The sequence below is a fragment of the Falco cherrug genome, chromosome 3, assembly GCF_023634085.1.
Source record: "Falco cherrug isolate bFalChe1 chromosome 3, bFalChe1.pri, whole genome shotgun sequence".
Taxonomy (NCBI): Eukaryota; Metazoa; Chordata; class Aves; order Falconiformes; family Falconidae; genus Falco; species Falco cherrug.
In genome coordinates this window covers 121,485,161-121,627,942 of record NC_073699.1, presented here as the reverse complement: position 1 = coordinate 121,627,942, position 142,782 = coordinate 121,485,161, and the positions used below count along the sequence as shown (strand labels likewise).

Genomic DNA, 142,782 nt, shown 5'->3' with positions numbered 1-142,782 from the left:
TGTTTTGAGGAGCAAGGACTGATCCAGGCTGCTGATCTTGGTTTTTGATTTTATTTCTGCTGACAGTGTGTCACTGGTTTTGTTTGTAGCTGCCCATCCAGAACAACCTGTGCTCCTGTACAGGTGCTGGCTGTAATTTTCTAAACCCGGTAGATGTGGATGCAGCACTGTGATTTTTCCTATGGCTCTTTATCCGACAGCTGCCTAACATAAAATATTTAGAAACAAGCTGCTGCTGGGTGTCTCCCCTTGTAGCTGAGCAGCATGACCAGCAGGTACCCAAATCCCACCCTCCCTTGCCTGCTCTCCCTGTCCCTTGTAGCCGTGCCTCTTTCCCCTTGCAACCTTCACAAAGTTGCTTCATTTGCTGATGAAGTTTTACCTTCCTTGGAGATGCTGCTTGCCCAACTTTGGGGAAGTTTGTGGAAATAAGATGCTGTTCATGGAGCTCTTGGAGAGCCTCCAGAAGAAGGTGCTGTGCTGCTGGGCATGGATAGTAGCCACCAGCATATCGTAGAGTCTCATCCCAGGGTCTGGCACCTGTGTTGGGTGGATTTTAATGACTGGGAGTCACTTGGCTGGTATAAGACAGATTAACACAGTCCTCGAGTGAAAAATGGGTTTGTCTGCTCCCTGCTTTAGAATGTACAGCTTTACCCATGGGATGCATCCCATGCTGACTGCAGCTGGGTTCACAGACCCAGGGGCACATTGCAGATCCACAGCCAGGGGTTATTTTCAGTGTTAAAATGCAGCCGCGTAGGATGGGCAGCACAGCAGCATTCCCTGCATGAGCAAAAGGACGGGGATGCACTGGGGATGGGGACAGACTGGGGGGGTGATGGTGGTGCTGCCCCTGCAGAAGCCACAGCCTTTTCTCGGGGAGAAGCTGTTGGTCTGGAAATAACGTGAGAGTGGGTGGGTAGGAGCACAGCATCCCAGTGAGCAGCAGCCGCTGCCCCGCTGTGACACAGCCAGGCCGTTTGTCTCATCGGCGAGCGCTAATTGAAGGGGACAGATTTGGCACCCTGGGAGCAGCAGGTAGCCACACTCCAGTGAGAGCTCAGAGCCAGCTCCATCAGCAAATGCTTCTTGCTCGACTGCAGTTATAGCTCATTATCTTGCTGACCTTTAATTTCGCAAGTGTTTCTTGCAATGTGTTTCTTCAGCCTGGCCTGGCTTCTGACCTCCATTCCCAGAGGCAGTGGGATAATATATTCATCTGCTGTGTTGTCTAGCCACTTCGCATCCCTCCCTCCATCCACCCCTCCGTCTCTGTCCTTTTTGGCAATCTGTCATTTTTATTTTTGGTACAAGTCCAGGAGCTGAGTAAAAAGTACTTGGGCAGCTGGAGCGAGAAACAATGGATTTTAAATATGCTTTAATGTGTTTGTAAACAACTGCACTTCATCAGGGTCCCTGCCCAGCACACTGGCAGCAGACAAAACTGATGAGACTCTTCTGAGATCAGAATTAATTACGCTGCATGGAAATGGTGCAAAACAGACAGCACTGCAGTGGGAAATATCTCCTGTTCCATGGTCCGTGTCTGTTCGTTTATGCTGTGCCTGCCACTGTGGCCACTGAGCACCTGAGATTGCTCCTCTCTCAGCTGTGGCAGGGAAGGAGATGAGAAGAGAGAGCTAAAAACATTGGGAGGACTGTGTAGCTGTTGCACTTTGAGGATGCTCTACGGAGTGTCCGGTGGGATATCGTGTTTGTGGGAAATATCTATCAGGGAAAATCAGTACAGGGAATAATGCTGCTGTCCTGTCGAAATATTCTTATTTCTCCTGAATCCCCACAGCTTGTTCCTGGTGAAAAAAAATAGGTTTGTGGCTTCTTTGTATCAGGGAATAAAAAAATCTTTCACTGAGGATGATTTGAAGAGGGAAGCAAGCTCAGAGGCATAGGGAAGGGGCAAAAGAGCTGTACTTGGAGCCCATGGATCAGGTGATACCAGGTAACCCATTGGTAACTCACTGATTTTGATGAATAAATACTCAGTTTGCAGGGATGGGACTCCTGCTCTGTGGCTGACGGCTGCGAGCAGAGTGGGGCTGACCTCACTATATGACTGTTCATACCTGCAAGAGTTTTTCTAGTGGGGAAATAATGGAAGAGAAAAATCAAAGCACTTTGAAATTGACCCCTTCGCTGCATAGCGACTTGGCTCAGAAAGCCCTGGTGGGTCTGTGGCTGCTCCTGCTCGGGGGATGGATGCAGCCGGTCTCTGACTCTTCTGTGAGTAACAGTGTAATTGCAGAAATTGGCACGGTGGCTTGGAACGAGATCTAATTAATTAATTCAAGACATGCTGGGATTAAATTTTATTAAACCTTGGAATCAGAGTAGACTAGATGAAATGTAAGCAAAGGCTGGGAAGAGAAAGGAGGAGTATGTGCCACATGTGCTGCCTGCCAGCATTGCTGCCATCATGCCTGTCGCTGGCAGGGTACGGAGGGCGTGCTCAGGTTATATATAGATATATACCTGTGTACATATATATGTGTGCACATGTGCACCTATATACACACACATATACCTGGTTTCACTCCAGCCAGGGCGGTCAGGGAGGCTTTACTTTCCTTGTCCAGTTGCTCTGGATTTTTGCATGCAGGGTGACTGGCCCATCCCTCTCTCCTGCAGCAGGTCGTAAGACACGCGCCTCTGGCCGTGTACTCCCGAGTATCATTTGGAGTGAAAAGGAGGTTTCTTTTGCTTTTCCCCTGATCCTGTGCTGACAAACATGTCATGCCCCATCCAGACCTGCCTATTATTTTGTAATAAGGGATGTCAGCTCCATATTTACTGCCTTTAAAATGATTTGGGGTCTCCTGGAATGGAAATTCAAGACGGTCCTTGCTCACATAGTTGCGTCTGAGAGCTTACTCCTCTCCCAGAAGCTGCCTGGTCAGGCATATATGTACTGGCACATATTTACACTGCTGGACATTCCCGGAATAACTAAGATTTCTGAACAGGTAAACAAGTGTGTACGTGGGGTGTATGCAAAACCATTGGCTCTCCAGCAAGAGGTGCAGCACAGGACCCAGGCTCTTCAGGGATGTTGTTTTGCCTGCCAAATCTCTAGCATCCCACACGAGCCATCTTTTCTTCTGGTGGTTTCAAGAATACACTTAACACTAATATTAGCTCTCCCTACAAGGTGGGTATCTTTGGGGCTTGGGCACAATGAATGCCTTATTCACAAAACTACAAACACTGTAAAAAGAAGAGAGGAGGCAGAAAGTGTCCCGCCCCAAAATGTTTCTGATCTCCAAGCAGCTATAATTTTGGCTTGCTCGGAGAACAAGCTGAGGCAGTGTACATTTTAACAGCCAGGAAAGGGCTGTCTGTTTATATTTAGGGCCTTGTAGATTTGCGCAGTATATGCAGGTGGCACATTAAAATGTGTGGATGATTTCTTACCAGGATAAGGCTGTGTTTTTACTGGACTGCCACTAATTCTCTTTAAAGGCTAAGTAAGTAAGCATTGAAAATTTTGTTCTAACAGTTTCTGGGGTTAAGTTTTGTAGCCTTTGGAGTGTTGTTTTGAGCTTAATCCTGGTGAATTCCTCCCATGCACCTTCCTATGCAGTTTTGCCCAGAACCCACATTTTTAAGAGCAGGTTGGCAGCTCCTGCTGTTTTGAGTCTGTAGGGCATTGGCATTAGTGATCATCATTCAGTTCTTACTGAGTAAGTGTTAGTAGACCACTGCAATGGAAATAAGTAGGTGGGTATAGAGCATCCTCCAGCAATGAGGTGGGTAGTTATCCAGGATCTCGGTCAACTTGATGGTTACAGCTCTGACCTTCACCCTGCCTGAGTCTGAAGAAGGCTGTGCCTCCCATCTATCTCCAGCCCTGCTCATTATCCTGTTGGCTCCAGGAACTGCAAAAGCCAAATCAGTGCTCACCTGGAGTCATTTAGATTTTGATGGCTTTTCCTTGGCAGGAGCTGAAGAGGATAGCGTATCCAAAACAAATGCATGTGCTTTTGGGCCATGCCATCTTGAGTTGGGCTGTTGTTGCTGTTTGTACTCCAGTACTGCAAAGTCCTGGGCAAGCTGCAAAAGAGGCAGCTTTCCAGCATGGCTGAGGTTGGTCCTTCAGAGGGAGCAGCGTTCATGTCTGGAGAAGCAGAAATTGTAACAAAATATGCATGCTGTTTGTTCTTGAGCTGTAGCTGAACAGCAACCAAATATGCTGAAGCTCCCTTGCTGATATTCGGGAACTGAAAGCCTGGTCCAGCGGCCCATCATTCTTCTGCCATCTCTCAGAAATTGCTCACTGGCTACTAATCTTGCTCTATTAATAACTAATGCCCTTTTCGTGGGGGAATCCGGATGCTTATTTGGTATTTGCAAGCTTACCAAGATCACAGAGCTGAGGAGGTTTGTAAAAAGTAGAGTGCAGCTATTAACGTCAATTGTCTCAGTCTCCTGGAGAGTGCCTGGGCTCCAAGGTTTGTTCACCGATCCAAAATCAGAAAGTTGTTGAAGGTTTTTTCATTCAGAGTTATGAAAAGTCCCATTTGACTGAACTGAAACACCGGGCAGCTGTGAGCAAATGAGCTTCAAGCTGAATGTAAGAGATGGATGGAGCTCAGTGTAGAGGAAAGATATTGAACTTTAATTATATGTACCTGTGACATATCATGGCAGGTTACGGTCTCGGGACGTGGGATAGAAAAAAATGAAATCCAGGTTCTGTTTGCACTAAAATATTTCCAGGCATGTTTGGGTACTTTGCTGTGGTAACCAGAGGGCCTATTTTTAGAGTTGTTCCCAAGATGCTCCTCTATACTACACTGAGTTGCTTGGGAAGCTGGCGTACAAAGCAGTCCCAGGGGTTTTCAAGTTAAAATGAGCATTAATTCAGAAAGATTCCAAAGGACTATGTTCTTCAAAACTGATCAGCTTATGTGCGAGATCCTTCTGGCTGCACGTCCTGCCTGGACTTCATGTTGGGCATCTCTGAGATCCCAAATTCCAGCATTTAGGTGTGAAAAGTGTCTTCTTTTATTTGACCAGATCTTGACTACAGCACTAAACCAATTATATTGCAATGGTAACTTGTCTCAGCAGTTAAAGAGTAATCCCAAAATATATGGTAGCATTTTATAACCAGGGTATTTTTGGCACTCAGCCAGCACAGTGCCTCAGAGTCCAATCTTGCAAAGATCAGCTCTGTTTTCCTGTGAAGATTCATCATGGAAGAGAACAAGCCCACAGGTTCAGTTGCACATTTTTGTGTGACTCTATGGTGAAAATTTTACCCTGTCTTGTTCATCTGAAAGTCCTTCAGACTTCACTAGGCTGACACTGGCGTATTTGTATGTTCTGGTTTTCAAATGAAAGGTATTTAGAAGATTCAGCTTGAAACATTTATTTCTTAGGAAAGTGTTGTTACGCTCCATAAGGTACATATCCAAAAAGAACAAAAGCAGTCCTATTCAAAGAAGCCACAAACAACATCAACAGAGAAAGGCAAGCTTCTTTTTCAAATGCCATTCTTCGTATTTTGTTGTCTTTCATCCATAATCATTTAAATACACTCACATGTATTTGAAAAAATAACAGCAGCACAGCAATTGCACTTTACGCATAGCATGCTTGTGAATACATTCTATTCTGTGATATATTGTTTCTCTCTTGGATTTTTTTCAAAGATGTTCTGCAAAGCGTTTCCATATGCATTTTAACAAGACGGTTCTCTGTCTATACATGGATTTTATACCAGAACAATGTGCGCTTGCTCAAGGGCTCCATTATTCTTTGAACATTTTAGAAATGCAATAACTGAAAATCTGCAAAAGAATGTCTATACACTGTCAGATTCTGAGGAAAAGGTAACCTTACACATATACATCCTAGCATACAGGCCATCAAAGAGGATTGACACAGGGACTGGGACAGTTTGGCATAATGGAGACCCAGGACTGGCACACAGATTTGTAATGCATTTCAGTATTTGAGTCATGAAGAAATGAAGCCCCACAGCTTTTAAAATTATCTGTGAGTAATGGGTCATCTTTGGTCCATGTGAACATGGTCGCTGTTGAGAGCATGATGGATTTGCCTCTCCATGATGCATCAAGCACATGCGTTAGACTAGCATGGGTGGTACGCAGTGAAAATCCTAAAGTGGAAAGTGATACGGTCTTGTTAGCATTTGTAACATGGGCGCTCTCAGCTGCTCAAGTCTTTTACTTTTAACAAGCATGCGTTGTGATATTGAGATAGATTTCAGACTTATGCTCTATTCTGTAGCCATAGAAGCTATTATAATATTATTTGCTTAGTCTCAATTCTTCTGGCTTTTATATGAAAAAAATGTAGCTTCTCACAGACAAGGAAGTAGTTAGCATTTTTTAATGCTTTGGATTTGCTTTAATCCCATGTGTCCATAGTTATGCATTTAATCCTGGAAGGTGAAGTAACTTTTAAACTCAAAAAGTTACTCGAGTTTTAAAAGCGATGTTTACCAGCCCAGTTTCATGTTGACACAGATGAACAAAATGCCCTTGTTCTTTCTTGGTTGTTTTCTTATTTCTTCTCTTATTATTATTGTTATACCACAGAAAGCAAAATTAAGTAGGTGAGTAAATAGCATCTTGCAGCAATGAGGTGGGTAGGTTCATTTTCTTATTTGTTCTGGGTGTGGGAAAAAAACAGTCTCCAGAGTACGATTATTAAAACCAGGAGGCTAGTATGGACCTGGTTACGTACAGGTGTAAGTCAGCAAGTAGCATTTAGAGGAGCAAATCTGAAATCTGTGCACATACTTAATCTTCATCGTATTAGATCTGGTTGTCATGTCCTGGTGATGGGGAAGCTGAAGCGAGAATCTGGGTGTTGCAGCAGCATGCAGCAGAGAGGCTGCTGTGGAACCTCTCCATGTACGCCTGTCCTTCTGTAAAACCAACTGCACATGTATTAACCCAGCTCACACTACAGGGAAAGCTTGTCTGAAAGCTATTAGACATGGGCAGTCCTGGCATGACAGCATGGTTTACACCACAGTGATCTAGAAGCAACAGCATTTTATCATCTGCTGGTTGTGGTAGCACGACAGCCAACGTGAAGTATTCGTTTGAAGAATGTCAGTGCATAAACACAGTTTCTCCCCGAACTGTGAGGCGAGTGTTACCAAGATGAGTGTGGAACAACAGATGTTTTTGGGGCTTTTGGCATTAATTGAGATGGATGTGAAGGATTTCTATAAATCAGTGCAATGTTTAGAAAGGGTGACTCCCTTGGAGGATACATGGCAGTGGCAACGTATCCAACACACAGGAATTCAGTCGATACAATAAACATAGTCTAAAGGTACTCAGGATACCCAGTCTTGTTATTCAGCCTGCCCTGAGAATGCAAGAGCACGTGGCCTCTAACGAGATTAGATATTGCATTTAAAAACACTAAGGCTGTTAACGCAGTGCATAATTAAGCCCTGGAACTCATTGCCAAGGAAAATCTTTGAGTGGATCTTAATAACATTCAAAAAGAGACAGACACATCTATTATTAATAAAACTAGGCATAGATCTGTTCCGCGAGAGGTATAAAAAAGCACAGCTGCTTAAGAAATAGTCTTACATGTGCAAGTCAAACACCGTCTGCCTAGCAAGGAAGCATTTTTTTCCCTTTCATGCTCACTATTATGTTCTGATTTGCACCTGTCTTTGAAGTGCTGGTGCCTGTGACTGGGGGAGATGGCTGGGATGTCCACAGGCAGGTCCTGCAGCTCCGACCAGCAGATTAGGGAGCTGTCAGATAAGCAGCGGGTCAGCTAAGGCACTTCTGAGAGCGCTCGTGCTGTTTAAGGTCACCATTACCATTTAGCAGAGTGGAAAAAAAAAGGTGTCAAGTCTTCCAACAATGTGGGGTGTTTTTGTAGCGGTTTGCCCGTAAACAGCCGAGTGTGGGGCGCGTGGATTGCTGTGTGTCTGAGCTGCAGTTGTTTTGCTTTTGAACTTTTTAAGCTGGAGGAGCAAGCAGGCCAATAAAAGTGGCTGCCAGCAACCTCAGAGTATTCTGGGCTTTCACAAGCCCCACTTTGTGCTAGGGTTAACCCAAGCAAAATCTGTGGAGAAGGAAAACGGGATGAACGCTGTCTAACCGAATGGGTGTCCTGTATCTGCACTTTGTGTCCAGGCAGAGCTTTACTCCTTGATTCCTTTCATTCTTAATCAGCTTTATGACACTGTAAGTCTATGAGGTCATGTCCAGTGACCTGTCAATGGTTTCTGTCATGCCAGTTCATGATCTGGTGGGCATTAATGTTTCATGCTTGATGAGGTTGTGGGTGGCTGGGTCCCATCCTGCGCTGTGTATGGAGAGGAGCTTTCTTTCAAAGGGAGGCAGACACATGGTGTGGTGATGCTGCAGGCAGACCCTGGCCATGCTGCCTGCATCTCTGCCTGCAGGCACTTGCTGGACCTAGAGCCACCGCAGCACCTTCTCAGGTGGTGGTGGTGGTTTGTGGGGCAGCCCTGGGATATGGTGGACCCAACACGTGCTTCTTGCCTCTGATCTCAAGCTTTCCTTGGTCTGGCCCACACCAGCCTCTCCTCACTCCATCAGTGGAAGGAAGGTTTATGAGGGTGTGGCAGCACTCACATGGGGAGCACAACAGGATGCGCATCATGGTACAGAGATGAATGCCCAGCACCAGATTCTCTGTGGTCCATGCGAGGCAGCTTGCGATGCTCAGACTGGCCCAGTGCCAGCAAGCTCTGGGTCAGGAAGCCCTGAGGCACTTAATGTCAGGTAACAGCCCTAGGATACCTGCTGCAGGTGTCCCTGCTTGAGCAGGGGGTTGGACCAGATGATCGCCAGAAGCCCCTTCCCACCTCAACCTTGCTGTGTTAATGTGTCTGTGAAGGATGTTTCCCTTATCCTGGGCACACAGGGGTGAATCAGGTATTAAAAGTAATAGCCCAGTGATGCTGCCACTGGTGCAGAGCCTCTTGAGAGCCAGGCTCCTTCTTGTGCTCTTGGTGTGACATGGGCATGAGGAACGCTGGAGCTACAGCCCCTTCCCAGCTTGTGGGAAGAAATCTGGGGCGGTGAAGTCTCAGCTTTCCATCTGCTGCTTTCCCTCCATGTCCTGGGATTTGCCTACTCAGTTTCCCCTCTCCGTCATCCCTCTGGGCTTGGCTGTGCTGCTGCATCCCGCTGGTTGCTGCCATCATGGATGATGAAACCTTGAAAGAGCAATTCACCGCTATGTGCCTTGCTTGGGACGCAGTGAGCAGAGACCTGAGGAGTGCCTGGCTCTCCCTTCCCACCAGCGTGGCCTTTGGAGGGGATGTACACATTTACCAACTGGATAAAAGAAAGTTTTCAAGTTAATGATCTTTTTTTAACCTTTTTCTTGAAGCTTGTGTTACTTCCAATAATCTGTGCTCAAGATGGGGGTGGGGGTGGAGGATTCCCACAAACTCCCTGACTCAAGCTGCTGGTCCCAGTTCCCTGGGCTCTTTGGGAGCCAGCCCTCTGCCAGGAGCACCTGAGGAAGCCTGCTTCATGCTTGCTGCTTCTCCTCTTCCTTTCTGGCTGTGGCAGTCATGGGAATGGCAGGAGCCCAGCAAACGCTTACACACTGCAGCTCTTCACACTTTGTCGTGAGCTTCAGTCTGGGAAAGTATATAAGAACATCCTTAAAGTTAATTATGTGTTTCAGCACCCTCCTTAAGTAGGCATGTGTTTTTTTTTAATTGAGACCCTAAGCTGGAGGTGAGAAGAGACAGGATAAGAACCTCACTAGCTTCACCCTGCAGGTTTGAAGTTGATTTTATGCCAAAACATCATTAATCTCTGTGATATCAGAAATTAAGCCTTTGCTGTCTGTGCTCAGTGCTGAGATATGTAGGTCTTGCTACATAGCTCTATTAGCTCAATTTACCTTTCTCTTCCAAGGCAGTTTTATCGCTAATTGACCAGAATTCAAACCAGCCTTCTCTCCTGGTAATGTGGGTTCATTGCTTATAATTGACCTGCTTTTCTGGCAGTGAAGATAGCTCTACTGGCCAGCATATACTGTGTGACTGTAGCCTGTAATTACTTAGTTTTATGCCCTTGAAGGAAAGTTTTAGGAGCTTTCTCTGCTGAATTGGAACTATAAAATAATATATATAAAAGAAAAAATTCCAAGCTAGTCTTTTAAACATCTAAGTAGAGTCAGGAAAGGAAGCTTAGCATTTCAGAGCTGGTGGCAGAATACAGCTTTCTGGAGGGGGTTGTGGATTCAGATCTCCTGGATGGGTGAAGCAATTTTTATGTTACTGTCTCAGAGCTGTTGGTTGTAATGGGTGACACAGAGATAGCAAAACAATTTTGCCGTTCTAAAAGCAAAAGAAACCCTGATGCTTAGGTGCTGCAGTTGACCATGGTCCTGTGCCACTCTGCAGCCTCAGCTGCGCCAACTTTGCTTGCTGGTACCGACCCACTCACACACCAACATCTCCACATACACCCTCTCTGGCAGCTGGCCAGGACACCCCAGTCTCTCTGGTACCCAATTTTTCCTGTAGTCTCACCTGTAGTGAAACATTTGCACCCCGCAGGATCCCAGGACCTTCACCTACTTGCCAACTAGTCCAGCTTGGTGTTTGCTGGTGATCACACACTGACCCCCAGTCCCAGGCCAGCTGCTGCACTCAGACCCCATACACACAGGCATGCAGAACAGTCCCACATCCAGGAAAATGGTTAGAAATTGAGTTTAGTAGAAGATAGGACGGACCGCGCTCATCAGCTCATCATGCATAGGGCATGGCTGGACAAGCGTACTGACCAGCACTGTTTACACAGGGGTGGCCCTTTTTATCTCCTTATCCCTCTGCTTTACTACATATGTTCCTCCCAAAACTATCTTGATTCCTCCCTTCCCCAACTGTGGTTCCTTCCCTAAACATCCTATTGTAAGTCTTGTGCAATCCCCAAATGCCCTTCCCCTACATCCTATGTGTCCACACCCCCTCAGGCCCAAAGGAGCTCCAGTTGACTCATCTCAATGGGTTTCACAACTGTACCCTGGGGCTGGTAACTCTCCTGGGACAGCCATGGGAGGCAGGCTGTCCCTTTCTCCCAGCCCATAATTTGGGTCTCCACCTGCCATTGTGCTCTGTGCTCCTCTGGGCTTGTGGACATGGGCCAGGGATGGGCTGGTGGCTCCTGGGATGGGCCTGGGAGTAGCTGGGCAGGGTGTTGTTTGGTTCCCCTGCCTGCCATGGGCTCTGTGTTCTCCTTTGTCAGTGTGCAGGTAAGATTTTTATTGCAGAACCTAATACAGCCCACGGAAGTGGCTGAGATGGTCACAGCCATGTTCTGGCACAGCCTTACATGGCAGTCTCCACCAAGAGACTTCCCTCCTGGGAGGTGAGGGGAGCAGGAACAGGTGTCTAAGGGGAATGGCAAACCTCTAGTCCAAGATAATGAGATAAACCATCTTAAAATAAAACTTATCCTGGGAAGGAGGTGACTTCCCATCAGCAGTTCTCACACAGCACCTCTCCCACTGTATCAAAGAGCAGCTTTTGTGCTTCATGCTGCTTTTGGGGGTTGCTCCTGCCTAGTGGACGGGGTCTGAGCTGTGAGATGCCTTCCCTTTGAATCAAGACATAGATTAGATATGAGCAAAGTGTCCAGCTCCAAAGCTTGGGCATTTCTGAGCATGTGTGGATGCCTGAATGCCAGCACCCAGGGATATTTTAGGTACTACATGGCCTCTGGTCAAGTTTAGGCATCTGCAAGACTAAGCAGCTTGGAGGATGGCACATCTGGATTGCATTCCTGAATGTGTGCAGTGCATCAGATGCCAAAGTCAAAGATACCAAAGAAGATGCAAAAACATCTGGACATCACCTAAAGCTCAAAGATTTTCTCCATCTTCTGCTGATATCCAGCATAGAGTGTTGGCTGATGTCCAGCAGAAGTCCTTTTGTGTTCTCCTGCCTTGGAGGTAAGCAATAACATAACTTCTGCCATATAGCCATGAGGGAGAGAAGAAAATTGAGAGAGTGGGAAACACACCTCGCTGTTTAAATTAACCTCTCTGGGGTTCTTTTTAGAAGATAGGAAAAATGACAACCTGATTTACAACAGCCCTTTTCTGCCTTGAAATTGACTGTGTGCCTGTCCTGTCTCTCAGCATCTAGAAATAAATCATCAAGCGCTTCAGAAACACGCTCATAGAAATGTACCCTTTTATTTGTCCACCATATGCACTTGACAGCTCAAACACGCTTTTTCAGGCAGCGCTGCCTCTCCGTGGTTCTTCTCCAGACCCCCTTGAGTTTGAAGCATTGATTTTACATTTAGGCTTTGTGATTTTTTTGCTTGGTTGGGTTCTCTAAGGGGCTGCACAAGGGGACTACAGCAGTTTTTCATGTTGTGTAATGCTGTTTTGGCGAGTTATAATGGGAAACTTAAGAAGGATGAGCGGACGAGTTTTAAAAGCTTCATCCTCCAAAATGAGCAGGGTGTGCACGGATACACAAGGCCAAAGTTCACAAAAGCTGGTGTAATAGCAAGTTGGTGAAGCATCACCTAGCTGCTGTGTGGGCCCAGACTGGCTCTGGTTTTGCCTAGGGCATGAGAGCTGACTCAGAAAGTGCTTTTCTCTCTTTCCACTTCACAGAAAATAAAATCCAAGCTAAACCAAACCATTAAGGTCTGTCCTTCTTACCTCACGTGACAGAAGAGGCAATCTAGAGGCAAAGAGAGAGAACTACCAAGTATTTAATTCCTCTTTCTCTGCTCAATAAAATAACCAAAGATAATCTGCTGGCTAATTTTATGACATAATGGTACACTAGAGAATGAACTTAAAGTAGCTGTAAAACAAAAATTCTTTTAAAAGTAATCACAATTTTGAAAGTTTGCATTTTCATACAGAGAATGGAGGACTGGACACTGTGTGCTGGGGGGGTGACGATCAGTGCAGCTTCCCTGTCCCCAGGCTTGGACACTCAGTGTGTTCTTAGGCACAGAGGAGAAATGTGGCTGCACTCTTCTGAGCGCGGGGAAGCAGGAAAATTGGAAACTTTGGGTGGGAATATCCTCCCAGTTCTGACCATTTTCTCAGATCTGGAAAGAAATCAATGACAGAGGCTCCTGGGAAGTCCCATGCACAGTCAGGCTTAGCTGGTCCTGCCTGTGGGACAGCTGCGCTCTTGCTAGTTGTTTTGATACACGGAGAACCCTAGTCAATTTTTTTCCTCCAGTTGATAACTAATTGTTCACATAAGAGACATCCAGTTCCCTATGCGAAAGGGTTATGATCCACCTCAAACCTGCCAGGTTATTAGGATGCTCACTTGGATGGAGAAAATTAGATCTCATCTGAGCTTCCCTCGTTGTCACTGAACACTTCAAACAGCAAATTAATTCAAGCCGAGTGAAGTCTTCCTCCTGATTTCATTTTTCAAATTACAAAATGTGAAAGATCTTCATTGCACTCCAAGGCAGAGCAGGCAGATCTCTGAAATAAGACATGCATGCATGCACACACACAAAGAAAACCTGTCTGCCAGCATCCCTGCTACAGACACAAATCTGTGTGAACTTCCCCATCTTCCTCCCATAGAATCTGCTCAGAGCGGGAGGCTGAGATGGCCCAGCAGTGCCTGTGTTTAGCTGGTTCCTTTGCCCTGGGGGTGGTGGCTTGCAGGACTGGTGTGTACTGCTTGATTAGGAGTCCAGGTGATCCCATGCTGCAGGCTTTCAGTTTTCTGGAGTTTCAGTGCTGTTCTCTGAATTCCCAGATATCTGCCTTCTCATTTCCTAGACCACTGCCATATCGTATTTTTCAGTAATAAATCCCCAAATCATCTCTATGGCCAATTCATACTCTTTCAGTTGGTTGTGTGACTCTGAATGCAGGAGAGAGAATATGGGACAGCAGAAGAAAAAAAAAATTGGAAAAAAATATCTACTTGTGTAAAGCAAGTTTATCGGGGGTGGTCCTGGTGATTATGAAAACTCCCCTAGTCCTTAACAAGATGTGTTCCGTTAAGACAGCTGGGATCTTGCATGTAAACTGTTTACTTTCAAGTTGTCAAAACTAAGTTTGGAAGAACCTTAGCCAACTCTTGTCTAAATTAGCAATGCCCTGCCCAGTCCCTGGTGCTGCCCTGGGAGGAGCAGCCGTCAGCAGATGGGTCAGATCCACCCCTGAGTGCCAGAGTAGCCTGCACACTACTCCAGGGGTACTACTACTGCAAGCTGAACTTCACTTGAAAATATTCCAGCCCCAATGACGTTGTAGCCACATACACAGATACGGTCTGGGTCACTTGGCCGTGTGAGGACATTATCAGCTATTTGCTGGCTCCACATGGACTTCCAAGTGGCCCAGGCACTTTGCAGCTGTTTTACCCTGTTTGTGCAAACTGTTGGCAGTTCTGGGTCTTCATCATGATACTGATGAAGTTTGATCAACCAGTGGAGAAGACCTGTCCTTATCCTGAGTGCAGTTCGATGGTACACCGAGCTTCCTACCTGCTGGCCACCGCTGGAGGAGGGATGCAGGAGTGGATACACCTCAGTCTGACCAAGAATGGCAGCTCAGCTTCTGGAACCACAAGCCCTGCAGTGGTGACTATGGTTTTCTGCAGTGCATTGGCTCAGAGTGTTAGGGGGGTTTTGCTACCTTCATTTCACATATGTTTATTTGATTTTATTTTTGTATGTGACCTGAAGTCTTAATTTTCTACATGTATCAGTTCTAAGTTACTACATTGTACTTGGAAGGGACTTTTTGATGAATTTCCTTGTCTAAGATTTTTTTTGTTTTGATGACATTCATTAGTGAATGATACACAACTGAATGTATGAATAATACATAATAACCACAGTGAGGGTAGTCAGGTGACATTTCTAGTGGTTTGATGAAGTGTAAAATAATGCACACTCATGCACCCACATACATCCTTTTAAGAGCATGCTACCAGAGTTTCGGGACAGTGCAAGCAGCAGGGTTGGGGCTCCTCTCATCCCTCTCCAGCTGAGAAGTCATCCACTCTCCCTTTGCAGTCAGTAGAGAGAAAAAAATGTTCCAGAGTGTGATTCACCTACCACTTTAGATGTGTATCTTGCAAAGAAGTGAATCAATTCTAGGACTTCCTCCTTAAAAGGAGGTGTGGAGGTATTTATTTTGTAGAAATCTGAAGTTGGATGAGAGAAATTCCAGCTAGGAAGTACGCTGCAGAAGACAGACATTAATATATTTTTATTAGCAATTGCTTAGGAGGCTATGCTGCCAAGAATAGCAGATTGGGAAAAGGTGTGCAGAGTTACAGCCCCCAGCGCCCTTTTTCTCTGTACTTTAAAGGCTTTTTTTGTGCTAGGAAGCAGCACACAAAGATGCCAGACAAAGAGGAAAGGCTGCTGGGAGCCCTGAAGTCCCCAGTGCTCCAGCTACCCAGTAGCCACAAAGTTTTTAACAAGCAGTGGCAAGTAAGCAAGGAGAACTGCTGCCACACTCTGCTGCCCCTGCCCATTCGTTTCAGCCAGCAGTGGATGTACAGCCATGGTACATAGGAGATTTGTTAATTCTTGTCTCACAACAGCCCTGCTTCAGGGATGTTGTATTAAGTAGCCGATGTAACGTAGGTGAGCACATTGAGTAGGTGCAACGGTCTTTCATAACTTTGCTTCATTATATTTTTCCTAGCATAGTCTACATGTAAGATTTTACTGAATTTTAACTTTGCACAAAGTATTTCAGAGCCAGCGTTACTGTGCTGTGAAGTCGCATAGGACAAAGACAAGCTTGCTGCAGAAACTAGTTTTGCACCAGTTCTAACATTATTACTCAGTGGACGCATATTTCTACACTTAAAGAACAAATGCTGTAAATTTGGAGAAGCTGTGCTGTGTGCATTTTCTTATACATCAAAGAACTGAAATCCCCCCTTTACAAATGCAAAAAACCTCAACTGACTCTTAACTATAACGTTATGGTTGTTGCCTGAATGATGCTTTTTTTTTCCCCTTTTTCGGTGTTGTTAGGCTGCTGCCTGCTCTCCCTAGAGCTTCCATCAAAAGATGCTGCCTGTTGGTGGCCAAATGCATGCCCCCAGGTCCTGTTGAGTTTAGCCACAGATGCAAAACTTATGATGTTTTATTATTGAAGTTTGTTAAAAGGACACAGTCCGCTAATAAAACTATTTTGGTTTTCTATTGCTAATTCTGACTTGAAAGAGAGAATATGAGCCGACAAAATGTTGCAAGTTTCTTTATTGAGAAGCAGAAATGAAGTAATGCAATTAATGCAAAGAGCAGCAGAAGCTTCTGGTAGAACTCTCACCATGGGAAATAATTATTCCAAGAGAATTCACTTATGCGTTGTTACCTGCTTTACAGTATATGGCTATTTGTGGAGTTTCAGTCCAAACACAAACTGCTGATGCTACTGCCTTGAAAGTTTTAAGAGCTTCTAATTGCTGCTCAGTATACTGGATTTGGAAAGCTGTAGCAAAAGTTGTCTGTTTATCCTTAGGTCCTAGCAGAGGAGGCAGTTTTAAGGAATGCATGCCTGTTCCCTAAGCACTTTCTCTAGAAGAAAATAAGAGCTGTCATTGTCTGGCCCCATCCAGGCCTCGTACTCATCTGTCTCGTGATGTAGCCCTATTCAAAACTGCACTTCAGCATTAATCTAGTTTTTCTCTAATGAGGATGTATTATTCAGTGTTTCTTGTGTCATTTTTTATTTTACTTCTTCCCGGGGAGTCCAAAGCCATGTGCAGCTTAAGCTGTCCTGTTTAAACAGCACTGAGAATCTGGGGCCAAATGCAACCTCAGAATTACTCCATCAGAATGAATGGGCAAATTGTTGGGAAAACTTTCCTGTTTGTCTGTGTACAGAATAATGATATTAAAAGAGCACCCATCCAAAGGCCTGGGTGCCCAGGGGAAATTTTTAAAAATAGTAAAGCAACTTGCCAGTTCGGCTGGGGCAAATGAAAAAATCCTGCAAGTGAACTGAGTCCCTCAGCCCCATGGGGCAGTGCCCTGGCTTCCCCCTCTGCTCTGTGCCAGGGGAGCGGGGCTGTGCCGGGCCAACAGGTAGCAGGATGCTGAGGGAGCAGCCGGCGAACTTGTGCCAGGGGTCCCAGATGGGGCACACGCTGCCTGCGGCTGCCACCTCCTGCTCAACCCCTCCTGCGGGATGGTGCCTGCGGCAACAGGTGCAGCAGGATGCTGCCCTGGAAGGGTGGAAGAAGCAGCTGGCTCTTGCTGTGCATGGGGTTTGTCCTCTGAAACAAAGAGACAGGTTCATCCTGGCTGCGATTACACCAGTGTGGAGCGTGCACAGCATGCTGGCGATCCACTCAGCTGCACCAAGGCGCGCAAGCTGCAAGTGGAGGATCCGCATCCGAGGGTCGGTGGGTTGTGACTTAAAACCTGGAGCTCATCCAAACACTCAAAGCCCATTGCGCTCCCTGAGCCTGACATTCAAATAACATGGCTCCCCCAGCAAAGTGTGCACATCCCATGTGCTCCAGCAGCCTGTGTGGCACCAGCTTCGCTTTGCTGGCTCCGGCAGCGGAGGTCTGTACCACACCACTTCTCCCAGCAGGATCCCCGGGGCAGGCTGCTTGGCTGCGCCACCCTCTGCTGCTGGTGGTCGATGGCTAGGTGTGACGGGGCAGCGAGGCACGTGGTAAGGGATGATGGAGCAAAAAAGTTTTGGGTGTTACTCAACTCTCAGTTGCACTGGAGTAAACTGGGAGGGAAGGAATCGACACTGTTAGGTCAAACCCCACGTTTACTTTTACGCACAGCCTTTCTCCAGGGTGTGTAGTATTTTTTTTCTTTCTCTCTCTATTACCTCCTCCACCCTTTAAGTATTTTATTTATACTTTTGTTAGTTACTAATTTCTTTTGCTTGGTTTCCTGTTTGGTGCTTGGAAGCCCTGTCTCACTGCTGGTCACACATAGAGCTTTCACTCCCTGCCTCCTGGAGGCCTCGGGGTTGTGGGCAGTGTCCTGTCTGCTTGGGAATTCACAGTGAAGGCATCCTTTGCTCTGCCGTATTTATGGGTGTTTGCATGGGACAGTTGATAATTTCAGAGTCATGAATGATTGCGGTTAATTGAAAAGTGTTGTCAGGGTCAAAACTATGGAGAAACAGGTTTTAGGCAGCATGACTGAGTTCTGATGGCAATTTAGATAGTACCTTTTGTCTAAAAGGTGTGGACTATATACATATGGTGCTGCCAAAAAGGAGATAGGCTTGGCGATAGGAGGCTGATTTTACAAACGGGCATTTAGGATATCTGAGATGAGCAATTTCTAATGGGACGTAGGAGCTCTACTAGATAGAATTCAAAAGACTTTATCCAGTTAGACACAATGATGGCAATTTGTGGCCATTTAATTTCTTAAAAGCAAAATGGAGCTTTTATTTCTGCATGATTTTTGAGGGGAGATGACTTCTGTGTATATAGTGCCATTCAAAATATATGGTGAAAACTGAAAATATTTATTTACTTTTTAGATTAACACTCTTTATGTATAGACACCCATTCTGCTAGATGTGGACCTGCTCTGTAATACTTCGTTTCATGTGTGTTGATGTGGTTATTGGGGTGTTTAGAATATATTGGTCTATGTCAGTGGTTTACAACTTATTTTTATTATTATTATTTAATTTGTAAATCTTACATTTTTACAGTGGGGTGCAGTCATTTGCATGGCAAATTTAAGGTTCCAGGCACTGGATTTGCTTTTCTTAGTTACAACTCACAAAACCCTTAGAAGCTGCCTCTGGATCCCCAGGGCTCCCCAGGCACGCTGGAAATGACTGGCCTAAAGTTAATAGGAAGGTTGTACAGAAAAACACAAGGGAAGGGAAAAAAAACGTGCTGGAAGGTAGCTGTGTCCCTTCCCCCAGTGCAAAGAGGGCCAGCAATGGTGAGAGTTCAGGCTGACAGCTCTGAAGATGCTGCCTCCTGTCCCCTGGTACTTTGCAAAACTAGGTTGGGCAAGTGAGAAGCTGCTCAGGTGCTTGTGCAAAAAAAAAAAAAAAAGTAGGGTAAGGTGATGTTTGAAGACACATGTGTAGTTTGTTCTAGCAGTGCAATAAGCATTGCTTAAGGCCCTTTGATCCCTATAGATGCTCATATGGCTGAAGGGAGAGGTCGCAGGTGTCCAGTGGACCCTTTCCCTGGGAGATGCGGAGCAGAACCTGGGAGGCAGGCAGGGAGCTGGCAGGCTGGGTACCCGCAGCTCCTGGGAGTGGTGGTAGAAGGAAGGGGCACAGGCAGAGGGAGAAGGCAGAGCCCCAGGGCGGGGGTCTGTGCCCCCAGCAAGACCTGGGGGGGGCAGCTGGAGGCAGGAACTCGGCAGCCTGGTGATTTTGCTCATTAATTCCTGCCATGCCAAAATGCAGCAACCGCTCTCCCTGAGCACTTTTCACCGTAGTGGAATATATGTGCTCACTCGTATTACTCATAGTTGGCTGCAAGTTCTATTCGCAACATATTGTTTGACAAATGTCAATTCTGAAGAAAAATAATTTAAATTACTTCTTCGAGACAAAGTTTCAGATTTAACATTGAGCAGATGCTCTGTCTAAAATTAGCATAATGATTCCTCATGCCTGCTACTTACCAGGACATGTGTCTTTAATGTAAGTGTTGGAATAATAATGAAACTTTGCAGTGATTTTCTTGATAATTGAAGATTCTCCAGCAAGCTTTTAAAATGTTTAATGAGCACAGGGACTTTCTGAGTTAAGGAACGCTGTTATTCCCATTTTACATATGTGGAAAGTGAGATGCAGAGCTCTTGCGGTGCCTGAGATCCAGTACCCAGGCGAGCTGGGGAGAGCAGAGCCACAGAGGCTGGGGGGTGGGGTGGGGGGGGTGGGAGAGAGGTGGACCAAGGCCCCCAGGCACTGAGCTCCTGATTGCTGAGGTGATGGCTGAAAAGGGACCTGGGCTTCTGGGGCCAGCCTGTTCAAAATAAACACCTCTGGAAAGGTGCCTGGTGGGATTTCCATAAGCAGGGGAAGCTCAGCGCTTGTCGGTGGTGCTGACTGAGCCTAAAACTTCTGAAGAGCTTGTTTCACTTCTAGGGATTTACAGTTCAGTTGAAAAAGGTTGTTTATATATATATATATATCTGAAATACGTTTGATTCACAGGTTTCTGCTGCTCCAGCTTTCCCAAGGGGAAGAATGACATGAAAACCATATTCCCTGTCCCCTCCTCAGCCAGGAGCATGATTGCTCATACTTGGGCATAGGGGCTTAAAGAAAAAGCCCCCAAAGCAGCATTTGTAAGTCCCTAGACACTTTCCCCAGATGGGAAGACTTTGACACAGAAAGGTGAGATGACTTGTTGGTAGTTGCACCTGACCGTGCTTTCAGCTCCTGTTAATGCACTCTAGCAGCAGGGAAGAGAGGGATGAGTTAGGGACCAGCTGGCAGCATGCAGAGCACCGGAGCATGCTCCGAGGAGGAGCACGGAGCACGGAGCTGGGAGCTCTGGCACAGCAACAAGGATGGTAGAAAAACTAATAGAGCTCAAAAAAAACCCCAACCAAAAACAAAAAAACCAAACCTCCCAAAACCAGGTGGGAGCAGTTTCAATGAGGCCTTTTCAGGCAGCGGGGAATTTTTGCACACCCGGGGCCATGCTGAGGTGAACAGGGGTGGGTGACGGATGGGCAGCCAGCGTACCCAGTCTAAACACCAGGGGAGGGAAGGAGCCTGACCTTTAAGTGAGGAGTGAGATGTGGTTGGTTTGACCATCCTAGGCCTGAGGAAGGTCCCTTTCCTGACTAAATGCTCCTTTCTAACAAATAATTTCCACAAAACTTCCAACCGTGGCCTGAACTTAACCCCGTGTGTTCCTGACCCTGCAGTGGGAATAGGTGTCCCAGGGGAACCTGGTCCTTCATTTTCCCATTTAAGAAAAACCACACTCTTCCACCTAAGAAAAGGCACCACCACTGGACTAAGGAATACCTTTGTGGATTGCCTTGAATGGGCACGATTACCCTGAATGGCCGCCTTTGTACTGTTCAGGGAAAAATACCTCAACCTTTTTGGGTGTTGGAGCACAGGCATCAATCTCCAAAACTGGGAAGAGGGTGTTTGGTGTGATGGGCAGAGTCAAGGATGCTGGTTGAAAACAACAACAAAAAAATATCTATAGCATTTATTTTTTTTTTTAATGAAAATCTTTAGTGTGCCCATGTTGGGTACTGTGCGGTGCACTTTAAAAGCAGCATTAGCACCTTGCTGTTATTTACATGAATTCCTGGGTCTGTGTCTTCCAAAGGGGAGAGAGTTTATCATAGCAAAGGCGCTGAAGCCTCTTGCAGGCATGCTGGGTGCCCTCGCCATTTCAGACTGAAAGGTGATATTTTAGTAAGTGCTTCCCACAGCCAGTTAGTTCATCCCCATGTGCAAAAAAAAGGAAGGAAGATCGTAGATGTGTCAGGAGGAGATGATCTGTCTGTCTGGCCTAGTAAAATCATAACCATCATGAGGCTGCTGCTAGAATCTGAGGCGCTTGCACAGTAACTGAGATGCAACTGATTTTCCCCCCACTGTGGCATGAAGTAAATGAGAGACATCTTTGGTGGCAGCTTTTGGTTGTGATTAGGGGTTCTTGCATTTCTGTCTGTGCTCCTGGGAGCTCTATTTCATTTATTACGCATCAGTCCAAATTCTCAACTCAAATTTGATGGAGAAAGTGGGTGCTTGCCACTGAACCCCCGGTTCAGTCCGGACTGCACTAGCTGGGCTTTCAGTGGCAAACCTGCTTTTGCTGCTCTTGGCCCATCAGAGTGGGTCCGTGCGGGGCTGGGTGGGATCTGCTGGGAGGACCAGGAGCAGGCTGGGGGTGCAGCTGGGGCTCTGACCCTAGCAACCCGGACGCAGAAGCTCTGTAACTGCAGCCAGCCCCATTTGAAAGTTTGCTCGAGGGGGAAACACACCCAATTTTGGGCAGTTTGGCAGGGCAGAGGCTGCTCCGCACACACTGCCTGAGAGTCCTTGCAGGCCTGTTTACGTATCCAGTGTCTGGCTGCATCTGTGCAATTCCTTAAAGACCTTGAGCAACTGCACCTGCTGGCACCAAAGTGACTCAAGCTGAGAGAGAGCGGGGAAGACTGTAGCAGCATGGGAACAAAATTAAACAAATAAAACTCTGAAGAATTTTTGCATCACACTCTAATTCTCATTTCTGTCCAGAATGAGAGAAGCTGAAATTGAGTGTGAAACTGGGCTGTTGAGGAAATAATATGCTCATAGAAAGTACATGCATTCCATGGTATTTTCTTGGGTTTAGCACCAAAAGCATTTTTGGGGATCCAGTTTACCTGGAGTTTGCTCTGTGGCTGGCTGAAGATGAGCCAGGCTGGTGTTTCAGTAGCAGGTTTGCAATTATTAATTCTCCTAAAAGCAACATGATATTTTCTGAGCAAATCAACAGCTCTGTTGATGTTCACCCGAAAAAGCACATCCTGCTAAGTTTCTCGTTTGGCTGCCAGTGTAATTCTTTCCATCACAGAGACTTTGTATCATCATTATTTCATTGTTAAATGACTTTTTTTTTTTTTTTTTTTTTTTGTGCTTAACCCTGACTCTTGAGCCAGGCAGGAACATTGGCTTGGTAATAGTGGTTTTAGGGGGTGTGGGTGGTGTTCTTTTTCTTCTTTTTAAATAGTGTGGGGGTTTTGGGGGTTTTTTTGTTGTTTTTTTTTTTTTTTTTTTGTGTAGCCTGCATTAGAAAAGAAGGGCTGGGATGCAGGTTGGCTGGCATGGCCATGCCAGCTATGGGGTAGAGCCATGGCTGCTTTCAGCACGGCTGGCATGGCCATGCCAGCTATGGGGTAGAGCCATGGCTGCTTTCAGCACGGAGCAGTTTACCAGGTACACTGCAGAGTGGCGATCAGTTATCAAGCACATACTGACGAGCTGAGCAAAGTCAGTTATCTCGGCCAGAGTTCACATTTTTGCCAGTAAACGCCTATTTACAGCAGCACTTCTAATGACCGCAGAAGTAGGAAACATTTTGCTGAATGTGCACGTATATTTTAAATGTGAGCGCAGCCTGGGATGCGAGGCTGCCCTTCTGCTCTCCTCTAAACCCCCCAGCCTGCATCTTCCCAGCTGTCTGGCTGAAACCCCGGGGTTATCTCGCTGTGTCCTCTGAGCTCATCCCGGGCTGCCCGGAGCCGGGATCCCGCCTGGGAGCCAGGACAAACGACACTGGAGCCCTTTTGCCATGCCCACGTGGAGGAGGGACACGCTCTGTGGATCTTGCCTGCCTGATCATTTTGCCTCGCCTGCAGCCGTATGAAGGAGCACTTTGTCTCCCCCTTTTAGCACAAGAGCTCGGGCTTTCAGTTTGTTACAGCAGTGATAACTAACAAAACAAAACAAAACACCAAATCAAACAAAAAATATGGAAGAAGAAAAAAAAGGCAAAAAATTAAAAAAGAAAAAAGAAAGAAGATAGAAAAACACAAAAAAGAAAGAGAGCAAAAAAGGAAAAGGCAACCAAAAAATGAGAGGCCAGCCGAAAGGCGAGGGTCGCTCTTTGGGGATGAAAGGGGCAGCGTGCGGGGGCGCAGGGCGCTCCGCGGGGGAGTCGGCCAGGAGCGGGCTGCCCCGGCGGCGCGCGGCCCGGCGGGGGGTACCGGTGGGTGTGCTGGAGGATCCCCCCAGCGTGGTCAGCATCCCCCTCCCCGTTCCCCCAGCGCAGCCGGGGGGGGCCGCTGCCGCAGAGCGCTGCGCGGGGGCGGGGGCGGCGGCGGCCGGATCAGCGAGCGGGGGAGGAGGATGAGGATGCGGGGGAGGGATGGAGAGAGGAAGGAGGCGGCGGGGTGGCCGAGCGCTGGCAGCTCCGCCGGCAGCGCGCTCCCTCCGCGCCGGGCCAGCCTGGCCGGGACCCCCGGCCCCTTGCAGGCAAGAAACCGCTTCTGTGATGGAAAATGCCGGCTGCGCGGGGCGGGGGCACCTTCTCCCACCGCTCCCGGGCTCCGGCCGGGAGGAGCTTCGTTCCCCCCCCCTCAGTGTCTGTGCTGGGGGGTGGGCAGCCTCGGCAGCAGCCCCCAGCCCCGGCCCGGAGGATTCCCTGCTCGGCGCCGCCAGCGCAGCAGCCGCCTGATAACAGGAAACAATGTGTAGTGAATGGAAAAGGGGGAGGCGCCGCCTGACCGACTTCCCCTGACATCACTGCCCAAATAAGGAGCTTCACACCGGCCCTATCTGTTGCAGCCCGGCAGAAGATCCCCCCGGAGCCCCAGGGCCGCTACCCCGCAGCGGCAGAGCCATGGGAGAACCGCGGCTGCGGTGCGGGGGGCAAGTGCAGGTAACGAGCGGCCGCGCCGTGCCAGGGCGGGTGGCGTGTGCGTGCTTCACAGCTCTAGCGATATTATTATTATTTTTTCTTCTTGTACTAGCCGCGGTCAGTGCTGAGAGGGAAGAGCAGCCGATGAGGCGTAATTAAGAGCACTTGTAACGCGCCGCGGGCATGTCTCGCTGATGAGGTCACTGCGATGAGTAACCGGGAGTTGCTGAATGTCGGGCTGCTGTGTACTGTAAACACGGAGGGATTGTTTCTCTTGAGCCGCCGCCAGCCGGGCCGGGTGCCTACACGGGCACAGGCATAAACTGCAGCTCCGCTCTTAATTGGCGGCCACCTCTAACTAAGGTCCTGAGAGCCGGGGACTTTGGCTGGCTGCAGCGTGTGGCAGGGGTGAGCTGGCTGGCTGGGACGGATTTCCTCCGTAGCACTTGCACGGGGAAGCCAGCGGGAGGCTGGGGGGGCTGCGGTGCGCGCAGGGGCTGTGCGGGTCCGCTCCGGCCGGCGCCCCCCGCCCGCAGCCCCGCTGCTCGCCGGGGAGAAGGCGGCCCCGCTGGGTGCACAGGGAAGTCTGGCCCTGGGGGTCACCTTTTGGCTGTTTTATCCCTTTACATTGTTTCTCGCTGCTGCTTAGCACCTGCACATCAGCGTAAAATGAGGCAGCTTTAAAAAATGGGTGCTAACGATTTAAGCTTCTTAATCCTGCTCGATGGAAATTAATAACGCTTTTGATGCACCCAGAGGTGTGATCAGAAATGCAAACACACGCCGAGCTGCTCTATGCAAATGTGTGGGTTGTTATTCTGGAAAAAAGGCACTGTGCATTATTATAGGTTTTTTCCTACTCGTTCTTTAACTAATTGGCCCACCATCACGGAAGCGCCTGGCACTTTTACCCAGTCCCACTCTGGCGAGTGGAAACGGCTGGGGCAGCTGACATGGTGATTTATGGTATGAGCAATACAATCCAAACCCTGCTCGGCTGCTGGAGGATAACCTGTAGCTTACAGGCTTTTCATTTCCCTGGTGGTGAAATATTATTAGCGTCAGTGCGCTGAGCCAGTTTTACCCTCTGCTGGCGGGATGTCCTGAGAGCCCCTGCCTTGTAACTCCCACCTCTCTTACTTCAGCGATCCCTCAGGCAGCTGCTTGTGCCTGTTGGGGACTGTCAAGTTTTTCTCACAGTCTCAGTGCTTCAGGGGCTTTTCATTCTGATCCTTGTAGGATAACGTTCACAATGCCATCCGAGTGCACTTCCCTGAGAATAGGTAGGATTCGTGTGGGGTGGGATGTTGTGATTCTGGCTTGGCTCACAGGTGTCGAGAGGCTCCAAAGCCCATTGCAGTGAGTCTCATCATCCCCATCCCCTTCCTGCCTTCCCCTTCTTAGCAGGCAGGTCTGAATGAAGGGGTCCTAGCAATAAGATTTCTTTCATCCCCAGAGAAGTATCATTCAGTGAAGGATGCAGAGATACTGATGCAGGAGATGGGGGGCGTGGGGTGTGTGTGTGTTAGTATGTGCTGCCCTGACTTGCTTCTGAGAAGGCAAGCTTTCCACCTCCAAGGCTTGCTGTTTGGCTTCTTGGACCGGTGAGGGGTTTGCTGCAGTCCTTTTTAAGGAAAGGGAAAAAAAAAAAAATCTGTAGAAGATTTATGTAAATGGTGCATTAAAGAAAAAACTTCCAGAAGTTACTAGTTAATTAATTAATGAATGTGTTACCACACAACTGCCTGCAGCAGGTCTGGGCTTTGTATCCTCTGGGACACACTCAGCACACACAGAAGTGCGGTGCAGCCCCTGAGAAATGCCTTCCAGGAGCCCTCTGCTCTCCTGGGGAGGCTCTTGCAGCATAAGGCAAGGGGACTTGCTCACTGTGCCTGACTATTTTCATCCTAATCCACAATGGACCCTTTTTTTCATGTCGGATTTCATGGTGTCAGAAATAATCCATTTCAGAAACATTTGTATGTCCCATTGCACTTTTAGCATCGTAACGAGGGACGCTCACAAGGATTCTTTCCCCCCTGCCATGATGAGTGGCTGCCCCAGGTGCATGAGAGGCAGAAAAAGGAGAGACAGGACCACAGGCTCTGCTCGTTTGGTTTTCCTGACTGAGGGAAAACATGTTCTCACAGCTGGGGTGAGGGGAGAGCAGACCGGGGGGGTGAGCAAACTCAGAAATGTTTGGAGTTTGCTCTTGAAAAATATACGGCAGCTGTCAATAGAATAGCTCAGTGTTCAGCTTGCCTAGTTTGCAGCGTGTGTGAGCGTGATTGGATGTGGGGGACTACTGAGGGGATCCGGTGGGGTGAGTCCCTGGAGGAACGGTTTCGAAAATAATATTTATTCTGAAGTTAACAACAAAAGCGCTGTTGAGAAACCTTTCCTGAGCTGCAGGGATAAGGCATCGCTGTCATGGGTGGTTTAGCAATAATTGGAGAGAGCAGGGGAGTGTATCCCGGCTGGGGAAATCACCGAGGCTATCCTGTTGATTGGGTGGCAGGTCATTAATGAGGGGCTCCTGGGAACTCCCTTGCTGTACGTCACTGGTGAAGTCCCATGGCCGTCGGGTAGCTCCCTCTGCGTTAGGAAAGCTGGCTTTCCTCCGGCTTCTTCAGTCTCCCCTGGTCACAGAGGTTCCTGCTGGCTCGTTGCTCGGAGGAGCTCTGCCGTCATAACTTCTGGCCACATTTGGCTGCACATGTTGAATGCAAAAAGCGTTTCAGCAGACTTGCTGTTTCTGAAGTGCTTTAAAGCATTTGGTTTCTTGGCAAGGGGGTTCAAACTTGCGGGGGAGGGGGGAACCTTTGGAAAGGAAAATAATTTATTTAAAATGTACATTCAACACGATTGTCTGTGACTTTAGAAAGGCTGCTTGTTAGTAGATCTTTACAGCTCTGCTGGGATCTGCAGTCAGTAGGGCCAGTTGGGATGCAGGGAAATATATATTCGGTTTTCCATTCTGCCCTTTACACTTGCTGAATTCTTCCCACCTTTCACTTGTTAATCCGGACGGGTTTCTCACTGGTGCTCCCTCTCCTGGGCTCTGCGGAGACCACCTTGCAAGAGGACAGTTGTGCTTAGTGCTCCCGCTGTGCCAGGACTCGAGTTCAAGCAAACGGTCTTTCCCAGACCTGCTCTGTGCAGGCAGCTGGGATCTCGGTCTCTATAATCGGTGCAGTAATCAGAATGGAGATTTTTATCCTGCCCGGCTCTAATTACATGCCTGTATAAGGTGAACCTTTTAATGAGCATCAAAAGATGCATTGTGTGGTGGTGGTGGGGGCTGTGTTAAAGGGACTAGGAGATTATTCAGTCATTCAAAAACCATTTGGTGAAAGTAAATGTGCAATAAATCTTCCTTAACCTCTCCATTGCCTCATTTTCTTTGCAAAGCCCTGAGCTGAGCCCAGCCCCTCCTCCCTAGCAAGTCCAGGCTGTGACTGGCTCATGTCGCACCGGTTTTTGCCTTCTGCCTGCTTTTTGGAGCTGTCTGAGAAAGCTCGCGTGCGGCAGGGTGAGGCGAGGCCATCAGCTGTGTGGAGCTGAAGGTGGGGAGTAGAGATGTCCCTGAGCATTTACTGCGTGGGAATCTTCCGAGAAGCCCTAAGAGAAGCAGTACCCAACCCATTTAAATACACCTAGATGGTATTTTTGTAACCGTTTTTTGTTTGGTTTTGGTGTTTTGGTTTTTTTTTTCAGTTGCATGGAGATTTTGGTTTGAGTGCACTTTCCTTCTGGGAACTGCTCAGCAACATTTAAGCAGGGATAACTAAGAGAGAAAACATGAGCGAGATCAAGTTTTCCTGCCTTCCCAAAAGTGACTTGCTGTAAGCAGGGACTGCTTGTCCCTCATTGACTTGAAGCCCATGTGCTGTCTCGCAGAGGCACAGAAGCATTTGCAGGGCATCGCTGCAGGGGCAAGCAGTCACTGGGACAAACTCAGAGCATCCTTGGCATTGTGGGAAACCTTGTTGTATATCAGCAACATACAAATCCTTATTGTGCAAATGAGGTTTTTGTTTTCAGCAGCTCCTCAGCCTCCAGATCCCAAGTTCTTTTTCCATGCCATTTATCCAGACCTTCCCTTGTTCCTTCCTTGGGCTTTGGAGGGTCACTTGCCCATTAAACCATTATTCAGGCTTTGCAGCCCTGGAAGGCTTTGGGCTTTCAGTTATTTCACTCTGCTTCTCTGTTGGACCTATAGATTCTAGTCAAGAAGGCAAGACGTGTCAAAATTTGTCTAATCCAGCTGAATTCAGACATAGGATTTGGGTTTCTCTGCTAATGTTGCTCTCAGGTGCATCAGGACCCAGAGGGGGTTGCTGAGCACTTATTTGGTGGTGCAGTTTCAAGGGAAAATCTCAGGAGAATCCAATAAAACTGAGCCTGGCCCTTTTCCCAGCAAAACTGGTTTTAACTGTAGTAGCTCCCTGAAGTCTTCACTGCCACGCTCCTCCATCTGGCTTGACATCCAACTTCTGCATTGCTGAGGCGATCTCTCCTGAAGGGCAGCTCACCGCTCTGCAGAACTCCAAAGGAACAAAACAGACACAGCTGTTAATTCTGTAACCGCCTGCTGTCACTTTTCATATGAATTACTAGTAGATTTAAGTCTCAGGTATACAAGGCCTTCTTCATCCTTGGGTGTATGAGTATTCTCTCCATAGCTCTGTCTGTCACCAGTGTCATGATGAACCATGAGCCAGTGGTGACAAAGGGACCCGAGGGGTGCTGGGCTGTGCACTGGCTGCATTCCCGATGCAGGGCAGGGTACAGTCTTGGGGTAAAAGGCCAGCTAAGTAAGTGTGCGACTGGACACGTGCTTCCCAGAAGTAACGTAAGAAGGTGGGTTGTGGGCTGAGTGCTTTAGAGGTCTGCATCACCGCTGGGAGTGGTGGTGGTTGTCTCCAGCCATTTCATCTGATGAAGGTGAACGGGAGGTTGTTGCTTTAGTAGTGGGGTACAGGGTTCACAAAATAGATTCTGAAACACAGATAGCTTCTAGGAGCTTTCACGGGCTTGGAGGAACACCCTGAGCCCTGGACTTTTGGCTGGCTGTTCCTAACCCAAGCAGCTGGGAGATGCCCAGGAGAAGGTGTTGGGCAGAAAGGCTCTCCCCGTTGCCTGCTGTTCGGGGCGAGGCAGTGAGCATCCTGAAGGATGCAGTGAGTGACCCGGGGCCGAAGCAGTGGGTTTGTCACTGACAGGAAAGTGCCTCAGAGTGTTCCATGAGGCATCGCTGACTCTTTAAATAGCTGCCCACAGGTTTCCTGTGTTTCCTCCTGCCCTTTATTCAGTCTTTTTGGGTTTGTTCCCTTCTGGGGAGATTTACTAACAGAAGTTAAAGCTACAGAAAAACTGAAGATGGAGCTGAGATGAGCTGAATAGAAATTAAAAAGTTTCATAAAGTTCACGTGTTTTGGAAGGCACTGGGATGGCACCTACTGCCTGTAAGACAAGAGCAGCTGCGAGTTGCTCACCAGTTGGTAATCTGCAGTTTTGGCACAGGGATGTAAATCTAATTAGCTCCCTTGGGGGCTCTGCAGCCACATAGAGTTCCATCAGCTGCAAAGGAGCAAACTCAGGGTGATTAGCTGGCGGGGCATGAGGAAGGATGGGGAGGTCGTGCTGTTCCTTGAGGGGATGCATCCCTTGGGAGGACGAGCATTGTGCTGTGTTTCTGGAGTGGCTCAATTTGGGAGAGCTTTGTACACGTGAAAACAGCTAAGGGGCTTCTTTACTCAAATTTGAGGTCTCTTGGTGTCCCAGCTGGAGTGCTGGTCTTAACTGGGAGGTTTCTGTTGTGGGGGATGTCAGGGCTGGTAGGGGCAGGATAAAGGGTTCTGTGTGTATTTGAACCCACCAAAAATCTATTGGATCTTCATGTATTTTAAAGGGGAAAATAGTTCAGGTTGTGTTTAAAAGAAAAATACCTTCATTGTGAAGATGTGGAGTGCGTGACTTTGGAACAAGACAGTGCAATGAAAGGTCAGGCTAGAACCAAGTGCAAAAATAGTTGTAGATATCTACAGAAGAATGTGGAGCTTCTCTGAGTTGGAAGGGAAATGAAGCTGGGTGTTTAATTACCGCCCACAAACTTGCCTGTAATGTTCAGGTATTTCTTTCGTGACTTTCTCAGGCTAGAATTAACAGAACCTGAAGAGAAGCCACTCTTCCCCACCGTTTCACCGCTCTGTTTATGTGAGAAAATTGGCCGGACACAACAGTGTGACCACTGTAGTCTGACCTAAGCGTGTGTTTCTTTTGGAATTAAGGAGCTCTGCTGGAAGTTATCCTGCAAGAATTCAGAAGTGTTCTGGCCAATATCTTTCCATGGAAAAGTGCCCGTCTCACTTCCCACTTCTGTAAAATGGGGTTAAAAATATTTTCCCTCCCTCCCAGCAGCATTGCCACACTCCCTCTGCAGCAGTTCGTAAAACACCACAGTATTTTTTCCTCCAGTGTGAAAAATGCTAAATAAAAGTAAATTGATACTATTTAAAATAGTATTTTAAGTGCTTCATGCTACAGTGGATGACTACAAATAACTATTAAAACATCATGGTAAAGATTCACAGCTACGGTTTGTGAGCACCCTAGGTTGGGGAAGCTACTGCTTTTCAGCCCTGTTCACCCAGCAGCCACTCAAAAAACTGCCAAAATGGGTAAAAGGGATCCAAGAATCACCCAAGATCTTCCTTGCACTGCACAAATAGACCTGCCAGCAGCACAGGCTGGATCTTCACATCTGATAGCATCCTATGGTAATGACTCACTGTCTAATGAGTTTACTACCGTGGTTGGTATCATTACTAGGGTAATCCTTTTTAAGGATTTTTCAAGGAGTGTTTATTAAAACCAAACCCTTGCTGCTTTTGCAAACCTGCTTTGAATGGCACCATTTGCATTCAGAAACAGTAAAGCAAAGAAGGCTAAACCCATTACTGCCAAACTGAAGAATTTTTTTCTTAACCTTAAGGCAGCGCTGTGTTGTTTTGCTGCTGATGAAAAAGCCTGCAGTGTTGGTTTTATTATGTATTATGCAGGTTTTAGGTCTTTAAAGAAGTTAAGGGAAAGTCCCAGATGAGGTTGTTGGTTGCCTTACAGTCTCCATGGAATACAGTTGCTTTTTGATTCTGCCTGTAATTCCATGCCGTAGACACGGTCCGCTGCCTTTGTGTTTTGATCTGTCATCCACCTGTGGGGATTTGCCACAAAGTTAGAAAATGCGCTGTGTTCATATTTGCATTAATCAGAATTTGGAATTATTCAGAAGATAGGAGATGGTATGCCAAAATGTTAAACCAGCAGTTACATTTTTTTTAAGTAAACAGGTGTAAAGGCAGAAATGAAGTGCGTGAATATAACAGAAATCCTCAAATCCTGTTTCTTCTGAACTGGCGATAGATCCTCGCTGGCAGTGGGGGATGTGTCTAGACCATCTTGGGAGGCTTTTGGTGTGGATGCGTCAGTTGTGCCGAGCACAAAACCGATCACACAGAATTCTAAGCTGGATATTGTTGTTTAGGGTTGTGTTTTTGTTTTTTTTCCTTTTTTGAACCTATTTTTGTCACCTTTATATTAGAGTGATACCTTCCTAAGTAAACAGTAGTTTGGTCAGGTACTTTAATAATTTTTAATGTGAATCAAGGGGATAAACATGGTCCTTTTTTACACGGGTAAGTGTGTTGAGTTCTTCCCAGGCGAAACAAGGCTCCTGGCTGTTGAGGACTCTGAAAGGACACAGGGACAGAGAGCTGAAAAGGAGAAGATGCTTGAGAGGGCTGTGGGGAGAGGGTGGGAGCTGGTGCCTTATTAGTGAGCAAAAAGTTTAGTTTAAAAAAAAAATAGTTCATTTTGCTCTTTTCTCAGGAGCTGCGAGGCAGTAAAGAGTTTGAAGCAGGTGAGGGCACTTGTTGCAGAAAATAGCTTTGGGAAGGTGTTTGCTGAAAGCCTTCTCTCTCGGTAAATAAATGAGGAAAGGCAGAGATGCCAGCCCAGCCAGAGCGGCGGTGGAGGCGGCGCAGGGACAGGGGGCGCAGAGTGTCCCGCAAAGACACGCACAGTTTCACACAAATGGAGACCGCAGCTCTGCATGCCTTCGACCTCAAATACCCTAATGAGCTTGAGTGCTGGGGCCGGCTGGCTTAGAGAAGCCCTGACACTTAGTACTTTTCTTTCCTGCTTTTGCAGCAGGTCTGTTTCAGAACTAAAATTGCCTCTTGTGGGGCAGGACACAGCATCTGCAGGGGTCATTTGTCCCACCTTGCTAGGCAGAGTATTTTGAATAGTGTACTAGGGAAACTGCTTTTGGAATGTGGTCAGGGGTTGTATCTCCATTTGAGGGTATGCTATTGCATGCCTGCATGTCGAGTGTACCTGCCTGTGTGCCACCACCAAGACACCTACTTAAAAAGTGATATTTTGACTCTGTTTCCATCTCCATTTGCATTTGCGCTGGGGTGGCTACTCTGTGCTTGGGCTGTCACTGTGAGGAGTCATCCCCGGTGCTGGTGAGCCCGTTCGCATTCAATGGGCATGTGCCCGTGTGAGAGTGAGTGCAGGGGATGTTTTCCATTTAACAATGTTATTTCTGGCACCGCTGCTTTTTCTGTAATCACTGTGGAAACTGTTATGCTTGAGGGCTCATCAAGGAAACACTGTAGGTTCTTCTAGGGAGATATATATTAAGCAAGCAGCCATGATACTGGTTTCATAAGGGCTCACTTCAATTGGGAACAGTGTTTTCAGGAGATTTTTACTGGCTGTGTTTCTAATGGATCTGGGAAACAGTGTAAGTAGAGGAGAGCACCCAGTGTGCTGAGAAAGGGGCTGTTGGTGTTGGGGCTCTAGTGCTGTGTTGTATGATGGTGCTTCAGAGGAGGAAAAAAAAAAAAAGTGATTTTTTTATTGTGAAGAGCAGAAAAGTTTGAAGATAGATGGGATGGTCTGGGCCCAGTCTTGGAGAGATATGACAAGTTACAGATGAACGTGAGTTGTGGTGACAGGGGTTTATTAGATCCGTTAACGGGTGTCCTGCTCTGCCACGGCCACAGATGGCTCTGTTAGACTGGTGTGGCTTCGCTGTGTGGCCGAGGCTGGATTTGAGATGCCAGATGTGCCCAGATGCAGGAGCATCTCCTGTGCTCGCAGAGGGAGGGCTGCGGGTGGGAGAGCCCATGGCCCCACCGCCATCACACTCTGGCTCTGCAGGCACAGCAGCTTGTACCACACTTTTGGGGAGAAAAGCGTACAGTATGTAAGTGCTGGGAGAGGATGGCGTGTGGCTTCCCGTGCCCTGCAGCCTGTGAACCCAAGGCGCCATGGCCAGAGGCAGCAGTGAGGGCGTCTGTCAGCGCTCACCCCCAGTGCTGGGCAGGCTTCTCCTACTGTGGCATATGAGGCAGTAACGGAGTGATGGGCATGAGCTGTGCTTTACCAAGGTGCCTGATATTCCTCACAGTGTGTATTTCTGCATGGATATGGTAGCAACGCTGTTCACAAATGGGCAAGATACTTCCAAAGAACTTTTAAAACTGATTTTGTAGATACAGCACAAAGCAGAGAGGTCCTAAGCACCTGCATGAGGCTGTGAAGTACTGGCATTTTGTGCAAATGTTGTCTATTAGCCCTCACTAAACTACAGTTTGAGTTGTTACATTTCCCCAGTTCCTCCTTTGATGTAGAAATAAACAGTATTTCTCCTGGGTTTGTGCTTCACATGCTCGAGGGGTCATTATTGCTTGTCAAGTAGCTGATCTGACACAGTCCAGAGGCTGGGTTATGCTGCTGCTGCTGGCCGGAGCACACGGACTGGGCAAGCTGAATCACATCAGTTCACCTTGCTGAGCAGCCTCACCCTGGAGGATGCAACAAGCTTTGCTACACATCAGCCATGGGATAAACGTCTCCTGGCCATTTGTGTTTATTGTCATTAACCACTTATTTATAATCAAAATATCACCATCATACACTAGAAATTGCATGTATTGGAAAAACTGGCCACGTGGTCCCAGCCTTAGGGAGCTGACAATCACAAGCAAAACTCAGAGGGAGACAGTGCGGAGATGGGGGGAAGAGAAGGGAGACAGTGCGGAGATGGGGGGAAGAGAAAGGGTTACGGTGGCCAGGTGTGTGGTGGATTTGCTAGCTTTCCTGTGGGCAAGGGTGTTTTATTTGTGGTACTTAAGAGTGCTCTTTTGCCTTGACATTTGTGGAAAGGCTGATACCGGAAAGAGGAAAGGAGGTTTTGTCTATGCTATACATATTTGATGTTTTGCATTTTAATAATTACCTTAATATGTTACTCAAACTCGCCTCTCACTTTATTTTGGGATCTCTGGAGGCATTCTGTTTGCTTAACACTCTTAAAGTCTTTACAGTGCTCAGCAAATGATTTATTACTGTTGATTCATATGGCACCCAGTACAAGCTTCATGGCAGTGGTGTACAGAAATTATGATTCTTTCAGGACCACTTCACCCACCATTGAAATAGACTCCTCTGATTAACAGGAGAGTGGAGAGTGAGATGGACAGATTCATACAATTTGATGACCTCAGCAATTAATTATTTATTGAGCTTTTAATTTTGCATCCATCATTCTAGCTGTCTCCCCTGACTTTCCAGAGTAGTTTCACAGGGAGGTAGAGGATCAACAGATGCCTTTAAAGGTGGGGGTCTGCAGCTTTGTTTGAAGCAGCTCAGCTGTGCCTGTGTTAACCCCTGAGGCTCTGGGAAGGGAAGGAGCTAATAGCTACTTTGCCCCTGGGTGTTTCAGGTCTTCAGAGACCCTTAGTTTTAATCCCAAAAAGCTGTGTTTTCCCCAGCACTGTGAGCTGTGGGACAGATGACAGTGTTAATCTGTCCTGGTCCTGGGGCCTGTATGTGCATAAGCTTCTTTTTCCTCCGGCTGTGGACAGAGAGGGGTTGCCTTGTTTTTCTTAGCATCTTGTACTACTTCCAGCTCGGCATGAAAACTCTGCTTTCCTTGGGTCTTGTGCTTCAGGGTTTCCAGATGATGTCTGCAGGTATCAGGAGGGCGGTTTTCCTAAATGCATGAGCAGCTGAGGATGTTTTGCCTTGGTTTTTTGGCTTTTTTTTCCCTCTCTTTTTTGAAGGATTAAGGGCGGCCTCAACTGGTAGAAGGACGCTGAGGTTTAGGATAATCTGGTGCTTTCATGACTGTGATTGTTTCCTTCCTTGCCTGTGTTGTTTTTCTCACGGATTCAGGATCGCTGTATCTGTGACACAGAAGGAGGTATCTCATAAGATACTCTTGGGATTTTCTTCTTTCCTTACAGCCAAGGACACTTATGGGACCTCTGCACACCTGATCATTTCCAGAACCTCTGGGATAGATGGGAGCTTGTGCGTAAGCCCCAGAGCTGCCAAGTCTCCTATACTTGTGCTTGTAGTTAGTGGCTTTTTTAGAAGCCACCGGAAAGATGTGCAGGATGGGAGAAAAGGTGATGTGCTCCTGTCCAGCCCTCAGCTGAGACTGTGCAAGATCTGGACATGGTGGAGTGGCCAAGCAGACCCGGTCCCTCTGCTTCATCTGCTGAAGGCACTAGGTCCATCCGTCCCTCCAGCTCCCAGCTGCCTCCCATTGCTATAATGTGGGCAAGAATGCTCATTCATCATTTTAGGGCAAAAAAAGCACAAAGAATTGAAGAGTCTCCATTAGGTGGATGTATCCTCCGACCAGATTGGGATTGTTTCCAAAAGGTCTGTGGCATGGGACATAAAACAATGAAGAAGGAGCTTTTTGTAGTAAAAGTGCTTTCCTCCCAAGCCAGACAAGCGAGCTGTTGAGTCCAGTTCTTCCACCCTCCGCTCTTAACGGGATGCTGCTTGATGCCTGATGAGCCCAAGCAGCAAACTGGGAACTGTGGGCAGGCTCGTCCCACTGCTGACTGCAGGCTGGCTCGGATCAGGCGTCAGTGCCGGGAACGGCACCGCGGGGCCCCCATGCAGGGAAAAAACGTCAGATAACCAAACCTCTTACCACACACTTTCTTTTCCTCTTTCAGAGCTACAGTATATTATTGATGAACTGGGCTCATTTTCTCTGAAAGATCCACTTTTCTCTTCAGTCTGTTCCGTTTGGTGCTACGGAGAGAGCTGATGGGAATCGCCACAATAAAATTTTAATTAAATGCCAGGCAATAATTTGCAGTGAGTAAATTGTGGTACCTGCAGTGTGCTGTTGACATCTGTTCACAGACCCAGAGGGCCATTAGTGACTTTGAGAACCAGGAGAAAAACACAGGTCCACTTACCTTGTTTTTTATTCTTTCAGTCTAGGGCACAGAGACCTATTATGTTTAATATTTTATAGCAGTGCATTGTTGCCATCCTTCCTGTGAGTCATTTTTCCACAAGAAACCCGTGCTCACTGCGTTATTTAACCCCTTTAGAGGCTTTAAAGGTGGATTGTAAATCTTCTGCAGAAATGGTCTTTCATACACTGTGTTTCTGCCACTGCATTGCTGCACAGTGCCAGGAAGCAAAAGCTGCTTTAATGTTCAGCAATCTGCATGCTCAGGGAAGGCCGGCAGCACACCGGGGGATGGCACAGACATCCCAAAATCACTTGGAGGCTCAGGCTCAGGTCTGAAGCTCTGACCCAGGCTGCACTCCTCTTGTGTGGTGCTGTTTCCCCCTCGTCTGAGTCCACTGGAGCCCAAAATGTAGGTTATGATGATAGTGAAAATCTGCACCCTGAAAAGGAGTGTTTCCAACCTGATAGTGCGAGGACATTTGTCCAGCCTTGAGATGTTTCAAGTGATGGGATGAACCATGGTGGGATTTCCTGATGTTCATACAGCTCTTCCCTTCTCCTGTTTTGCCCCATCCCATCAAGATATGATGTATGTGCCTGTGCAGGTACCTCTGGACTCTGACTTTCACGTGCTTGTAGTTTTGTCCGTCCCCCCTCAAAACATCTCCAATGGCTTTGCCTAGTGGTACCTTGAGGTCTTTCCAGGTTTTAGTTGAAGAAAGTGAGTCACTAATTGTTTTTGAGCATCCCTTGTGTTTTCTCTATGTTTCTGACCAAAGAACCTGGACCTGGGCACAATTACATGTTGTTTTACTGATTTTCAGCAGAGCTCTGCTATGCAGCCTCATGGGTTTGAGGACAAAAATATACACGGGTTTCATTTAAATAACTGTAGTGGAAACTTTCTATGGAAAGAAGATACCCCAAAAAGCCCCTGAAAGAACAAAGTAATTGCCTTACAGAATGACTTCCTTTTGCTGCATTGTTTTCCGTTTGCATCAGCCGTTTGTCTCCTTTGGGCTGTGCAGTTGTGGTTCTTCGGTGTGTCATCCAGCAAAAGTACAGCAGAACTTCTGTGCAAAGAAAAGAATTACTACTTTTTTTTTTTCTCTCATAAGGCAAAAAAAAACCCCAGCTGCACTTTCTATAAATTGGGTCCATGACATGAGTGGAATTTAAAAATTACAATTAGTCTTGGACACTGTGCTCAAGGTTGCATTTTTGTGTTGTCCTTCAGATGGGGAGGTTGAAGAAAGTGAGTGGTAGCACAGGAACTGCTAATAGGTGAGACAAAAATGCTGTGCCACTTCAGCACATGCCATGTGGAGAAGTGCTTCTATTTACCATGCTGCAGCTAAGAGAGCCTGTCTTGTCATAGCGTGGCTCTACCTGGCTGCTAAACCCTCACACCCCCTGAAGGTTGGGGTTTCTGCTCTGGACATCGGTGGGGCTGCACGGACCCTTGCAGGGGACTACGGGAGGTGTGATCTCTCCCCTTCTGCTGATGAGGTGGGAAGGTTGGTGTGAGCTTTCTTGTTGCTGGCTCTTGGGAGGAGCCTGGATAGTTGTATTTTGGAGGCTGGAAAGTGAAATTTCTCATTTTGTGCTGCTAGGCAGTTGAAGCAAAGATTTTTATCTTAATGAGTCATTAGTACATATGTTTGGCCATTTATTTTTTAGTGAAATAGTTTTCTATGTGATGCTTTCTCCTCAGAGATGGGGGCCAGTGTTCTGCAAAGGGATTCTGTTTCCATTTTCACTCTTCTGTAGCTGGTTACATCCTAAACGTAACTCTCATGAACTGCTGGTTCACTCACAGCTCACAGTCTCACTCCACTTTCTTTAGTTCAGCAGAGTACTTTTACTCTGGAAAAGTGTCAAAAAGTTAAAGTGCCTCACACTTACCCATACCTGTGACTTTCTTTGCTCCTCTTAATGATTTCTAAAGGCAAAGGTCATGCTTTTTAACATCTTGAAAAACTCTTAAAATACCATACTGAAGTAAAGTAAAACCAAGAAATGTGCCACATGAATAATTTTTCTGTTGTTCTTGACACGCTGTTGATACGGCTGTGGGAAAGATGAATGAATAGCTGTAGAAACTGCCATAGACACTATGTCATGCTTGACAGCAGATTTCTTTTGAGAACATTGTGTTTAGAATGTGTTATACAACACTTGGGGAAGGGGGAGGGGGATGGGGGCTGCAGATCTCCTGAGGGTCTTCAAGTCAAGACATCACTGTGCTTGTGCTATCCGCTGCATGGGCTGGGTTGGAGAGGCAGGTTGATGGGTCCCTGCCACGGCGAGGTTCGAGCTGCCTGCCTGAGGATGTGCATCCTGTCCCCTGCGGGGAGGTGACTGATGGGGTTGCTTCCCACCCTTTCGTACCACCTGTTTGCTGAAGCACTTGGTTTCAACTTGGAGTAGCCTACTGAGCAAATGCCAGAAGATGAGAAAGACAAGACCTTCTGGTCTCCTCGGTCTTCCAAAAAGATGGAGCCCAATAAGGTCAGAGGTGTGTATTTGGAGGAGAACCCCGAGAAATTTCCTTCTCAGCTGCTAATCGCTGATTTCAGAGCACCATAAGCTGCTGGACTTGTTTTTTCCTTTTTATACTTGTTTGTGGCTTGCAGTACCTTATGCTGAAAGTGCATCTCATTCACCTCAGAGACCACAGCTTCGGGCTTCTGCATGGCTTCTTGCTTCCTGCCTGGGAATGTGAAAATAAATGTTGATGGTGGGTTTAGAAGAGGTGTGTGGAAAACAAAGAACCAGCTTGGAGAGATTCTCCGAGTTTTCCCAAAGCAAGCAATCTGTGCTCTGTGGCAGGCTGATTTCACCTGTAGGCACTGGCTCCCTGTGGGTGAGCAGTTATCCCAGCCTGGCAGTGTGGTCGGTCTGTCATTACGTGGGTTTTCATTTAATTCCCTAGAAGATGACAAGAAAGTCCTGGTTAGGCATGATCTTAATCTTGACATTGATGTTAATTAATCCTGATACTCTCATAACAATGAATGAGGCCAGGCAGGAAATGAGCAAAAAGCATTACTGAGCAAAAAAAGAAAAAAATCTCTGATTTCACACTTTGGGGTGTGGGGTGGGAAAGCTTTGAAGATGTTGTGTTCCTTCTGCAGTATAATATATTAACTTTTTTGGGTTTGGCTCATGAAGTACTCTTTTTCCCTCACCCTTAGAAGCATCGGATGTAATTAAGCTCAGAAGCAATGGCCCTTTCCAGCTCTTTCCTGTCAGCAGGGTGAAATAGCACATAAATGGGGGAATTATTTTTTTTTTTTTTCTTCTTAGTGGGGGAATAGCCACTACAGAAATTCAGTTCCTTGCTGCTGTGCTACCTCCTGAGAACTGCAGCTTTGCTGGTACCTGTTCTCAGCTGCTGAACCAAGACCCTGGGTGCTTTCAGTTGCTCGTTTAATTGACTTGTCCTGCAAGTCCATTTGGGACGCAGCACTGGTGTGGGGAGACAGGATGAAATCCTGCCAACAGTGCTGCAGAAACCCACTGCTTTGTAAGAAAGCAGAGCTGAACGGTGTGTTATCACCCTGTTCAGAGTCGTGGCAAAGGAGACTTGCCAGATATCTCCATGCTACACTAGTTACGTGATTTACAAAGTTGTTTTCAACCCAAAATAGAGATTTTCTTGCCCTCTAAATGGTTTTGCAAGCTTTTATTCAACAAGAAAGGAGAAGCAGCAAGGCCCTTCCCTCTCCACAGAGGATGGCCAGAGGAGCGAGTTGCCATTGTCTTCCAGAAATGCATAGTGCAAGGTTACAGGAGCCCCGACCCTCCTCTGGCTTAGTGAGGGCAGCCAGGCTGGGATGTGAATTTTTAACCTGTGTTCAAACTGCTTTCCCAGAGTCACTGCCTGAAGACAGAAAGCACGCAGCCTCGTTAGAGAGGATGATAACAGCTACTTTATCTGCAGTGCCTGGACCGCTGGTGTTTTTCTTTCCCTTTTTCCTTTTAATCTGATATTCTTTGTTCAAAACCCAGAAGGGGCAGATGCCTCCCAGTTAAGACTGATGCGGCTTATCAGTAGAAGTCTGCCTGCTATTTCACAGGATGTTCCCCAGCTAAATTGGGGTAAAGGCTGGAGCTTCAGCTTGTCAAAGACAGTGCAAAAAGAAATCTGTTTAAATGTTTGTGCATCAGCAAGGTGGCAAGGCCAGCATGTATTCCCACTAGCATTTCAGCTGCTCTTTGTGATTAGAGATGCCTTGGAGAAGCCTCCGTGGCAGAGGAGTGACATGACAGTAATACTTTGCTAAAGCCAGGACAGTTTTGCACTAGTTAGCATCACTCTGTGCTTCTGAAATGCTCTCTTTATTAGTTTTTTGGTTTGTTTGCTTTTTTTTTCTTTCCTATTAAAATGAAAATTCATTTCTCTTAAAAGCATCTGTAATGCCTGTTCTGGCACTGGATTTTCCTAGCTTATCTACAGCCAGGTGGCAGTGAGGACTTAATGATGCTGGGAAGTAGCAGTGGTTTCAAAGAGCCCCTTTTGGTCTCTTGAGATCACTGGTGAAGATCTCTGCACATGCTAGAGACTGCCTGTTCTCTGCGGGTGGGGAGGGAAGATCAAGTGGCCTGGGGGCGAGTGGCCCCCTGCCGCTTGAAGGAAGCTGTGAGACCCTTTGCCAGCCCAGGTGAGGTGCCTGTTGCATCCTCTGCTGCGGCTGTCAGCAGCCTGCCAGACTGGGGGAGCAGCTTATTATAAATCTATTTTTGCACTCAATGAAAATGGCTGATGAGCAAAAGCAAATATTTTAGCTATCAAACTCCTGCCCTCCAGCCCCATCTTTATTCTGTGCAGGTTGCTTGTAATAAGAAATTAGGGCTCTGATCATTTACGTTGCGGTCTTTCACCTGCGAATGAGTATTTTGCATGTCATGTGGGAAGGCAGATTTGTTCAAAAATAAAACTGTTTTGAGATCCTATTATGTACGGCCACAAGCAGGGCATCTGCAAATATTTGAGTGAGACCTCTCTTGAATATGCTTTAATAATTCCCTAAGCAGAAAGGTCATTTTGAGATCGCACCACTGGACAGGGCTTTTCTTTTATTGTGGCAGAGCCTCTATGACATTGGCATGTGACTTGGTCTCTTCAAATCTGTTCCTTCTCCACAATATTGACACAGTAATACTTCTTTCCCCTACCTGGTCTGTGTAGGTAGACAGTGGCTGGGGAAGACTGGCTGGGCTGCCTGTGTGGGTCGTGTGGTGGATGGGGCCACGGCCTCAACTGTTGTAATATTGTTAATAAATTAACAGTGGGTTATGTAGGTTTGGCTGGACTGTCTTTGGGTTGCTTCCTACATTTTTTTTACCCTTTGAAACAAAAAAAATTAACACTTCAATGTGTAGCCATCTCCTCTGCGCCCTTTCCTGATGGACAATTTCCTTAATTTAGCTGATCTGAATGCTGGAGAGCCTGCAGCCGTCCTTGAATTTCTATCTGAGTGCTTTTCTTCCCGTAGTCAGGAAGCTCTTCCTGGTGGCTAACCCATGTTCCTTGGTGCAATTTAAGACTATATCTTGTGCTACTCTTGACAAGCCAAGAAGATGGTTTATTTCTTTCTGTTGTGGCCCTCTTGGTGTGTTTGAGGACCATTACAATGCCTCCCTGTCATCTTTACTTTTTGGTCCAGGCTAACCTAAATTCTCAGCTCCCCCCTTGATTTTCCAGTCTGTGCTTTCTTGATCTCTGATCATTCTTGCTGTCTGCATGGGACTTTCCCTACAACTTTATTGAAATGCCGTGTCCAATATCAGAACTTCAGCAGTGCTACATACATTAAAAGTTCCCTTTGTGTATCTTGTGAGCAGTATACCTATGTATTGCAGTGTAGTGTTTGGTTTTATTGCAGTAACATGACGGTGTTCAGCTCCTGTTTGCTTTGTGATCCGTGGTAATCCTGAGATCCTTTTCCCCAAAAAATAACCTTTGTGAGCTGGTATTTATTTCTCTTGTGACCATGTCATTGATTATTCCTGTCTTAGCACTGTTCACCCGTTGTTCCTGAATTGTCTTTTTCTTTTTCTCTCTCTCTTTTTTTTTTTTTTTTTTTTTTTCCAGACCATTTCTACAATTTATCAAGATCATTTTGAATCCTAATCCTGGCCTCCGAAGTACTTGCAGCTTGTCCCAGCCTGGTATCAGCAGCAATTTTAGTAAGCATGCTATGTTCCATCATTCAAATCAATTATAAAGATACCAAATTGTGCTAGAGCTAGGACATCTTAGACACTCACTTGATATGTCTTTCCCTTTGCCAGTACGTACTGTGGCAGTATCCTGCAGTGCTGTGTTTGCTTTACAAAAGGCAATGCAGCTCCCAAGGATGATGAGATTTGTGACATTTATACCCCAAAGTGAGAGATTTCATCGGCCCCTTTGAGGATTTGTAATGAGAAATAAGCTTATTTGCCATATCACAGCAGTCTGGACGAGTAGAAGTGATGCTTTCTTGGAAAACCAGCAAGTCCGCTTTTCCCAATGTATTGGTTACAGTTTTCTTATTTCCTACAATCTCAATGGAAAAAAACACCTTCTGTTCACACCTCGTAGCTGCCCTTTTACAAATACTTGCTTATTAAAGAGTGTTTGGGGCTGAGACCCGGAGGGAAGGGAAGGAGACACCATTTGTTTCCTGAGGAGGCTCAGGAGAGACCTTCTTGCTCCCTACAGCAACCTGAGAGGAGGTGGTAGCGAGCTGGGGTTGGTTTCTTCTCCCAAGTAACAAATGATAGGACAAGAGGAAATGTGCCAGGGGAGGGTCAGACTGGATATTAGGAAAAATGTCTTTGCAGAAAGGGTGGTTAAGCACTGGAATAGGCTGCCCAGGGAGGTGGTGGGGCCACCATCCCTGGGGGTGTTTAAAAGCTGTGTAGATGTGGTGCCTGGGGATGTGAGTTAGTGGTGGCCTTGGCAGTGCTGGGTTAGTGGTTGGACTCGATCTTGAAGGTCTTTTCCAACCTAAGCTATTCTGTGATTCTATGACTTATGAACTGAGGAGGCAGTTGTAGGTGATTTTTGGGGTTGTGTTGGACCTGCTGGGGGTGGCAGCTGGTATGTGTCCACGTAGATGGTCTATATGTCCTTGGCTTGGATTTTTGCCCTCTGGCTCAAACACTGCGTTTCTGTATAAGCAGACTATCCCATAAATTCATTTTGGTGGAGATGGCGAAGGGTGTAGTATTCAAGGATTTATGAACTTCCATAGGGTCTGATAAATGAAGCTTTCTTGACCAAGCTTATATTTACAGTGCAGAGGGGCAGAGCCAGATGCTGCCTGTGGAGACCAAAAATATAGTGGACAGCCACTGTTTATGTCCCTGTAACTGTCAGTGTTTAACAAATAAGAAATGAAAACAAAAATGGTGAGGGACCTCAAAGGTAATCAGTTGCAAATGAACCCAGATGAGAATTAGCTTCTTGTTTTTCTCTCAGGAGGAGTATAAAGCTGGGGTTTGTTGTTAGCCACACATAAATATGCGTGTGCCTCAGAACAGCTCTCGGTTTCAAACCTTGTCTTCTCTGTGACATCTGCTGTTTCTGGAAATTTAAGCTTAAACAGAAAAAAACCCAAATTGCTACTTGCCTTTCACCTCAGACTTCATAGATGTGAGAGTGAATTAGGATTTGTGGGACCTGTGTCACAGGCCAGAAATAATACCCCCCATGGCACGGGAGGCCAGGATAGTGGTAGGCTCCTAGAGTAAGCCTAGATGAGAAATACTGATTCTCGTCCCCTCCTTTCTGACCTCTGCCTTTCCCAAAGGTACAAGAATTTGACAAGAAATGAAGTTCTGTGAACAAAGACATTCAATTTGAGATTGTCAAGAACTTTAACTACATAAAACTGATTTACTTTGGGGGGAAAAGCCTTAAATATCCCTGTAGAGAGTACATAATGTGAATGATTTTGTATTTATTCATGCATTTCACTGAGTGGATGAAATCTCTCCCAATCGTAATGGAATTATATTTGGATGTGCTATCTAGTATGGTGGTGTTAAAAGCAGGTACACAATGGGAATTCTTTTTGGAGAGAGGCGAAAGAAAGCTTATGGTACCAGTAAATGATTCTTACCACGGCATTAATCCTAATCAGATTAATTAGAATTAATTTAGTTGCCTGGCTTTTATTTATGTGAAATAAAAACATGTCTAAGGAGTCCTGTTTAAAACGTTTATGAGTTTTAGTAACATTTTTTTACTTGTTTCATGTGATGTGTGTATAAATCTCCAGCTGGCTGAGCTTTTAGGGAGAATTAGCCATTACTTCTCCATCTCCTCTTACATCTTTTGTTTTCAGTACATCCATCTCCTGTCACGTTTCCCACATTGCCCGGCTGTAGGTGGCCCAGCCGCCCCTGTTTCTTTTGAGAATGGAACCAAATCTCCCCTCTGGCAGCAGCCTAGTTCTGCTCCTGAACCTCTGGCATGGCCAAGCACCCCACCTGCGTAGCAGGACCCTTTACCCCATCCCATGCATGGCCTTTTCCCTCTGGAACAATCCTGCTGTAATTTTCTACTGCTGTATCTCAACAGGAGCCACATCTTTCCTCACTTGCATATGCTGCTGACTTTTCCCATCACTTTTTTACTGCTTCTTGCTCTTACTGATTTCCATTTCTGAAAAGCTGTTCAGATTTTTACAAAACAAAACTGTATGGCATTGCATATGTGTTTGCCCGTATGTATCCGCATACAGCAGAGGTTTCAGAACAGTATGTCAAATGAGGTAATTTTCCATCAAATTCATCCTTCTATTCTCGTTTTATATTTACTCCTTGGAAAGCTTCAATTAAAACAGTAAAATGGCTTTGAGTTTTACAAGTCTGAAAGACCAGAAGATTCTCCCTGTGGAGCTTTGTGGAAGCTGTGACTGTTCCTGCTCAGCGCTGAGTGGGAAGGCTTGGTGGCGCGGGGCCACCAGCAGCCACGTGCGCTGGCAGAGGTTCTCTGCAGCCGCTCCCTCGGTGCCTCCACGTCCCACCTGACTGCTGTTTTCCCGCCTGGTTTAATTCACCTTTTCTTTCCTTGCTTGTTTTCACTGTGCCGTGAATCTCTGGTATTTTGGAAGTGTACCCTTCACGTTTGGTCTTGCAAGGATTCAACAGCATCTTCATTGGCATGTTTTCCTGTGCACTGTCACAGAAGGTCACAGAGCACTGGGAGCTGCAGAGGGGACATGGCGTGGCCTGTGGAAAAGTAATTGCTCCTGGCAAAGATTCCATTATCCACAGTGGCTTTTGGTGGACACCTGAGGACATGAGGTCCTCGCGAGTCCTTGTGCCAGAAGTCTGCTGGAGCCTGTTTTGGGGGAAGGTGCTGGGGGCACACGTGTGCCGGGATGCTGCTGCTCTCCTTCCCTTTTCCGTTACTTTACTGGTGCAGAACGGGTGTGCTGGAGGTGCCATGTCAGCATAGGTCCTCAAGTCTTTGCATCCAGGCCTGGCTTCACAGCGACGTTGGCGTTTCTGATCAAAAGCACACATCGCACCAGAACCTGTTTCAGACCCAGGGCTGGCTGTCAGAAAGCAAACTCCTTACCCAGAGTTACACGCAGCCTTTTCTTGTCGCTTTTTTAGTGGGAAATATGCTGTTACTGCCAAAATCTTTGCTCATCCCTTTTCATTCCTCTCTCTAAGCCCTGGCATCTTACTACGTTAGCAGTGAGGTGTTAAGACTGGTTTTGAACTTCCTCCCCTCCGTTTTTTCCAGTGTTTTCTCTCACCTCGGCAGCGTGCGGGAGCCCTGGTGCTGGGTGTGAAGTGCCACAGCTCTTTACGTCATCCTTTACCAACACAGAGAGGCGATGTTTTTTAACAAGGTAACACACACTCTATTTTAAGGTGCTTCTAAAAATAAATTCCCGCACAAGTTGGTGTTGCTGCAGTGATGTTTCATATTTTAATTGGTGCAGTTTTCTTAGGATGATTCATAGAAAGAAGATGAGCTTTACTAGTTTTACCCTGAGGTGAAATAACGTAGGTGAGTTGCTGACCGTACATGAAGGTCTAGGCAGCTGTGAGGACTTTCCCAGTTAGCTCTACGATTGCTGGCTTTTCCCCTAAGGCTGAAGTGTCACGTTAAACCCTGGACAAGCTCTCTCCTGGAGGTGTCTGGCAGCTAATACAACACATTCTGTATGCAGACGGTGTCCCACAGTGCTTTGGAGAGTTGAAGGCATTGTCACATCTAATGAGAACTAAGGACTAAGGGAAGTAATGAGGAAAGAGATGGTTCCTCTGGGAAATAAGGCAGAGATTTAAAACTTGTTGCATGTGCTCAGAGCTGCAGGGAAGAACCACAAGAGCCAGAGGTACTGGGTGAGGTGGAGGAACGCACTGCAGAAGTACCTAGAGAGCAGAAGACAACTCTGCCTTCCCAACCCAGTATCTCAGCATTTTGAGGGGAACAGCTTCCTCGCTGTAGCTCCCAGCATGTGGGACAGGTTTGTTCTTTTTAACATTAAGAAGACCAAGTCTCCTGTGCTGAACTACTTCATGGTCACCCTTGTGCAGGCAAACATGTGAGCAGCTCACAGAGGAAACCTTTGGCCTCTTTTCCAACACCAAGATGTCTCGTCTCCTGGGGTTAGTGTACACTTAGAGATGATTTAGGGATTAATGTGAAATAAGGAGAAGGAACCAAAATAACTGAAGGGAGCAGAAATGGCTCAAGTCCCCTGAGTAGACTAATCAAATGACTGTCAGTAACAGTGGTTCTGGTCTGCCTGTGAGAGCAGCAGGATTTCAGGGTTGTCATCTTGAAGCTGTCTTTGAAAGGCCAAATACCTCAAAACTGTGATCTCCAGCCTACCAGCTTTGGAACATCAGTACTGAATGAAAACTGGCCGTGCTGAAGGCAATGCCATCATTTGCTTTTCCTGTAGATTTGGAGCGGAGCAGCAGTAGGCTTGTGTGTGGTCACGGGCCATGTCAGTAGGTTGCAAAGGCAGCAGGTGACCCAGTGGCCATGGATTTGCCACTGTGGGCCTGACAGCTTCAGGGGATAAGAGAAAGTGCTGCTGCTTGTAGGGTGTTCACATGAACAATGCAGGATCATGGAAGACATAAGGTTGCCTTCACTTCACCCAGAAAACTTGCTCTTGTGCCACCAGCAATGCCTGCAGTGCTAACAAGTGCCCTGCTAGAAGCCAGGTGGTCCTGGGCTCCATCCTATGGTAAAAACAAGCTGGTGTGTCCTGTGCTCTCACTGGTGCACCCTGGCAAGGGGAAGCAGAAGCACAAGCTGAAGAAAGCCTGCTCACACCTGAGGTCCCCAGTCATGCTTCAGGGTGTCTTACTGAGCTCGGTGCACACAAGAGAAGAGCCTGTCCCGCAGAAGTTGCAAATATGACTTCTCCTCCAGACCCCTGCTGTAGTGCAGATGCACACTAGAACATTAGTACTTCATGGGGAGACACACAGAATAACTTAGTGATGATTGTACTGGCATCCTTGTGTATCACAGATGGCCAAAAAGCCCTGGCCATGTGGAGATGGGCACATCTCGCTGCTGAACAACAGGAGAGCAGATCGCAGAAATTAAAGGTTGGGTGATGATGTACATCAACCCACAGCCTGGTCCTGTTCTCTTTGAGGTCTCTGGCTGTCAGAGGATTGGGTGCTAGTCTGCAAGCTTCCAGCTCCTCTCCTGCTCATATGAATATGCCTTTCAGAGCTTGATGGCACCCTTGAGACCTCTTGTTTCCTAGAGCTTTCTGTGGTGGCATTAACCTGCAGCACATCGTAGTGAAGCAGACATGATTTGCTTGACCCCCTGGAAGAAGTGATGAGACTCCACCACGCAATTCAAAGGAAAGATTGCTGCATGGGAAGTGGGAGGAAAATATCATTGCTTGCTAACAGTGTGGTTCTTTAGAATGGAAAAAGAAGTTTATCATGATAGGAGGAGGCAAACCAGGACGTCTGGGCCCAGCTGTGGTACTGGCTTGTCATGCAGCACTTCTTCAGGGTCCTCTCTTTCAGTTGTAGTACAGGAATGATGCATTTCTGTTTTTGTGAGGCTGTCTAGGATTCACTGATGTCGGACTTGGGATCCTAGAATAAAACGCTGCTCAAGAAATTCATCATGTTTTGAACTGACAGTAGGGATAGGAGCAGAGGGACAAATTTAGCCTAATTCTGATCTTATTTACTGTGCATTTCAGGGATGTCTGTCTCAAAGACAGCAGTTACCACCATGCAAAAACAGTTAAAGAAAATCAGAATTGTTGTCAAAGCAAAAGCGTGCAAGTCGGGACCTCTGCTGAGGCTGAGCAGAGGCGTATTGGTTTTACTTGCAAGGATACAGGCTTTTTAACCTGGTGTTTTCTTCATTTGTCTTCATTAAGAAAATGACAGCCGGAGTGAAAATGAAATACCCTAGTGAAATAAAAACACTTCAGCTGTTGATTAGATCTGCCCAGCGCTACAGCGCAGCCTTTTCAGATAAGTGTGTTCCTTGGGTTGCCTCGTGGTGAACGGAACGAGATCATCTGCAGAGCATCAAAGCCCTTGAGTAGGCAAGACAATGAAACCAGTGAAGAAGTGGGAAGAGCTGCAGTCTCACCTCTCTGTGCTGAAATTGAGTTTTAATTAGGTCACCAGGATGGGACACACACATACCCCAATAGTAATATTTGTGCCCCTGGTTCCGCATGGCCGGGGTTGAAGCGGGACAGGGACTGGGGGAAGTCCTGCTGCCACTGCCAAAGTGTTAATCCCAACATAATTGTTTCATTCTCTTTCGGAGAGGAGTTTCTCCGTGGCAGCCTGCAGGGCCGGCGGGTAAGACGCGTGATTGTGTGTTCTGGCAACCGCTTTGCAATGTGAAATAAACACCCTTTCATATAATGGCATTCATTGAGCATTGTGCCTGGAAACTCATCATGACACATGTCAGCCCGGGGCTGGGCAAGCTTCCTCCTTTTGCAGCTCAGCAAAATATTTATACAGTGTCTTCTAGTAAACCAGTTCCTCTGTGCTGCTGCGGGAAGTGGCTCTGGAACTGGGCTTAATGGCTGACCTTGCTCCAAGTCCCTCCTAAAACAGCCAGTGCAGCTAGACTGTTCAACCTGCCAGCCAGATGGAACAGCTACCAAATTTGCTTCCCTGTTAGGTTTACTTTTTAATTTGCTGTAACAGCCCTGCAGATTTAATATTGCTTTAAGTAACTGGAATATTGCTTTAAACCCAGCAGCCAGCGTACCCAGTCCTCAGGCTGTGCACTGGGGAGCTAACAGGGAAACTGTGGGGACTGGTGGTTGCATTGCGTTGAACTTTCATTCTCGGGTACTGTGCACTTTGTGATTATTAAGTCCTGCAGTTATTAAGAAAAAAAATATATCTCTCTTCTTGTTTGCAATGTTTAAGAATAACATTTAAAAAATCTTCATGTAACAGGAAAAGGAATATGAATTTTGCTGTTGGCAGATAGCCAGATGTGGGTACTGGAATGTTGACTAGTTTGCAAAGAATAGAAATATATATATTTTTATTATTTTTTTCCCCCTCCTTTAACTTTCAGCACCATAGGATCTCCATGACCAGAGAAAATTGTGATGGTTTCTGGCTCCTGACAATTGCTGCTCATCAAAAGCTGTTCCATAGTGTCACAGTCAACCTCTGCAGACCGCAAAACCAGTTGCAGCTAGAAAGTTTGTGTAAGATGGATAGAAGGCTGATTGAAAAGAAGCATGTTTCCAAGAATTCTTTATGTTTTGGTTTGTGTACGGTCTAAAATTTAAAATGTGTTTCTATTACCCCAAGTAGATCTCATGTAGGTAGGGAATTACAACGTAAATGGCTGGTTTTAGGAAGGGCCCACAAAGATCTGTTCTTGGCTTGTGATAGTGTGGGTATTTCTCCTTGAAGAGCAAAAACAACAACAAAATAAATCTGTTTTTTAATTTTGTAGATGCAGGGTTTGGGCAGTGAAGCTAGACAAAGTAAGCCTAGAAAAAAAGGAACAGAATCTCAGCAGAGAAGAAATCAATCACTGGAACGTCTTAACTGAGAACTGCTTCTCCTACCACCGTTTGTAGTCTTTAAATCAAGACCATTTTTGTGTTTTTGTAAGAGATGCTGAAACTCAAGGACAAGTAATGAGCTTGATGCAGAAATGTCTGAGGTTCTGCAGCCTGTCTTCAGCAGGAGGTTGGGCTTTATCATTTATGGTGCTGTCTTCTGGTCTTAACATTTGGGAGTCTCTGAAGATCATGTGAGATCGTGGCATCACGTTTTGAAAATCAACCTCTTAATCTTCCTAATTAAAAAATCAAGGGCCTTGACTACAGTATAATTGTTTTCCTGAAATTATCTATCTGTAGCCCCATAAATGTGCGCTTGAATGTTGTTTGCTGTTCAATCTAGAGCTAAGAATAGGAATTCCCCGGACAAATGCTGGACTAACTGCACAGCAGGTCATGGCTGTTAGGATTTGGCACCACAGAACAGCCCGGGGGGCCCCCACAGGTCACACTGGTTTGTGAGCTGGGCACAAGCTCCTTGTGGAAACAAACATGCTCTCTTGTGCAATTACCATGCAGTTCATGTATCTTTAAATTAACACCTTTGCACCCAGGCTTGAGCTTCCCTCTATTTCAGATGATCATCTTTTTATTTCTGGGACCGTTCTCTTAAACTCCAGGTTTGGTTCTAAGAATGCCACTGGAGAGGAGAAAAAAAAAAGGGGGTGTGTGTGTGGGGTGTGTGCACAAAAAAAAGGTATGTTACTGTCTTTTTGGGTGCATGTCAGATTGGTACTTGTCTGCCCAAGCATCCTCTCTTTGCAGCCAGAGCAGGGCTGTTATTTATGGCTCTCCTCCCCCGTAATCCTGTTGTTCATGAATGAATGCAAAAGACTCAGAGGAAAATTTTACAAAGCAGAAACCCAAGGTTGTAATTACAGGTTCCTCAGAAGAGGGCTCCTACCCAGATGGCCAATTAATTGCTCGGTTCCTTCAGCTTTGGACGCTGTTGGTTACGGGTGAGCTGGTCGGGTAGGCGGTGGGGCTCTATGAAGCCCGAAGGATGATTCAGCATCCTCCACCCCGGCTCCGGGCAGGCGGTGGTACCTACGCCATTCTTGCAGCACCACCTTCTGGCCCGCAGCCCCGGGCGGTGGAGGAGCCTGGGCGATGCTGGGGGCGTGCAGAGAGGGGGGCTCCTCACCAGCTCCAGCCTGGAAGTGCCGTGTGACTCCCGGGGTGGCTTGTGGCCAGCTGCCAAGGTGATGTTGGAGTCGGGGCCAAATCTAAGCAACCTTCACGCTGTTTTTCTGTAGTGTTTCCGAGCCCTCGGGGTGCTGGGCGGTGACAGGGGTGCTGTATGTTGTGCACCGCTAAGCCAGCGTGCACAAGGGGTGTGGGACCACATCCTGCCCGCCGCGGTGGGGCACACCCCATGCCCTCGGAGCCAGCGATGGCAGCCAAAAGGAAACAGAGAATTACTGATCTGGCAGATGAACTGGCTGGGCAGAGGCGAGCGGCAGAGAGGGTAGAAGATCCGGCAGCACCGTGCCGTGGGGGACTTTCCCCCTGTGGCACCCCATTCCCCCCGGCGGCGTGAGAGCTGCTCAGTCCGTGACTTGTTCTAGCAAAAGCTGTGGTGTTATCGACCTGCACCAGGGCTGGTGTGGCTGAAAGCTCAGCCGGGTGTTTCTGACTATGTCAGTTGGTCTGTTTAAAGACAGGAGCTCTTCCTCCAGCCTGGACTGGCTGTTGGTTACATTAATGAGAGGTCTCCCAGGTCCCCTCCTTAAGATGTGGCTGGAACCGTCCGTCTGTTCAGGGGTGTGCAGAAACCTCCTCCAATACATTTTCTGAACCTGTCCCCCACTGTTTTGTATTTGTACTGACATAACTGTCCTGCCCAGCTGCCAAGCAGATGAAAGGCAGCCTCTGCTTTCTGCTGCCTAAATCAGCGAGTCGTGGCAGCAGAGGCAGCAGCTGTAAAACAGACTTTCACCCGTAAAACAGCCTTACACCCATGAACGAAGGTCTGCTCCTGCTCTGTTCCTGTCAAGGCCTGTAGCGATTCTTTTTTTTTTTTTTTTTTTTCCCCTGCTAATGCTCAGGCATAAAGCAGGAATGCTGGCCTCTTTAATACATGTGTGTTTTGGGGTTTTTTAAATATTTTTTTAACCTTTCTTAAAGAGGCTGGAGGCAATTTCAGACTTGCCTCATCTACAAACATTGTTTTGCACGTTGAGGGGAAGATAGAGACAAATCTTGTAACACCACTTGGGGCTCCTATAGTCTTAACAGGCTGTTGTCTGCACCTGGGCCCTGCAAAAACGACTTCCTATGAATAACCAAAGTGGCCTTCATGTTGATGTGGAGGTAGTCATGGCGCGTTTTCAGTAGCCCTTGACAGAGAGTTGCTGGTTAGGGCTTTAGTGCTGTGCTTTGTAGATAGTATTTTGCAAAAGAACTGTTGCTACTCTGGGGTACACCAGGAGACCCCATTGTAGATCCAAACACGAAGATTACTGGAGCTAACCAAAGCATCTGGGCAAAATTCAGGGTGTCAGTACTCTCATAAGCTGCTTTTGTTATTTCTCATGCTTGTACAGCATCGTCAGGAGGGGAAATGACCACTGGCTGAAGAAACATTTTGCCAACAGATGTTGACTTGATGGGTTTAGAGTGGTTTTGTTTGGTTGGTTGGTTTTTAAAGTAGCCGTTTAATCTGAAGTTCAGATGTGTAGCAAGTTTTGATCTTTGACTGAAAAGTTTCTTGCTTGCATTAAAATAATGAGGGGCTTTTGTGATCTTTTAGCTGTTCAGTTACTTGGAGATTTCATCTTAGGTGAGTTTTTTTTGAATTGTTGTTCCTCTTGAGGCTTTGCAAAGCAGGAGGCTTTTTGGATCAGTAGCTGAGGCACATGAGTAATTCTGGATCTAGGTTCTGCACAGGTTTAAGATCTGTTATTTTAGTTTCCTTGAAAAAGTAACCTGCTGTTAATTTACGCTTCCAACCTGATTTTTATTTTTTTTTTTAATCTTTGTCCATTTTTTCTTGCCAAAGACATTTCAGTTCTTTTAAAAATATCACCAAGTAAATGTTTTGAAGCCTAACTGTTTCTGTTGCGCCCTCTGTTAAGCAGAAGGAATATGATCTCAGATTTCCTGGATGACTATGCACACAGATACATCCACCTTCTTTGCTAGGGACGTGGGACCAGGCTTTGAAAAATATTTCTTTGCCTTGAAATCTTCAATATTTGACCTCCATAGCATTTCCTTGATGCCATTCCAACTCAAAGCCCTATAAGCTCCGATGTGAAGTGCTGGAAGATATTTTTAATGGTGCCTCTGGTCACCAGTGTGAGCTCATTTCTAATTAAACAGAAGTACACACTTTATTTCATTATAAGCATAATAATTAATATACACACAATTGGCTGATTCTTAATTCATTGACTATTAGAAACAAATTCCGTAAGTCTATTAGGATTAGAAAGTGGAGCTATGTGTCACTGAAGTGGTCTCATTCTCCTGATCTACATTAAGATGTCCTTTTGCTCACGGCCTTGATACGTTTGGACGATTTATCTGCTCTGTGGATGCGGTGGCAGCATATACAGCTTCTGCTGAACCACTGCCATAGGTTAGACCGTACATAAGATCTCTTTCCCTTTGATTTGGGGTAGGTGCTGTAACTTCCCAGCTGCTTTCAACAAAAATTGTGATTCAGTGTCACCTCTCAGTTTATCTTCACTGGGCAGATTTCAGTGGCCAATTAAATCCTAATAAAAGTCACAAAACTTGAGCTGCTCCTCATGGATGCTGGGGTGTCTAAATAGCTGCCTTAGAAAAATAAACAGGTGGATGTAGCAAACGGGGATCTCCTGCATTAGCTCTTCCTTTGATGGGTTCAGGTGGCCCCAAACGAAGACACCCCACCCCCCAGCCCCCAGCCATCCCTGTGCTGTGGGGTTTGGAAGGTTTTGCACAGTTGGCTGGGAGTGGGGTGAGGCTGGAGGTCTCGCAGAGAAGATCCTGCTGGGGTGTGTCCTCCTGCTCGTCCTGCACTCCAAATCCGTGCGTGACCTACAGCCACGTAGGACTAGGTGTTGTGGTGGACTTGGGTGGCTTTGTATTCCTTATGCGCTGCCCTTTGAAGCTCTCAAAGCTTCACAGAGATAAGGGGAAGGAGAATGTCAGGGAGCGGCATTGTCTGAAGCAGCCCGGAGGCTCGGGGCGAGGAGAAGGCAGCACCAGGTTTCTTGGCTTTTAAATTGGTTGTTAAAACTGGGAATGTCTCTCGTATCTTGGGCACAGGCAGAAGTCTTTAGTTCTTCATTGTCGTAGAGAATTGTTCTCTGTCCTGCCGCATTGCTTTATGCTCAGTAAATTTTCCCACTGAAGTGGAGAGCAGCTTCCCTGTGCAAAACTACCCTAGCTCTCCAGCAGAGCCACCACAGCCCCTTGGAAGCAGCAGATGCTAGAGCGAGTATTTGGTCTAGCTGAATCCCTGTGTAGGAGTCAGGGATGGGGAATTTTTGATTGATACTTTAATCCAGTCAGATTTAAAAGAGTGGAGGCTCTCTGGTGTGGAGGAGATCCTGTCTGGGGTGGTGGAGATGTGGAAAATCCTCTTCTGGGTTTTCTCTCATTGCCCCAGTGAAGGCTACTGCTGTGGATTCCTGAGCAACAAGTTTATGAGGGGGAAAAAACAGAATAGATGGACACAGAGCCGATAGGGTCCCTACTGTAAATGTTTGCATTCATCTACAAGAAATACCTGTTAATAAAAGGCCAATCACCTGGAAATTAACCAAAACACATTCTGGTTCTCATTAAATGCTGCTTCATTTCACTGGCATAAGGTGTATTTTTGTATGTGCATACAAGGGAGTTTTGTAGAGCTTGTGATGACAAGGAAGCAAACACTGCCCAGACTTGATTCTTTTCTTCCTACAAAGCTAACAGCATTCCCGCCAAACTCAGTCATGTTTTTTCTTTCTTTCCTGTTAAAAAAATGTATTTGATTTAAACTTATTTCTGCTTTTTGTGACTTGGCTTGGCCTTTGCTGGCAGTACGAGATCTCTGAAATGTGACATTTCCCTCTGAACCTCCACAACGCTGGTGTGCGGAACACCAGGGGCTTCCAGCAGTGACATGGCTTCACACCCTCCATAGCTGTTTCCAAAGGGCTTGTCATTTGGAATCACTGATGTACATACATATGTGTGCACGTGCGCGGACATCTGCAGGATATATATTATTTATATATATTTATTTTATATATATATATATAAATATATATATTATTTTTTCGAAGTGAGGTTTGAGGCACGTTGCTGGGGGAGAAAAGTTGCACAAGCTGCACCACGTCTTGCAGCTGGTTCAGTGTTCATCGATCTGCTTCCCTTTGCCCAGCTGCTGGTGCATGGCGCTTCAGCAGCTCTGTGTTGCCTGAGAAAATATTTATCTTGAGAAAAGTTGTGTTAATTAAACTGACTCTTCTACCAATTCCCCTACCATGTAATGAAAACACAGCAAAGTCTTTATCAAGGAAGCTTTTCGAGATGCAGGTGGCATTGGGGACAGGCAGGCGCTTGCAGAGTGCGTGTAATATGTATTTCTACTTTTTTCACCATTTCTATTATGTGAAAAGATACAAATGAATTTCAGTATATGCTCCCAACGAGTTAAGACTGTTTCTGTAGATAGGAGGTTGCCAGCCTGGTGATAGATCAGAAGCTCTATTTTTGCCTGTAGTGAAATAAAAGGACTATTTTCTTCTCTTTCTGGATTTCTTTTCATTGAGGGTAGGAAAAACCCCATTGTCTTTGGTCCTGAATCAGTGGGGAAAGTTTCCTTGTTGAATTGTTTACACTGAGATTCCAGGATTGGTTTTTTTCACTGTCACTTAAACAGAAATCTTTCAGCATCTCCTCTTTGTGTTTGGTTAAATAAGATACAAACTGGCATAATACAGCGTTGTGTATTGATGCTGTGTCCAGAAAGTAATGCTCTACTTAGGAAGATCTGATAATTTTTTATTCTTTTCAGAGACTGCGGACAGATGCAGTAATTCCCCATCTACATCCTGCTTTTGCATCTCCCTAATTCAGAGAAATAATAATGTATTTGTATTTCTATAAGTATTTTCTATCCTTACTGGATATCAGAGCACTGAGGAACTTGGCTAACGCAATGCATTGCTTCCGATGCTGGAGTACTGGGGCAGCTGGGTGAGAGCATGCAGCAACCTTGCACCGTACTGCAGGGCAAGCAAGGAAAGAAAAGCCACTTGTCCTGCAGAGTGTGGGAATTTTAGGCTGTGGTTGCCCAGAAGGGTTTATGAGATCTTTAATGATCAGTCTTTGGATTTCAGTCACAAACTTCCACCAACCTCCCAGCCTGGGGGCACTGATGTAGCTGCTCCTCTGGTGTAGGGCAGCTGTCTGCTGCATCTCCATCTGGATTTCCCTGCAGACCTCCAGCAAAATACCAACCTCTTCCAGATCCTGCTGTAGCCAGTGAGATCTGGCGAGGTTATGACCTGAAGTGATGCAAACTGTCCACAGCAGCAGGGATTTCCCACCTGGCATGCCATGATCTGGGGAAGTGAGGCAAAAAATATAAGCTTGCTTTTTGCTGCATGGAGAGCAAAGCTGCTTTCTTCTGGGCAAGCTGCAGTGACGCAGGCCGAATAGCTCCCCTGGGGGTGGCATGGGAGCAGCTGGACTCCTCAGTGGCACGAGGAACGGGTCTGTTCCGACCCCACTGCTACCAGACTCCGACAGTTATGAAAGCCATAGCTAGCCCCTGCAGGGCACAACCCAGATCCTTTGGCCACGCCTGGCCCTTGTGCCCGGGGGCTGTAAGGCAGCCCCTTTGCTGGGGGCAGGGGCATGCAGCCCACCCTGAGGTGGGTGGCAGGGGGGTACCTGCTGCTCCCCGCTGCCCAGTGCCAGGGACAATGTGGGGGTCGCAGCCCAGCTGTGCATTTGCTCTGGTTTGTGGTGGGTTTGGTGTTTGGCTTTTTCTGAGGGGAGGGGGCTAGGATTAAGGAGATTTAGGTTCATTCCTGTGTGTCTCACTGTAGCAGTTTGCTGGGCAAAAGGGACCTTTGCTGCCACTGTGTGTGATGGGTGCCTGGCTCCCGTCTCCCTGCAGCAGTGGCTTCAGGCTGGGCTCTGCACCTTTGGTCCTGGGTCAGCACTGGGTTTCCTAAAGCCAGAGCGATGGCAGCTTCATGGCAGGGGGTGCTTTATCAGCCTTGATCCCTCTCTGCTTTGGTTGAAGGGGGGAGGAAAAAACAGCAGGCTGGGAGGGCAGCACTTTTTGTGTTTTCTGTGGAAACTTTCTGCTGAGAACGTGTTTTGCTGAGGCTGTGGGGAGCGCTGCAGTGAGCAGCACAGGCAGTCACCTCTGCGAGGAGCTCTGGAGGCTGTGGCCTCTGTGCATTTGGCTTATTTCTGTATTGTACATGTCGGATGTGATGCTCCAGATTTTCCTGGCTGACTTTCAAACGCCTCTCACCTTTACTGGTGACTGGCATTTAAACTTGGGAAGGATGCAGCCCTTGGCACATCCCAAGAGTTTTCCAAAACCTTGTAAATTTACTTTTTTTCCTTAGAGAGGGAAATTACAAATACCCATAGATATTTAATGATTATTTTTTTATATATAAACCAGAAAACATTAAAAGGAAAAGAAAGTAACTATGTATGGGCTAGCCAAAACAAAGTATGAACACTGGAGCTGGGCTGTCAGTAATATATTAACAAAATGAACCTGCCACCCCTTTGTGAATTATGGCAGAGGTCCCGCTCCGTGCCATCCAGCCAGGATGTGAGATGCTGCATCTGCCCATGGCAGAGCCTTGGCTCGGGCAGTAGCTGCTCCCGCCTCAGCTCAGCTGGTTTCTGGTTTGTTTCCCATGTGTCAGCCAGCAGCGGCTGTCAGAGCATCTTCATCTGTAACAGTAGTGGGTTACAGAAACCAATGCAAAGATGCCCTTCTGTCCACAGGGCCTTGGAAATGCATGTGCAGTGACGGGTGGGCGGCTGGGGGTGGCTGGATCACAAGGCAGAACATCCTCTTGTCTTCAGGTGTTAGATGAGGTTTTCTGCTTGCCACCTGGCGCTGCCTGCCTGGCTGGTTGGAGCACAGTGCCTTTACAAGGTGCTGTCTGCAGGCCAGTTCCACCGTCTCATGAATGTGCTGCTTAAAGGATACCCAGTTTTTCAAACCTAATGTGTCCCTGAAGGCAGAAAACTGAAGCTCCTGTGTAAACCTGGACAAATGAATTCATCACGCAAAAAAAAAAAAATTAAGTCATTGGAGAAAAGGTTGTCAGTTTGGTTGTATGTATGTGCTGACATGGAAAGGGTGGCAAACCAAAACTGGTGAAACCTCAGCAGTTGTTTCTGTTTTGACGGTTACATGGCTTGATTGAGTATGGTGTGTTGGTGCACTGTTTGATGTGTATGTAGATATACACCAAGGTGCAAATGCATTCAGGAACAGATGCCTCATTGCCCTGTTTTTCTGTGACTGTGTAAGGAGAGGGAGCTTTACTGTGGGCTTGGGCTGTAATTCTGCAAAGGGATAAATGATAATGCAGCTTGCAGCCACTGGTTGACCTCCACTCCCAAGGAGAAATGTTTCTGGAGACGTTTTTCTGTAGCATTTCTTCTTGCTTCTGTATTCAAAGCGAACTAGAAGTTTGAAAGATCACTTTGTCATTTTAGTGAGGTTATACAATAATCTTGGAGTCTGTTTTAGTTTTATTTTGCTTAAGTTTTATTGCATTTTGCTTAATTGCCTCTGCTTTATTGTTAATGAGACAAAAAGCAGCTTGCGTAATAGCTCACAGAGTAAAATTATCAAGGAGCAGAGATGGAATTTGCATGTTAAAAGTTTATTTTTATTGTTTTCATTGTCTTCAAATTCCTCGTTTGGTTTTGTTCAGTCCTACAAACCTGCTGTGCCCTGCAGGCAACATCACTGACCCATCTGTGTCCTGCAAGTACATCCTTAGGGCAAGCTCATCTGGACCAGAGCAGAGGGAGGAGTTCTCCTGGCCCGATGGTGATGGTGCGCTGCCCATACTCTTGGGCATGCACTTGGTCAGGGCAGTGCCTCACTGCCTGAACACTTGCATCAGTCTGTCCTTTCTGGTCACTTCTGCAATCAGCTGAAAGTAGCCCTCTCTTCTTATATTTGTGAAATACACCAAAATGCCTCATTTTCCCTATTGTGGAATGACTTCAACTCCTGTAGTAACCAACTGTAGAAAAACCAGAGGCTGAGTTAAATGATACAGCTAACAAGGCAGTGAACTTGTTCTTTGGGTGGTTTTTTTTCTCCATTTTTTTCTTTAGTGAAGCCTGAGGGGAATACTACTCTCAGGAAGCCCATGAAATGCAAAATAAACTGGAAAGGAAAATATATTAATACAGCTGGTGAGCATCACTCAAGAAGCTAGGACATGCAGGCTTGTGCCTAGCATTACCCCTGCTGTGGAGAGCTGAGGAAGGCTAAATGAGTTATTACTAGCTCCAATCTGAAAAGAGTATAGTTGCAATCTTTTCACAGAGCTTTCTCTGTGTCCCTGTGAAGAAAACCGTATAGAAGTTATGTCATCTAGTGTGGGGTCCAAATCATGGGTGGTAAAATCTGTGTATCTAAAACACTGTAGAATACCCTGCAAGGAATGGAAATTAATCGCATTATTACATGCAGCCATGATTTCCTTGCTGTTGCTGCCTCTTTTCTGTTATTCGGTACTATTTTGCATAGTGATTAACTGACCATCTAATTTACATAGCTGCAGGCTTGCCTGCTGGGTAACCTTTTACTCCATTAATTGTTCTCCTAAAGTCAATGAGAGAAGTTTCCAAATTGGTCCCTTATGGACACAAAGTCCAGATGTGTGAGGAGGAGCCAGGACCTGGGACTTGCTGTGTATCATTGCTGGGTAAAATGAAATACGAAAAGTGCTGGGACAAACTTATTTCCATTTTGGTGGTTGATTTGGGGTCCATTTTCTCTCACTGAATGCTAAAATCACTGCTGTGTTACTGTGATAGAAATTTTGGTTCTCAGATACAGATGATGCACGCCGCCTGCGACATGGCAGGGTTCTGGGTCTGGCATGTATTTGCATAGGGCTTGGCAAGATGTGTGCAGTGAGCCTTGGACGCCTACGCATGCAAAACGACAGCTTCATGACCCATGCTCTATCTGCCTTGCTGCAGGTCTGCAGCGTGACCTGGCTGCAGGGGTGCCATGGGTCTGCCTGGGACCCCCTGCTCATCGCAGCGGCTGCTTACAGCTCTTTTCAAACTGGGGCCACATGCTGTGAGGCAGCATCGAGCAGGATGTCTGAAAGCTGTCCGGTTACCTGTTTCTTAACATTTTAGCAGCCTGACCTCCACTGTGGTTTGTCTGTCTTTGTTCAGCTTCCCGCAGCATGCTTCCTTCTGCCCCGTGCCAGCCCTTGGGTTCGCCAGACAGCGAGAGGAGTCAGTTCCTCAGGGCAGGAGAAGCAGGGTAGTGACTAGCTGCTGGTACAAACCTCCACCCTCCAGCTGTGGAGCAAGTGAGGCTACTCTTACACCAGCAAATAAAAGGAGCCAGGATCCATTTTCTGACCCTGGGAGTCAGTGGCACGGAAGGACCTCACTCCACCTCAGCCTCTAGGCTTTACACATGCTCTCTGCAGAAGGGCAAACTTCGTCCTGAAGCAAGATTCTGCTTCTCACACAGCAAAATAGCCTGGGACAGTCCCTGTACCTGCCGGGGGTTTGCAGTATGCGTCCCCTACCCCCGGCCTGTTGGCATCTGCACAAGGCAGGTGGAGAGCAGAGCGGGCAGTGTGCAGTGACCCTTGTGCTCAGCAGGGCTGCCCAGGCATGGCGGTGTGCACCCAGGGGAGGAAGGCAAGGCAGCCTCGAAGGCCAGGTTCATCGATAAGTCAGGGGAGGGTCAAGGGAAACCATTTTCAGCTGATCACACAGCTCGCTGGCCGTGAGACCAGGGACTGTGGTATTGACTAAAACCTCGTTTCCCACTGATTCACCCTGCAATTATGAGATTGAGCAGAAATCATAAACTCCATCTGAACTGTAGTTGTCCTTTTTTTTTTTCTTCTCACTCCTGTGGTTTGAAACTATGTAGAAACGTTTGGAAGGTTTCTCAATACATGAGTTTAACCATAAGTCTCAGCAGGGGGAACATATTATCGGGGAAAGGGAATTACTGCTTTAGCTGTATGCAAGACACATTACCTCGGAAAGAATCAACATCTCGCCAAAAGCTGGCTTCCCACTCTTGGTCTGGCAGGTCTGGAATTTTCAAGTCAGATGAATTTTGAAAGAATCATTATGTAGCAGCAGTTTCAAAATATTAGTTTACTAATGACTTCCTTGCACCAATGAGTGTGTGAGAAGTGAAAGCAGCAGAGATTTTTGGAGTCCCCTGGAGGAGGTGTGACAGTGATGCACATCGTGCCTCCTCACAGTCACAAGCATTGGATGGTTCTTGGGGTCATCTTAAACATTGCTAGAGAACTTGGTTTTCTTCAGTTTTGTTTGCAAGAGAACAGAATTAGTTTCCTTACAAGTGTAAAAAAAGAACAACCAACAAACAACCTCTGGAATAAGAGTGGTGTATTGCCATGCCCTTACCGTCTGCAGGAGCCTGACTTCAAATCCCAGTTGTGCTTAAGGATGGAAACAGAGCAGCTGTGGGCTGGTCCAGGCAGCATGAGCGAGGCTGTGTGTGAGAGCTGGCTCTGCCTTAAAACTCTGCCGGAGTCGTGTGTTGGATGGGGCCGAGCCGAGTGCTGGCCTGGCAGGTAGGATCAACCTGCGTGTCCTGGGCGCTGTGAGTGTGCCCAGGAGGAAGGGAGCTCTCTGCTGTGGTTTGCCTGTCTGGGTTCGTGGTGCAGAGCTTTGCTCCCTCTCTGCCTTTCTGGTGGTGGTGCTTGCCAGGCTGCACAGGGCTAGTAGCTTTTTTTTTTGTTATTATTTCCTTTTTCTTCCTAGTTTCAATGATGATATTTCTGGGAATGTTTAGGTCTAAAATATGCAGATTTTGCAATAATTACTCTGTTCTGACTCAAAGGCTTTTCTGGAAATATGGTTTTAAGTTATGAAAATAGATTAACCCTTTGCATGTGCCTTGCTGGCAAAATGCAGAGTTGCTTTTGTTTGTCTGCTTTCCTCATGGTGCAGGTACTGGTGCCCTTGGCTGCCTGGAAAGGTAAGGAGAGAAGCTGCTGAAACCATGGAGGGTATAAGTACAAGTTAATAAGCACAGCATTCAATCCTAGACCTTTTAATGAGCAGAGAAAGTCTCCTGGATGTCCTGTCTGTTTCTAGTTCCATGGAACCCTGTTCATCTCTGTGGGTCTCTCCCTTCCCGTAGTATCTGAGGGCCTCACAGACATTAATGAATGACTCACAACACATCTGTGAAATAAGGAAGTATCCCCGTTTTAGAAACGGGGACTAACACGGACGTAGATGATATGACTTGCCCAGTTTCACACAGGAAATGTGTAACCGAAGTGGGAATTGAACCCAAGTCACTTGAGTTTAGCACTGGATTGCCTTTTCCCTTGGCAGGGCTACAGCAACTCTGCAGATGTTGCATGTGAGAATTTGGTTTAAGAATCAAATGTGTGAATCATGCTGGTAGATGCCTGGTTTTGTGGGTTGTTTTTTTAAAAATCCTTTAAAAAAGAATTTATATGTTTTCTAACAATTAGCTGCCACTGAAAAAGAGTAAAACTCACCCTGTGTGTCTGCCTTGGGACAGACGGGGATCAGGCAGTTTCAGCTGGGCAGGGTGTGAATGTGCTGCAGGGGTTAGGCAGCAGTGTTCAGGTGTGTTGAGTGAGCGGCTTCTCCCAGGGAGTGTGCCCAGCCCCTACTGCGCTGCCCTTCCTGCTGGCCTGTGCATGGCGGGCGCTGCCCGGGACAGCCGTCCCCCTGCCCCTCTGACCATACACTCCATCCTCACCATCAGCGCCGGGTACCTTTCATGCCTGCAGCCTTTGCCCCGTGGATCTCGTCCCTTCCCCTCACTGCTGTGCCTTTCCAGCTGCCTCCTTGCCCAGCTGCGCCAGGAGACTAGGGGCACGCGGAGGGTAAGTATGGCGTGGGTCGTCAGCTGGAAGTGGGGTTAGAGGAAAGGGGGCTGCGCATGGACACAAACTGCCTGAGACTGACCTTCACACTTCATACGGATATGCTTCTTTTATCATCGAGCCAGAGGAGCACAGAGGGAGCAGTCTTTTGCCCATCCCAAGTGCTGCTCTGAGCTGTGGAGGATGCACATATCCTTTCTGTCACTACTTTTTTAGCCATCTGTAGCCACTTAGGGAAGCAGCATTTGCCCCAGAGCATGGGGAAAGGTGAGTTGGGAGTCAGCATGGAGATTCCCTTGCCCCATGTTGGCCCCACGTGCCTGCTCGGAAGAACTTCAACTCTTGTTAAAGCAGAGTCCTCCTTTCTCCAGCAGAAGCAGAAGTTGGAGAGGAAAAGGGAGCACTGCTTGTCCATGGTCCCTTGGCAAAGAGGGGAGGAGGACCCTCACGGCTTCTTACCCCCTTCAGTCTAGAACTCCCATAATTGGCATGATGATGGCAGTGGTTTGGGGAATTTCCTACTCGAGGGTGGCTGGAGGACTGGCTGTCCAGAGCAGGCACCACAGACATGACGATGCTGCATGGGCTAGAGATGGGTGAGGGGGCATAAGGAGTTTTTGCAGAGCCCACCAGCATTAACTGCTGCTGTACATCTCTTCCTGCACCACTGCCCATGTGCATCTGCCCTGCTTTGCTCACATCTCTCTCAGCTCCACCTGTGAGCATGCTCCCTCTTTCCTCTCTCAGTGTGCAAGCTCCTCATGGCAGCGTTTATTTTCTGTGGTATGTGACACTGAGCCCATCATTGGGACTCCTAGATGGATAAATTGTCACTTGTTGAAACGGCTGATTGCTGGGTCGAAACGCTTCAGCGACTCTAGGCATGAGCAAGAAACACCTGCAGGACCCAAGGTCTCTTGGTGCACAAAGCGCAGCAATGAGTCCGTCCAGCTTGTGGCTCTTCACCCACAGAGCACTGCCTGGAGGTAGGAGCTGGGCACAGGGGATGCTCCTGTCTCTCCGCCATCCCACAGAGCTGCAAGGTGAAGGTCCCATTTGTTTCTCCTCTCTTTGGCTCATGACCGCTGTGCTTTTGGCTGCAGGTTGGCCAGCCCTATCTGGAAAGACAAAATACACCATCCTGGTGATGGGGCAGGGAGGATAACCTGGGACATGGAATCCAGCTTCCTCAGGGGCAGGACAGTCATGTCTTGCATTTCATCACCACGTGCTTCACAGCAGTGCAGGAGGCACCTCCTCTCTTAGGGATGCCTTGTCCATAACACAGCATGGAGGCATCAGCTGATGCCAGATGCCAACAGGACTGAAGTGGTTTGAGCTGTTTGAGCTGGGTTTTAGGTGGCGTGGCCCCAAGGGAGGTGGAATTTCAGCCCTCTTCCCAGCTACATGAGTGCTCCCTGGGCCTGGGTGTGTGGTGGCCACAAAGTTCAAATGGAGTTTATGACACTTCACCAAACATGTTTCCACTTTGATCTTGGGACTTGGGAGTGGGCAGGGCTGTGTCCAGGCAGTGCAGTGCCATCATTCTGCTGTTTTGCTCTTCCTGAAATTACAGCTTCTGGGAGTCTGGATGGCAAAACTGGAGTGAAAACTTAAGTGGTGAAAAAATGACCATTTTCTCATGGATGTGGTTGGGCATGCTACTCAGGGGAGAGGATGCTACCTGCCACAGTGTTCAGCTTCCAGACTTACCCTTTTTTAGATGTTTGTATGTCCCTGTCTGCCTGGACTGAGTTGGTGTCTGTGCAGGGAGGTACACGTGTCCCTTGGGAGGCCCTGGCACACGCTCAGGGGTTCTGCTGTTTGGAGAGGTGGGCTGGTGAGGTGGCGTCACACTGCAACCTCACCTTTGTACAGCTGGTATTGGCACAAGGAGGTGCAGCGGGGCTTGCTGCACTGTGTTTTCAGGAGGAAGGAAATGATGGGGGCTGGAGATCTGACAGGCATGATCAGGTCTGTGATGGCAGGAGGCTGAGCAATAGGGAAGGTGCAGTGCAGATTTGGACATGCTGTGGTAAAAAGGCAAGGTGGTGGCAAGCTGGGTTAAAGGCAGGTGGAAGAAGGTGACAGGAGCAAAGCTCTTTTGGGCATGTGAGCCATAAAGTCAGAGGTTGTCCTGCAGCAGCCAGCTGTGGGAGCCCCTTGAGCTTTCATAAATTTGTCACAAAGCCTGAGAGACCTTAAACTGCTTCTGAAAACCGGGGTTTCTGTGCAATCAGAATTGTCCTCTGAAGGTGCTTTAGTAAGCAATATGTTCTGCCTTTGGTCCTTCTGTGGTTCAGAAATTCTGTGGCCATGTAGGAAAGTAAGACAGAAGTGTTTAGTCCTGATGGTGTTCCTCGCTGAGCTGAGCTCTGGTGGCAGGTTCAGACTCCTCTGCTGCAGGCTGGGCTACACAGGTGCCATGGGACACAGGATTCGTGATGGGGAGGGACATCAGCCTGGGGAAACCAAACATTCTCATGTGGAATTGCAATCCTTGTGTGCAATGTGAAGGAAATGTCTTTTTCTTTGCATATAAAGCACACTTGGAGCACGGTCCATACTCAGGGTCGTTTTTGAAAGTAGATCTTCATTTGGAATGTTGCTTTCCTATAGCTAAACCTGACCCGTGTGCAGATCAGTTCTGGTCCTGTTAGGAAATTTGGGGAAGGCAAGTATGGAGGAACTGAATGGTCTACTTAAAACTGAATGTGGTCTAAATGCAAAACTCAGGACTAAATAGGAGCTTTGCAGGAAGGGCTGTGGCACCTGTGTGCTGATCTGAATACTCAGTATCTGAGCAGACCTGAAATCCATGCCAGGCTGTGGAGCTTTTGCCTTGGCTGTGCTGCATCTGCCTGCAGCTGACACTGGTCCAGGAGGAGGAATGCCCCTGGCGCTGTGGTTGCTGTAAGCATGCACGTCACCATCAGGGCACACGTGCTGAAGGAGGTGAATGCAGTCACCAAGGGCTTCTCCAGCTGTTGGGACTCAGTTTGTGTACTGTTTCGGTTACCAAGCAATCCTCTCCATCAGGGCACCTGATGTAAGTCCTGTGTGCTCACTGCTGAGATGGCATTTTAATGTACGCGCATTGCAATTCCAACATGCTGTTTCTTTTACAGACTGAATTAAATTGTGGGCAAACAGAAGAGAGACAGCATCAAAATTACAGACTACCAAATCCACTGTAAGTAATCTCTGTTTTTTCTCTAGTGACTTAGCCTGGATGTGTGCACTGTCCTTTGCAGTGGGCTTAACCTGGCAGCAGGACTTGCTTTGCTCTTTGTCTGGTTTATTTTGCTTTATCTTCAATATATTTGAGAAGCATTTGCCTGGTGCGTCCTCCCAGTGCTGCAGTAGCATTTTATATTTCTAAGCCTAGTTACAAGAGGTAGTGACAGGGGATCTACTACAGCTGCCCAGTTTGCGTTGTAAATCCCTCTGTCATGAATCACTCTGAATGTCTGAGGCGGCACCTGCCCTTTTGTTCAAAGCTGCAGTTGGGATCTAGTTGCAAAGGCCACAATCTCCAGGTAGCAGAGTGCCCTACCACCCTGTGCTTTGCCCATCACCTCATCTGCTTTTGTAAAGTGTGGACTTGCAGGTTTTTTGCAAGAACTGGGGAACATATTGAGCTACTGAAATGTTTCTGTCCAGATGTGTCTGTCCAGATTGATTCCTCGGTAAATTAAAAAGGGGTAAATGCTGAATGTGGCTTTTCCGTAGATGGGACATTTTAATGGCTGCCAATAAGAAGGGAGCTGCATCTGTCCCTCAGAGGAGCAGCAATAGGAACTTTTGTTTTACTTAGTTCACTCACTTCCACAAAACTTCTAAGATTTAAAATATATTTAACATATGTCAGATGTTGGTAATTAGTTAAGTTTAGTTAAAATTGCCCAAATGGCGTAAAAGTTATCACAAGCAATAAACAGGCAGATCTTCTAGCAGCACTGCAAATGAAACAGGCATTTCTGTTCATGTTCGCTCTATTGCATGTAGAGTAAAACCCTAAGAAATTATGTTTGAATAGAAATAATAGCTGGAATGCCCAGTTTTAGTGCCTGTACTTTGGATATGCCCACAGACATGCAATGTTAACAGCTGGAAACCATGTGCCACAAAATCCATGTGACTTTTTTTCTTAAAAGATTTGCTGATGTGCCAATGCCATGTGCTGTCTTGCTGTGCATTAGCTGTTGTTGTGCTGCTCTGCAGAGAGCACAGTGCAGAATACACACTAAGTGAAAGTGATAAGCAAAAATAGTAGAGGCATAACACATGACAGAAAGAAGAAGCTACTCGGGTCATGAGGAGGAGATGAAAGTGAAACCAAAAGATGTGCCTTTTCTGAGAAAAAATGGGAGAATTGGGGAAGTGTGATGAATATTAAAAGGCTCAAGTCTGAAGGTAGATTTTGACTGAGGTAAGGAGGACAGAAACTGGAAGGAAAATAAGGAAGAAAAAAAAAAGTCTCTTTTCCCACCCACCTTAGTCCCACTAAGTCCAGGAGCCAGCAGGCATCTGCCTGTGTGCAGAGGAGCTCTGTGGAGGGCTGGCCTGTGCCAGCCCCCCTGCCTCTGCCAGCTGGAGGGATGCACCAAGTGAAAGACAGAGCAGTGGGAACAAGATCTCTTATCTGGTGTAATGCAACGAGATGCTCCTGAGTTACTCTAGGTTGTATCTGAGCTGAGCGGAGCAGTGCCAGGCATCTGCAGCCAGCTTGCTGGAAGCTCTCATTCCCTTCCTTCACCATGCCTTGAGGTTCACAGGGGAGAAGGCCTCCTACAGCTTTTAACTGGGTGGACCTAGTTTTTTACTACCACTTCATTTTCACTGCTGAATTTTCTTTGGAGTGCTTTCCATCTGGAGTAACTGCATCCAGCTAGGAGATTGCCATTGCCATTCCAGGGGCCATTTCCAGTAATGGAAAAAATATGTGGAAAGTAGCCTGAATTGCCCGAGAATGGCTGTGCTCGCTGCTGTAGGCAGCAGGTGCGCCTTTTTGTTGACCAATTCTTTAAATGTTAACTTTTGTGCAGAGTTCTTAACAAAGTCAGCTGGGGCCCATGTGTTCATCAGAGGAGACCGAGGATGGTATGAACATTTGAGATGATACTGAATCATCTCAGGAAGCTTCCTCACATTATTCCTAATTATTATACCTTTAGGAGTGAAAAGGGAGCCTATAGGAGAAAACACTATTAAAATGTTTTTCAGGCATTCTTGAGTTGGCAGTTCTTAAATGTGAGTGCTTGAGCTTGTGGGAGGCAGCGTTCGCTTTATGCTTGCTGAAAAAATCTCTGCTTAACTCCATTTCTACCAAGTTAACATGCCCTGTGTGCCATGAGTGGGGCAAAGAACAGCATCTTGGGCAAAAATCTACATGATAAATCAGCTCTGCAGCTGTCTTTGATCTTAAGTAAGTCCTGTGCTGTAAGTACAGTGCTCTAAGCCTAGCCCAGACCATGGTTGGTGTTAGTCAGCATTGAAGAGCCAGCACAGCACTCTCCAAAAAGGGGTTTCAAAATGTAATTAATTATTCTTCATAGCAATGAGCCCATAAACATGAGGCACCTTTCTTAGCAGGCTGGGGCAAGTGCAGGTGCTCTGGAGGTCCTGGGAAGAGGTGAAGCTCATGCTGGAGAGGAGCAGAGCCTATATTTGAGGAAAAGGAAGGTGAAGTTTAATGACAGGACTGATTTTCTGTATATTCACCTAAGATGTGGGTGCCACAACTGGCCAAGTAAGCCATGAACCCAGTCAATATGAGCTGACATCTCAGGGCAATCAGTCTCACTGAACTGGGACCTTAATGTGGGACTCATTGCCCCCGCTGGGTCCCTCATCGGCACCTGCCTGTCTGTGATAGTATAAGGAGCTGTGTCTAAGGACTCGAACCCTGACTTCTGGCCCTCTAAGATTAGGTGAAAACAATCCTGTCCAAAGAATAGGCAGTTTTTAACCACTTTTGTAAAGTCTAGTTGGTCATGATATGTCCTAGGGTGTTGTCATATCTTGAGACTCTGCAAAATCAAAGTTGCTTTATGCTCCATTTCTCTCTCTCCTCATTGAATGTGGAGGGTCCACAGGGTTGTGGGAATGACTAAGGAGTGGGTAATCTTGCAGGACTTTATGTTGAACGCAACCAACCTCTTCTGCTGGCTCTTCACCATTGCTCCCCAAGATGAAGTCATACCATTGTGCAGCTGAAACCTGTCCCCTGTGCTTCCCTGTTTTGCTGGGTTTACACTTCAGCCGCAGCCACACACCCTCCCCCTGCATGGGACAGGATCAAAGCAGCAGAGCTATGAGCAATTTCCCATAATTAAACTGATGCCATTCTGTCATAGCAAGGCACTGCACCCTAAGGCAGATAATAGCTTTGTAAAGAAAGGCGATAGTTCTTTTCTCATTGTAAATTACATGTATCAATTTACTTCACCTAAAGAGCACCGTCCTTTTTTCCTTAGGAGTATCCCACCCATTTGCTATTCCATCTCTTGGTAATGCTGTCTTATTGCAGTGGAATCAGAGAATTTCCTTTCCGAGTGTCTCATTAACAGCTATATTTGCTGACGAGGGTGGTAGGTTTAATAGAGCCACCCATTCAAACTCACTGTAAGAAGGGTTCCCCTTTCCAGACAGCCAATTTCACATCCTGCCCGGACAAAATACACGCACACTATAGAGGTTGGATTTGCAACATTGTTTGGTAACAAAAGGCAGGAAATTAAAGAGGCAAGGTTTGGGTAAAAGCATGTGTGTTCTTTCTCTTTACCTGCTGTTGTAAATGACACTGAAGATTATTACAAGCTTAAGAGCAGATTTTATGCAGAAAAGACTTGCTTTTTATTTGTCAGTGAATGTATGTGCTACATTAGGCAGTGCTTTGTATTTAGGCACCCTTACTATGTAGTCTGTTTGGAAGGGAAACATAATCATATTGTAAAACCATAAATGTTTGCAGAAGATTAGAAGGAATTCAAGTTTAAAACTGTTTTGATACATTTTTCAAAACTGTCTGTGTTTCAAGTTACTGTCTTTGGTTACTGCTGCAGAGCCAGGTTGTGTGTGCATTAAACTGAGCATGAGTCCCTGAGGTTTGACTTAGTACAATGTATGTTTAGATTACTTTTAATGGCACTGTCTCATGAATGGTAGACATTCAGTCAGTTATTCTGAATTACTTTTGTGCAAAATATTTACTGTTATCCTCTATGGAAGTAGCAGTGTTTAATTACTTAAATACAAATGCTGAAGTAATTTTTTTTCCTGTTTGTTTTCTTTTGGATGTAATTACAGAAATGTGGGAAATACTTTTCCAAGGCTTTTGAACTCAGAAGTGGAACAGAAGGAAGACACAGGGGGACATACACCATTCAGTGTTATTTTCCTTGCACAGGAAAAAAAGATCATTATGAGATGAGCACTAAAGTCTCAAGTTTTCAAAGGTTTGCATAACAAACAAGAGACACATTGTGGGTTGCATCTTGACTTTGAAGGCTTGCCACTGTCAACTGAAATAAAATGGCAAGGTTTAAAGCCTTAACCAAGTTCACAAGGAAAATATTTGGACTAAAAGTTTTGGAAAAATTTCTCTCTTTGAAGTAGTTTGTCATGTGTTACCAATGTGAACTTTATTGACCTTGAAACTTTTTTTTTTTGAATCAAATAGCAACTAGTGACACTTTAGTAAAATCTTAAATCAACAACCATCTCCTGGTGGCTCCAGCTTCATAGCAAATGCAGGCAAAACAGGGAATCTACAGAAGAGACCTTTATTATTCATAAATGAAGCCTGCCAAAACCTTCCCGAAATAGCATTCAAAGACCCTTTTAAGGTCATGGATCCTGAACAAAGCCAGAAGAGCACAAAAAAGGCTGAGGAAAGTCCAAGAAAGAGGCTTCCCAAAGGAGAGGCTTTCCAAGCCAGTATTTCATCTGCAGCTACGTACCAGGGCAGCTCTGCTTCTTCGCAAGGAACCCCTCTCCGAGATATCATATCGCAGCAGCACTTTTCTGGTTCTTTGCCGATTCCAAGAGAGGAGTCTCAGGAGAAGACTGGACATCAGCAGCAACCTAAGCCTTCCTCTTTTGAGCATCCTCCCCACGTTTCACAGCTTCAGCAGCACGCACTGTCACCAGCATTTATGTCTCCTGGGAAACCAGAACATGTCCTCGAAGGTCCCACGTGGCAGCTAGTTGATCCAGTAAGACCAGGTCCCTCTGGCTCCTTTTCATCACCTGGGCTTCACTCTCACCACGGCCAGCTCCTACCTTCCCATTCACCAATCATTCCTGGAGAGGACATGCCATCTGTTCAAAAGGTCTATATCCCTCGCCCTTCACAAGTTTCCTTAAAACAAGCTGAGGAAGTGCACAAGAAGGAAAAGAAACCTCAGAAGCCAGGCAAATATATTTGCCAGTACTGCAGCAGGCCTTGTGCGAAGCCAAGTGTGCTCCAAAAACATATCAGGTCACACACGGGTGAGAGGCCATACCCTTGCATTCCATGTGGCTTTTCTTTTAAGACTAAGAGCAACTTATATAAACATAGGAAATCTCATGCTCATCGAATAAAAGCTGGGCTGGCCTCAGGGATCGGAGCAGAGATGTATCCATCGAGCTTGGAAATGGAAAGGATTGGTGGGGAGGACTTCGAAGAGCCAACAGAAGGAGAAAGCACAGATTCAGAGGAGGAAACGGGTGCGATGTCAGGCCACTCAGTAGAGCTGTCGCCGAGGCGGAAGCACACCCTGCTGTCCAGCAGCCTGCTGAGTGGGGGGAGCCAAGGCTCCAGCCATGACCGGTGTTCATTGTCTCATTCCAGTATGTCCCAATCTCTTGAGGACAGCAGCCAGTTCGTGGAGCCCTCGTCAGACCATGCTCTGAGCCATAAATCTGAAGATACCCATACTATAAAGCAGAAGCTTGCACTCCGCTTAAGCGAACGGAAGAAGGTGATAGATGAACAAGCTTTCCTGAGCCCTGGGAGCAAAGGGAGTACCGAGTCAGGCTACTTCTCACGATCAGAAAGTGCGGAGCAGCAGATCAGCCCACCAAATACTAATGCAAAATCTTATGCAGAAATTATTTTTGGGAAATGTGGTAGGATTGGGCAAAGGACTGCAGCGTTAGCTGCAAACACAACCCAGGGGTTTCCACACTTGTCTACCGAAGAGAAACCTAGTATGGTACCATTATCTGTGCCTAGAACACAGGTCATTGAACACATCACTAAGCTAATTACAATTAATGAAGCTGTTGTAGATACCAGTGAAATAGATAGCGTTAAGCCTAGAAGAAGCTCTTTATCTAGACGTAGCAGCATTGAATCTCCAAAGTCTGGTGTATATAGGGAACCGTTTCAGTTTGATATCAAGTCTGGTTCCAGTAGCCAGTTGGATGCATCAAAAGTGTTGACATCCCACGGTGAAAAAATTAAGCCCGAACAATCATTGTTGTCACTTCAGCAATCCCACAGTGCCACAGAGACAGTGCCTCTCCTAAGAAGCCACTCAATGCCTTCTGCTGCATGCACTATAAGCTCCCCACATACCTTTAGAGGTAGCTATTCATTTGATGATCACATCATGGAGCCTGAAGTCTTAAGCCGCAGTCAAGCTTTTTCTTCGCATCCTCGAATGCTAAAACGACAACCAGCTATTGAGCTACCTTTGGGAGTGGAATACATCTCAGAGGAGGTTAGCTCCACGAACAAAGAAACTGTTTCCAAACCTCCCGAGGAGCCTGAAACCAAGGAAAGCGATCTTACCAAAAAGTCACGGAAGGGTCCGAAAGTTAAAGGGTTCATGTATGAGTGTAACATATGTGGTGCTCGCTATAAGAAAAGGGACAATTACGAAGCCCATAAGAAATACTACTGTTCAGAACTGCAGCTCTCAAAGCCTCATTCTTCCACTTCCCATACCTCTTCAGAGACTGAGAAAAGTGTTGCGGATCCTGACACATGGCCCCAGATCATGCATTACAAGCTAGGGAGCAGTTTGGAGCTCACCCCACTACGAAAGAGGCGAAAGGAAAAGAGTCTCGGTGATGACGAGGAGCCTCCAGCTTTCGAGTTGTCTGACACTCCTTCCTCCAGTGCTGGGCCAACAACTCAGTTTGCAAACCCAGCATCATCTGATGTCGCTTTAAACCTGACCCGTGAATCCATTAAGTCACCAGCAGATACATGTAAATCCACACCTTCTGATATCAGTGGCAGCTTTCATCCCAGGAATACCAAACCGGCTTCAAGTGCGGAGGGTAAAGAGAGGAGAACAACCTCAAAGGAGATATCTGTCATCCAGCATACGAGCTCCTTTGAGAAGTCTGATTCTATCGAGCAGGCGAGCAGCTTGGAGGAAGACAAACCCTTGTCGCAGTACTCCTCTCAGCCGCCCCCCCAGCAGAGCCGCCCGCCTCACTCCCTGCAGCCCAAGCTGGTACGCCAGCCCAACATCCAGGTCCCCGAGATTCTGGTCACTGAAGAGCCTGACAGACCAGAAACAGAGCTGGAGCCTCCTCCAAAAGAGCCAGAGAAAACGGAGGAATTTCAGTGGCCGCAGAGGAGCCAGACACTTTCTCAGCTCCCTGCGGAGAAACTCCCACCGAAAAAGAAGAGGCTGCGGCTGGCAGAAATGGCTCAGTCCTCCGGAGAGTCCAGTTTTGAATCAGTCTCTCTCACCCGAAGCCCAAGTCAGGAAAGCAGCATATCCCACAGTTCCAGCCACTCTGTCTCGTTCGATCGTGAAGATCACAGCAAGTCCGAGTCAAGTAGCCAGCCCTCCGAGTCCCACCCAAAGCCGCCTGGTGTTGGCTCACATATGTTGATGGTACCAAGCCACCATCATCATTCCAGGGAAATGCGGAGATCTGCTTCTGAGCAGACACCGAACGTGTCACATCCTTCCCAGATGTCAGAGACCCGCAGTAAATCATTTGACTATGGGAGCTTGTCATCCACTCCTGCCTCCACCCCCGGCCCTTCAGCCTCCTCAGCTCCACAGGAGAGAAGGAAATGCTTTCTGGTCAGGCAAGCATCCCTCAGCAGACACCCAGAGCATGAGCCAGACTCAACCCCAGCAGGCCGGCCAGAGACAGAAGATCCCGTTCCTTCTTCAAGTAAATCTCCTTCAACAAGTCTGCCCCATCAGCTGACATCTTCATCCCCTTTGCCGTCTCATGGTACTTACCCTAGTGAAAAGAGTCAGCCAAAAGACAGCCCTCCGCCAGCATACACCCAGCCATACACAGAAGCTTTGCAAGTGTTTCACCATCCCGTACCACAGCTAACACTGCATGAAAAGCAGTTCATGTCCCCGCAGGTTTCTATCTTTCCCTACCAGCACCTCCTGCCTCAGCCCGGGCAGTCTGCGGAGCTCTTTGCTGCGCACACTATGTCCGACATCCTCTCTGCTCAGTTCACCATGCCCCAGATTCCTCCTTCCATATTTCAGAGCCCACCACTGCCCCTCCCCCAAACGCTCATCCACCCAGGCCCGCTTCATATCGCTCCTCCGTTAATGTCACACCCTGCCGACATGCCCTTCAGGCAGCATCCTTCATTCCTGCCAGTGCATTACCCTGGCTCCTCACCGATCCCTTCAGCCTTTTTTCTGCCTCTTCAGTCCCAGTTTGCTCTCCAGTTGCCAGGTGAAGCTGGTGGACATTTACCACAGATCAAATCCAGTATATTCCCAGCAGCAGGAACCTCCAATCTTTCCCCGTGCACAGAATATGGCTCGGACAGTAGGTTGCACCCTCTGACGTGCACAACAAGTCCTTCGGTGTCTGTGTCCACATCTCAGCTCGTCGTTCCTACAAGGTCAGACCCAATGGTGTCACTTGTTGTCCCTGTTCGCATCCAGACAAATATGCCGTCCTATGGGAGCGCAATGTACACAACGCTGTCCCAGATCCTGGTCACGCAGTCCCAGTGCAGTTCCTCTTCTATTGTCCTCCCGAAATTTGATGATCGCCAGCCCAAGGGCACCCTAGTCTGTAGCGCTGATGTTCATGGACTAGGTTTCGATCTGGCACAGATGATCACGGAGGATCAAAGGAGCATTTTCCAGAGCCCCTATCTGAGAGTGCCCTTACCCTTACCAGAGCGAAAAGGCTACATGCCACTCACCTCCCCATCAGACAACGTCCTCGGACTGGAAGGAGGCCCATCAACAGTCGGCGGAAGCAAAAGGATGCTCTCTCCAGCTGGAAGTTTGGAGCTGACAATGGAAACACAACAACAGAAAAGAGTGAAAGAGGAGGAGGTGTCTGAAGCAGAAGAGAAGTTGGAAGTGGTGAAGCCACCCAGTGCAATAGAGGAAGGGAAAAAGCAGGATAAATCTCACTTTCTTGCAGAAAGCCAAGGCAGGGTCGAAGTTGAAACACCACCTAGTTTGTCTTTAGAGCAGCCAGAGCCAAAGGAAATCCCAAGTACTTTGCAGCAAGCTGTGTCCCATTCAGGTTCTCCAAGTTTTGAGGCACTGGAAGAGTATAAGCAGCCAGCTGGCAAGCAGTTCCTCAGCAAGGCATCTTTGCAACCCGTGAAGAAAGAAGACTCCAAAGAACTGGTGGAGCAGTCTCCACCAAACCCTGCAAGCGCTGCACCTCTGTCCGAGGTCACTCATAGTGCAATGAAGTCTCGAGAAGGTACAGACATGAAGAAGGTACTTCAGTTCCCCAGTCTCCACACAACCACTAATGTCAGTTGGTGCTATTTAAACTACATAAAGCCAAATCATATCCAGCAAGTTGATCGACGGTCTTCAGTGTATGCCAGCTGGTGTATTAGCTTGTATAATCCTAACCTTCCAGGTATATCTACTAAAGCAGCCCTGTCCCTCCTGAGGTCCAAGCAGAAGGTGAGCAAGGAAACCTACACCATGGCTACTGCTCCACGTCCAGAGGCAGGCAGGCTTGTCCCATCCAGCTCCAGGAAGCCAAAAATGACCGAGGTAATGCAATCCTATATATTTCTCCTCATCCATTTGGATACATGGGAAGAGGGGGACAAGGGACGGGGAATTGCTATTCTTAGTTTAGTAGGAGTTTATTCATCCCTCTCCCAGTTTGGTAAGCATTTGTTCTCAGTGAAACTTTTAGAATGAAGAAGCGAAAACCCCCTGTAATAAAAAAAAAAAAAAAAAAAAGGCAAGCCTGCTCAAAGGCAATGTGCCATATTTCTGTTCTCCAGTTTCTACTTGCCTTGTAATCAAAAGAACATGTAGGAATCACCACCACACCATGAACTGCCACTGCTCAAGCACAAAGCATTAGTCTTGATTTGCATTTGTCTTGATATTTCAAATAGCTTTACAACTTTTTTCTTTTTTATTTTTTTTTAATAAATGCTGTTATAATTCCCTACGTTTTGCATGTTATAAATGAAAAAGGATTACCTTGGGGAAATGGGATTCTGTCTGGTTGTGCATCTGCTGATCTCACATTAATGAACATGGAGAGGCATGCTTATAGTATTTAAAAATATTAAAGGAAGATTTGCAAGTGTACTCTAGGCCCCTAAAGAAGTGTAAAGGCATGCAGTGACATTTATAGAAGTGCCTCAGTAGGTTAGATGTGGTGTCTTGTTAAAACACACGTGGTGTTTGGTCCATGTAGTTCATGTCCTTAGCTGTCTGCCTGCTTTTGCAGGTATCTAAGGGTATTTTATACCTGGCCTTTAGAGTTAAGGGGAGCGAGGCAAGCAGCTTCACAGGGGCAGAGCTCGCCAAAGGCACTGGCCAGGCAGAGAAGTCTTTGAGACACTTCTGGTAGCTGCTTAGTGTTATGTAGCTCATTTTGAGGCCAGACTTTTCCCCTCTTGGTTAATGCTGAACCATGCAGGTCCCTTTAATCCAAATCGTGTTCATGTAGACTAGCAAACAGAATTGCTCTAAAGATTTTGCAATTTGATATTCATCTCAAGTCAATTTATATTGATGGATTATTCATTTTATTTCTGTATCATGAAATGAACTCTGAATATTAAATTTACCATAATCGCTGCTGCAGCTGCTGCTTATAAATATGTCTTAAAATACACAGTAGAGTCACTTTGATTCAATAAATGTTTATTTCTATTCAACATTTCTCCCATTCTTCTGCAGAAATCCAAAAGACAGAATTTCTAGGGACATAGGAGCAGACAATTACCTGCGCAGTGCAATAACCATGCTAATGCTCGATATTTATGCACTCGTTTTCAAAGGATTTTATCTGTCATACCATCCTTGATTTCTCCAACAGAAGTGCCTGTGCTCCTCTGAGCTTTGCTGTCTGACATGGTGCTAAAATGCACACCAAGTGTGTGTTTCAGAAATACGAGACCCTCATACCCTGAATTTAAAGGTTAAGCTCTGGACAGGAATGGTTAAGCCCTTACTCATCAAAATACATATTTCACTGCATGCATTTGCTCAAAAGACTCAAACGCCTTTCAGAAAAAAACTTAAAAGCTGACTGGTTGTAGAAGCTAAGGTTTTCATGGTACAGCTTGCAAAAGTCAGAGTTTGTCCTGCCAAATTCATGTTAGTTCTGACATTAGTTCCTGCTGCTTAAAGGAGTGAGGTTTGCAGAAATTATGGTAATTTCAGTGGAGATAAATTGACCTCATGCCAGGCAGAGAAATAGGTTTTGATTAGACGATCAGTAGGAGTGAAATCCTCAGTTTAGTTTTTAAAAAGCCTATGACTAGCACAGATTAGGAAGCAGCGTTGCTGGTTACTCAGGAAGATGCGATTAACAGGAGCTGCATAGCAGTAGCATCAATCAGAGGTTGAAAGTTCAACCTTCAGTGAACTCTGCTCTAGCTATTTTTCTTAAATATTTTCTTCTTGATGTAACTAGAAGTTGTCAGTCAACACAACAGAAAATGTAAAAAAACTCAAATATTTTGTACAATTATGCATGCAGCAAGCTACCGGCAAGCAGTAGTACTGTGTATACAATCTACAAACTTGGCTTGTTTTTTAAATTACCAGTGGGATTTACTGAGCAGATCAATTCTGAAGTGACTGTAGGCTCCAGCGTGCATGTAGGGATGGCTAATTACACTGTATTGGGCTTGCACACTTTGTAAATTAAATGAGATTGTAAAAGGGGATAGTAGTGACTGTATGATTTTGGCTCTCTCTGGTGCCTTTCATCTGTCTATGTTTTGTGCTTTCAAAAGCTGCAATAAATAAACCTCATGCTACATCTAGCAAGTCAATTGTTTTGTATTCCTCAGTAAATAAGGGACTGAACTGGGAAGGTTATCACTAGCATTTTTACGAGCATGTAGCTCATATCAGGAGGTGAAGTGACAATGGCCAAAGTCTAATTTTTGAAGGTGCTCAGTGTGTCTCCTGCCACTGATTTCCTCTGGGCACAGATGTCTCCATGCCCAGAGACACAGCTCAAGACTGTTTCTGCTGGAAACTGGTTCCTGGCACTGTTCTGTCCTGGGCTGATAGCCCTCTCCTGAGCAGTTCCTGGGCACATTTAGGGAGATAGGACAGGACAGGGACCATTCCCAGGAGGACCTAGGAAGGGTTAGGTCGGTCTGGTGGTGTGGATGTGGGATCATCTGCGCGAGCTGGCTCCGGGGGCAAAGAGCAGTCCCGGGTGCAGGTAATGCTCCGAGCTGAGCTTCTGAAATTACTGGGAAAATTTGAAATGTTTGACCTCAGTTTTGTAAAGCTACATCTCAGTGAGTCCATCTCTTCTCCTGCTGAGAATCTAAGGGCAGTACTGGCAGCTGGCTGCTGTGGAGGCCAGGTTAAAGCCCTCTGAATTTTGCAAGTCTGGGTTTGAGCTAATCACTCTTTGGCTTCCCCTATAACCATGGGAGACAAAGAGGCACCTCTTGTGTGATTCATCCTCCCTTAAGATAAGTGTCTAAGGTAGGGCAGATGAATCACCCTTGAGAGCTGCCACTCTTTCCAGCAACTATGAAGTGTAGAGGGTGACCAGCTCTGCTTTTGACTTCTGCCAGTTCTTTGGCTTCGTTCACACCAAAATCCCTCTTCATAACCCTGGTCTCTCAAATGCCTTCAATCTGTTCCCATAAATTATATATAAAGCCAGGACAGGGGTAATTCAGTTGAACTTCAAAGATCTTCTTGCACTTGGGTGAGAGGCAATCTGCAGTCCTCTTTCAGAGCTTTGGAGGCCCCTGCTAGTTGTGCTGTTAGGTCGTAGAGGGGCAATGTCCCAAGATCTCATTCTGGGTGTGGAGAGCTCCCCTGGCATCATGCAGAGCTGGAGAGGCAGCTGTAATGTTTAGGTCCATATACTATAACAAATAACATTAAATATGCTAGCTGAGATGTCAGTGCATGACTTAAACCTTGGTCCAAACAAGGGGTGGCAATTTTAACAGTGAAAAAACAAATTCTACCCTGGGAACATCTGGAGAGGTTGAGGGTTATTTTCTCCTGTTGGTTTTGTGGCTTTCTCTGTGCTGTGCCCTTGGCAACCAAGTTTTGGTGAAAGGAAATCGCCCGAGAGCTTTGACTGTCAAGAGATTTATATCAAGTTTATGTGGCTAAAGTCCAAATTTGTGTGAATGTGCGTGTATGTGGGGGAAACCCAAAGGTTGAGGTTAAATATATGAATTCTACAGATGCCTCCTCTCTAGACCTTTGTAGATGCATATAATAGAGAGAGGATTATCCAAGGACAGAGCAGTGGATTTGGGAACAGAGACCTATGGTTCTACCACATGTTCAGAGTGACCCCAGCCAAGACACTTCTCTTTATGCCTCAGTTTTCCAGCTGGCAAGAACTGGATAATATTGAGCCACCATATGCAGGGGGTGATTTAAAAACTTGTAAGCAGTCACAGTAAATATAACATAACCAGCAGGGCTCAAAATCCAGAAGCAGAGGCCCTGGCTGTTGAGAGGATGTCCTAATTACTGCACTTAGCTGTCAGGAGCAGCATGTGCGGTAGGTTGCTGTCTCTTTCTGAGGCTGTTTGGTCTGTGTCTGTCTTAGAGTGATTTTGTATGTAATCATTGATTGTTTTGCTCTTTTGGGGAGATAGGTTCATTTGCCTTCGCCCCTTTCTAATGAAGGTCGAAAAGATATAACTAGAGCTGAGAAGGAAGAGGATAAAAGAGGAAAATTGGAAGAAGAGGCTCTTGTAACCAAAAGAGGGGAGCCAGTCAGGATCAAGATCTTTGAAGGAGGGTAAGTGTCTCATTTTATTTCCCTTTCTGTGTTACAGTTGCATAGGAGTTACTGATAACAATGATGGCAAGTCAGTGAAGGTGCCATGTGGAGGTGAGCAGAAGTCCAGGTATGGTTGGATTTCAGCTTACTTTCCACAGCCACTGTAAAAAACTGGCCCTCAAGATCAGTAAATACTCTGGACTGCATTAATTTTCTTCTTTTTTTGAGTTGTGTTTAAGCTAGCAAGCACCTCGATATCTTTTCTGAGCGGGTGGTTGAGCGAAGACAGCTGAAGAGCACAAATGCATCTTGTAGCTGTCTCTGATGTGACAGAAGTGTGCTCGGTATCTTTTAAATCCTTCCAGAGCCACCTTCTGAAAATGATGTTCCTGATGGTTGTTACCATTACAAGGAGGATCTGGGGAGATCTTTTCTGATGCCTGGGGTTTGGGTGGGGGAGAAAAGAAGGATTATATTAATGTGATTTTAATCCCACCCAACCAAAGTAGCTCAAACCAGAATGGATGCAAGATCTAAATTTGATGTATATCTTAATTCTCAGCTCCAGATAATTCAGAGTACTCTTCAGTAAATCAGCACTGGTCTGATACTTCTGTTTATCTTTTCAAAAATAAACAATCAGCTAATAAGTAGCATGTCTGTGGGGTACAATTAAAGATCATCCTTCCTGTGTGTTGCAGAGGGGGCCAAAGACATGTAAGAAATCCCTAGCAGGGTTCATCAGTTCTGCTTTTGCCATTGGGTGGTCTTGTTTTTTGTATGTAAGAAAAAGGCTTTAATTAGTCAGTAGTTGTGGTTTTCTGCTGTTACTAGTTGAAGTTTGCTAGTTTTTAAAAAAATATTTCGTTAACAAATGATCAAACTAGCTAATAAAAAAATTAAAATACTCCTTTGGGAAAGGAAACCTGCTGCTTTGTTCAAAACTCACCTCCCACCCAGATGCAGGTGCTGTGCACCCAGTGCAGGTTTAGATGCCTGTCAGCAGTGAGTGGGGAACGCAAAGAGCTAAAGGAGTGCGGACCCGTGATGGGTACGACCAAAGTGATTGAGGGAGGGAGCCAGGAAACAGCAAGAAAGCTACAGACGGATGGGTACGATGGGTTCGGGGTGTTGCCATCACCCTCCTGTAGCAGACAGGGGCCATGGGGCTAACTGCGCACTGGGTTTCATTGCTCTAAAGCCCATGAGCAGCCTCAGTTTCCCTCAGCTGGGCTCTCCCAGAGCTGTGGCCGTTTCAGGGGGACTCGGGCTCCTTCCTAGACATGGTGAAAGAGGCTCAGTTTTAACATGAATGAAAGTCACCCTGCCCCTCGCAGAGCAGCTCTGCAGAGGCTCCCTGGGGAGAGGTGTTGGGTGCTGGCTGCTCCCCAACTGTTCCCCATCAAGACGAGCTGCATCCCCACATCCCTGTGCTCACATGGGGAAGCTGTCTGTGTCCCTGAGCCCAGCACAACGGATGCAGAGTCACGTTTTCTAAACAACAGACACAAAATAAAGCAACTTTTTCAACATGTTCCATGTAAGCCAGCATCAGGGAATGTATTAGTCATTCTGAACGTATGCTATGTTTTATTTTAAAGTTCCTGTAGCACTGACCTAAGGCAGCCGTCCTTCTGGATGTGAGACAGAATACAGTAGCTGTTTAACACCAAGCACAGGCACTAATGCAACACACCATGTCACAGAAATAAATCTCATATCTAAATTACATGCCATACACACTGCTAAGAGGTCAGGCAAGACAGGCTGTTCTCCCGAGGTGCTTTGGTGCATACCTGGCGGTCCGTGCCTAGCTCCCGCAAGGTTTCTCATGTCAAATTGTTCAGCCTCAGCAGCTTATATCTACGAGGATATTTCCTTGCAGTAGAGGAACAAGCCTGCAGATGAATCTGCATGGTGCCTAGTGCTTTGTGCGAGATACTGAAAGGATCAGACCCCTTTCCTGGCCATCTCTTGAAAATGTTTTACAAAAAGTGCGTCATTCTCAAGACATTATTTCACTGTCTTCCCCCCACCCCCAGCCTCCTGAAAATTTCCTCCTTGTCTCATTTTCCCCCTTATTTATTAGTTTCACATGGTCTGCTTCTGGCTGGACCCATCCTTCCAGTGGGATGCAGTTGGTTTCAAATCTTTTGGAGCCATCCCATGCTTTGTTGCCTCAACCAAGGAGGGAGACTGTAAAGAAATGCAAGTGTTCTCACAAAAGGTGAACTTGCTGCAGCTTTATTAGCTCCTTCTTCCCCTCAGTTTCTATTTCTTTAGAGCTCTTGCCTTTCTCACTGCCATTTTCAACACTTGCTTTTTCCCTCTACACAGTCTCCTGGCTCCATCAATCCTGTAGCTGCCTTTCCCCTGTTGTTACATTGCTTGTAGCACTGCCAGGACCAGCTCGCTACTTTCCCTGCTGCTGTCCAGCCTGCTGGCTGGAATCATATTTCTTGGCTTTCAGAGAAGACCAGAAAAGACAGATTTCATACTTTCATTATACCCAGTGCCCATTTTTAAGGAACAAACTGATGAACCTGCCAGAGTCTCTCGGAGTGGGTGGGGCAGTTTGGCTTCCCTTGCAAAGTCTCTCCCATTTGAAGATGTCTCCTGCCTGGCCGTGAAGGTGGATAGTTGCTTTGTTGTGTTTACCTGCTGGGAAGTGTTTTGGAAACAGCTTGCAGATTCCTTGAGCCTTGAGGTACATTCGTACCTGGGTGTAGGGTCCAGGCTCAGCAATGCCATGCATGGGGTGTGCTCAAGCTCAGTTTTTCCCTCATCACTCCTTCCCTGAAGAATGTCAGTCAGCTTCCTGTGGTGCCATCTCAGGATGTGGAGTGGTGGCCCCTGGGGCTGTCAAAAGGACCTGGGTGGTGGGAGGTGTTTGGCTCCAGCTGAGTTACCCAGCCATTGGAGCATCTACCTCCCTTGGCCCCCTGTAGTCCCTTTGTATTGTGCCTCTGCTTCCTGGGGACTGCAGGAGTGTGTGGGTCTTTCTGCCTTGACTTTTCCACAGTTAACTGTAGACAGGATCCGCAGAGTTTTCTGTTGGGCTCCTGTTTAAAGAGCAAATTTCTCTTAGAGAGCAAGTCTTAAGGTCATTCCATATGCAGTTTCAGCAGTGGCTTTTTACTTGCACTCCTGACATTTTTTAAGACTGCATATAGCTCCATTGCAACCAGCATTTAGCCCCCACCCCACTGGGACACCGCATGTACCTGCCTGCAGAGGAGGTGGGAGTCGTTTATCACCCCACGCACAGGCTGGGCGCTGCACAGTCTCCTCAGCTTGTGTCTGGGAGAGCCACGCCATTAGGCAGCCAGGTCAGTGTTTGTACTCCTGAAGGAATTGATACAAATATCCATTGGACTTGTCCTGAGGGATATTGTGGTGGTTTTGAGCAATGAAAATGACCTTTGAATGTCAAGCTGGCCAGTACTGCTTCAGGAGAAGTGCTGTGATTCCTTGGTGGCTCTGTGTCACCTTCATCAATCCACTCTGGTACTTTGGAGGCACCAGGCCCATTCTGAAATCTTACATCATGAAACTGTAGATTGGTATTGACCTGATTTGAGAGTGAGGTATGCGATGGTATCATGGTCTTGTCAGGGAAATGTTGCCTGTTTACTGTGCATTAGCATTACCATGATGAAATCTGATAGTAGTGGGGTAGGTACAGTCAATGTATGTTCTTCTGTTTCATAGCCAAACTCTCTGGGCTTTCAGGGGGCCCATCAGGACGGCTGTCTGTAACTGGTGGGGAAAGCAATACTAAGATACAGAAGGTTAAAGGCCACTAACCTTAACCGACATCCCCAGCCCAGGGTTATGTGATTTGAAAACTATGTCAAAAGGAAGGCTCTCTTTGAAAAAGTGTGTGGCTGCAACCTCATGGCTGCAGACCTGAGTATCCTTGCATTCGCACCTTAAAAAATACATCCCCTTCACACTATCCCATGTGTACAAATCCACACATGAGCAAGAAGAGGCCATGGTGATGTAGTGTATCGTTCGAGGGAGATGCTTATAGTGCTGTTGTAACCGAGGCTGCTCTAGGCATTGGTTTGGTCTGACTCAGATATGAATCTGAGTCCTTTGCTCTTTGTCCTCATCAATAAGTAACAGAGAGTTGCAGGTTCACCAGCTATGGGATCTTCTGAACTGAGGTCCTGCACCCCTACCTTAAATCACTGCTCCCTTGAGCCTGGGCAAAGCCGCTTCTGCCTGGTACAGTACAAGTGACGGGGGAGTTGAGCATGGTCTGTCCATTGCGTTCCCTGGAGACCCCCAGGGCTGGAGGGGCAGGGGCTGCTGTGTGGCGCTGCCCTTTGCCTCCATGCTGTGGGGCTGCTTCTGGGGCTTCGGGCAGGCGAGAAGATGAGGGAGCTCTACATCTACCTAACTTGGCCTCTCTAGCGAGAGACTTTCCCCTTGGTTGAAGGAAAATGGAGAAGCCTTGGGACCGTGTTGTCAGAGTTGAACATGACTGCTAATTAGTGGATGTGTATGGAAAAAAAAAAACCCACCAAACCTTTGGGGGACCCATTAGCTGTATGCAATCCTCCCTTCCCCCAGCTATCCTCCCAGTTCTTGCCATTGTGGACTCACTGGGATCTGTGGTTGGCTTCTCTGGGGTGATCTCACTCCACTTCTATGACTGGCCACAGAAACTGCAGCTCCCACCACCCGCTGACACACACCTAATGGAAAATCCCTGGCACAGCAATGTGAGAGTTTTATTACCCTGGAGAAAGCCTCTCTGTTAAACAAGCAAAGTTTCTCAGCGTGTAACTCTGCATCGGACCCGGTTCGGTCAGGGGATTTCCTTTGCTGCTTAGATGAGTTCTAAGAATTTACCGTGTTTATTTTGAGAGAAGTCATTCTTTATCCCAAAGACACTAACTTCAGCAAGCGCTTTAGCAGCAAGGGAGGAATCCGAGTGAGCCCCCATCTGCAGCACATCCAGCTGCCGCGTGTGCCAGCGCGGGTGAACGGCTGCTGCTCCCTCATTTACCTGCAAACCTGCCCGAACCCTGGTGGTGGGCTCACCTCGCAGCCCAGGGCACTGCCCCACATGGGCGTACATCTCTGCAAAGCAGGGCTGGTGGTAAACAGCAATATTTTACTCTGTACTTTGTTCCTAGATATAAGGAAATAATGCCTGTAATTTGCATTTTTAAGTGAAAGGGGTTTTCCTGAGACAGGTTGCTTTGCACAGGAGGGAGAAATTGGTGTTAAAATGTTTCTGTTGAGGTAGTGGTGCCAGACTGACCACTTGGCATTAATTTGAGCATCTCATGGGGTTTTGTTGCTGGATTTTCCCTGTCCTGAGAAGCGCTGAACAGGCATTGCTGTGCTCCATTTGGGCAGCCCTGTGGCTGCACAGCCCTGCGGGACATCTGGTCCTGCATGTGTCAGGCTGTTCTCTGAAACATGATGTTTAATGTCTGAAGCATCAGCTTGTGCACAGGTGCTTATCCTGCTTCTGTAAAAAACCTGTAAAAAGAAAAAAGTGTTTCTTATATGCGAAATTGTGTGTTTGTTTTTCAGATAGGACTTTACACCAAATGGAGAGGAGAGCTTTCATGCCGCTGGCTTTGGCACTACCAGGGCCAGCCCTGGTGCCTAGGCAGAGCTGAAAATGATTAACCAGCTCTGGGAAAAGGGAAGAGCATACCCTGGTTTTTTTTATGCTCATATGAAAAAAGACATGTCGTGTTAGGTACTGGCGGCTCTCCAGGAATCCCTACCAAAGTAGCCAATCTCCATTTCCCTCTAAGAGGTTGGCTTTCTGGTGGTCCATGCCCAGGGGGCTGGGGGATAGCTCGAAGGGTCATGGTGCTCACACTCACCAGGTTCCATCCTCATGGGCACTGGGTGCTGTGCTCTGTGCAGGGGGAAGGACAAGCCTCATTTCTCGTGCCCATATAAAAGAACATAAGGTCTCTGTTGAGCACCATACGTTTACACTCTCTTTCTTTTTCATAGCACAAGCAAAGCAAGTTTTCTGCTTAAAAAGCTAACAATCCAAAGGAGACAAGACACAGGGTGGTAATTTAAGGAAGGACAGATTTGTGAATTTTACTGATGCTGACAAGATGAAAGGAGAAATTGTTTGAAGAGACAGGTTTGCAGGCAGTGAGAAAGGCAGCTTGAAAGATACATTCAGGAATAGCAGCAGAGAAAAATAGCAGCTAGAGAAAAAATATTTTCAAAATGAAAGGAATATGTACTTTTTGCTTTGAAAATCATTGCATTCTTATGTTAAAATATACTTAAAAGCTACTGTGAAGACAAGGTTCAATTCAGCTTGAAGCAAATGCTTTTTTCTCCCCATCATATGTCTTCATGAAAATTTGGATTTTTCTTTCTTTTTAATTTTGGGTTCAATTGAAAAAAAAAAAAAAATCCCCCTGGCAACTCAGGGAGTAGCCAAGCTGAAAAATTTGTTCTTGTCAGTGGTGTGCTCAGGAAATCTTTGCTTGGATCAGGAGCAGCAAGGCAGACGGCAGGAAACTGCCTACGCAGGAGGAGGGAAGGGAGAAGTTTGCAGGTGGAGTCAGTGCAGAGAGCAGGCAAGTAAAGGTGTAACTTTCTTGGCTCCAGCTTTGGGCACCTCAGTCTGTCTGTTTGCTTTGAGCTGCTGCTGAGATGTGTTAGATAAGAGCTGGTGTGTCTGGGAGAGCTGACAGATTTGCTTTCGGAGGGAAAGTGTAGGACGGCTCTGTAACGGCGCCAGTTCCCGGACCTGCCACTCAGCAGATGGTGCTGCGTGCCAAGAGCTCTTGTATAAGTAACCTTGTATAATATAGAAATAACCTGGAGTTATTAACTTTAAAACAGGTTATTAATTTCTCTTGGGAGTAGCTTCTGGTTGTATAATCACTATTGAAGCATCATGCAAGATCCCAAGTGGTGTATCTTTGGGACAGAACTCAGGGCTTGAAGAACTTTCTATTTTCCTTGCTCTTATGACAACACCTGCAACCTGTAAGTTGATTCTATCCCTGAATCCTCCAGGATCCATGCAATGCGAATCAGCCTCATTCACATTGAGTCTACTCTTTTCTATCTCCTTTGGTTGCCCCTTACAGATGCCAGGTACAAAAAAAAAAAAAAACCACCCACAACAAAAAGCCCGCATTAAATCCTGCTGCATATGTTTCAGTCAACTAAGCATGGACCGAATCTCATTACCATCCCAGTCCCGGTACAGCTGGATGGAAAGGTACTTGCAGTCCACGGAACCCTGTGCTTTTCATGCTTCTGGTGCGGTGATGCTGGGCCATCCCTGCACCACCACCACCTTGGCTCCAAAAAGCAGGACATCCCCATGTGCCTACAGCTCGGAGCTTTCCTTTAGTACCAGCTGTGTTTGTGCTGAGCAGTTCCTGAACATGCTGTTCCCTGGCCTCCTGTGAACGGTGGTGGTTAGAGCAGAGCAGTGTGACTTGGGGATGTTGGACTTGTGACTCACAGTGACTCTTGGATAAGTTATTCTCCTCTCTACACTTCAGTTTCCTTGTTTGTGAGAGGGGACACACAAACTCACCTGCTCCAAAGCTTGATTATATTATGCCTTTAAAATACCTTAGTATTCCTCGGTGGGAATTGTTAATGTTTCGTCTCCTGAGTATCTTGTCACTTCACTTGACAAATTGGCTTCATTCTGCAGCTTATTCCTGCTTTCCCAGGAAGTTTGACAAACACAGAAGGAATTAGTCTAGGTTGTTGTCTGGTTTTCTTTATTATTTTTCCTTAATTGTTTTTGCCTGTACAGCCAGCCCTCTTCCTTGACATGTCCTGCTGGCAGGTGCCCGTCGTGCAGCTTGATGCTCATTTCCCACAGCCAATTATTAAAAAAATGTTATCTCCAGTTTCCCATCTGACCTTATGTGGGATGCTCAGCTTTCTGCAGGGATTTCTTTCCTCCTAATTAGAGATCCTTGTAAGCATCCAGCCAGCCAACCCGTGGGCTTCCCCAGTGTGAGATGGTTACAGTGGGGCAGAGGCAGTGTGGTCCTCAGGTGGAGGATGGTGTACCTCCTGAGCCCAGCATTCCCAGTAGGGTTTTCCCAGCCTCTTATTCCACTCACTAGGACTTTTATCTTCTGTGGTTACACACAGACAAGAATTCCCATTTGCTTTCAGTTCAGATAATGAAAAATACAGACTTAATGAACAGTATTAAGCAAGAAAATGTCTTTGATACCTTGCACAGGTGCCTGGGTTACCCGGCAAGGGCCAGCCTGCCTTGCTAGCATTGTGCTGTATCTTTTTTTGGGAATGAATGGTGCTCCAGCTGCCAGACTTGTCAGTGTCCTGTTGTAGCATTAAATTAATTAAAAATATACTAATAATTGCATTCATTCCAGCAATTACTTTGCTTATAACACTGTGTAGATCCAAGGCTCAGTCCAGGTAGATAAAGAGAAGCAGCCCCTTTCTGCAGGCTCTGAGACTGACAAGCAAGTACATCCCTGGGGTAGGACAGAGCATGATCTTCCTTCTTCAGTGGAAAGATGAGTTCAGGTCCCTGCAGAGGCAGAGGAGGAGCACTGTCTTGCTTGGGGTACCCCTTCCATGCCCTGCCAGAGATCTGTGACCCTGGCCATCACCCCACTTCTCTCTGTCATCCCTTTGCAAAACTGTGGGCAAAGTGGAGATGACAGTAGTGGGTGTTTCATTTTCAGACCCTGTTGGGGCTGTTTAGACCATTCCACGAGTCTGCAGCATTGCCTCTTCCCTGAACCTATGTGCAACTTCGTCTCATTTCTGGGAGTGTAGTTTGCTCATGAAACCCTACATGCACTACTCTGGGGTCATTCTCTGTAGTGAAGGCACAAAGTATACGCACTCTGAGAGGGGGAGAAGGTAAACATGGGGAAGATGACACTGTCATCCCAGGCAGGGAGGGTCTGAGGATGTAACCTGTGTGCTGGTGGGAGTTTTATACCAAAGAGTTACAAACCAAACTGGACAAACAGCATTTGGGCCAAAATGCATCAGTGGGCATTACAGGTCCAGTTGGCAGAGCAGAGCTGTGCCTGGGAGCTGGCAGAAAATGTGACATCTATGAGCAGCTGAAGGGACACAGAAGAGCATTTCACAGTGCCTTGGTCACACAGGTAAGGGGAGGCCAGTGGAAAGGAAGAACGTGATTTGATCAGACAGACAATTTTGGCAGCTGAGCAGGAATGCAGAGGGGTAGAAATTGGTTAGAAGGTAACATTGCAATTATCCAAGCAGGAGCAGATCAGGCTGTAAGATCTGAGCTCTCACAACAAAGAGGGAGAGCGTGGGATGGAGAGAAAAATGGTATGAGTTCCTGCCAGCAAAAAAGTGAAGAGAAAGAGAGGATGAGGGTCAGAGATTATCCTAGGATAGGGAAAATTACATACTCATTGGACTTGGCGCATGCAGGCACCAAGTGAGTAACGGTCATGTCTGTTTGCATTTCCAAGAGTTTCGTAAGAGTAAGCATTTTTTTGCAGTTTAATAAAAAGCAAGCTGGACACTTTCCTTTGTCAGGGACTTGAAAACAATAATGTAAAAACATCTGTGTGAAGTCCTGAAATAAGTCCGTGATCACCTGGACTGTCCTTCTGCATCTTGAATTCATAGGCATGACACAATGTCTTATTCTGAGCCACTGCTTGATATGGGCCAAATGTCTGGAATAATAAGCTCTCCCCATTCGCAGACTATTTATGGGCTTGTGGCAAACATCAAGATTATAGGGTTGTCACTTTATTGATTCTGTGACACAGTTTCTACAATTAATTCAGTGGAAAATTTAAGAAGGCAAACGTTTTTACCAGGTTTACTTAGGATTAGCCAGTTCTTAACATCTGCATATCTAGGCAGCCTGTCTTACACAGAAGTGTAATTTATAGAAGTCCTTTAATAGATTCCAAGTACTGTGCAATCAATTAGAAGCTTGATGTTCAAATAGACAGACCCAGACCTGACTGCCTGTTACTAAATCCATATTCCACTAGGTACGTGGCAGGAAGATGACTGAGAATATAATTCTGCCCTGATTTTTGGGGACTTCCTTTTCTGTCCCTTTCTAATGATGAAAACGTTACTTTTGAGGAGACAGGTCTCTTCTCAAGGCAGATGTTAATCTGATTCCTGTTTGGTGGTTTTTTGGTTTTGTTGTTTTTTATGTTGGTTTTTTTTTAGTCTTCCCAGGTGTAGCAGTTGATTTTTCAATTCTCTTTAGTATTGACCACCAGAGGATGCTGATGATGACAGATGGGATGTGACATTCTTGTGAACAGTCTACATGACGGAAATGATAGAAGTCCAAGAGTAAAGTGTGCCTGAATTGGACTTGTGAAAAGTGACATGCATTTGGGAGCATGAATCCCATGAAATCCACCCACTGTGTTTCACCTAGAGAGGGACCATGTCCCTGAAAATCAGGGAATTAAGCACTCCCCACTCCCAGTTTGGATTCTGAATTTTATTTTTGGAAAAGTTTTACTTTTTTTTGTATAATTTGGAAGTTAGTATATGAGTCATACTGTTGGTGAGAATGCTTGTAAGAACTGAGTAAAGCCTGTTACATCCTTAAGTGGTGGGACTGTGAGAGCCAGACTCTACATTTAAGAAAGATTTTCCAAGTCTTCCCATTTTGTTGCTGGAAGGAGAGCAGCTTAGCTTGTGTGCTTTGTCCTGATATAGCCCATCATGTAACTGGATCTTTGATGGTTTTTAATATCATTGTTCATCTGCACAACTGATGGAGGTGCAGTGCCATGGAAGGAAGGTGAGATCATTCCTCCTCGTGGGACGCTGCTGGGCTTGCTCAAGGAGAAGAGGCTTGAGAGGCTGTGGGACGTGGCAGGAGCAGATGGAAAGAAGACCATCAGGACCAGAGGGAATGAACAGTCTGCTGCTGCTCAGAAAGTCAGCAAGTTGCTGGAGGCAAGGATCCAGCTGCAAAGATGTGCTGGGCAGGGCTGCATATAAACTTGTTGTTGTTGTTGTTGTTTTCTTTTTTTAATACTCCATCTTCCCAAGGTGCTTTTCACTATTTAAAAGTTATAATTCCTTTTTTTTAATGATAAAACACGTTTACCTACTTTTTAGTTGTAGTCCTTTTTTTTAGGAGGAGATCAGTAGGGATGTGCTGCAGGCAGATGCATCTTAGGCTGTAGCCAATCTGAGTCCCATGATCTCTGGACCATGAAGTGCTGTAAGGCAGCTGCCAGCCCAGCTCAGTTCCTCCAGGATGGAGGAGTGGGGAAAAGCCATGGTTACTCACTGCAAGTGCTTAAAGCAATTTCCCCGTCCTGAAGGACCTGCTGCTGCATTGGATGAAAAGGGAGGTGGGGGATGTGGTGTCCCTCCTTAGAACCATGTGAGACATTCATGTGTATGTGTTGAAAAATACAAATCCAGACTGACTGTAGCTGCATGCTGCTTTATGTGTAGAACCTCAGACAAAAGGCAATGTGACCTAATAAGATATTTTTGTGGGGTTGTTTTGCTGCTTGTGCTGGTGTAGAGATAAGGCTGAAGAACTACAAGATTTTTAAAAACTGGAAGCAGGGAGGGGAGATTACAGGCAGGGTCTTGGCTGACTCTCCCGATAATGTTCACCTGGCATCTGTGCACGGTGGTTCAGTTTCTTGGAAGTTCATGTGTTTCTTAATTCTTGGGTGCTTTTGTCTCTAAACTTTATTCAGGGCTTGGTGTGTCAAACAGGGGAATAATCAGATGCGTGCAGCCAAGTTCTTATAATGCTTATTCTTATATGCTCCAGCTTCTTGTGGACCCCAGACATGATTGAATTGGTTTGTGTAACTCTTGGTTGGGTTAGCAGCACAGTAGCGGCACTTTCAAAGAGCAAATATTTCTTGCAGATGTTTTAGATCAGCAGTTAAACCAGTGGTTTTCAATGTTTGTGAATTTCTTGCCATTCTTATTTAAACAAACTATTTGATGGAAGAATTATGTGGTTTTCAAGGTTGCAAGAGGCTGAGCACTTACACCGCTCTTCTGAAATCCAACTGTATGCATTTCAGTCCCCTTACAAAACCAACGGGTGCTTCCAAGTGTGGGGTTATCTGCAAAGCATTGGCCTGAAGTGTGCCAGAGCAGCCTGTGCCTGCAAGCTGGTTTTGATAAAGTAAGAACATTTCCCAAATGTGAACCTTCATTACTAAAAATATAGCCCCTCTGCTTGGCAAGAGAGCTGCTATGGGGTGAGAGACCTGGCAGCTGGCAGTTAACTGGAGCCGGTCACTGGGGGGGACACTGTGCTCCATGAGGTCCCTGCGTTGGGTGTTGCAGGGGTAGAATGCTGCTAGAAAGAAGCAGGAGATAAAGAGAGCCTTGGGTGGGTTTGGCTAAAGAATGATCAGTTTTTCACAAGAATTCAAAAAAGCTGAGTGATGTTGGGCCTGTGCTTACTCAGGCCATGTACAATGTAGGGGGGAAGCTGGTTTTTGCATGGCTCTGTTCTTGCCTTGGCTTGTGGGTATTTTCCCTCTTTCCCAAAATGTTACAGTGCTGAGCTGCAGTGAGATCTCCTGTGCGTGTGGAAATGTAGGGTCACAGTACAAGTAAAGGATAATTAGTCTATTCACGCTGGTTGTGAATGGTTTTGAATTTTGGAACTGAGAAATGCTAGTTGTGCTGCAGAGTATCACTAATAACTATAACCTATTATGAATTTAGCTCTTTATGTGTTGAACCTGGAGTTAAATTTGTTGATCTGAAAGCTGAGTTCATCACTCAGAGGAGGACTTAATCTTCCGAGGTGCTGAGTAACGGGCAGAGCTCCTTGCAGTCATTAAGAACTATGATTATTTGTACCTGTGCAAATTGGTCCTACATATGGGTGTCACTGTATGAGTTTAAGAAGCTCACTCACAGCATCCAAGAACTGTGGCCCTACTGCATGGTTGTACCATTAGCGCCGATGGTAAATTAAGAAGATGCTAATACATTGCAAAGGGTACTTGCAGGTGGCAGCAGCCTGTAAAAAAAAGAAGAGCCCTGAGGGATCCCGGTCCTGCACTGTGAACACCTGCAGCCCGCAGCTTGGCTTCACCAGCAGAGTCAGCGCGGAAATTCCTGACCCTGTGCCGCTGGCCATGATGCATCGCTCTTGCGCAGCGCAGCAGCCTCCAGGGTGCTTGGGCACAGAACATGCTTGGGTCTCTCTGCAGAAGCTTAGGGCATTTTTTATTTCTTGCAGTGAAAAGCAGTGAGTTAAAATTGTTTCTAATTCTGACCCCCCTCCTTCAGAAGAGGGCTTCACGGTCCCTTTCCTGCACAGCTCAGAAATGCTGGAGAGCAGAGGACGTGTCAGCAGCAATGGCAGCCAGCTATTTTTGCACAGACAGTCTCTGCAGCCTTCCTGCCGTCTCATAAGAAGTGTGAGTCGTGTCACCAGAACTGCCGAAGCCTCCAGCAGCCAAGGTCACATCTGGAGCAGTGGGTTCAAAAACTGTGCCTGGGATCAGATGGCTTCAAGTTCCTCTGCAGATGGACCTGTCAAGGGAACTCCCAGCTGGATGGTGATCCCACGAGTGCTGGTGGTTGTTGGCAGCCTCCTACTGCTTGATGTTTATCTAAGAGAGCGGAAGATGAGTGGTTTTGAGGAGGAGTTGCCTCGCATTCTTGCAGGGTTTACTGTCGCATCATCTTCAGGCAGCAGCATGTCTTCCAGCAGAGTCTTAGTTGGAAGCAAGCCCTCATGTCCCATACGAAGATGTGTACCTGAGAGACCCCCAGGAGTCTGTGTGTGTGTCCCTGGCTTGGGAAAAGTGCCATAATCATAGGATAAGCAAGGATGGCTGGTTTCATAACTTTCTGGAGACAAAAATGAATATATTCTGGTCTCAGGAAAACTGAGCATGATACACTGGTACATTTGACAGTCTCCCTTGCACACATGCAAAACAGAGCGAAAGCATTCTGGGCAGGGATTTCTGGGATCTTTCAATCTTGTTCTTTCAAAGGGAAATATCCCAAACTGTTAGTGCAGAAAGGGGTTTCCTGAAATACATGGAGAATGGTCTTTACTTCCCTGGGTACAGCACACTCTGAATAGGTTGAGTCTTGTCTGTGAGCCATGTGATATTGAGCTTGTCAGGATCCACTTCCAGGTGGCAGCTCATCTCAGAGGTGGGACCAGAGATCTCTTCCCCATTCCCTGGGGGTTAGTCTGGCTCCTGGCACCCCAGCTTTTCTGCTGGGTTGGCATTAGCTTCTCCAGTGGCAGGAGAGGGCTGCAAGCTGCTTGCCATTGTCACGTAACTGATCGCTCTGTGGAAAGGCAGCACAGGTGATGCAGCCTGACTTTTCTTCTCTGATGAACATGTGCAAAACCAGCAGCTGTAAATACAATGGTGCCACCAGAGTATTCCTGCCTGTGGAGTGTTCCTGTCCGCGTGGCTAATTTGGCCTGGGTTGGCAGCGTGGAGATGACTAAGGTGAAATGAGGGGAATCCTGCCCTAAGCATCAGCTCAAGTTCAACCTGGAAAAAACATGCTGTGCTGCAAATTTTCCATTCTCAGCACCTTTCCATGACAGCACTCAACACCACCACCTTCCTGCTGTTCTCTGGGGAGCTCACTCTGTGCAGGGCATTTCTGTGGTATGTGTAGGCTCTTTGCACTTCACCAGCTCTTCATGTACAACTCCTGAATACCACCTTTCCTGTCCATATATAGGAGCAAAATTCATCAGATGCTCATCCAAATCCTTTGCTGTATCCTGTTCTGCATGCTGACAGTGGCAATCTGGGTCTGTCTCAGTCCATTTTGGAAAATAGAAGAAAAAGTAATTTCCCTAGAGCTTTGTCTACACAGAGCTCTCTTTGCATCCTCTTACACTGCCTGCTTGCCCCCTATCACATCATATGCAAACTGCTGTCACCAACAAGACTCTTCACCGCTCAGCACCACCCTGCCTGTTGTCTCTTTTTGATTACAAAGATCTCATATCCTGCCTCTGGATGGTGGCATCTTTTTCCATCCGTTCTCCACTCCCCATGTGTTACGTTTTCAAACTGTTCTTCCCTGCTGGAAAGAGCTCTCTGAAAACATCTGCCAATCTTCTTTTTCCTCCTTCGACTCACCTCTGCTGTGAAGTGTCTGCAGAAATGGTGTTTTTCCAAAACATCGAGGCTGCTGTGCCAGGACATTCCAGCACATCGCAGTGCTGTCCTGCTCCATTCCCATGCGATCTCCCTGTGTCCATCTGCTGTGACTTCATATATCCTCAGGGCAGGAACTCTGTAGGGTACAAACTAGTTTTTTATTCTGCGTGCAGTGCCAGCATAGTGGACTTGTAGGCACCATGCTAAGACAAATAACAGGGTTCCTGTCTTGGGAAATTGTCTTTTTTCATGTGTGCAAGGTACTGACCTGCAGCACTGGGGAGCAAAACCTCTGTGTGCAGAAGGGGGGCTGGCAGGGTTGAAGGGGACCCATTCTGACCTGGGAAGGGAAGGGGAGAAGCCAGTCTGGAGTGCAGAGACATGATCCACGGGAGCTCAGCTGCAGTTACCAGCTTCTTTCTCTTACGAGCTACCAGAAAACCGCCACACCATGACAGCTTTTAGCCACTACTGCTTTGGGCTGAATGTTGAACTACAGACTCAAAGTGAAAGCCCTTCAATGTCATCAGCAGACCTTGAGGCTCTCCAGGGACTTCTTTACATATATTTTTTTTCTTTTTTCTTTCTGTTTAAACACCCTCCCACAAACCTTAGGATCTTCCACCGTTTGCACACACAAACACTGGTACATTTTTCTCTCTCCGTGTTATCTCTGTGAGAATTCCATGGGAAACTTTCCAAGGAGGGATTATTTCACAGTCCCTTTCAACCCACAGGGGAGGCAGCGGGACCCATGGCATTTTCCATCAGTGACTTGGGAGCTGGTCACCTCCTCCCACCAGCGCCACATTCTTTGGAGAGAAATCCAGACTGCCGGTGTGTCTCCATCCTGGAGATTGAGGGACTGCATCCCTGCCTTACTCATTTGCCAGCTGCTTTGCTGCTTGTGTCTCTGATCTCACCCACAAGTGTGGCATAACATCTGGGAACAGACGGACCATCGCGATCCCGCAGCCCTTGCAGGGCCTTGCAGGGGTGGGGAGTGTTGCATCCTTGAAAAGCTGGGGGTCCCTGCTGGAGCAGTGAGACCTGCATTGGCCATTTGTGCTGGATGATGGTCCCGTGAGAACCACTCTGCTACTGGGGCTTATGAAAACATTTGCGTGTCACAGAACTGTTATCTGAGGTTGTAAAACTGAATCTGTAGAAACTGTTTCTAAAACTATCAGGATGTAAGTGAGACTATCTCTGGCTGAAGAATATTTAGGGACTTCTTGAAGAAATTACTTAGGGCATGCACAAATACTGCTTAAGCTACAAAAGAGTCTGCTCTTGGCATAATGGTACTTTTTTATTATTACTGTAATCATTGTACACCGAAACTTCTGCACAGCAATTACCTAATGCATCAGCTAAAAGCAGATCTGTAAAATAGAGGTGGGTTGTGAGGTTTCTTTTCTTTTTTTTTTTTTCTTTTTTAAGTTCAGTTGCAGAAAATTGAATGGGAAAATAGCATTATGAGTTTTCCAGATTTTTGCCTCAATAATTGTGGTATCTAATGTGCGTCAGTTCCAATTTAAAAGATGAGGGTTTTGAACTCTAGGTCCTGCAAGCACAACTTTGGCTCTGCTCACCTCCTCACACATCATCATGGGTAACGAAGGCTCTACCCCTGGTTACCCTTGTGCTGCCCTGTTTCCTTCAATTGCTTTGTATATGTGATCGTAGCTGCCTAAATAGTTGTGCTGATTATGTGTGAGAGCAGGATCCAGCTCCCTCTCTCTGGGCTGTCTTGGTTTTTGCAGCAACAGCAGAGGAGGGAAATGCCAAAGTTTTTTCAGTTGCCAAGTCAGAAATTCTGACTCTAGAGATGCCCTGGGGAGGAGCAGTGACATGGGAAGAGGCACTTTCTGAAGCACTTTTCAACTTGCTGTGAGTGGCCCTGAAAAACCATGGGGTGGTTGAAACTTTGCTGAATACTGCATGGCTGATGGAGGATGGTCCTTAGGGATGCGGGATTTTGTACAGAAGTGGGAATGGTAGTCACCAAACTCCTTTCAGAGTGCCTGGGCTGGAGGAGTGAGCTGCCTAGCTGGCAAGAAGTCAGTCACTTGGTCCATGATTCATTTACGATACATGGACCCAGTTCACACCATCCACAGCAAGCCCTGGCGCGACCCTGCCTGCCCCCGTGTCTGGGCTTTCACACTGGCTTGAGGGCTGGTTGGATTGGGGCCCCTGTTTTGGCTGTAGAAACACTAAAAGCATCCTGGTGTTCACAGATTCTGTGGGAGTGATGATTTACTGCCTCTTGCCAGCTGTTTCACCATGCAGGTCCTTCCCACCAGTCAGTCGTTATTAGAGTAGGGTTTAAAATCTGCTCATCCCGCTAGTCCAGATGTGTGCTGGAGGGTTGAGACACTTCGCTCCAGCTCATCTGGAATCTCTTACCTGCTAGAACCACTCTGACATTTGGTAGGACAAAATGTTCTTATGCAGTTCTGCTGTGTTTCTGCTGTCCAGTTGGACTGATGGTATCTCAGGCCTCCTTGGGACTAGCCCTCATTTCTTTGCTTGGCCATGACAGGAGACAGGAGGTGCAGGAAACGGGAAATAATTTAATCAGTTCTTACAAATTAGTATGTGTCAGATCCAGTTTGAAGGACGGTTAAGGGCCTGGAATGAGTCTGAGCACACATTTCCTTGAAGCATTTCTCTATCTACCAGAATAAGGTACAGAATTTCATTAATAATTACAACCCCTAGGTCCTGTAGAGCAGAATGAGGGTTGGTGCGATGGTCTTCTTGTAGGTCATAATCTAAGCTTAAGCCATTAGATCCTCTGGGATGTCAAGATGTCATAATAACCTAAGTGGCTTTGGGTATTTTGTCAGTGGTATTTATATCTGGAAATCAGAAATTCATCAACCATCAATACCCAGTGGTGATAAGGGCAAGAACAGACCAGAAAGTGATACTTACTATTTTTGTTAGTAGTGGCTCTCAGGCTGTCTTCACTCTGCCTTTGTATACGGTTTTGTTATCTTTGGGGAAAAATGGAGCAGGCAGCTGCAGCTGCTTTTGTTTACTACGTTTCAATATAGCCAGAGGCACTTCAGTTTCCATGCTATAGAAATAAATCTAGTCTACTAGGCTTTTATTTATTGTTGTTACTTATTAAGAGCTTTCACTGGGGAGTTGGACCTCACTTAGGAAAGTGTCAGACTCAGAGAAACCATTCTATTCCATTTTGCCTTCCAGCAGCCAGTGGCTGGCAGAGCCAAGGTGCATCCCTCAGAAGCCTCAGCTGGCAGGAACCTCCCAGGATCCTGCTAGCGAGGAGATGTACTCTGACATCTTGAGGTCAGCCACAGGTTACACTAGGGAAACACATATTGCAAGAGACTGTGAAGGACTTGGCTGATGCTGCCAGACCCATCCGTACTGCCTTCTTGCCTGAAGTCTTTCTGAAGGTCTTGAGACCCCAAAGGGGACCATTTCTCTTGCAAAACCACCCTGCTGCTTCCAATCAGCTCCCTGGCTTCTGCTGGAGCTTCATGTGGGGTTGGAAGTAGGGTTGTCTGGCCTGTCTTGTGTAGACATTTGGAAATCAAGCATTTGTCTTGAAGAAGTTATTCCATAATGTGCAGGATATCAGGTTCATGTCCAAGGTTCTTTGAAATCAAGGCAATTCCTGTTATTTCAAAGCATAATCAGGCCGCGCTTGGATGGGGCCTGTGTTATTGTTAATGGCAGGCAGTCTTAGATGTTCAGGGTTTATTGTGCCAACAGTTTATGGATGGGTATTCATGCTGCTGGTGAAGAAGTGAGTAAAATTCAATACTCCCTGCAGGGCTCTTGCTGGAGCTGCTGGAAGCCTTCTACACTTGGAGGAGAAGTGTTTGGGTTTCTATTGCTAAGTAACAAAAGGATGGGGATAAAACCAGTTCCTGAACAGCATCCCCCCTCCCATGCCCCCATACACCTCCACTGAGAGCTGAGCATTGCGGCCTCCTCACACCAACTAGAGGGAGACTGCATTCCCCAAGGAGAGCATCTCCAGCATGTAATGGTGGAGGTGAAGGGACTTGAAAGGAAGTTTTCTTTTCTTTCACCCTTCCGTTTGTCCTTATGGATTCTTCCTGTGACGCTCCCCAAGTCTATCACTGACTGAGCAGTGGGAATGAAGATGTAGGAGGTTGCTTTAAAAGCATCCTTGCCAAAGCCTTTCAGAAAGTCTTTCAGAAATAAGCTCACACATAAGGAAGCCCCATGAGACAGCAAGAGGAAAACAGATGTGGCAAAGCAGACATCCATCAGTGAATGGGTTTAGCCTGAGCCATTCTTGTGGCTCATTTGTGTAGCAGAATTAGTCCTTCCTATTCCGTCTGTGCACTTCTGAGTAGTAGCATGATCAGCATTACTAACATTGGCTGATAGTAAAGGAAAGATGGAAGTAACCAGTGACCCCTGTATTACATTGCACCCTTCTTTGAGAGAAAGGAGTAGCATCTCCGTTGTTTGCAGGGAGTTTTTGAAATTTGCTCGAGTGAGTTAGCTGCACCAGAAAATGCCTCTTCTTCACCTTGTGAAATGCTTTACAAGTTTTACTCAAATAAGAATGGCTGGAAATTCCTTTCTCTCACTTGGAGTACTCAGGGGGTTAAGTAGGTGGCTTGGCCAAACAGTAAGTAAACACAAGATTCCTTGAAGACGGGACATACCACCAGCACCAAGGGTGCTCACAGGGGAAGTGGCTTCAGGTTGCCGATGCTGTTAAAATACCAGGTTCTGTAGCTCTGACTGTAGCTCATGGCTTGTCCACTCTAATGAATACCAAAAGCCTCTTAATTGCCCATTTGAGTGATTAGAAATGTTCATAATAAAATGCATTTATTGATGTCAAAAAATAATGAAAATTTGGAAATGTCATATCACATATCTTCCAAAGCTTGTCAACATTAAAACTAAAATTTTAAAGATCGTCATCTAAGTTGTAGTCAGACCTATAAGGCTAATGGTTAAGAGGACAAACTTATATGTGGTATTTCCTGTTTTCTAATTAATGGAATTTGTAACTCTAACTGCAAATTTATTTTATTCTATGATTTAGTTATACAATTTTTTCTTTAGTAATATATACTGAAATTAGAAATAGTGCATAAGGCATGGAGTCAAGACACTTAAGTCCTGAAGCAGGGTTGGTGTGCAGATGTGATAACAGAACTTAACATCTCCTAGACTTGTCTAAAGTGTGAAATGAAACCCAGTACAGAAATGCCTAAAGTCTGGTGTGATGGAATCAGTTCGGTTCGGGGTAGGGCTGATGGCCTCACCTGCACAAAGCTTCAGCAGCCCTGGCCAGTCCCTTGCTCCTGCCGGGGGGTGCTCGTTCAGGATGCTTCCCCTCACCAGCCTGGATGCGGTGATCTCTGGCATCATCTGTTCACTGAAAGCTCGGAACCTGGGGCTGAAGGGCAATCGATGAGCCAGTTGGGTCTGTTCAATTCTTTTAACTGCTGAGTGTTTCTTGTTATTACTGAGGTTGTCTTTGCCATTTATTTGGTCTGTTCATGTCGCAGCTTGTAGCTCTGCAGCAATGTTGGCAAGTGGCTCATTTCAAGTACGTGAAATAAGCTTAGGAACCTTGACTTGACAGTGGATGTTGTTGATCTCGGCCTCAGTTTCTTTGCTGCTTCTTGTCCCTCTTAGTGAAGAGTAAAGTGGTTTTCAAATGCACCATTCAGTGCTGCACCCCCCTTTCCCACCACAGAGGAGGAACGGGACATGGGGGAGCTGGGCTGGGAGTGCCTCACTCCAGAGCAGTAGCAGAACAATGCAGTTAAATTTCCCTTGTGTGGTGTTTGTCTTAATTACTGTTTTTCGTTATTTGCAGAAATGTCATTTTTTTTAACACAACAGTGTTTTAGTCTAAAAACGTGCATCATGGCTTTTTTTTTTCTTTTTTTTTTAAACAAAGAACCAACCTCATTAGGTATCATCTTTCTAAGTCTCACCACAAAAGCAATTAGCATTCAGGCTGAATATAAAATATGTTTTCTATGTTAAAGACCATACGGAATTGGCTGCTACACTACAGATTTATTGTAAAAGCCAGTAGATGGCTCTTTTTTTTTTTTTTCCTGTTTGCCTACCAGTAATTCCATTGACTGTGAATGGGACAGTGCAATTTGTAGGTCAGTGATCTCTGCAAGCAAAGGAATTACTTGCAGAAGATTAAGCAATAATTGGATGAAACAATGTAAATATAATTTTGGACAGAATACTAGAAAAAATTTCCAACCCAGCCTTCTGTTAAGTGTCAGTTGAGTTTGTTTCTCAAGTGAAATGATGAAATTCCACTTTTTAATAATTTAAAACTAAGCGATGTAGCAATGGAGAGCATACAGAGGCAGCAGTGATTTTTTTCTATACCTGTCTCAAAGACACAGAGGTGTGTTCCTTTGAGGTATAAGTTGTAAATGGGATATTTATGCATTTCTAATAGGCTGGAGAACAAGAAGGCTTGTATCAGAGGTGTTGACAGAAAAGAAAATGCATTTCTGTAGCATAGTCACTGGAGTCAATGGTTACTCACCCTGTCCCATGGCAGGAATATTAAGCTTGTTTCACCTTGACTTGTGTTAGGTAATGGGGGCCAGTCTGATAACAGCGCTCCCCTGTGCTGCATCTTAATGACATGGCGTCTGGCAAAAACTAGACCTGGGTCAAAAATGGAGCAAGCAGAGCACCGTGAACCCCTCAGAATGGACAGGCACCACGCAGAGAACTCAAGGAGGAGACAACCATGTCTGGGAGACAAGCGGCTTTAGGAAGAAATACTCAAAAATAAAATCTTCTGGACCAGCCCATGCATCAGGCCTAGAGGTGCTGAGCATCCTCTGTATCACCCAGTTGGACTAGGAGGGGATTGAAAGCCAGAGAAAATTCATCCACAAATGGAATAAACTCTGAATCACAGGGAAGTGTCACTCCCGAAAGCAGATTTTTTTGGCCAGAAAATGTCTATTGAGAGACTCCATTGACTGCTACATCACAGATCTACTTAATTCTGTAGTGTGTGCATTTCTGCAGTTGATAAATGGACTAATTAGAGATGAAGTATTGGTAGTATTTACCCATGTAATTAATAGCTGGCTCAAATCAAGATTGCCATAAGGAGTGGACATGACTTTGAAAAGGACTGGATTTATGCCGGACTACTGAAAACTATGCTTCCCAGATGAAAAAGTCGGTAAATGTAAAAAATACTAGTAGCATCAACCCTTCAGTAAATGGTGTAGAAAAAAAATCTACTTGGAATAAATGTGGAGGTAGATATAACGTGATGGTACCCAACCTGAATGATGAGGAGTCATGTGTACCCTGAAAGTGTGCTTTTGTCAAAAAGGGGACGTTCTTTATACAGGCACACAGAAAAGGATTAACTAAATGCTTTTATGTTTATGCATCTCAGAAACCAAATCCTCATGACGGTAATTTCTCAGAATGTCTGTAACTGTGTTAAGATAAACTCTAGAGTATATTAGTAGCAGCTTCAAAATAGAGCTTGATCCCCCCTATAGATCCTGGAGCTAATGACCATACAGCAAGAGTAGTGGGCAGAGTATTTTGATGTAGGCACTTGCTTCTTAGAGTGGATATTTCTGTTCCACAGCCTCAGTGCAGTTTGAAATAATTCTTGAGTTTTAACTGATCTCAATCCAAAAGAGTTTCTTCAAGAATTTGATGATCTGTTGAGGACTAACAAGTGTTACAGACCCTAACATGCCTCCAAAAATACAGGTACTGAAGGGAGTGCAGTCAGTACCGAGAAACAAAGCACTGGATTAAGGCCATTAAACATAGCCCTTCCTCCTTGACATGGCAAGCAACAGAAGGCCAGGATGGCAACCTATAATTAAACCAGCAATGGCATCCAGACTTGTTCATAGCACTTAGAAAAATAGTTGCAGAAAGAGCTGTTTTGGGAACAAGAAGTATCTGTGTCAGACGAGAATCAGTCAGACAGAGTCATTAATGTCAGATTCTCTGGAAATTGTTTAATCAGTTCTGATGGGGGTGGAGGAGGAAGAAATGGGATTGAGACAGGTCATCTATGGGGATTTCCATGCTAGACTTTCTCTATGAATATTTTATGAATCAGCTGTATGAGTTTGTGGTGGTTGTTTTTGTTGGTTTTGTGGTGGTTTTTTTGTTGTTGTTGGGTTTTTTTGTTGGTTTTTTTTGTTGTTGTTTTTTTTTAATCCAGTATTTTATTCTATTTGTATGTGATCTTCAAAAGGGAAAGGTGGTGCTGGAGCAGTGCCCTGGGAACAGTGTGCATGTGTATCCATGTGGACTTTTGTGTCGTGACCCAACCTGTTTGGCTGGTGCTGGGAAAAAAAGCCCAGCCTTGCGTTAGCAGTCATACAGCATTAATTTATTCTAACAGCGTAGAGGGAAATCTTCAGAAATGGACATGTAGAGGTGGAAGGCAGTCATGATGCTTTGTGATGCTGCCATCCTGGCCCTGTCATTGCAAAACACTGCAGCAGCTAATGACTTTCTTTTTTCTTCCCTGTTTTATGCCACTGTGGTGGTGGGATGAGGTGTGTAGATTGCACGTGCTCTGCAGCAACTGTTTGACTTTTGCTTGGCATCTTCTGAGGACAGGGACACATGGCCCAATTGTTAAACAGAAGTGAGAGACTGTGGAAGTTTTTGCATTACTCCTCTGCTCTTGCAATTGGATTTAATGGAAGGGAAGCCCAGAAGGGACTAATTAGCCTGTGCACACAATCAATGTAATTCCACATTTCTTCATGCTTAGGTGGCTAAAGCTGGCCACCTGGCAGGGACGATACACACACTTTTCACTGAAATACTTTCACCTTGCAGTGAATGTACTTTCATTTTTTCAGTCTCATTTCATCTCTAATTGCATTTTAGTAATCAAGCCCAGGTTTTCAGCTTGTATAAAGCAGTGTAGTACTATTTATATTGATTTTTTTTCTGAAATAGATGTGTTTTTATAGCCATTTGCAACAGCAATTAAATGATTAAAGTGTAGAGAGGATGAAGTTGTGTAACAGCAGATAGAGCCATAATGAGTATAACCATAATTTTATTTCTAATAGACTAGAAGAGGTCTGATGCCACAACCCAAAGCTGAATCAAGCTTTCTCTCAAGCATAACATTTAGAGAAGTAATATAAAACTGCACTGCTTTTGCAGTTTTATTTCCATGTACAACATTTGCTGGTATTGTGCTTGCTCTCTGTTGGATTAATTTAATTGAAGGAAGTCCTGTGGTCTGTTTTGGACATACGACGCTGCTGGAGGGCCAGCTTCAGGATCAGGGATCAGCTACAGCTGTCAGTGGAGCAGTCCTCCCACCACAGACCAGCTCGCACACTCCCAAATGCTCTTCTCCCTGTAGCCCACAACACTTCTTCAATCAAAATAGGCTCTATAGGCAAAAGGATTTGCTTTTGCTGATGGAGAAATGCCATTAAAAGTCATTCTCTGGCCTGTGTTTTTATGCTAGTAAAAGCTTCTTGTGTGGATTTGGGTTGTTTATGCATATTTTCTGTATTGCTCTCACTCTGGCTGTTTGTCTACCTCTGGAGATGCTCTGTGTGTTTTACAGAGGTGTCAGCATTTGTGTCAGCTCTACCAGTGAATTTACAGCAAGAAGCTGTGTCCAGTGAAAGGTGCTTTAAAGGCTGAACATGCAGGAGGTGTTATACTGCTTAAATTCATGCCACGGCTTTGTGCAGGGTAAATATACTTGAAGACATTGGACATCTTTTTTTCGTATGTAGCTTAAATTTTCCACTTTTTGGTTTTACTCTGTGGTTCTTGGGATAACTGTCAATATTAAATGTCTTTTCATCCTGACTATGACGTACGTCTTTCCAGACCATTAGCCTCCCTAGACATTTTACTGCCTGTGGTTCGATATGATGTTTAAATTGCTCACTTTTGGTACACTTTCCTCTCAAATTCATCTTTGCACCCATCTCCTTCACCAGAGATGCTGTTTCCCTTCCATTTGTTCCGGTTTGCTAGCATCATTCAGACTTCAAAACCCAAAAACCTGGACACAGTGTCCTAGATGTGATCACATCAAGAGAAGCTTCCTTTGACTTGATGTTTCTACATTGACCTCCCCATGTCCTGGTGGTCTGGCTGCCTTGTCACAGGGCAGTGCTATAGGAAGCAACTCCTGTGGCTTTTTTCAATGATATATGGGCTCTGCCAGTGTTCATGTTTTGTTGGAAGCCTGGAGAATCACTGATCTGCTTTTGGACAGTGCCTTGACCACCCATAGTGCTAGCATCACTTCTGAAGCAGCTGGCTTGTCCCACGCAGCCCCAGTGCCACTGAGGTCGTGCTGACAGAGCTGTGATCGCAAGGAGCACACTGTGGGGATACACCCACTTTATTGCTTCCCATTCAAAGAAATGTGGAAAATTGCCTTAGGTAAAATCTGAGCTGTGAAGACCCACCAAGGATATTATAAAAAGCAGAAAGAGTAACTTAGGCCTGAGCTGTCCTGTATGATCTTTTTCTTTTGCAGTGCCACAAAATTCCTCTTCCTCCTATCTAGGCTTAGATTCCCGCAGAGAGAAAAATGACCAGGATGCATTTATTCCTGAAGTTGCCTTTAGAGTCTTTTGCTGAATTGATGTCCATTTTGCAGCTGTGGTGATCGGCATTGCTGGCAAGCCAAGGGGACATCTTGCTCAGTGGGACACCCACGCTGCCAAGGAGTACAGGTTTCCATGCTGGCAGACATGCTGTCTGGTGCTTTATGTGTGCTAGTGACTGTACGAGTAATGACTGTACGAGTAGTGACTGTATGAGTAGTGCTCCTGTCCCCCGGGAAGTGCCTCATCCCGTGGCACCCAGCACGCAGGGGGTTTACATGCAAGAAAGCTGGTGGGTCTTTGATCATCCCTCTTTTTACCTAAGCAGACTGGATGATCATAAGCAACATCTTCCTCGTTGAGGTGCTGCTCTTTGGTGAGGCTAGAGATGTTCCTGTGCAAAATGATTTAAAGGGTTTCTTTGAAAAAGTATGATCTGTTATTGATAGGACTTGATGCAGAAATAACAATATTCAGTGCTCAGAGTATCATGGAATCATTTGAGTTGGAAAAACCTTTGAGATCATCAAATCCAACCGTTAACACAACACTCTCGAGCCCACCACTAAATTATGTCCCCAAGTGCCACATCTATGTGTTTTTTCAGCACCCCCAGGGACAGTGACCCCCCCATCTCCCTGGGCAGCCTGTGCCAGTGCCTGGCCGCCCCCTCGGTGAAGAAATGTTTCCCAACACCCAATCTGACCGCCCCGGCGCAGCCTGAGCCCGTTTCCCCTTGTCCTGTCACTTGTCGGCTGGGAGGAGACCGACCCCCCCTTCCTACACCCTCCTGTCCGGGAGCTGTAGGGAGCGACCAGGGCCCCCGTGCCCCCACCTCTCCAGGCCGACCCCCCCCAGCTCCCCCAGCCACCCCACACCCCCTCAGCCCCCTGCCCGGCTCTGGACACGCTCCAGCCCCTCTGCGTCCCTCTGCCCGTGAGGGGCCCAACGCTGAGCCCAGGGGCGCGGGGCGGCCCCGCAGCGCCGAGCGGGGGGGCGGGGGTGACGGGGGACACGGGCACTGCCCTGGTCCTGCTGGCCACACCATTGCTGGTGCAAGTCAGGAGGTGCATGTTTGAGATTCTGTGAATTCCATTTACTGGAGGGATGATTGGTTTTCCTGGTACAGATGAGATTTTGGCAGGAGATAAAATGAGAGTATTTATCACTTGCTCCTTCTGAACTCCTAAATGATATGTACACTTAAATAAGCTGTTAAGCTCCTTTAAGAGTGCCATATTATAATTTATCTTTGCAAATTTCTACTCCAAACAGAAAATTCCTATATTACTAGCCAAAAATTAAGTAGTTAGTAACTAAAAGACAATCTAACTGCTACTGGGTAATAATGTTTTATTAATTCTGTGTTAACATATTTGTTGGGGGAATATTTAGGATGAGAAGCTTGAGCCACATTAGCACTCATAAGACCAAAAAAATCCTGGATATGTTCAAAATCTTTGAGTTGTGCCTCTAAAACATTAAAAGCCCAGTGCATCAAATGAAGCGTTCCAAATTTTTAAAAACAAGTCAAGTCAGCATTTTTCCCCCAAAATGGAAAAATTTCTTCACCAAAAGGGTTGTCAAGCACTGGCACAGGCTGCCCAGGGAAGGCAAGGAGTCACCATCCCTGGGGGTGTTTAAAAGTGATGTAGATGTGGCACTTGGAGACATGGGTTGGTGGTGGGCTCGGCAGTGCTGGGGTAACGGTTGGCCTCAATCATCTCAAAGGTCTTTTCCAACCTAAATGATTCCATGATTCTATGAACAAACTTGAAACGGTCGCAGAAGCTTGGGGAGAAGATGTGCTGGTTTTCATGTATTTCTTGTTGCTCCTTGTGTGGAAAAGACATTGGCAAAGCCGCAGGGTTTCCGATCAGACACCAAGCACCTGCGGTCAGTGCGTCTGTCATGGTGTCTCCCCACTTCCCCCTTCCACCCTGCAGCCCCAAGCAGCCATGGACCTGAGATGTGTGAGGGAGTCCTGAAAGGGAGCCGTGCTGGTAATATTTAATCATCCGCTATCAGCGATCAGAGGGAAGATTTGTGATAGGGCACATCCATCCAGCTCCTCTGCATCAGCAAAGAGCCCCATGCACTGGAGGCATTGCAGCACGTGGGGGTGGGAGCAGCGGCTGCCAGGCGCTCGTCCCATGCCAGCAGTATGTGTTGCTGATTAACAGATGTAATACCCCTCGGCCTCTGTGAGATTCCCCATTAGTACAAGCCAGCTACTTGTCTTTGGATCAATCCCCATCTGTTACCTGAATCGGAGCCCACTCAAAATGAGGGTCCCCTTGCTCCAGGCACTGTGCTGTGCCTGCGGCGGGAGATGGTCCGGCCCCGACATCTTACCAAGCAGAAGGCCCCGGGGTTTGCTGCCTGTGAGCTGGTCATCTAGCATAGTGTAATTCTTCCAATGTTAAATCTTATTTTAGCTGCTGATACCTAATTCAGGGGCAGAATGATGTTCATAGAAACACCTTCACACCAGGCCTCTTTGCATATGTCCAGTTAGGGTGGTGGGATCACATTCAGCTCAGGCTCTTCTGCAGCTTCACTGGAGACTGGCAAGTGCTGTTTGCAAAAGATCCATTACTTCAGGCAAGGAGGAGGGAATTTCTGTGCCAGGTCCTCCCATATCCATACCCAGCTCTTTCTCTGTCTTGCAATGTCATTCTTTGGAATTTTTTTGTTTGTCTTGGTGCAATATCCCTGTCTGGTAAATGGGGATGCTAGAAGGTTTTATGATGATTTTAGAAAGCTGGAAATGACATTGTCTGGTCTGAATTTTGTAAAGAGATCCTTCTGTTTGTTCTGCTGCAGCTTGGCTTGAGTTAAGGGAGATTTCATACTGTCTGGCCCTTAGGACACACCTCTGCATGTGGTGGTCCTCAATGTCAGCTGCAGTCTTGCAGGGTCTCCCACCCCCTGTTTCCCTAAGGTCTGCAGCGGGTGAGATGAAGGACTTACACTGCACATGCTGTTTCAGAGCGGGGATTCAGGTGTCACCGTGGAAGAAGTGGTCTAATCATCTAGTAGGGAGCTGTGAGAAAGGCAACAAACTTACTAGTGATAGTGACATTATAGTAGTTACGCATTTATCAGCAATCTGGCAAATTTTGCGGGTGGCATAAAACATAAATTAGATTAGTTAATGCCAGGGCAGACTGTCAGGAACTTCTGAAAGATTTAGCCAGGCCAGATGAGTGGTCATCCTGATGACAGATCAAATGTGCCATCACTAAATCCAGAAGACTTACACCGAAGGCAACAACCGGAGCTACTCAGTTCACTTGACTCTGAACTAAATGCAGCAGCTCAGGAAAGGGTTCAGATATCTGATTCCTGTTACTGTGCACCAGAAATCCAAAAAGCAAACAAGTGAGTTTAACAAATGTGAAAACCAGTTGAGGAAATACTTGTTCAGTTGCTGCAAAACTAACCAGAGATGTTCTTTACCATAATATATTGTCAGGCTCCAGATTCTGGAAATTCATAAAATCAGGCTGCCTCCATGTGACTGGCAGAGAATGTAAGTGCAGCTGCTGCGGTGAGGCTGTGACCAACAAGGTCACATCGGCAGAGACTTTGCAGGGCAAGGAAAACTCCAGGGGGTTGGAGAAAGCAGGAGAGAAGGGGTGATTCAGTCCGACTGTGTCTCAGTGAAGCAGTAAGTCCCCCAGAAACCTGCTCTCCCTTCCTGCCTGTGAACCACCAAACTTCCTTCCCCCTCCTCTCTCCAAGGTTTTATTGTGTGGTTTTCAGCCACAGGAAGATTTTGGATGTGCTCACAGCACTGAGAGGGGAAAAAAAAAAAAAAAAAAAAGAAGAAAAAGAAGTGTCTGTGGCTAAAAAGGATAGCCAGGTATTTGTACCAGCAGATATTAAGAACTAAGCCTGCTAAAGCCTGCAAAGGAATAAATGCTTCATGGGTTTAGGTTTCAACTAGGTGTAAGGGAAAAAGTGGAGACAAAGCTTTCTCAAGGTTCATGTTTTCCCGTTGCTGCGTTCCCTGTGGCTCCTGACAGCAGTGACTGGTTTGGGGCCGTACAGCTGAACCTGGCACTGCCTGCGGGTCCTCTCATGCTGCCATGGCTGCGCCAGCTCCTCTGGTTCTGAAAAGCATTTGTGGTGGTTGTGTGATATTCAACACAGGCATTTGCTAGCAAAACCCAGCAAATAACCTTTCAAAAAAGCATCAAATAACTGAATTTGTATCTTTTTGTGTGTTTGTTTGAAAGGACTATTTCCTGAATTAGTCTCCAAGCTTGTAATGACCAGTTAGCTCCCTGGGTTTCAGATCATCTCGGTGTTAGATGGGAGCTGTGAGTCTGTAGGAGGTGTAAGTTGCTAACTACAGGGTTATGAATTCCACAGTGCTCTGGCAGAGAAGCCCAGATTTGCTGACACAGACTCCAACTGTGGATATTAAAGGGATCTGGTTACAGCAAACGTTATGGAGCAGGAAGATCCTTTGTCTTCACATGAAGTGAGCTGTCACTGATTTGTCTTCCTGAGGCAAATCATATGAGCCTATTGGATCCACAGAGAAACCAGTGTCATACGGAAGTAATTACCTCCATAAACATACTATAGCCTTCAGTGTAGACAGATGGCATTTGCAGCAGCCTTCTCTATGTTATGGAAGTGTCACCTCCCTTGCTTTCTTCTTGTTTGTTTTGGTATTTAAGTTACCTTTCTTTTTCTCTTTCTCTCCCCTCCCCGTGTGTTTCACACACCATCTCAGGGAGCTGTAGAAAAATATCTGTGTTGAAGGATGGCTCAGTCTCACAGAGCATCAGATAAACTGCAATGTCTAATTTCAGATCAAATCACGTGTCCCTTTTTATCCAGGAAAAGCCAGCCCCGATAGTTTTAATGAGGCTGAAGGGACTGTTGGACACAAAGAACTTGCTTAGAGATTTCCATGTGAGAGTGTATTTGTGGGTAGTGCAAGTACAAGGCTGATAAAGGAGCAATTTCAGTTTTTAAACGGCAAGGTGATTACCAGCACAATGACAGAAAGAAAGGAGGGCAAGAAGGAAGCTTCAAATATAAATTTGAACAGAAGGAGAGGAATCAGGATTCCTGACCTCCCTTTGCTCCTTTTGTGGCTTTAGCGTTAAGTCACTGACTGAGGAAGGGACACTGGCCATCCCTAACCATTAGTTTTGTCTGCCCTGGTGTCTGCAGGGCTAGATGGGGAGAGCTGGACTCGCCTGGGGGGGAGGCTGGCCATCAGTGTGTGCTCTCCAGCTCAGGCCCCTCTGGCCAAATAGTGAGAACCTCGTGATGAAAGGGTTTTGGTATAGGGGTTTTGCTGGGGTGGAGGTGGGGGGGAAGGCGCAGGGTAGATGGCATTGCTGTGGCTTCAGTTACAAGAGGCAGAATAGAGTATCTGGGCTACCAGCTGACCCTGGTTATGGTCTGGAGAACTGCTGATACTGAAAGACAGAAGTGGAAGCTGTTCCCCCCACGTGTAGCCATGCACACCAAGACCTGGGTTTGCTGGTGCTGCTACTGGTATTTCAGGCTAGACTGGGGCTATCAAGACACCCGTTTTCCCTCTCTTCTCTAGCCTATGTCTGAACCTGCGTGGGAGATCTGTGACCTCATCACCTTAGCGCATGGGCAGCTCATCACCTTTTAAGCATCTGCTCACATGTCTCCTATGAAGCAGAGAAGTGGCTCAGCCTGCCCGTTACAGAAAAGACCTTGAGGCAGAGAGGCCAGGACTTGGCAGAGAGGAGGGGTTTAGCCCAGAACTCCCACCTACCAGGTGACACCCAGGCAGACCATTCTGAACATCACGTGTAGTAGGTCCCCCAAACACTCACGTGGAACTGAAATTCCCTGTATGCTTCCTAAATGAAAGAAACAATACGGGGTTAAGGGCATGTGCATTCTGCCTGGGAGGGGGTAGATCAAGGGGGTCGTGCAGTGACCTACCTGCTTTTAAATCCACACTTGGGGGTAACGGGGATGTATTTTCTTGGATGCATCCTGTACAGGCCATGCCATTATCCTAGCACTTCAGGGCTGGATTCATGTCCTTTTTGTATATTTTACTCAGTTTTAAATTATTTTTTTTTTCATTATAAATACGTATTTTTTTAGAATGCACTATATCTTCACTTACTTAAGTGCTCAAGCTATTCCTAGTGCTGCTGTTTGTATCCAGTTTCTCTTCAGTCTGCTGTTTTCTCAACATTCTGGTTTGGAAAAGGCTTTATTGGGAAGATGTGACTGATGGTGTTGTGTCTTCGGATCCCCTATTAAGATGCTTGGATGTTTGGAGATTTCTAAAGACCAGAGATAATTCATACTGGATAGAAAAATGAGTTGCAAAAAGTACCACACTTCAAAAATTTGGCCTCTTAAAAATCTGAGGGGACCAATTTCGTGGTACCTTATTCTTCTTGTGCTGCAAGTACAGGAAATTGCAGACTCCATTTGCTAAATGGCAGGAGGCTAAATGATTTGTCTCAGTCTTAGAATTATTTTTCAAACCCCCATGACATAGCCTTCCCTATGCACTAATGCAGGGACAGAAAATAAATGAATACACAGTGTGAAGGAAGGATGACCAATCTCATTCTCTTGGGTAAACCTAAGTGAGGTATTGAACCATGTATTAAAGAGCCTGATGTCTGTGGTGCTTACATTTAGTACTAGCACAACATAGTTTTAAAAATTGGTATTTTCTTCTCTTTGTGTCCATTCTGGGTGTCTCATTCTAGCAGGAGTCTGTGCAGGGACCACAGCTTGCAGTGTGGCATCACAGCCTTCTCAGATGGCTCTCGCTGTTGCCCCAGTGGGGGGAAAGGCTGTGCTGCAGGAGGCTCAGGGTGTATTTTCTCAATACTTTGCATAGTGCGGTGACAGACCGTGCATATTTTGAAACACAGTATAAGCTGAGAGAGATGGTTCAGGCAACCAGGCTGGACTGTGACATATCTTATTCAGACTATTCTGAGTGCATTGGTTGGTGTTTGAGGATGGGGAAATTCAGGACATTTGGGTGGCTTTGTGACTTGTCTCAGACTTTGGGCTATTTGTCTGTACAAAGAAGCAGATGCAGGACACGAGGACAAACCCAGACAAGGAAGCAGGCATCTAGGCAAAAGCTTTGGAAGATATTTTGAATTTAGCCTAATTACCCAGAGCTAGCAAATGGTAAATGAGGCTGGTGGTGTCAATAACATGCTGAATTAATCCAGGAAAGTTGTGACTACTTTTGAGGTGGGAATCTTCTTTTTTTTTTTTTTTTTTTTTTTTTTACCATGACACCTGTTGCTCATAGGTACAAATCAAACGAAGAGTATGTGTATGTGCGAGGCCGTGGAAGAGGGAAGTATGTATGTGAGGAGTGTGGAATTCGCTGCAAGAAACCCAGCATGCTGAAGAAACACATTCGCACGCACACAGACGTCAGGCCATATGTCTGCAAGTACTGTAACTTTGCTTTTAAAACCAAAGGTAAGAGACAGACAGCTCCTAGCTCCTCTGCTTAGTATTTGACTTACAAGCCTTCTTGGGGGCACTGGTGAAGGGGAAGGGAAAGCCTTCCCAGGGTCTGGAAAATCCCAGGAGTCAGAGGGAGGGGGATGAGGGAGTCTTAAATTGGCTGAAATGTTCCGAAGAGGACCAGTCATGCGTTAAGTTGATGTGTGTTGTGGTGGAGAGCACTGGCTGCATGTGCCAGTCTGCAGCAGAGCATCTGCACCATCCGATTTGAGCTTCTTAAAGGGAATGATCCTGGAATACAGCTTCATTGGCAGGGATTTATAAACCAAACCACCCCAAAGTGAGAGCAGGAGCTCCTGGGTACAGGCACATTCCTGACCAAGCACCTGGAGACAGTCTTTGGGTGGCTTTTTATGCTAGTGCTCTCAAGATCTGTTTGCGCTGCACATTTCCATCCTTCGCAGCTGCATGTCGCTTTGACATTTTCTATATCATATCAACAGACTTCTTTCTCTAAAGATCTCCATTCCAGGACATCTAGTCATTAATGATCCACAACCTCATTAGCACCGGATATTCTTTGCAAGCGACCTTCATCATTGCCTCAGTGAGTGTGCGAGTGAACTCTGTCAGGAGCATGCAAAACCACATTGAAAAAAAAAGTTTCTTCCAAGAGACTGTGGGTAGTTTTCAAAAGTCCCAGAGGTGCCCAGGTCCCTTTAACTTCCCGTAAGAGTCTGGCACCATGGGTTTGACAACTCTCCCCACCATCTTTGGTTACAGCAAGTCTTGCAATAAAAATGCCAAGTTCATTTTCTCTGTTACAGTTTGACATAAATATAAAATGTCTATTGTAGCTCCATCATTGCAAATCTCAGAAGATGACACAGCTGGGAAAGTTAATTTTTCAGGAAGAGCATCAACCCCCAAAACGGTGCTATGCAAGAAATTGGCGCAGTGTGGGTGTGGGGAGGAGGCACCGTGCGCTGCGTGAACCGCAGCAGGGCTGCTTGCCTGGCAGTCCCAATGAAGGGCATGTCCGTGCCAGACAAGTGACCCCGACACCGGGTGATTCAGGCTGAGCGATGCCTGGAGCTGGTGGCTTTGTTGGTAAAGCTGGTGGGTGATTTCTGGGCAAAGACATGTTGGCAATCACTGGGTATATGGGAGCATGGGGAAGTGATACCAAATTTGAGGCTAAATTCTCATCAGAGACATGCAGCTGATCCGAGCGACGGTTCTTTCCCTCCCAGCCTGGAGCTATTTCTGATCCATTTTCTTTCTCTTTCCCTCTTGCTTTTGTTACTTTGTTCTGAAGTTTTCCTTTGAGAGGTGAATCCATTCAGCCTCTTCCATCTCTTCACCTTTCTTTCCACCATGCTTCTGTTAGGCTTTTATTCAGGATGCTGTGATCAAGCCATCCTTTTCACCATGTCTCTAGCTGCTTTGCTCTTCATCTCTGCTCCCTTGAAGCACACAAACCGGCAGCGCTGACGGTGCCGATTGCACACTGCAAATAGATGCTTGCCTCCAAGGGGCTTCCCTTCTTTAACTTTGCAGAGACTTGCATGAGGAAGGCAGCATGGAAATGCTTCCTTCAGAAAAACAGCCCAGTATGGGGGTTTGTATGCAAAACTATCCATTTGCCTGTGGATGCATGAGGGGACAGAACTTCCTGGGATCAGTGATTTCAGGACAAATAGTTGCATGATGGTAATTTGGAATTGCATGGAAATGGCTCTTCGCTGGAAGGGGAGGGGACAGTGGGAGCCCTGGCTGTGACAGTCAGAGCCCTGGCTGTGTCCTGTGGGCATGCTCATATGCCGCGTAACTTTGCAGCACTTGAGTAAAAGCTCTTTGCTTTGCTGATGGAGACACAAGGACCTCTGGAACAGTTACTGGGAAGTGAGGAAAAGATCAGCCTTGTGTGCTGATAAAATCATCAGTTAAAGGCCAGTTACAGAATCATTGCTGTTGGTGATGGAGTGTGAACCGGAGGTTTGCAGAACTGGATGTTTCACAGCTTGTTTTGCAGACGTCTAGAATAAGTTTATTTGTACCCTGATTCATGAGGATCCTCCTTCCCTGTGTGCAGTTTTGCGACCACATTTAATTGCAGAATGGAGAAACTGGAGCTCTTGCTACCGGACTGCACTTGCAAAAATATAAGCTGAGTTGAAGCTCTTTAGAAATCCGCTTTCCAAAGTTAATTTTAGCCTTTAAAGTAAACTCAAGGGGGCTATCTGTGGAGCTGTCTTCATTTTGGCTGTGGTAGATCTCTCCAGCATGATCTAATGCTCTAAACTCTCAAGTAGGCTGGAAGCGGTGAAATGTTTTTTATTATGATGTTTGATGAGGATCTTTATCTGGTTAAAATGTCTCCCTCCCCGCCCCAGAAAATCCGTATCTGTGTTCCAAGAACCTGGAGAATTTTTGTAAAAGGAAGAGCTTTAAGTATTTTCCTCTTTCCACTAATTACACTGCTTGTCTGCTTTTTGTGCATTTCTGTCAGTGTAAGCAAAGCTGTTCCTTTGGGTTATAGAACTGTAAGGGATTTTTTTAAATCGTTATTATTATTTTAAAGCAAATCCATGAGATTTTTGTATGCTCACTTAGCTGATGGAAACAGCAGTCTTGGAAATTTGGTTTGTAAAGATTTATTTGATTTTACGTTTCTGGACCAGATATAAATGTGCCTCTTTAATGAGGTGTTGCTGCCTCTACTGCAGTAGCGCTCTCCTGGGGGCTGTGTTACCGTGGCCTCCAAGAGGTTGTTTCGGAGAAGTTAAGCAGCTTCTTCATTGTTTTCTTACCAGGAAGGAAATGAAGAAAAAGTTGCAGTCTTAACAATTCACCCTTTCAGAAAGGTCAGGGGGAGCTTTTCCCTTGAGCACCATCCCGGAGGGGACACAGGGACTGCCAGCCTTCCTTTGTCACTCATCTCCAGCCCCCCGAGGGAAGGGCAGCCCCCCCTGCACTCCTTCTCTTGGGTCATGTGGGGATGTGGGTCAGTGTTGACACATTCATTCCCCTCCTGTGCAGACATGATCCTTTTCCACAGCTATTTTCTGTTCTCGTTCAGGCTTACATCAGACTCTCACGTCCTGATTGCTTAAGATTTCTTTAAAACTTCTGGGCAAAGCATGTGGAGCAGCTTGCTGTGTCGATGCCGCTGCCTTTGCTGGGAGGTCAGAAGGGACAAGGAGCTGCATATTAATTTAAAAGGTGCTTGTGTAAAGGACATCAGTGCCTGTTGGCTGGAGATACCCATTTGATAGTCTAGTCCACTCACAGTTTCCAGACACCAGACTTCTTCATGTCCTCAGCCATAGTCTTCCTTTAATAAATTAGTTTGCAGTTCCTTAAATCAGCACATGACAGGCACTGAGGTTATTGAACATGTTAATATATTAAAGGCATTACCCCCTCAGCCCTTAAAGGCAAGGGTATAGCTGCACAGTTTATTATTATTACTGCTCTAGCAGACTCAGCGCTCTGCTAAGCCTCCTCTGGAAACTACATAGCAGGTCCAACTGGCGGAAAGCTCCGAAAGAATGAACTGCTATTATAGCAGGGCAGATGGATATATAGATTTGCAAAATGTCCCTGCACCCTGTGTGTGCTAGGGCCCTTCCTTAGAGGCTGGGAGGAGGGAAAGGCTTCGAGCATCCCTGTGGAGCCACTGCTGGGAGGAGGCTTTGGTCCCCCTGCTTCTCAGGGTGTCACAAACCTCCGATGGGATGGGGACAGTTATCCTCAGGAATTTGCTGCCTGCTCCCTTACACAATGGGGCGTGAGACGTGTTGCTGGGATCAGAAAATGTCCCAGTGGCCCAGACAGGAGATGAAACAAAACGCTGTGAGTAAAAGGGCTTTTCAGCTTACCAGGGAAAGGTAAAAAAATAGAAACAAGGGCTGGAAGTAAGAGACTGGCAAAATCAAGTGAAATATTAGCTGTTATTTTTTTAAACAGTGCAGCTATTAAGTCTCAGCCCAAGCCTCAATGGGAATTATGCTAATTCTCTGTGTTTTGAAATCTGCAAATCCAGCCTGGGTACCTTTCTGGAAGATTAGTTTTCAGTCAATACAAGCTGATAGGCTTCATCAGAAGATGGGTACTATTTTATAGCCTGCATCATTACAGGCAGGCAGCCTAGATGTTCAGGTTTTCTCCTTTAATCTTTAAGTCAGTAAGTATGAAAGATAATAAATATTATTTTTTTTAGAACTGAAATCTTTTGCCTAATAAATTACATAAATTAAATCTTTTCTTTTCATAGAGTCTCACTTGGGAACATTACCTCCTTGCTGAGACCTAAATCAAGGCCTGCACATTACTTAAGTCACACATAAAACCTATTTCAAGGGTTTATCTGGGATGAAAAGTACTGGCCTGTGGCTGGTTCTCTATGTGTGAGTGCATCTCACAGCAAAATGGGAGTTTGCTAGTTACAGGGCAGCTGTTGCTCTCCTTGACTGTTATTTTAAAAGAGGAGTATGAAAGTACCTGGAAATCTGTCCTGGAAAAGCTGTGAAAAACGTCCTGGAAAGCTGTGAATGTTTGTATCAAAATGTCGCCTTGGATGCTGAGATCATACAGTTGATCATTTGTTGGGGTTTTTTTGTTGTTGTTGTGGTTAAATTGTTCACATTTAAAAGAAGAAATAGAAAGCAGGGTGTATGCCCTATACAGACAGGATAATTTCCCCAGGAATCTTAATGTTTCTGTTGCCTACATTTTGCTTTAACTCTGCCACCTTTAAAATACAATAATGGATATTCTGAAAAATTAATTTCCCTCTTTAACAGGGAAATCACTTCTAGTCCCTATTAAGCTGCTTTAAGTGCTTTTGGAACACTAGAGTTTTAGCTTTCAAAACAACACAAGTATTTAAGCTGTTTTAAGTCCAGAATAAGACCTCACAATAGCAGAAGAGCTTTAGCAGCTGGTAATACATAGTTATAAGCAGGTGTAATGCGAGCGCTGTGCTGATGCTGTACAGACTCCTCCAGTGCAGCAATAACTGGGCTGGGGTCACAATTTCCACTGGTTCCTGAATTTATTTAGATACAGCCAGTTTATTTCAAATCTGGGAACTTTTTGGTATATAATCCTTAAAGAGGACCACTTACCTGCTTAGGAATCAGTATAACTCTTCTGTTATCTAAATCCAGCTTCTCTACCTGGTAGTTTCTCTCTTGCTCCTTCACATGCATTTTTCCCACTGTTCCCAAGGAAGCAGTGCTGTGTGGGACTGAGGCTGGTTTGGGAGTGTGTGGGGTGTTTCAGATGGGAGCCGGAACTCTGTAAGACAAGTAGCTGCAAGTCTTTCCTTGTAGGACTCATACCCAGCTTTTACTTAGGCAAAGTCGTGTTGATTTTACTGGAAATTTGTTGAAGGACTTTAACATTTAATCCTGCCAGCATTAATTGAGGGGTCTGAAACCACAAACTGTAGAAAGAACCCTGATAAGATTGATATCCTTGTCCTCCAAATTGCTCCCAAGATGGTAACTCAGCTTCTCAACTGGAGTAAACAAGCCTCAAGCTTTTAACTGCCTTAAAATGATGCAAACTTAGGTCAGATGAGAATCTGGCCCGCTGAGTCTCCCTTCTCTGAAAGGACAGCAGCATCTCTACTTTGCTGGCATTGCTTCTTGGTGTGCAGGCAGGGTGCTGTACATGGATAGACTGCACCTGGGGATTTGCACCGAGAGCTCTGCAGGCTTACTTTGTTCATCAGCGCGTGTGGGTGTTACCTTATCTCATCAAATGGGAATGGAAGATGGAAAGCAGAGCAGAAAAAAGTAGAAGGCAAAAGAAAGCAACACTTGCAATGAACTGGTCCTTTGGTATTTTGCATAAGCTCATTTGCAAAGTGGGATGGGGGGTGGGTGGGTGGCACTGTCTGTGCAGTGCCTTCCAGCTCAGCCTGTGCAGGCAGCCAGCGTGGGGAAGGGAGGGGAGAAGCCATGGCCTTGCCTTGCACAAGGACAGTTGCCTCCAGTGAAAGAAAATTAAAAAGGAAGTGACACTGATGGCTTCTGGCAGAGCCTGTCAACTCGAACCATTGCCCAGGGTGGAGCTGAGTCAAAGCAGAGGCGCAGTGAAGCGATGGGCAGGGAGCTGCAGCCTGCCGCTGCACCAGCTGGGCTCCCCGTGGCTGCCCAAGTCCTGCAGCAGCAAAAGGGAGAGCGCATGTTCGCTGCGAGCAGCGCTGGAGCTGGGACAGCGAGGAGGACCGGGGTGTGTAACCAGCCTTTAGACATCTGAAGTGGCCAAGGTGGCCACTGTATGCCCCCGAGGACCAGAGTCCTTTCCTTGAGTACAGGGGTGCCTGCAGTCTTGCCCAAACCATGGCACTGCACAGTCCCCCTGAGTGATCAATGTTATGCCCTCCCGGTTTAGCCAAAGCCAGATACACACAGCACGGTGAACTACTGAGCTTGTTTTGGGGATGTGGTGGCACCAGAATGCCTGGTGAACCTCCCCTCCCCACTCTTCCCACCATGGGGATCACAACCAAATTCCTGAGAGGCCACAGACACCAATAACCAACAGCCCCCTGCTCACACCAGGCATTTACTTGAGCTTATTTTCTGTGTTTATTGTCACTGGAGGGAAGCCAGGTAGGGATTTTGCTGTGGTAGCTGAGCAAAGATGGGTCATTTTTGCCAGTCAGGGTGTGATGTGCAGTGATGGACAGGCAGCAGCAGCAGGGTTTGATTTCAGCAGATTGAGTCAGTTTGCCTTTTTGCTAGTTAGGCCCAAAGTTAAATTCCAATTCCATGAGGCCACAATTTGGATTCACTGGATACTTCTCAGTGAAACCATTTTTCACTTTAAAACAATGGTGATTCACTGGAAGCAGAAGTGTCCGTGAGAGCATGCTCTCGTTTAACTGGGTGTCTTTGGATTCCACAACACAACTCCTGGTCCAGAGTGGAGAAAGAGAGGTCTGATTTGGAGCAAGGACCCGAGCCAAGCTGGCTTCATCCTCGTACCTGAGTGTCCTAACTGAGAGGCTAAGGGTATGTAGGCATAAAAAAATAATAAATCTCTCTTATTGGAGCTGTTTTGCTGCATTTAAATTATTAAATATCCTTTGAATCCACATCCTAGATGGGAGCCAGATACACAAGGATATATAGTCAGCCTTTGTCTCTCTTGGTCTTTCCTGTTGGAGCTATTCCATTTTATATAAAACAGGCTAAATAAATAATTCATGGGCTAAAGAGAAACTTAACTTGGTAGCTAGATGGTTATGGCAGTCTTCTGAGATGTGAGGGCGTCACGGGTAATTCTCTGCTCCAATGAATAGTTGCTTATTTATTTATACTATCCAGAGCAGTGGGAGGCGAGGTTGATAGAGGCTCTCTGTACTCCCACCCAGCCCAGGGACCGGGGGACTCTGTGCATTGCAGGATACTGGCTGAGGGAACTCAGCCCTCAGCTGAAGGTTATAATAATGTGTGAGAATTCATTTTTTCTTTAATTTTTTTTTTTTTTTGGTGCGAGAAAAAGAAGCCTCATGTTCAGCGCTACTCTCAAGTGCTGGCTAACGGGAACCCCGATGCCACATCGTATTGCTGCAGGGAGTTTGGAGTGCGTAGCCAGTGCCCAGGCTGTGCTGGGAAATTAAACAGCCCTTGGTGGAGCTTTAGCAAGGGCCCAAGTTTCTTCTCATCATCAGCTTAGCCCGTAAAGAGCTGTGGGAGGAAAAGGAAAAACCAAAATTTTTTTCTTTATTTCCCCTACCCTTTATTTTTCTCTCTGTTCCACCTACCTACCTTTTCTCCCTCAACAAAGGTTCCCCTTTGTTCAGTGTTTCCCTTGGATGGATACAGGGTTAATAACTGTCTAATTAAAGTGCCTGTAAGTTAGGAGTTAGAATTAGAGAGGTGCCCTGTGAGGCCAGCATGCCCATGAGTTACCCCCTCAGTGTCTCAGAGCATTAAGCAATGCCCTCATCCTGGACAACCCCTCGCAGGGGCTGCTCTTCCCATCCCAGGCCCGAAGAACCCTTGTCAGTGCTCAGCAGGTTTCCCCGTGCTGCCAGCCCGAGTCCACAGGGCTTCACAGGGCGTCTGTGCCTCCTCCTGCTCCAGAGAGCTGAGAACTTTTGCCTTCCGTGCATGCCAGAGCATCTGAGCCATCCTGCTGCAGGGGAGAGGGTGACTGTAGGGGTTTTCCCCGTTGCTGGAATCTTGAGCACTCATTTCAGCAGTGCCAGTCTGCCCTGTGTGCCAAGGAGCTCCTCACCTCCAAGCAGGTGACCCTGTGTGCTGGGATGAGGTGGGACGTGATGCTAGATTGACATGTGTTTCTCTTCCTTACTTGCCTACCATTTTTCTTTGCTGCACCATCACAGCTGAAAGCAATCCAGGACTCTCCTTTCCCCCCAGACGTGTACCCCAACTGTTTTTTCAGGTTGCACAACACCTGAAAGGTCTCACAGCCCCACCAGCACCTCCTCTTCCACCCCAGCACAGCAGCAAAGGAACGAAGGGGAGGATTTAGCCTCATGCCACGGGCTGTTTGCAATGGAGAGTGGTCTGGGGAGAGTCAGGGGCCTCCCCTGGCCCGTTCAGAGCCAAATTCTTAACTTGTAACTGCTGAACTTGCAAAATGACAAAAAAAAAAAAAAAAAAGAACCGTATTGACCAAAATATGTTTTCTGCTTCTTTTCAGGGAATCTGACTAAACATATGAAGTCAAAGGCCCACAGCAAAAAATGTCAGGAGATGGGTGTGTTAGTATCTTCACTGGTGGATCTGGAAGCCGAAGAAGGTAAGTTCTTTCCTGTTATAAAGCTGCCATTGCTGCTGAGCAGGCAGCCCCCCCAGGCAAGATGGGTGCTCCCCGTGCCACCCTCCCCAAGACCTGGAGCAGCTTTGTTCACCCCAGGTCCCTTCCAGCAGCCAAGGGGGGTTCTGCCTGCCTGGGGTGGGTTGTGGGGCTGTCCTGGGGGGCTGCATCCCTAGGAGGGTCTGTGAGCCCCCCTCTCCCAGCTGGGGGTTGTGGCTGTTTGGCTCCAGTGTTTTGGCTGGCTGCAGTGGGGGGCAAGAGTCATCAGATGGGTGGGGGCCATGCTGCCTGTGGCCAGTGCCCTGCATGTGGGCTGTGCGTGTAGCAATAAATAGTGGGTCCCCGGCATGAGAAGGTGCTTCTTGGTCTTGCGGGGTGTCTCTAGCAGTGGGTTCAGGAGGTGGACTGCAGTGCTCTGGAAGAGCCTGGGTCTCTCCTGGCCATAGCGGGAGCCGCTGAAGCAGCAAAATGAGACCTAACCCCAAGGATGAATTGCATGAGGCTGTGAGCCTCCGTTTTGCTGCTGCAAGCACAGTTTGGTGGGTGCAGGAGAAAAATCAGTCCTGGCACCCCTGGTTAGGATCTGACAACATCATTTACTGGAGATGAAATGCTGAGCATGAGCATGGGGTGACCCTTGGTGCGTTGCCCATGCAGGCTGTGATGTTCTTGCAGAGGGGATGCACTCCATCAGTAGAGGAGTCCTAATGTTTCAGGGGATGTCTTCCTCCTGAAAGGGCCTATGGAGGAGGACTTTTCCATAAGCATCACCTTCTGGGGACCTGCCCATCTTACTGTATTTGGCTGATCCCAGGAGACTCCAAACTACCTGTGCAAACCTGGTCTGTGGCCAGAGGGACTGGGGCGTGCATGAGCTGCTCCCACCTCTGCAGGCAGACCCAGCCTGGACCCTGGACGGCTGCTGCGGGCCTCAGCATACCAGGATGGGGCATGAGCAGCATGGGGGCAGCTGCTTCCCTCATCCCTCACTCTCATGGGTCTTTTTCATGTGTGGAAGGGAAGGTGAATCACCTGGGACAGAAATTATCTGGAAATTTTCTCAGTAGGGAAAGAGCCAGCAAAATGAAAATAATGTGCTTTGACATTTATTGGCATTATTCTGAGTGCTTTACAAGAAGATACATTTACCCTGACTCACCTGCTTGTTTTTCATCTACTTATGCACAAACACACACACACAGAGCCTGTCCAAAGGCTCTGTAAATTCAGGAGTCTGTCTGTTCTTTTAGAAGGATGCATGACTCTCTTATGGAGTAATTTCCGCCCTGGTTTATAGTATCTGCAGCTGAATTTCCCTAAAGTCATCCCAAGAAGCAGATCTCCTCCTGGGAGGCTGGGCAGCATCAGGCAGGAGTGTGGTGACCATAAGCACTCCTGTCTCCATCAGAAATGTTGAGGGAAAAGTGAGGAAGGTCTCCAAGCTGGGAGATGAAGGAAGATGGAGAAGTCTCGTGTATACTTAGCTGTTTGAGCTGGAAAAAGATATTTTACCCAAATTATTGGAGGCTGCGCTCCGACAGCTGTTAAGGGTTAGGTTATGTGTCTCCAGGGAACACTTAGATGTTTTTACAATTGTTATTCTGTTTCCTTTAGCAAGACCCTGACTATTCGGGGCTGGAGCCACAGCACAGGAATGATGGGGAAGAAGCCTTAGGGGTAGCAGATCTCAAGTCCTCATGAAATTTTGGGTGATGTGCATTTGTGTTCAGTGGGTCGTTTGCATTTATAGGATGCACATACCAGCTGTAGAGGAAGGAGGGGCTCTGGGGGCACAGGTCTGTCTCTCTCACAGTGTGTTTATTCCTGGATAAAACACTCAGTGCCACAGTCAGGGTGGTGGTTTCCATTTGCACTGCATTGCAGGCTGGTCATGACACCATTGACCCTTCCTGGCTGCCACCCCAGAAATCCCAGTATGAAGGCAGCTCTTGTGGCTGCCTTTAGCATTTTTTCCCCCTGTTTCACCCTCCTGTCTCACCCCAAACAATTTTGATTCACCCATCCCTGGGATTCATTGTACCACAGCCCACAAGGGTTTGTTGACAATGGGTTAAAATGAACTTCATAAAACACATGGCGCCACAGTTATTTTTATAAAGTGAACATCAGCTGAGCAAGTTCTGGAGACGGTGCTGTGAGCCAGGGAATGTTAACTCGGCAGGAACAACAAACAGCGCTTATCACCCCAGTTCCCCGCTGAGGTCAAGTCCATCAGAGGCTTTATTGGGAAAGGGGCTGGTTCCTGGGGCATGGGCAGTGTCACATGCTTCCTGCTTCATAGGTAATTGAAAATGACTAAGTGTGTTCCCCTGCATAGCCCAGGGTAGGAACAGGGTTTGCTCCACCGCAGGCTGCAGCCCTTCATGCCGCAGGGTCAGCTCGTGGTGCAGGTGGCTCCGGGGGCTGGGGAGGCTGTGCCCACCAAGTAGCCCTGGCCACTGGGACCCTCTAAAGTGCTTTAAGTCTCAGGTTTTGGGTACTGAAGGTTAGAAATGCTGTCCCCCACAGCGTGCTTTATACTTGGGTATCTTCGTGCTGGTTAATTAAACTGCTGGGGACATATGCAGGCACTGGGATGCCATCGTCTCCACTTAAACTGCAGGAGCAATCAGCAAGACATCTGTGGTTCAGGCCATCTACCACACTTCCAAAAAAATGCTGAGCATAGTTTGGGAATTGGTGTTCCTGCAGAGGAGGATGGATGCAGCCACCCTGTTTTGCAGGCACAGAGGTGCAGATGCAGAGCAATCTGATGGGGCTGCAAGACTTGTGTCTCTGTCCCAGGACAGATGTAGCTTGGCGGGCTGATGCAGCTGTCCTTGACCTGAACAGACCATGGCTCAACTTGCCGGCAGAGAACCTGTAGGGGACACCTGAGGAGTCCCCCTGGCTGAGCAGTCCCAAGCCCCCATGATCCCCAGTGCAGTAGCACTGCGCTCAGGGGACCAGGACAGGGGAGAAGGGAAGAGCCCTGAGGCATTACCAGACACCTGTGCACCCTTTCACAGTGCCTCTCCTGATGTGTTCAGGGTTGGGCAAAGGGCTATCCCAGGCCATGCAGAATAAACATCAAACAAAGGCTAAGGCTATCTGGGCTAGCTGACAGTGTGCTGCTCTGCTGCAGGGGATGGCTTTCTTCCTTTTATATCTGCTTGAACTCTTGGCTTTTCTCCAGCTCTTCAGAACAGCCTTTTGATCAGGCAGAGACATGCTGTACTTGGCCATGGCCTTTCCGAAGGACATGGCCGAAAGAAAACCTAGTCAGGGATTTTGCAGTAGCCGCCCCAAGGGAAAAGTGCCCAAGCAGGTGCTGCAAGGGAGGCTGCTCCCGTGTGAGGTTGCCGGAAAACACCTTCAGCCCAGGAACTCGCTTAAAATGATTGATTGGCTCATGGTCTCCAGAAATAGCTCCCTGCTGTTGCACCACCTGTGGGTGATGCTTCTGCAGATCAGAGCTAGATAAGGGAAAGAGGAAAGTGGCTCCTGAAATGTTGGTTGCATGACTCTGAAAAGAACAATTGTTATTCTAAACTTTTCCATTATAGTCAATTAGAACTAATGAATCATATTAATTGAGTGTCATTTTTGAAAACCTGCAAATCAGAAGTCCTATTTATGTTACATGTAATTGCAGGCTTCTGAAGAGAGAACTGCCAGGGCTCGCTGCACCAGGCCAGGGGGGTGCTTTCTCTCATGTTTTACTTCAGTCATTCATCCCCAGGCTCATACAGGGTTAATAGCAGTGCACTCTGCAGCACGGTGTGCCAGCCGTGTAAGCTGATGGAGCACTCTGCTTGTGAAAACCTGCCTCTGGTAGGTGATGAGGCTGAGCTGGTCTCAGCCTTTGGCCTCATGGAAAGAGTCGGTCTGACCAAAAGCCCCAGGAAGGTCTGCCTTGCATCCCCACCTCATCTGGGAGAGCACTCAGCAGAAAGGATGGGACCATCAGCTGGGGGACTTAATTTTGGCCATCATTGTAGCATTGGTCCCTGATTGCTGGTGGCTGAGCACCCGGTGCAGGACACCTGCTAAGCCATGCGAGGAAGGGCCCTGCCTGGACTGCAGAGGACAGGAGCCCATTAGCTTTGGGAAGGGACTCCTCTCTCTTTGTTGCTGTTGGCTGTGTGGCTGCTCACTGGAATGTGTTGCAATGTCTGGACTTCATTGTGTTATGCAAGCAATCTGTGTAATTTTAGAATTACAAAAAATATACAGACCCCATTTCCTCCCATTGATGAAGACCATTTGTGTTTGTGTAAAGGGGACGGTCTGCCAGGAAGGAATGCAGAAAGGTGAAAGCGGGAAGGCGCAGTATCAGAGGACGTTTCCTTTCTTTTCTTCCAGCTTCTTTTTCACCTGGTTAAAGCTTTTTCACCTGGTTATTGTACTTCTGAAATTTCAAACATTCTGCCTTATGAGTAAGGAGGCCCACTGCTCAGAAATGCCAAGTAAATACTAAATAAAGCAGCCAAGAAGATGGTCAGAAAATAGTATTTTGTGCTGTAATGGTTGGGGCTGTTTGGATGGGTGAGAAAATAACATAGAAATGGCAGAAAGGTGCATGAGAAATCAGAGATCACAGCTGTATCATGCATCCCCTGTTCTCAGAGCAGTGGATTACAAAGAGCCTTCCCCTGTGTAACCACAGAGTGTCTTCTCTGTGTGTGAACAGGCTCAGAACAGAGCCTAGCAAAGGCTATTTTAATTAAATTTAAAAATAATAATAATAATAAAAAATACTATTTCCATGTGACAGAAACCAGCGCAAGAAGATTGCTGTGCTTTCCTTTGGGACAGGCGGGAAAGGAGCAGCAGTTTGTAAAACTCCCTGGATTATTTTAAACTAGCATTATATTTCACTTCATTGTTTTTATTTCTATTTAAGGGGCAGGAGAAAGTAAGGGATGTTACTATAAAAGGAGACTGGAGTATAATTCTTTACTCCTGCACTGGCTTTGCTTGGTGTGATTGCGCCAGTTTGGTAGAATAACCTTAAAATAACAGATGTGTAATGAGATGCAGCCCTCAGACAAAGCCGTCGACAGGGCACGTTTTCAGTAGCTCCTCTCTCCTTCATCTCTCCCCCCCACTCTGTCTTCCCCTAACTTGCCCTTTCGCTGCCCATTTGCTCAGCAAAATGCAAATCAGTTGCAAGAACCCAGGGCTCAGGTCTGTGCTCTCTTTCTGCCTGCAAGAAGGGGGTTAGGAGGCCAAAGCAAATTCCCTTTGGGCTGTCCCAGGACTCACTGAAATGTTTCCTTTGGTGCCAAATGCAAACAACTCCCCAGTGCGGAGCTGGCTTCAGCTTCCCTCGCTCCATACTTCCAGCCTTGCTCTCTGTCCTGGCCAGGGCCTGTCCGATGTGTGACTAGAGCCAAAAAAGGAGACCACACAGGACAGGGCTCTCGGACCCGCACCGTGGGGTGGAGGCCACAGCTGCCTGTCCATTCCGAAGCCCATAGACGTCAAGCCCCAAAACCAGAGACAGGGACTAGCTCATGGCTCTGGGAGTGAAACACATTCCTTTTCCAAGCAAGAAGCATGCACAGTTCACCCTACAGCTGGGAGAACTGGTCGTGTGGAATAATATTTGTTCTGAACTCCGTTCCTTTGGGAGGTCGCAAACAATCTGCCACTGGATCCTGTGTCCAGCAAATACCATCATTACACAAGTGTTTCACCATGGAAGTCAGCCTCTTGGTGGGGAGCTGCTGCCTTTGACTCTATGCCGTATGAATGCTGCAGTAGGTTTCACTTTATGGATAATTAACAGATACTTTTTAAACCGGGTGGGGAGCAAATGAGATGCATTTCAGGCTCCCTCTTGGATGGATGATCAGCTATGGTAAAATGCATGTCCTGTGTCACTGGTAATGCCAAATACATCGTGAGCATTTAACTAGTAAGGCCCTGTTATTCAAAGTAAACAAAATTAGACTTCTCACTGTGTGGCCACATCCCCTCCTGAAAACCACCCTGCCTGCAGCTGGCAGGTGTGGGCCAGCCTCAGCACTAGCTCCCTCTAATTTCCCCTCCGGCTCGTCTTGCTGACAGATGGCAGCTCTAAATGGAAAACTGTTTCGGTGTTCATCAGAGAAGAAACAGTGTCCTAGGCTGAACTGACGGGGGAAAGAGGCCAGCGGTGCTGTAATTAGTTACCCGGCTTCACGCAGGTGTCGGAGCAGCATCCAGGTGCTCTCCTTCCAAATCCACGGACCCAGCGTGTCCCGGCAGCTCTGCACCCATCGTCTTGGCGCTGGCACAAACGGAGTTCGAGAAACTAGTATTTTATTACACACACACACACCGCGCAGAGCAGCAGGGGCTGGCAGGAAAAGCCGCCTGCCAGTGCGGTTTTGCTGAGCTACAGTGACATCCAGTGGCTCTTCCCGGTGGACCGCTCCGGGCTGAGCCTGCATTCCTGCCAGGATCCCTGCCAGGATCCCTGCGCATCTGGCATGGGGAATGGCAGATTTTCCCCAGTGCAGAGCAGAGCAGGGGGTGAGGCAGCAGCGATCAGCTCGGGAGCTTGGTACCCATCTCAGAAAGCTGCTGCTGGCCCTTAAAGTAGAAGAGAGATGCTTTGGTTTTACCTGCAGATGCATTTCAAGTCCTTGGGAATTTGCTTTTGGTATACTCCTCTCTGTTTCCAAGAGTTAACAAAGCATCCCGGTGCAAGACCTTCCACAGACAGACAGCAAAAACCTCTGCCACAAAGAAGCATCTGCTTCATAGCTAGAATTTATCAAAATAAGGAAAAATCCAGAGGTTTTCCAACCCTATTGTTCACTTTTTCAAAAAAGTCCTGTCTTACTGATGTTTGACAGCAATCCAGGCAGGAGAAGGGCTGGCATGTGGAAGATGGGAGCAGTCATCACAGCAACTTCCCCCTGCTTGGGCAGCTGTTGATATTTTGTATCACTTGTAACATTTGTCACATTTGTCACATTTGTCACATTTGTCAGGTTGTAGTTTTGTAACATTGTAGCATTGTAACATGGTAACATGTAACATTGCAACATTGTAACACTGCAACATTGCAACATTGTAACAGCACAACCGCTGACATTGTAACCTTGTACTCCTGCAACACTGTAACATTGTAACATTGCACCAAATGTTCACAAAAAGCCCAGCGAAGCTGGGTGATGCTCTTCTCCATCGAGACACTTTTTTTCATTTCTAGCGAAAGGCAGGAGGGTGTGTGGGTGTGGACAGAAGAAGCAGGGACCGATGGCTGTGTGTGTTGATGGAGCAATGGCTAGAACCAAAATTAGGCTAGAGCAGGAGGTCTGGATGGTGGGGTTCATCTGGATCTACTGGGATCATCAGGAGTGAAGTTGGCACAGAGGGCACAACTGCACAAGATGATCAGATCTAGGAAAGAGCCGGGCTGTCTCTCCTCTTGTCCCCTTATAACTTTTGAGCAGATTTAGCACCCAAATTGTCCCTGTACGTGTGTTTTACACTTTCTGTTTTGTGTTTGCCCACCCCTTCAGGAACCAGTGAAGACCTATTCCAGGACTCTGAGGGGCGGGAGGGATCTGAGCCAATTGAGGAACACCAGTTTTCAGACCTAGAGGAATCTGATGATGATGATGACAATGAAGATGAGGAAGATGAGGAAGAAGAGGAGAGCCAAGATGAGCCACCTTTAAAGTTGCTGGAAGGCAAGCATACCACCCTCCCAATGCACTCTTCAGGTGGCTCTCCACCTTCTCAAGAGGAAGGCACTGAAAGAGCATTGTCCTTAGCCCAAGAAACTGTTTCCAGCAGCCAAACAGTAGGTGACGGCCAGCAGGCCTCCTCCTCCGGGCTGGAAACAAAGTGGTCAGCAGACAGCAGTGACATTGCTGTGTGCCACAGCTTCTTGAGTCTCCACAGACCAGCTTTGACCTCCACTGAACAATTAGTTTCTGCTGAAAGAGAGTCTGTCACAAGGCCACAGATGACCTTAGTTATGGACCTGTCAACCTCAAAAGACACCTCCCCAAGAAAAAGGTGGTCTCCAAGCCAGGACTCTGGCAGAGGTGGTGGCAGCAGCAGACCAATGCTAGTGAGAAAACACCTATTAACCAAAAATGAAACTTCACCAAAACGGTTTTCACCAACTGGAGAACTGTCTTCTCTAAGGTGCCTGTCTCCAGGGAGAGGGTTGTCTCCTTGCCAGCGCGTCTCTCCCAGGAGGGAGGCATCTCCACTGAGATGTGTGTCACCCAGACTTGAGCTGTCACCCAGCAGGCATCTTTCCCCCAGAAGAGAGCTGTCCCCAAGAACATACCTTCCACCAGAAGGAGAAGTCTCCCCTGCGAGGCACTCCTCGCCGAGCAGAGAGATGTCATCAGTCAGATATTTATCGTTGAAGCAAGCCTTGTCACCAGGCTGTTCGGAGTCATCTAGATATCCATCCCCCAGGAAAGAGGACTTGCCTGGTACTAGCAAATTGGCAGCAGATGACAAAGTTCAAAGCTCATATCAAGCCCAGCATGGGATATTATCTTTGATGCCTCTACCTCACAGGTTCTTTGGCAAAAACATAGAGCTCTATGAGTCCAAGCTGGTAAGTTCAAGCCCCTCTTCCCTTCCAGTCCCTGCAGTATGTCCTCTGATACGTTTTTAAATGAAGGTTGCAATGCAGAAGTGCACAGTGACTCTGACTGTGACCAATGTCATGGGTAACCCAGTGAAAAGTGACAGCGGACAGCAAGGGGGGTTGCAACCATTTTGGTCCTGCCCATCTCAGTTCAGGAGAAATAAAGTTGTCCCTTGTCAGCAGGATTATTTACACTCATGACCCAACCAGGCTCTTGCTGAGACAAGCAGTAAGGACAATTGTTTAGTAATGACTAGTTGTCACTAAGTAGCATTTTTTCCCTGGGATATCCCAAGGATACCTGTTTCTGAGACTTCACCAGCTGGGGTGATGCTGTGACCATTTTTCACTGGTCAGTGACCTGAACCAGATCTGAACTGGCCATTGCACTCTGTTGCTGACTTCTGAGCTACATACATATGCAGCCAGCTCTGTTAGATTAACTGCTGGGAAATGTTTGTTTGAACATCTCTAATTTCATCTTGCTTCTCTCTTCAGCACAGAGAGGTGTTTCCCGCTGGGTCCAGAAAATTATTTAATCTCTCTGCTGGACCTATCAAATACTATGGGTAAAGGAAAATTCCATGTTCCTCCCACTGCTACAGGCAAATTAGGTATTGGGTTTGGTGGGACGCTTCCCATTTCTACTGAGGTGCCTAGCTCTCCTGTAATTCATGCTGATGAACACGAGATTCAGTGGCTGGAGTTGCTCTGCTGCGAAACAGGTGTGAGGAGAGGCTTGAGCCCTTAGGGACTGCACTGGAAAGAGAGGCCTTTATACAGGCCCTGGAGAACCTGTCACAGCAGGTGTTGACCCATGTCTTCTCCAGAAAAGCCACACTGCCCAGTCTGCATTTCTTTCACTACCGTCTTTTGGTGCTGCCTTCCTACTGATTCCCATATGAGTGTCTGTCTTACCTTCTCAGAGACTGTCCTTTGAGGTCCAGACTTTTGCTCACTTTAATGCTATTTCCCTTTCCTGTCATTTAACTTCTTGTGGTGAATCCCAGGCTGTGGAAAGCCGAGTCCTTCAACTTTAAAGCAGCTCTGTCAGGAAAACTGCTCATTGCCCCTACTTGCAGCTAATCCCCTAAGCTCCCTAGTCCACATAGAAGACACTACTGCATACCCCTGCTTATCTGCCCATTCACACCTTTTAACTTATGCTCTCGCACGCATGCCTTTTTCTTTCATTTTCCTGCTCCTTTCATGCACCCAAAGTCACCACTGGTGCTTTTCTAATGTGCCTCCAAAGTGACAGTAAAGATCTGAATGGGAAACTTGCCATTTATCAGCAAGGTGGACACCTGTGCTTTTGTTGCTAAATCATGTTCCTGGTAAGGCTACAAGAGACAGAAAGATCAGAGGTGGATTTATGGGATCCCAAAAGGAGCTCTGTGCTCAAAACTGATGCCCTGTGTGGTGCTTAGACACTTGGAGACAATCTTAACTTGGCTTCACTGTAAGGCTTTCTGCCAAGCCTGCACATCAGGCCTCACCATGACCATCTCTCTTCCCACTGGCTCTTGCAGTAGGTAGTCATTCCTTCTGGTAGCTGTTACACCAGTGAGATGATTTGTTTGGGGGATTCCCAGCATCCCTATAGTGATTCTGTCAAGACTTCATGTGGATAAGTGAGTTTTAGCAAGTGTTTGGGCTTGTAACTGCTGGCCAACTCTACACTGTTTCCAGCAGCTCTTGCTTTCTCTCTCTGCTGTTCTCTTCTGCTGCATTCCTCTGTTGCCTCTTCACAGAGATCCAGCTCACAGGGTCAGGCAGTTCTCCCTAATCCTACAGAGAAATATGCCCTCCAGTGAATCCTCAGGTTTTATAGCTAACTCCATCTTAATGGAAAGTTGATTTCAGTTTCTGTTGCTTCCTGTTCTTGGGAGTCCTGTTTAGGGGTTTAGTTATAACCTCATCACTAATTAATCCATTTCTGTTTAGCCACATATGTCTCCATGATGTACATTAGGAAACTATGTGAAGCACCGAGAGAGAAAGAGGAAAAGGTAAAATGGTGGGGTCTTAACCCTTGAATTCTACAGACCACACCATGAGGGTGGTGGTGGGGACCACACTGCTGGGTGTGCTTTTTGTCAAATGAGAGTTAATGCTATATCTTACTTGGTCCAAAACATCCTTGCAATTAGTAGCTGTAAGGTTGTAATCCTGCTTTCAGAAAGAACAGTAAAAATAAATAGCGTTGTTCTGGGCTCTCAGAAACCCCATGTACTGAAAGGGATCCAAAGCAGCTTGGATGGAAGGAACACCGGCATCCTCTGCCAGGGTGTCAGAGGCAACTCTGATAGCAGGGCAAGGGGTAATGGTTTTGAGCTTAAAGAGGGTACATTTAGACGAGATACAAGGAAGATTTTTTTTTTACAATGAGGGTGGTGAAACACTGGCACAGGTTACCCAGACTGGCTGTGGACGCCCCATCCATGGAAGCATTCAGAGTCAGGTTGGATGGGGCTCTGAGCAATGTGATCTAGTTGAAGATGTCCCTGCTCACTGCAGGGGGGCTGGACTAGGTGACCTTTAAAGGTCCCTTTCAAGCTGAACCATGCTATGATTTTGTAATTATCCAAGCCTGAACCAAAGCCCTGGATCTGTGCCCCAACAGACCATGGGCACATTTAAGAGGGAAAATGCTGTGGGTTGTGTTGCTCCTTTCCTTAAAGGTTTGGGGGTCCAAATCTTCCTCTGTTGATTGATCTTCCTCAAATTAGCATAAAATGTTAACAAACCCAATCCTTGTAGGGAACATTAATGATGCTAATGCTGTTACTTGCATGTTGCACTGATTTGGCTGTTTCTTTTCCCTCTCCGGTGCAGAATATAGAACCACAAAGCCCAACAGGCTCACCTGGCGTCATGCAGCCTGTCTGCTCCAGACCCTTGCAGGCACCTCATGAGATACATGTCCACGCTCCCAACCGAGGGGAGGAGAATGTCTTCAGCCATCTCCCGTTGCATTCGCAGCAGCTCACAAGGACCCCATATCCTATGATTCCCATTGGGGGCATCCAGATGGTCCAGGCAAGACCAAGCAGCCATCCCAGCTTGGTGCCCAGCTCAGTTGTGTCCCTGCAAGCGGGGTACTTTGCCTCTGGTGGCAGCAGCTTCGCGGAGTTCAGCTGGGGTCCCAGGAGGGACAAGGGATCGCAGGTCCCGCAGGAGCTATCGTCAGCATCCGTCTCCCCGGTTGCAAAAGTTTCTAAATACACACTGTCCCCAGAGCTTACGAGTGGTGGTTACTTGGAAGAGAAAACAAGGACTAGTGAGCTTCAGCAAAAGACAGACCAGGAGGAATACAGGGTAAAAAAGTTCGCTGAGTCTAGCCACGCGGAGCAGGCAGGCTGCTCGGCATCCCCAGCCAGCCCCAGCACATCTGACGAGCACTCTCCAAAGCCTTTGACAAGTGGGGAAGAACCCTTGAAAAAAACGGGCAAGAAGCAATCTGGCAGCTCGAGCACTTCTTTTGAATCATCCTGCACTTTCATCTCAGATCTCCCCTCCCAGCCATTGGACCGAAGCAGCAGCACTGGCAGCCTCTCAGAGCCCTCACCGAGCCATTCGCACTCCGAGCCATTCTCTGGCCGGAGGAGAAACCTCTCTGGAGAGCCCAGTCGCCAAGGAGGAACCTCCAGGAAGAGCAGTCCACACCTAGAGCACGCAGATTTAGGTCAAACTCAAAAAAAGGTGGATGAAAACACGGGAAGTACTTAAGCCTCCACCATCTGTTCCACCTTTAGGCTTCCTATGTAAAATCAACAGACATTTTCAACACTATTTCCTTTAGTATAATCATTGCTATAAGAAGCACTCTAGTGAATGACCAAACCCATGGAAAATTCCTGGTTTTCTTTGTCCCAGTCTGGTATTATCTCCACATGTATGCAGTTACTTGTGCCTTTTTCTATACCTTTTGTTGCTTGAAATGTACAAAACTGTTTGAGGCTGTGAATATTTTTTTAGAGTTTTTTGGAAAGGGGTTTGTTAGACCTTGTCTTTTTTGCCATTTAGGTGTGCATAATTATGGGCCTGAGAGATGCAGAAAGGAAAGGGTTAAGCATTTTAAGAGGAAGAAGATGCACTGAAAACAAAAACAAACCAGAAAAACTTTTTTTATATTGATTAAATGATTAAAAAAGCCCCACAAACCAAACCCTTGCTCCTGTGTACAGAAGTTTATGATTCGTATTTATTACATGCTTTATTTAATTCTCGCAAAGTGCTTGGTTTTTTTTTCTTGCATCCCTCTGATTGCCTATGGTTGTGCTTTAAACAGTTGAGACTGCTTTACATTTGAAAAACTTGTTTACCCTGAACCTGTAAATGAAACTAGCACTTCCCTGACTAGGGGGAGGTTCTTCGCAGCGAGAGAAATTGTCACGCAAAAGAGAAAATGAATCTTGAGCATCCCTCCCTCCTGCAGAACCCATCAAAAAGCACTTTTCTAAAAAGGGACAAAAAAAGGTTCCTCTTCAAAGATTTAACTGCAAGAACATAGGAATGTATCGAATGTAGACCCAGTGCCAGGAATGGTGTCTCTCGCTGGACGAGCCGGCCTCCTGCTTGCTTTAATCCTTCCATCCTGTGCCCGCTCCCCACGTGCACGGCCGCTCCGCGATGCTCTACATCGCCCCGGCAATGTCATGCCTGTGCCTGAGAGCCCCTCTTTTCTGGGGTTTGGAAGCCCTCTGTAAACCCTCTCCCTTGGTTTCAAAGTGGAAGTAAACTCAGCCTTGCAACCATTTTCCCTCTGTAATTTTTTAGTTGCTGACAAGCTCCCTCCATCCCACCCCCACTCAGTCCTGGCTGGTTTGGCTTCGTTGAGCTCTAGGGATGCAGGAGCCGTTTGTGCTCTGCTCGTTTGCACACCTGCGGTTCTGTAGCTTACGAGTGACTCTGTGTCTTATTTTAATTTTATTTATTTATTTAAGTGGAACATCGCAAACGTAGTCCTTATTGTGCAGATGGGCCCTTTTTTGGTGTTTTGGAAGAAAAAAGTTATGATGCTGAGTGGTTCATGTTTGCAATCAGCTTGTTATGCATGCACAGTAACTTTTTCCAGAGCAGATTTTTAATGATGACCATTCACAGCAGAGTGATGGCCTCTACTGCCAATAGATACGATACCAAATACCGGGAGACCCGATGGAGCCATTCCTCTCTGTCATGTTAACACACTTTTTAAAATACAGATGTTAAATATATTTGCCCTATCAGACAGCAGGCTCTTTACTACTTCAGAGGGTTTTCTGGTCTATGGAATCTGTACAAACCTCTTTTTTTTTTTTATTTTAACAAAAAAAAAAAAAAACAACAAAAAGAAAGATAAATATTTAACAAGTGGACCAGTTCTTTCTTCTTTTGGAGCTGTTCCAGTTTACTGGGTACGTAACACACTTTTTTAAAAAAAATAAAAAAGAAAAAAAATCAAAAGAAATCAAATAAAAATCTGAATTAGAACATATTTCCTTGCCAGACTTGATGAGCTATGAACTGTTCCCATTTCATGGGCAAATAATATAAATTTTTTAATAATCTTCTGTGATATTTTTTTTTTTTGCTTTACTTGTAAAGGGAATTAAGTACAAAAGAAGATATCATGGAAATAACATTAAGCCTGTGACATTGACCAAAACAACATCCAGAACACATTTATACCTTAATTAGCACTTTTATCAAGTTTCCCTTTTTCCCATCTCCCCCTCTTGTCCCCAAGCCTGGAAGCTGGTCCTGCTTTCAGACCTGTCCAGATCCCACAGCTGCAGCAGGGGCTGGGAGCTCCGTTCGGCGTCACAGCTTCTTTCAGTGAAACTCTTAAGCACCAGCTGAAATCCTGCATGGGCTTTAAGCATGTGCTTCATGTCAAGCATGTGCTTTAAGTGTGTGCTCATGTCAAGCATGTGCTTTAAGTGTGTGCTTCATATCAAGGCGGCTTGGCAGGGGCTGCTCAGGCAGGGTCTGTGTGAGCACCCCTGGAAACCATCTGCCAAATGCAGCGACATTTGGGCTTTCCTGGCTTCTGCCACATTTCCCCCCTCCTTGCCCTTGTCACACTCTTAACATTATTCCGAGGTAGCTTTTTGTATTTAATTTTTTTTAATATATATATATATTGAAATTGTACATAAAAAAAAAAAATGCAGCAGTTGTGCACTCAGCGTCCTGGTTTTGTTAGGTGCATTTGACATGAGCTTTGGGCTAGATCAAATTTGCTCGGCTTCTTTCTGTAATTGTATCTTAATCCTTGACCTGTTGATACTTTGCAAGGGGTTTGGTTTTTTTGGTTGTTTTTCTTTTTTCTCTCTCTGTCATTTCTGGACAGAGGGAAAAAAAACCCACCAAAACACCAAACCTCAAAAGTCATTACATTGGTTTCTTTCTTTTGTTGTTGCGTTTTATTTTTTTTAATTATTATTATTATTATTTTATTATTATTATTATTTAAAGTGTTTCCAGCAGCTCAAGATGAGTTGAAGCTTTCTGCATCTCTCAGCTGCAGAGCGGCCAGGCTGGCAGCTGTGTGTGCAACTGTCCCCATGCCCCCACCCACGGCCAAAAACCAATGTGGGGAGAGGAGCTTGGGAAGGGGCCGTGCAACACTGAGGTGCCCCCCAGGGCATGTGACAACTCAGAAGCTGGGCAAAAAAAAACAAAAAAAAAAACCCAAGGCTGTGCCGAGTCTTGACCCAGTTTGACTTCTCAGCTGTGGGCAGCGCGGGGGAGGCTCTGGCTGGGGTGAAATGGTGCTTCATGCTATACCTACCGGGTGCGATATGGCCTATTCGACAGGCAAAAAGGATCACAAAAAAATAATTGATATTTAAGGGCTAATTATCACGCCGACAGCTCAGAGCTCTGCGGGAAGGGTGTCCTCCTCCGCACCAGCACCAGCATCTCCGTCTGCGGGCAGAGTGGGCATCCCCAAGGGCAGCCCCAGCCCAGCTGTGAAGTTATAGTGTGACCCTGTGTGACTCGTGCCCTGCTCCCCCCCCACACTCAGCCCAGGGATGCAGCGATGCCACTCCACCAAGTGTCCTAGAGCCACGCATTGCTTACAGCGGGGTCAAAGAGGGGCCGTGGCTGGTGGCTGCCTTTCCTGGCTGGAGCAGCCCTTGGCTTCCCTGGGTCACACTTGGTGAAAGCTGTTTGCAGATCAAAGATTTTAATATCACTCTGGGTGTCTGTTCTGTCTGCAAAATAGGGACAATAAATCCCCACTTACTTTCCACAAGGGCTGCAGGGGTGGCTACATTTGTATCTTGTGCAGGCGCTTTGCAGAGCAGTTAGCAGTATTACTTGAAAGGGAATATATTAATAATGCAAATAGGCAAATTAAAAACCAGAGCCCAGTCCAGCCTTTTCGTCCGCAGGTGGAAATAAAATCCCCTGCTTTTCTTATGGCAGAGGTTCTTAAATTGATAGTCTGTGAAGGCATGTGGCCCCCAGAGACTGGCTGCTCCTCCTCGTTATGTAGCCGGTTAACCAGCCCGACCCCTGCTCTGAGATTTCCTTCCCTGGTAAGCTGTTTATGTAGCTCCCATGAATGCAGGTACTCAATAGCAAATGGATGCTGTGGCATCCAAGAAATCATTCTGCACAGAGGACTTGGCCCGTGCTCTTAAGTAACTCTTTGAAGCAGCCAAGTACCAAGCCTTACTATAGCCAGAGCTAATAAAGCACTTGTATGTTGGTGTAAGCTGAAGCATTTCTGGAGTTTCAGTAACTTCTTTGTGCTTAAACATGAATTTAGCTTCTTTTATCAAGGTTACAGGACTCAGTGTCTTGCAGGACTGAGCAGACCATGGGAGGAGGAGAGGGGAGCAGTTACCTCCCCAAAACGACCCTGTGCCTTGAATCAGATCCCTGTCAGCTCTAATTATTCACAGGTTGTTGGCTGGATACCCAGGAACTGCAGCAGGAAACTCTTAAAAGTAATGATGAAGTAGCTGTGACTTTACGACTTCTGACTGGGAAATGTATTTCATCATCACCTGCTCCAAGAAGGTGACATTTTCAGCCCTGGTGTCTATAAAGTTACACTCCTCGGCCAGCACTCGGGCTCGCTGATAAAGCCACCCGCCAGCCCCAAACCCTGCTGTGGCTCAAGCCGTGCCAAGCTGCTGGGCTTGCTGCGAGTGCTGCCCACTCCCGTGCCGAGCCCAGCGCTGGATGCGCAGAGGATGCTGGCTGGCAGTGCCGGGGGTGCTGCCTCAGCCGGTGTCGGCATCCAAGCACCTGCCACTCCTCGGCCACCAGCTCCACCGAGCCATGGCAGGTGCCACTGGCCACCTCCCCTGCGCTTTTCGTTCACCTCCCCCAAAAAATCTGCAAAAGAGGCGGTTTTTCCCTTAAGACAGCTTTCACTTTTACCTGGTTTTTGTTTCAAAACCACAGAAACAGCAGCACCTGAACAAGCAATATACTTGGTCACACAGAAGTCATTAAAATTATTCCAGTTTTCATGCAAAATCCTGGACAATTTGATCTAGCCCTTTTCTGCTGTTCTTGCAATAGCTTTTCACTTGCTTACTTGGTTTCATCATGTGCTTTTTTTTTTTTTAAGTATTTCCATCTATTGCACAGTATTTACAAATAAAACCATATTGTAAATTATTTACAAAAAATAATAAAAAAAAAAATTAAAAATCAGTCCTGATGGCATAAAACCAATCTGTTTTCATTACTGAGATATGATGGCACTTACGATCACTTTAGTAAATGTAATGTAAAAAATAATAATAATAATGTGTACGCAAATTTAATATACATGGTCTCATGTAAGATAAATATTTGCCTTTTTTTCTAAAAGGTGTATGTATTCTGTAAGTGGAATAGTCTGTAGAAAGTTTCTATATGTTCTTAAAATGGCAATACATTCCAAAAAAGGTACTGTAAATATGTACAGCATACAATGTAATTTGGTAGTTTTGCCTGTAATTTTATTTTAACTCCAGTTTCTACACTTGCATCTTGCAATGTCTGTATGGTTATATCAGTGCAAAAAAAAAAAAAAAAAAATGCAGGTAAAAGCACAGACTGATGTAAAAAAAAAAACAAAACCAAACAAAAACCACAAAAAAACAAAACAAAACAAAAAACAAAAAGAAGAAAAAATACTCAGTATTTGATGTTTGTGACCCTTATTGTAAATGACATCTGTACTGTGAATGAGAAGTTTTTACAAGCATAATATTGCCTTTACTACAGCTCAGATTGTCTGCTCAGTCTGAGCGTATTTTTTAAAAAATAGTGTGTTGGAATAAATTTTAACGTCCCAACATATTACTACTTGCATGACTGGCAGTCTTTAATTTTCATTTTATTTAGCACAGTCAGGGACCTGGGTTGTAAAATGACGGAGGCAACTTCAGCTAAAGCAGCGTTAAGCTGCAGTCACCCCTTCCAGCACCCCGGGTGCCTGTAAAGTGCTGCTGTAATAGAAATGCCACAAATGTGGTTTTTTTCAGTATTTCCTCCTTGCAGTGCAGGGGTAGCCAAGCAAAGGCACACTGTGCTGCTCTGGTGGGGCTCTGCAGAGGCTGGGCTGGATTCAGTGCGCTGATCTGAGACCATCTGCAGGAAGCAGCGCTGGGTTTGAGTTTTTAAGAGGTGTCTTTCCTTGCTGGATGCCCCAAAGCCTGGGATGCTGCCCAGCATCCCACCGTGGCTGCAAATGCTGTGAGGGCTTGCTGGGTTTTCCGCTGCCGGGTGAAGCAGCATGCCCTGCCAGAAAGCCAAGAGGGCTGCTTTCCCCACTCCCTCCTGTCCCATCCCTCCAGATGGTTCTTCCCCCTCTGGCCAGGCTTGGGCGCTCCTCCCCACCGCATCCCTCCTCTCCTCCTCTGCCCTGCCATCGTGCGGCAGTGCTGCCTGCCCCTCTGCCTGGGGCACCCCTGCCACAGGGCCAGCAGGGGTAAAGCAGCCCTAAAAAGGGTATTTTGGAATCTGCTGCCCTCCTCGTCCTGCTCTGCCTGCTCACCCTGCCAGCGGGGAGCGGCTCGGGGGCTTCCTGCACCCCAGCACCCCTGTGAACCCCAACCTTTCCAACCATGCTTTCCAGCTAATGCAAGCCTCGGTGCAGCAGGCATGCATCACTTCTCGGGAGCCAGGCCTGCCTGAGGCAGTTTCCACTGCCGCGCTGCTGGTGAAATGAGCATGACATGGGGGGGGGGGGGGGGGGGGGGGGGGAAGGGGGCGGGGGAAAGAAAAGAAAAAAAAAAAAAAAAAAGAAAAGCCTGTAATTTCCCCCTGCTAATTGTCCTTCCAGTGAAACAGGCTGCCCTCAGCCCGTCACTTCTCTTTATGGGTCAGTAAACCCTTCTGGGCAACTTCCCACCTGCTCATCCTCACCCCATCGCCTCCAGCGGTCTGACCAGCCTTTGATGGACGTTTGCAGACAAGTTCAGAGACCGAAGCAGGGGGGCTGGTGGAGGGAGGCTTTGTAAAATGGGTCAAGGAAGGAAATCTCCATCTGATTTCTATCTGTGACCAAGCAGCTGGGGCTGCATTAGCCACCAGAACCAGCTGCTCCCTGTCCAAGTATCAGAGCCTGTAGCATGAATAGTTGGCTTCTCTGGCACTGTGTTTTCTGACACAGTGGCTGTGCTGGGTAGGAGAGGTGAGGGAAGGGGTCTCCATTTAGTCTCACAAAAGCCACATTTCTGCATGAAGAGGAGGGAGCAGTGTTGGTGTCAGGGTGCAAACCTCTGCCTTCCTCCTCTCCTAGATCTGCCTGGCTTTGCAGCAATTACTGGGTTTTAATTTATTCATTGCTCACTCAGGAGGAAGTAGTGTACCAGTCCCCAGCACTCAGCTGGGGCAGCAAGTCCCTGCTCTGTGCCTCAGTTTCCCCAACTACAGACAGCAATCATGGCTGCCTCATGCAGCTATGAGAAAACTCCAGTGGTTAAAGCATATGCAACAGCAAGGCATAAGGATGCACAGCTCTGGGTAACATCTTCCCAGGGGGGCTCCTGTGTTGAAAAGGCTTAGAAAGCTTTGGGTGGTAGATGCCATAGCCCTGTTCCGAGAGCCTGCTAGGTGCAGCAGAAGTGGATCTAGCATTTTGGTCTGTGCATCCAAAAGCCTCTGTGGGACTAGGGAAGATGTGTGGGAGTCAGGGCTTGGGGAAGGCTGGGTCCCTTACTGCCTGAATAACACCTTG

At 46.6% G+C, this 142,782-nt stretch overlaps 1 protein-coding gene across 10 annotated transcripts; it reads left to right on the top strand.

The window, feature by feature from the left end:
- Positions 1 to 23,853: 23,853 nt before the first annotated feature.
- Positions 23,854 to 138,001, top strand: HIVEP3 (HIVEP zinc finger 3). Of its 10 annotated transcripts, XM_055704665.1 has the most exons (11): positions 23,854 to 24,349; positions 42,730 to 42,824; positions 46,384 to 46,492; positions 66,918 to 66,982; positions 71,101 to 76,760; positions 80,834 to 80,979; positions 114,015 to 114,190; positions 122,870 to 122,968; positions 130,507 to 131,567; positions 133,548 to 133,612; positions 134,439 to 134,568. In XM_055704665.1, the coding sequence occupies exons 5-10, from the start codon at positions 71,643 to 71,645 to the stop codon at positions 133,563 to 133,565; spliced, it is 6,618 nt and encodes a 2,205-aa protein (XP_055560640.1). In that variant the 5' UTR covers positions 23,854 to 24,349; positions 42,730 to 42,824; positions 46,384 to 46,492; positions 66,918 to 66,982; positions 71,101 to 71,642; the 3' UTR covers positions 133,566 to 133,612; positions 134,439 to 134,568. The 10 variants fall into 10 exon arrangements, 9 of the variants coding, with proteins under 9 accessions (XP_055560640.1, XP_055560639.1, XP_055560631.1 ...); XR_008731329.1 differs by having other exon boundaries at positions 130,507 to 133,612; positions 134,439 to 134,522; XM_055704664.1 differs by having other exon boundaries at positions 133,548 to 134,580.
- The last annotated feature ends 4,781 nt before the right edge of the window (positions 138,002 to 142,782 follow it).

Coding starts and splice junctions, on each gene's coding strand:
- HIVEP3 (XM_055704662.1), top strand. CDS start 71,643: ATGGATCCTGAACAAAGCCAGAAGAGCACAAAAAAGGCTGAGGAAAGT. Junction 114,191..122,869: donor CTTTGCTTTTAAAACCAAAG/GTAAGAGACAGA, acceptor GCTTCTTTTCAG/GGAATCTGACTAAACATATG. Junction 131,568..134,438: donor AGCTCTATGAGTCCAAGCTG/GTAAGTTCAAGC, acceptor TCTCCGGTGCAG/AATATAGAACCACAAAGCCC.